At 37.5% G+C, this 140,808-nt stretch overlaps 16 protein-coding genes across 25 annotated transcripts; 10 read left to right on the top strand and 6 right to left on the bottom strand.

The window, feature by feature from the left end:
* Positions 1-8,732: 8,732 nt before the first annotated feature.
* On the top strand, positions 8,733-18,263 carry LOC147852935 (uncharacterized). 2 transcript variants are annotated; one of them, XM_087333201.1, is made up of 4 exons: positions 8,735-15,604; positions 16,374-16,494; positions 16,864-16,965; positions 18,058-18,263. In XM_087333201.1, exons 1-4 carry the CDS (start codon positions 10,329-10,331, stop codon positions 18,124-18,126), a joined length of 5,568 nt encoding a protein of 1,855 aa, XP_087189327.1. In that variant the 5' UTR covers positions 8,735-10,328; the 3' UTR covers positions 18,127-18,263. The 2 variants fall into 2 exon arrangements, 1 of the variants encoding a protein (XP_087189327.1); XR_015531280.1 differs by lacking the exon at positions 18,058-18,263 and having other exon boundaries at positions 8,733-15,604; positions 16,343-16,494.
* A 2,377-nt stretch (positions 18,264-20,640) lies between these two features.
* On the top strand, positions 20,641-22,472 carry LOC147852934 (uncharacterized). The gene is made up of 2 exons (XM_087333452.1): positions 20,641-21,089; positions 22,137-22,472. The coding sequence occupies exons 1-2, from the start codon at positions 20,690-20,692 to the stop codon at positions 22,262-22,264; spliced, it is 528 nt and encodes a 175-aa protein (XP_087189578.1). The 5' UTR covers positions 20,641-20,689; the 3' UTR covers positions 22,265-22,472.
* Positions 22,473-27,776: 5,304 nt separating this feature from the next.
* On the top strand, positions 27,777-34,512 carry LOC147852933 (uncharacterized). 4 transcript variants are annotated; one of them, XM_087333126.1, is made up of 11 exons: positions 27,777-27,898; positions 29,294-29,366; positions 29,482-29,574; positions 30,885-31,008; positions 31,501-31,747; positions 31,830-31,925; positions 32,514-32,642; positions 32,731-32,780; positions 32,888-32,985; positions 33,067-33,351; positions 33,937-34,512. In XM_087333126.1, the coding sequence occupies exons 3-11, from the start codon at positions 29,512-29,514 to the stop codon at positions 34,438-34,440; spliced, it is 1,596 nt and encodes a 531-aa protein (XP_087189252.1). In that variant the 5' UTR covers positions 27,777-27,898; positions 29,294-29,366; positions 29,482-29,511; the 3' UTR covers positions 34,441-34,512. The 4 variants fall into 4 exon arrangements, with proteins under 4 accessions (XP_087189252.1, XP_087189256.1, XP_087189255.1 ...); XM_087333130.1 differs by lacking the exon at positions 33,937-34,512 and adding an exon at positions 33,490-33,856; XM_087333128.1 differs by lacking the exon at positions 29,294-29,366 and having other exon boundaries at positions 27,799-27,898.
* Positions 34,513-36,683: 2,171 nt separating this feature from the next.
* On the bottom strand, positions 36,684-40,774 carry LOC147852932 (peptidyl-tRNA hydrolase, chloroplastic-like). Of its 3 annotated transcripts, none has more exons than XM_087333421.1 (8): positions 40,589-40,774; positions 39,006-39,090; positions 38,862-38,929; positions 38,068-38,118; positions 37,833-37,906; positions 37,333-37,391; positions 37,185-37,261; positions 36,684-37,084 (listed from the first exon to the last, which is right to left on the bottom strand). In XM_087333421.1, exons 1-8 carry the CDS (start codon positions 40,724-40,726, stop codon positions 36,959-36,961), a joined length of 678 nt encoding a protein of 225 aa, XP_087189547.1. In that variant the 5' UTR covers positions 40,727-40,774; the 3' UTR covers positions 36,684-36,958. The 3 variants fall into 3 exon arrangements, with proteins under 3 accessions (XP_087189547.1, XP_087189548.1, XP_087189550.1); XM_087333422.1 differs by having other exon boundaries at positions 37,833-37,884; positions 38,030-38,102; XM_087333424.1 differs by lacking the exon at positions 40,589-40,774 and adding an exon at positions 40,270-40,452.
* Positions 40,775-42,206: 1,432 nt separating this feature from the next.
* LOC147852931 (pentatricopeptide repeat-containing protein At4g38010-like) lies at positions 42,207-45,254 on the top strand. 2 transcript variants are annotated; one of them, XR_015531275.1, is made up of 3 exons: positions 42,207-44,239; positions 44,331-44,441; positions 44,743-44,756. XR_015531275.1 is itself a non-coding variant. In XM_087333095.1 (2 exons), exon 1 carries the CDS (start codon positions 42,668-42,670, stop codon positions 44,408-44,410), a length of 1,743 nt encoding a protein of 580 aa, XP_087189221.1. In that variant the 5' UTR covers positions 42,207-42,667; the 3' UTR covers positions 44,411-44,441; positions 44,743-45,254. The 2 variants fall into 2 exon arrangements, 1 of the variants encoding a protein (XP_087189221.1); XM_087333095.1 differs by having other exon boundaries at positions 42,207-44,441; positions 44,743-45,254.
* A 1,438-nt stretch (positions 45,255-46,692) lies between these two features.
* LOC147852930 (RAN GTPase-activating protein 2-like) lies at positions 46,693-48,721 on the bottom strand. The gene has a single exon (XM_087333094.1). It carries the CDS (start codon positions 48,617-48,619, stop codon positions 46,859-46,861), a length of 1,761 nt encoding a protein of 586 aa, XP_087189220.1. The 5' UTR covers positions 48,620-48,721; the 3' UTR covers positions 46,693-46,858.
* Positions 48,722-50,804: 2,083 nt separating this feature from the next.
* Positions 50,805-54,475, bottom strand: LOC147852929 (NPL4-like protein A). Its single transcript, XM_087333097.1, has 2 exons — positions 53,445-54,475; positions 50,805-51,394 (listed from the first exon to the last, which is right to left on the bottom strand). The coding sequence occupies exons 1-2, from the start codon at positions 54,420-54,422 to the stop codon at positions 51,140-51,142; spliced, it is 1,233 nt and encodes a 410-aa protein (XP_087189223.1). The 5' UTR covers positions 54,423-54,475; the 3' UTR covers positions 50,805-51,139.
* Positions 54,476-58,670: 4,195 nt separating this feature from the next.
* On the bottom strand, positions 58,671-63,566 carry LOC147852928 (uncharacterized). 2 transcript variants are annotated; one of them, XM_087333099.1, is made up of 8 exons: positions 63,422-63,566; positions 63,199-63,266; positions 62,635-62,754; positions 62,477-62,550; positions 61,167-61,248; positions 59,341-59,442; positions 59,143-59,254; positions 58,671-58,982 (listed from the first exon to the last, which is right to left on the bottom strand). In XM_087333099.1, exons 1-8 carry the CDS (start codon positions 63,481-63,483, stop codon positions 58,859-58,861), a joined length of 744 nt encoding a protein of 247 aa, XP_087189225.1. In that variant the 5' UTR covers positions 63,484-63,566; the 3' UTR covers positions 58,671-58,858. The 2 variants fall into 2 exon arrangements, with proteins under 2 accessions (XP_087189225.1, XP_087189226.1); XM_087333100.1 differs by having other exon boundaries at positions 61,191-61,248.
* A 3,723-nt stretch (positions 63,567-67,289) lies between these two features.
* On the top strand, positions 67,290-73,078 carry GR (glutathione reductase). The gene is made up of 10 exons (XM_087333096.1): positions 67,290-67,733; positions 69,468-69,693; positions 70,561-70,839; positions 70,913-71,089; positions 71,672-71,725; positions 71,803-71,951; positions 72,039-72,102; positions 72,197-72,367; positions 72,450-72,593; positions 72,671-73,078. The coding sequence occupies exons 1-10, from the start codon at positions 67,333-67,335 to the stop codon at positions 72,695-72,697; spliced, it is 1,692 nt and encodes a 563-aa protein (XP_087189222.1). The 5' UTR covers positions 67,290-67,332; the 3' UTR covers positions 72,698-73,078.
* A 7,899-nt stretch (positions 73,079-80,977) lies between these two features.
* LOC147852926 (serine/threonine-protein kinase SRK2A-like) lies at positions 80,978-85,053 on the top strand. Its single transcript, XM_087333098.1, has 9 exons — positions 80,978-81,278; positions 82,298-82,372; positions 82,471-82,572; positions 82,714-82,767; positions 83,552-83,644; positions 83,740-83,832; positions 83,942-84,046; positions 84,186-84,284; positions 84,398-85,053. Exons 1-9 carry the CDS (start codon positions 81,159-81,161, stop codon positions 84,662-84,664), a joined length of 1,008 nt encoding a protein of 335 aa, XP_087189224.1. The 5' UTR covers positions 80,978-81,158; the 3' UTR covers positions 84,665-85,053.
* Positions 85,054-86,771: 1,718 nt separating this feature from the next.
* LOC147852925 (pentatricopeptide repeat-containing protein At2g27610-like) lies at positions 86,772-89,850 on the top strand. Its single transcript, XM_087333093.1, has 2 exons — positions 86,772-86,881; positions 86,960-89,850. The coding sequence occupies exons 1-2, from the start codon at positions 86,801-86,803 to the stop codon at positions 89,456-89,458; spliced, it is 2,580 nt and encodes an 859-aa protein (XP_087189219.1). The 5' UTR covers positions 86,772-86,800; the 3' UTR covers positions 89,459-89,850.
* A 6,853-nt stretch (positions 89,851-96,703) lies between these two features.
* Positions 96,704-103,163, top strand: LOC147852924 (putative DUF21 domain-containing protein At3g13070, chloroplastic). The gene is made up of 14 exons (XM_087333085.1): positions 96,704-97,500; positions 98,893-98,990; positions 99,081-99,174; positions 99,254-99,331; positions 99,898-100,001; positions 100,195-100,276; positions 100,501-100,640; positions 100,719-100,797; positions 100,889-100,952; positions 101,140-101,231; positions 101,313-101,378; positions 101,789-101,905; positions 101,987-102,160; positions 102,339-103,163. Exons 1-14 carry the CDS (start codon positions 96,856-96,858, stop codon positions 102,954-102,956), a joined length of 2,451 nt encoding a protein of 816 aa, XP_087189211.1. The 5' UTR covers positions 96,704-96,855; the 3' UTR covers positions 102,957-103,163.
* A 1,495-nt stretch (positions 103,164-104,658) lies between these two features.
* Positions 104,659-106,899, bottom strand: LOC147852923 (F-box/kelch-repeat protein At5g15710-like). The gene is made up of 2 exons (XM_087332933.1): positions 106,535-106,899; positions 104,659-106,133 (listed from the first exon to the last, which is right to left on the bottom strand). Exon 2 carries the CDS (start codon positions 105,993-105,995, stop codon positions 104,781-104,783), a length of 1,215 nt encoding a protein of 404 aa, XP_087189059.1. The 5' UTR covers positions 105,996-106,133; positions 106,535-106,899; the 3' UTR covers positions 104,659-104,780.
* A 1,464-nt stretch (positions 106,900-108,363) lies between these two features.
* On the top strand, positions 108,364-116,397 carry LOC147852922 (uncharacterized). The gene is made up of 5 exons (XM_087332934.1): positions 108,364-108,503; positions 109,550-109,743; positions 110,278-110,677; positions 115,204-115,281; positions 115,928-116,397. The coding sequence occupies exons 1-4, from the start codon at positions 108,405-108,407 to the stop codon at positions 115,267-115,269; spliced, it is 759 nt and encodes a 252-aa protein (XP_087189060.1). The 5' UTR covers positions 108,364-108,404; the 3' UTR covers positions 115,270-115,281; positions 115,928-116,397.
* Positions 116,398-117,694: 1,297 nt separating this feature from the next.
* LOC147852921 (Transmembrane proteins 14C) lies at positions 117,695-122,715 on the top strand. The gene is made up of 4 exons (XM_087332795.1): positions 117,695-118,016; positions 121,951-122,015; positions 122,278-122,365; positions 122,461-122,715. Exons 1-4 carry the CDS (start codon positions 117,746-117,748, stop codon positions 122,568-122,570), a joined length of 534 nt encoding a protein of 177 aa, XP_087188921.1. The 5' UTR covers positions 117,695-117,745; the 3' UTR covers positions 122,571-122,715.
* Positions 122,716-124,080: 1,365 nt separating this feature from the next.
* Positions 124,081-135,454, bottom strand: ALN (allantoinase). 2 transcript variants are annotated; one of them, XM_087333339.1, is made up of 15 exons: positions 135,369-135,454; positions 135,159-135,249; positions 133,938-134,055; positions 128,297-128,370; positions 127,666-127,742; positions 127,530-127,566; positions 127,259-127,344; positions 127,099-127,158; positions 126,882-127,021; positions 126,184-126,310; positions 125,639-125,794; positions 125,275-125,385; positions 124,735-124,845; positions 124,514-124,612; positions 124,081-124,424 (listed from the first exon to the last, which is right to left on the bottom strand). In XM_087333339.1, the coding sequence occupies exons 1-15, from the start codon at positions 135,438-135,440 to the stop codon at positions 124,269-124,271; spliced, it is 1,515 nt and encodes a 504-aa protein (XP_087189465.1). In that variant the 5' UTR covers positions 135,441-135,454; the 3' UTR covers positions 124,081-124,268. The 2 variants fall into 2 exon arrangements, with proteins under 2 accessions (XP_087189465.1, XP_087189466.1); XM_087333340.1 differs by having other exon boundaries at positions 124,196-124,435.
* Between the last annotated feature and the right edge of the window lie 5,354 nt (positions 135,455-140,808).

Genomic DNA, 140,808 nt, shown 5'->3' with positions numbered 1-140,808 from the left:
ACCTTCAAGGAAAGTATCCTGATGACAATTATTTTGCAAAATACTGGGCAAGAGTCGAGTCTGGAACAGACACCACCACACCCTCGAAGGAATACTTCCACATTGCTAACGGTCTGCTCTACCGTAATGGGAAGGTTTGTGTTCCAGATTTACCTGAGGTCAAAAAGAGAATTCTTTTTGAATGCCATGATGCACCCTCAGCAGGGCACCCTGGAATACATCGTACACTCGTTCTCATCTCCACTCAATTTTATTGGCCTAAGATGCGTCCTGACATACATAGCTATGTGACTAAATGTCACCAATGTCAGGTTAACAAAGCCGAGCGACTTAAAGCCGCAGGACTTTTACATCCCTTGGACATTCCCAATAATAAGTGGGAAAGTATATCCATGGATTTTATTGTTAGCCTTCCTCGCACCCAAAAAGGTCATGATGCCATATGGGTTGTGGTTGACAGACTAACTAAAATGGCCAGATTTATTGCTACTAAAACCACGGTAACAGCTCCTGAATTGGCTTACCAATTCGTTGATGAGTTATTTCGTTTTTACGGGTTACCGATGGATATCGTGAGTGACCGAGATCCGAAGTTTACTAGTGACTTCTGGACGCAAGTCTTTAAGAAGTTAGAAACTACGTTGAGCATGAGCTCCACGGATCATCCTCAATCCGATGGACAGACAGAACGAGTAAATCAAATTATTGAGGACATGCTTCGAGCATACGTTGGTGCAAAACCAACAAAATGGGAACGTTACCTCCCAATTTTGGAGTTTGCTTATAACAGCTCCAAGCATACGTCGACGGGATATAGTCCTTTTATGTTGATGTATGGATTTCAGCCACGAGCCCCGATTGATGTTAATATACATCATGATGAGTTGCGAAGTACGCAAAACTTTCTTCGGGATATGCAAGATATGTTGCATATTGCACGGGATAATATAAAAACAGCTCAAGATAGAGCGCGTTTTTATGCCGATCATCACAGGCAACCTCGTGTATTCAGCCCTGGACAGAAGGTATTTTTACGTGTACCTCACAATTCTAAGACATTGTCTACGGGTAAGTGCGCTAAGTTAGCCCCACGGTTTTGTGGACCTTTTACAGTCCTCAAACGCATTGGATCATCAGCCTATCGTCTCGCTCTTCCCGATGGTGTTGGAATCCATCCAGTCTTTCATGTAAGTCGTCTAAAAGAACTTCTAGGTTCTGGCGACAATACAGTTACAACTGAAACTCTGGTTACTTCTGAAGATTTATCTTCTAAACCACATGTACCAGAAAGAATTCTCGATGTTAAAACAAAAAAATTACGTGCTAAGGAAATCCGAGAATTTAAAATAAAATGGATGGATAAATCAATCAAAGATGCCACATGGGAACGCGAAACGACTCTAAGAACTAACTTCCCTAACTTTCCATTGCAAGAGTGCAATGTTTTAAAGAGGGGGAGTATGTTACGGGCATGACCATATAATATCCCGTGGTGAGAATTGTCGTAGTATTCTATACACGTGGATAAGTGTGAGGGTTAAACAAAGAGTCTAAAGAAGGGGAGGATTACTTTTAATCCTCGGGATTGAGACAACCCATGAGGCCAAGTGTGAACATGGCTGGGGGCCTTGAGAATTACTATAAATAAGAGGCCTAGCTACCCTCATTTGGGCATGCATTGACTACGTCGAGACTCTGTCCGTGAGTGGAACGACTCTTGTAGCAAGCGCGCTATCGTCCAGGTACGACTCGACGCCAAGGCGGTGGTATGGGACGCCGATCGAGGCTCGAGTCCGTCTCGATCCCTTCGCTCGGGGGTGGTCGGGTGGATCGGCACCCTTCTTTCTCTCTTTTCTCTCTATTCTTTCTAGATCTATCATTGATATATCCTTATTTTATGCTTACTTTAGTACCTAATCTCTAATACATTGGCACTTTTTCTTAGATAAATTGCAGAATGCATCTCCTTGTTTTCATTTTTACCACATGCCTTCTTGTTTCCTGTGGGTTATAGATAACTTTTTTCCCTTTGTTGTATAACACGGGTATTGAACCCTTCACCCAATTACTATATTGTTTATCTCTTATTATTTAAGCTGATCGAGCCAACATTATCCTTGGATAAACACTTGATTGTTGCAAAATGCAATTTCCTTCTTTTTGTTTTCACAACATGCCTCGTTATCGTATTGTATCTAGTGGATTGTAGATAAGCTTTTTCCCTTTGTTGTATATTGTGGGTATTGAATCCATTTATTGTATTGCTTAGCTCTTATAATTTAATCTATTGCCTTGATGTTTTAATGAAACTCTTCACCTCAATGTTTTTCCCCATTTGCACTCCACATCATGACTTTGTCCAAGCCAATTTCCTCCTCCATAACGAGAACATTTGAAAGTGCTTTATAACCAGGGACATTCCCTTCAACGATTCTCCTTGAAAAGGTTAGTGCCATAAGAAGCCTTTATTTTAATTTGGTTGGACATGAGTTCAAAAGGTATTCAAGAAGCCCAGTGGTGTTGACATGAAAGCATCTTATTGACCTAAATAACAATGTTAGTAATGGTGCTATGTGAGAGCTTTACCATTCACAAAGTTTGGAATGAAACATTATGGTATTGACATAACAAGATCTTATTGACTTCCAAAAAACAAGAGAGGTAACTATGGTGTCCTTTGGCTTTTGGAAACATGATGAGACGTTAAAATGTTGAATGTCACTAAGGGGGATTTGAAGTGATGGACAATCATTCACAATTGTAGCTTTTTTGTATTGACAATAGAAAGCAGTAGCCTTTTTTTTCTTTAAAAAACATTCTTCATTAGTACATACATGACGAAATGATTAGGCTAAAACATTACAATGGCTCTAACCATGATGACCTATGAAAACCACAAATAATGCACTCTAAGATGATTTCCACCTTCTCACCCAACATTTTTGCCAATAACTTCAAGGCACAAAGCCATTACACTTGCTTACATATCATGTGATCAATGCATTCCATGGTGCAATATCTGTCATAGGCATGGTTTCACAAACCTCTTTTTCCTTCAACCAAAGTGCCACATGTTGTGGCTATATTTAAAAGATTGTTTTGCAAATAGGAATTGGGCCTCTACAATAAAGTGTTATTCTATCTCAACCTCTCGTTGGTGAATTTGTAAGACCATTTCCATTGCACTTTACAAATCCTTGCAATCTGTTCGAAATCTTTTCCGATGAATGCCATGGTAGGGAAGATATATCCACAATTTAGTTAGCTACGAGACGCCTCCTCGACACTCAGGAATATGCTTCTCACCTCCACACCATCACCACTCATCGTTTTGAAAATATCAAGGAGTATGCTTCATTTTTCCACATCAACATCATATCAACCAACATCCATGTTATGTATGCCTTGTCATCATTGCATTCCATGAGACCACATCTGTAGTTGGAAGCCTTAGGAACACATCTTGTACTTCAACAATCCTGCAAACATGATCGTGAGAGTTCCATTTCCAGCTTTCATAAGTCCTCCTGAAACAGGGTCGTGTACTAGGTGAAGATCCCCATCTTCAGCCCAGAAAGCAGTAGTCTTACGTGTATATGCAATGAGAAACTTTTTGGTTACAATTCATACTCTTAGAGTGACAAGTACTAATATTTTTGCAACCAATGTTTTTCTAACACAGTTAGCAAGAGTTATCTCTATGTTGACCACATTCCTAAAATGTCTATGGATAGTTTAACATATTTTCTTATTTGCTTGATCATGCCTCAATTAGAACCTCTCCATACAAATTATCCTATGGGGGTTTCGTTCAAGAAAGAAATGAACCTTCATCCCCATAAAGCGGGAATAGTAGGATTTTGTAAATGCTCTTGCTTGTTGTATGATTAGATCATGATATTGAAAATTTAAAACAGTATTTAACATCAAGTGTTGTTCAAAGAACTTCTTAAAGTGTATTGATAAGGAAAAACATTACGATGCATGACTATAAAGAGTGTAATATAAGGGTTATTGATTGAGTATTTGGAAAATTCTGTAGGTGTTGAAAGTTGGTCACAAGTGCATGTATTCATGTTACCTTTTGTAACATATATACATGCTTCAAATCATGTTGATGATATTCTCAATGTTCCAATTGATAGATCTTGTACTTGAAATACCATATATTTGGAATTTGTTGATGATTGTTCGACTTACACAGTCAATTTTGGCTGAAATGCTAAATATTCTATTTCTTTTAACATTATCCATTGGTATTTACCCACCCAAACACCTTCGCAACGAACCAACATGTGGGTAAACACCCTATAGCTTGCAAGACAGAAGATAGAGGGTGTCAAACACTTTTGAGCATGCCCATAGAGTGAATTAGCTCCCTTGGCATACTATCTTCCTAATCACACCCTTATACTCATTTCAAGAGTGTGACTTACCATATACTTCCACATCTACTTATATAAAGTAAATTGAATAAACATCAACCAAAAACAAACTCTATTATGATCACCACAATATCTAGATAATAGGATCTATGATGATGAGGATATCTACACAATCACAAAGTATTCTCACATTACATCGAACTAGATGGAAACATCTATCATGTGCATACGTTGAGAAATTGAAGAGGAGAACCCCCGCAACCCTATGTATAGGGTCACATTCACATACTTCAATCGTCAAGGTTCCCACATGGTAAATGAGTGTCCTACCAAACATAATTATGTCTACTCTATACAAGTCTAGATAAGTTTATCATCATCCTAGAAAGAGAGAGCTCTTATTATCATCAATGATCATTAGAAGTTAAATATGAGATGCGAGAGGGAGATATTGTTATCACCCTCAAATTAAATATGAGATAAAAACCGAACAACAAGTAATATATTTAGAGTTGAATGTAGACAAGATATTCAAAATATTTGACTAATGAACAGTTAGTTGGAAAAGCACATTGTCACTATGAGAGAAATATGTATAGGCATTTAATTGATTCATATATTGTCAAATGTAAAACGTTGTATCAAACTACAATGGTACTCCGCCTCAAAAACTTCAAGAAAAGGGTTTAATTGATTCATATATTTAATTGTGTGTGAGAGAGGGCAAGATTGAATCACAACGCTAATGAGAGGTGAAGGAATTCCTCGACTCAAAGCTTTCCTCAAGTCAAACAGGTTTCGCCAAGTGGAGTCTAAGCTTTCCTTGACTTTGAGGTTTCCTCGAGTTGAAGGCTTTCCTCAACTTGTCTTATAACATTCCTCAAGTCAAAGGCTTTCCTTGATTTGACTTTCAGGTTTCCTCGAGTCTGGAATTCTCTCGACTCGAATCAAGTCCTTGATCTTGACAATGTTATTTCACAAAAAGAGGAATTTACAAGAGGCAACCCATCGAGTGGCTTATAGCCTTCTTGCACAAGATCACGTCCTCCCTGGTTGAGATCCCCTGAGGTCTTGCTCAGGTAGCACTTGCATGTGCATATGAAACATTAGCAGGACCATCAAGGACCTAAACTAGGGAAGATGGGTTGGGTTTGACGATTGAGTCGATGTTTTGGAGTGGGTGTGGTGTGTACAGTAGACATTCGGTTAAGTGCGCACTTTGAACGCAAGGAAGAAGTGCACACTTAACCGAGCTGCGCACTTAGGGGTTTTCTGAAACATTTTAGGGTTTTTTGGAAATTTTTAGGGTTTTCTGAAATATTTTCCTTCTGTATGCTAATCATACAATTCTTGATAAGAAAAGTGATAAATTTATGTGATAAATTGACCTAAAACGTTTCTAGTTCCACCATTCATACTTTTCAATTTCTTTCTCTCAAACATTTTAGGGTTTTAGGGAAATTTTTAGGGTTTTCTGAAATATTTTTCCTTCTGTATGCTAATCATACAATTCTTGATAAGAAAAGTGATCAATTTATGTGTTAAATTAACCTAAAATGTTTCTAGTTTCACCATACACACTCTTCAATTTCTTTCTCGATTCTAGATGGTATTTGTCTTTTTGCTACATCTGAGAAATACATCCATTATGCAACAAACCTAATGAGCTTCCTTGGATGCATCATGCGATGGGATTTTTTCTTGCGTTTTCTTCCTAGTGGCAGCAAGTTTGAGGAATTGAAGTACAGATGGAGGAGACAAGAAAAGAGAGAGGGGGAGCAACAGATAAATCACCGACTGCAACTTTTGTCATCTAAACAAGATGCACAGAAAGAGAGAGGGAGGGAGAGAGGCTTTCTTCATGCAAGAAAAGAGCACACACAGATGTGATACAGGCACACACAGAAAGAGAAGGAGAACAGATGGATATGTTGTGCGTGGAGAAGGAGAGCTCACGTTCACAGCCAATTGCTACAAAACTTGACTATTCACGATCATCAAGATTTGTTTTCCATTCTTTGCTTATGTTCTTTAATCAAGAATCAAAATCACAGATTTGTAATCGTAACACACACACGCACACACACACATGTAGAACACATGACACACATGACATACCCACAGAAACTCCTTTCGTTGTTTTCTTAATGTTTGGACTCGCTCTCGTTACCATAACACTTCTTGGTTCCTATGTGACTAAACTTGTGGGATGTCCTTGTAATCGTAAACACACACATAGACATACCCACAAAAGCTCCTTTCGTTGTTTTCTGAATGTTTGGAACATAGTTTTAACTTGGTTTGATGTAATTTCGTCATGAAACAATGTAATTTTTTTGATCCGGATTTTGACCACTAAAAAAAGCGCACTTAATAGAATGGTGCACTTATGTGGGCACGCACTTAACCGAATGTCTACTGTATATGATTCTACGTCCATATAATAAAATCTTCCAAAATGCATATGGTTGTAGATGAGAAAATTATACTACTTCACATGAATTCCCTAAGGTAATATGCAATAAAGGTTTATATCCTACATGGAGTGACTAAAGTAGGCCTTTTAATGAAAAGATGATTGATCATGGAATAGATAGAGGAGTGTTGGGAGGATATCCTTGATTTTTTGTGTAGCAAGATTATGATTGACGACCACATGTCACCTCTTGTTGTCGTAAGGTCTCCTACGACACCCTCTTGATTACCTATTCTATGTCAATCCAAATAATTTTTTGAAACATAGATAACCATGTGTTATCCATAGACCATAAAGACAATTGTTATTTACTCTATTGTATTCAAATTTCAAGTAAACTTAGTATTCATTGTTCAACATGAGTGGTATTCAAGTATTCAACGTATTTTACCGTAAAAATACACATTCTAAGAACTTATAATTTTGTTTTAGAATACTTATAATATAAGGTAGAACTGTTGCCTCGAATCCAAATCCCAAACAATTGGATCCCAATAACAATCGGCAACGGTTCGGTTTGAGAGTGTCCAAACCGTTTTAAAATCTTGAAATCTGAACGGAACCACAAAACCGTTTAACCGAACTGTTTGGTAAAAATCCAAACCGTTAAACCATTAAACTGCTAAAACCGTGGTTTCGTGGTTTGGTTTCAGTTTTCAACTTAAGTCAAAATAAATATTTTAAAATTAATTAATTTTTATTATTTCAAATTTTAAAGATTTTTCCTAAAATGTGAGAATTAGGCTTTTAGAAAAAAAGGTAGTTTTAAAAAAAATTAAAAATTAAAAATTAGAAAAAAAACCATGAAACCGTTAAATCGTTTAAACCGCGGTTTAAAACCATTAAAACCAAACCGTTTACAAAAACTTGAACTTGAACTTGAACCGAACCAACCTGAACCGTATAAACAGTTAAGCTGCAGTTTCGCGGTTCGGTTCGGAACCAAACCGTTGCCGATTGTTAGATCCCAACACCATTATCCCCGCACCCGCAGTACATGCCATTGTCACAACCATTGGGAGGAGGCCATTCATGAATGAGTAGGTAGGTGTCCATGGATGGGCACATATTGTGTGGTATGCTGTGTTGGTCCATGTGGGGAAAAAGGGGGGGGGGGGGGAGGGGGGGGACACGAAGTAAAACAAGAAGGATAGTGTACATCCGTGGCCATTGGGAGTCGGGACGCCACCCACCCATTGGTGGGCGAGTGTCCGCCGGACAAAAGCAAATATTGTGAGTGATGTGTGGGGCATGAGAGGGGGTGGGTCTGCCGTGGGTCATGTCCGGATTGGATGAACAACAAGACACGACAAAAGGGTATTTAGGGAATTAATTTCGTGGAACCGTATGAGGGAAAAATTCGTGTGGTTCTAATGATTAGGATTTTCACTTGTTGAGAGCAACCAAATAAATAAATAAAAACATATGCATACATAATGCAATTTATTAACTTAAGTCGGAAAAATAGCCAAAAAAGTAAAATTATAAACAAATCTTAGGACAAAACATAAAAGACCAAAGACGAAGTTTAAAAAAATAAATAGATATATTTACTAATTATTAACTAATATTATTATCGCATAATTAATTAACCCCCCCCCCCCCCTAAATACTTTATTTACATAGCGATGGTTTTTTATACATATAATTATTAATTATTAATTATTACTATTATCGCATAGTTAATTATAAATATATAATTATGCGATAATAATAATAATAATAATAATAGCAATAATAGCGTCGAAAATGATCGATTCTGCTTTTATTTATTCATTTAATTCGTTTTATTTCATTTTATTTACTTGCCTTTGCGTTTATCTCTTGATATACTTACTGTAGAGTTTTTTTCTCTCAATAAATACGAAATGGAAAAAACAAAGCAGAAGTGGCGATGGCGATACTGGCTATGGCGATGGGCCATCTCTCGTGAGTTGATCTTCTTCTTCTTCTTCTTCTTCTTCCCCACCCCCACCTCAGAGCTCCTTTTTCTTCTCCATTCATCCATCAGAGGCTAGCGTTCGATTCTGAACAGGCCTGATCAGAGAAAGACATATCGTCTCATAATATATGTTTATTTATATTGTAAATTTGTATGTATTCCTTCGAGATTGATCTGATCAGATCAAAATTAGCGTCGGTAAGCAAACTATGTCTCGTTTTTAATATAAGCATTGAGAATTTCTCTCTCAGAGTCTCATCGGAGAATCTTCGGAATCTTTGCTGCGTCTGAGGATACTCGAGCTGCATTGAGGACAAAAACACGAACCAAAAGATGAAGGGAGGAGCACAACCATATCTGGAAACCAGAGATAAATCTCTTAATTCCTTAATCGAGATTCTGATCGGAAATATTTTGATGCTTATTGAGCTATCTTCGAGAAGATTCATCATCTCTGATCCGAGATTAGAGCCCGCTTTTAAGCTAATTCCTTGAAGGAGAACCATATATTTCAGCAAGGATGAGATTCTGATCAGAAATTGGCGTCCATTTACAGACTATTGATCAAGAAGAAGAAGACAACAAGATTGCGAAGTACGTCTCAGAGGATCAATCATGAGAGGCTCCGATTCTGGTCAGTAAGTTTTTTAATGCCCGATTCTTGTTCAAGAAAAAATAATCTCTGATGGAACTATGATCTTCCATCCACAATAATGAAGACTCAGATTGGGATCTTCCATCCACAAGCCTTCCTAAGAGTACCCTCACTGAGAGAAGTATCGTAGAAATCTCAGGAGGCGTTTATATGATTAAGCCTGATTCCAGATCAAATTGAACTGTCTCCCATCAGAGATAACTCGGGTTTTCTTTCTCCAGGATCAGATTATGTCCCAAGTCAGAGAGATCTTGATGCTCAAGAGCTCTTCAAGAAGAGCGTTCATATCTAAGAAAATCCATACCTTATATCCACTCTGCTCAGATTCAGGAAGAAACTTATGTGAATCTTAACGTTTTATCTGCTTTTATGTAAACCTATAGTTTTTCCATCGATTCATCCTGCTGAGCTACATTTTAAGGTTTGGTTTCCTTTCAAAAGAGTTTCATTCTGATAACAGAAAGCTTGATGCTTTTAATGTAAAGAGACTTCTAAAGAGTGCTTTATGCATCTGTCTGAATATCGTTTCCATGTGAAAAGGATCAGTTTCCTTCCAAAAGGATCCAATTCTCATCAGAAATGGATTTCTGCTTGTCAATAGATCAAGAAAAGGTTTGTTTTTTTACTAGACATCAACTTCTAAATAGCACAAACAGCATCTTTTCCTTTAGATTGTCATTTCTTTCGTCTCACTGAGTAGGCCCCAGTTCTGTGAATCAATTTGTTTCCAAAAGGTTCTGATTCGGATCAGAAACGATTTGCTTCTCAATTCCTCAAAAAAACTTGTTTTCACCTGCAGAATGACATCTAAATCATGTGTGATAGGTATGTCTTTGTTCAGATTTTCAATTCTGTAGAACTGGAAAGGAAATGGCTAGTCAAGGAGAGCTTCCTTCCTCTTCCCTCCTCAGGAATGTTGTCCATGTGGATTCTTTCAATGTACCATTTGTAAAAACTGATTCTAATGTCATTTATGATATGCATCAAGAACCTTATGAGGATTTGGAGTGTCGGACTATTGTTTCCAGCATGGTCCAAGCATCTGTGGCTAAAGGCTTTCTGAAGGCCCTGGAAGAGGATTTCCATACTCAATTGGCTGATAAAGATAAGCAAATTGAGAATTTGACACACCAGCTGAAACAGAAAGATGCTATCATCTCTGACATAGGGATGTTCGGATTGACAACGGATGTAGATGGTGCTGATAAGTCTATGTCTGAAACATTATGGAATTTCTTGCAAGAAAGCCAGAAGAAATGGAAGAAAAGTGAGGATGATATTATAAATAAAGAAAGGGAATTACAACATATGGCATCCAGCATGGTTCAAATGGCGTCAATGCTGGAGAATGAAATGGGAAGGGCACATATTGAAATGAAAAGGGCAAATGAGCTGGATAACCAACTGGCTGAACTGAAGGAACAAGAAATGATAAAAATTGGACAGATCGCATCAATGCAACAGGAGATTGGTAAGATCAGGATTGACAATTCAAGGTTGAAAAGGCAAGCTCGGCTCAAAGAACAACAGTTCAATGAGAGCATGGTATATGCAAGGGAAGAAATGCAGCAGAAACAACTCCAATTGGAGAAGTTTGCACAAGAGGTGCAAACCTTAGAGAAATCTCTGAGAGAGAAAGACAAGGCTTTGTCTGATCTGGAAAATGATTACCAAGGGTTAGAATCACAGGTAACATCAGGAGTGCAGAGCCTGTTAATGGAAAGGAACAATCTTCAAGAGACCGTAGAGGGACAGAAACTGATGCAAGAACTTCTGGTAGTATACATTGAACAACAGATAAAGGAAGTGAGAGAAAATTTGAAATGCTACATATTAGAGGGGAATGAGATTCTGAAATCACAACAATCTTCACATAGACTTCAGTTTTCTTTTTGGGATGGTAAAGATGATAGGTCTGTAGTTAGCATGCAAGAATTGATCTGGAAAGCTGAAACAGAAGCCACCATTTTCGAGATGGTCATTGAGAGCTGGTATAAAGAAGTACCCAAGATGTTGCATAAGCTGACATTTGAACTAGCATTGAAAGATGAGCTTATCTTCAAATGTGATCAACATTTGGAGGGCCATAAACAGGCAATTGAGGAGTTAGAGAATGATTATGCAACCTTGATGTCCATTTGCTTAGCTTTATTGCGGGATCAAAATGATAATGATGTAAGGGAAGAACCTACAAATATCCCAATTCACGAATTTGGAAAAAGGAAATTGATTGAACTTAGTGAACTTCTTAGCTCACGGGATGGATCTGGAGGACAGGTAGTGAAGTCCAGTATGGATTTGCAGTTTGATGAAAAGCTTTCTTCAAACGATTCAAAGTGTGTGCTTGTTCCAAATAACATCTCAGATCAAGAAATATCCACTGAAGTTCATTGTATAAGTGATTTGCCTATACTTAAAGGAGAAAGAACATTTCCAGAGCTTCAGATGGAAGAGGAACATGTCAGCCAACAGCTTCGACAAATGTTAGAGCTTGAGATTATTTCAGAGATTTTGATGCAGAAATACAAACAGTCACTCTCTGTGAATTTTGATTTAAGAACTGTCCCATCCAATGATAAAGACACAGTTGAAAGCATCATAAAGAAATCTTGTAACAATTTTGAAGACCTAGAGGCTCAGATTGAGTCTTTTCTAGAGCTTGAAGCTTCAAGGCTTGAAAGAATGAGGTCTAACTGTTCCACATCAATTGCGAAATGTGAGTTCAAATTACAGAATTTGACAAAAAGATTGGCTGATCAGATTACTGACATTAAAATGAAAATTTCTTTTGTTCAAGAAGCCTTCAAAGAACAAGAGTGGAAGCATATGGTTCAGGCAGATATATTTGTATGGGTACTTTCCGATGCCTTGATGCAGAAGAGACAAAAAATAGAGGATTCTACTCAACATACACTATATATAGAAACAAAAGCTTCCAAACACTTAGTGAATTTGAACTACTCTTTAGATTGGATTGACAGTTTGGATTCTCCGAAAATATCTGAAGAACACCATGCAAAGTTACCCAATGAGGGTAAAAAATCAAGCTGCACTAAGATACCAGATTCTCCTTCTGGAATTCAGGACAAGGATAAACTGATTCTTGTTCTGAAAACGGTCATTGAGGATTTAAGAAAGGAAAAGATAATAGTGGAACAGAAGCTAGAAGCAATAACAGAGGAAATATACAGTTTAAAGAGACAATTTTGGAAAGAAAAAGAAATTTGGGTATCCAAATTGTCTCAGCCACAGAGGAGAGATGTTGAAGCACAAGTTGAGGCATTATCAAGGCATTCACCAAAATCTCAAGACTTCGAGAACGAATTGAAGAAATTAGAGATGGCAATGTTTGAAGATCTAATATCAGACAGTAAAAAGGAGTGGCTTTTAGAAAAGGAAAATCTTTTCAACATCATTTCGAGAAAAGAAGTTGAAATTGAGAATCTGACATTGGAGCTATCAAGGTTTAGAGCCAAAGAGCAAAGCAGGTATGCCAAACAAGCAGATCTTCTGGCAGAAATTTCAGATTTGAAGATCCAAATGGACAACCTCTCTTATGAAATACTAAACAAGGAGTTTCAGTTTGCAAAATGCAAAGAGTTATGGCACGCTGAAAAAGAATGGATAAAACGAGAGGTTCATAAGCTGTTGGAGAGAGAAAAGGCTCATATCAGATCATCACATTGCCTATCAGGTAGAGTTGCAGAGTTAGAGACGGACATAGAAAGATTGAGGCTAGATAGACTGGATCACATGTCTTCATTCTTGATATTGGAACGAGAATGGCAAAGTGAGAGGGAGGATCTTAGAGAAAGAGTTGCACAGTTGTTAGAGAAAGAGCATACCGATGCTGCATTACAGGATCACCTGTCAGGCAGAATAGCGGAACTCGAGGCCCAGATAGACATGGCATCCGTTGAAAAACTTGATGCAGTGTCTTCTTTGAAAGAGTTGCAGACTGAGAGGAATAACCTTAAAGGAGAGGTTGAGGTTTTGTTACAGAGAGAGCAGGTTTATGCTGTATTAGAGGGTCATCTACTAGCTAATCTAGCAGAGCTTGAGAGCCTGATAGAAACATCACACCTGGAAAGACTGGATCAGGAGTTTTCATTCTCGATATTGGAAAGAAAATGGAAAAGTGAGAGAGAAGATCTTAGAGGAACAATTACAGATTTTGTAGAGAAAGAGCATTCCCATGCTGCGTTACAAGACCGCCTGTCAGGCAGAATAGCGGAACTCGAGGCCCAGATAGACATGATATCCGTTGAAAAACTTGATGCAGTGTCTTCTTTGAAAGAGTTGCAGACTGAGAGGGATAACCTTAAAGGGGAAGTTGAGATTTTGTTACAGAGAGAGCAGGCTTATGCTGTATTAGAAGGTCACCTACTAGGTAATCTAGCAGAACTTGAGATCCTGATAGAATCATCACTTCTGGAAAGACTGGCAGAAGAGACTTCATTCTCGATATTGGAAAGAAAATGGCAAAGTGAGAGAGAAGATCTTAGAGGACAAGTTACAGACTTCATAGAGAAAGAGCATTCTCATGCTGCATTACAAGGCCATCTATCAGGTAGAATAGCGGGACTCGAGGCCCAGATAGACATGGCATCACTTGAAAAATTTGATGCAGAGTCTTCTTTCAAAGAATTGCAAACTGAGAGGGATAACCTTAAAAAAGAGGTTGAGATTTTGTTACAGAGAGAGAGCGCTTATGCTGTTTTAGAAGGTCATCTACTAGCTAATCTGGCAGAACTTGAGACCCTGATAGAAACATCACATCTGGAAAGACTGGATCAGGAGTTTTCATTCTCGATATTGGAAAGAGAATGGCAAAGTGAGAGAGAAGATCTTAGAGGACAAGTTACAGAGTTCATAGAGAAAGAGCATGCCCACACTGCATTACAAGGGCACCTGTTGGGTAGAATAGCAGAACTTGAGGTCCAGATAGACGAGCTATGTCTGGAAAAACATAATAGTATGTCTTCTTTCCAAGAGTTGCAAATGGAGAGGGATAATCTCAGACGAGAGGTTGACATTTTGTTACAGAGAGAGCACTCTCATGCTGTAGTGGAAGGTCATCTAATAGCTAATCTAGCAGAACTTGAGATCCTGATAGAAACGTCGTGTCTGGAAAACCAAGAGTTGCAAAAGGAGAGGGAGAACGTTAGAGTAGTGGTTCAAAATTTGAAACATAAAGAACATGCTTATGCTGTATTAGAAGGCCACCTGCTAACTATGATTGTAGAACGTGAGTTAGAGATAGAAGGCTTACGACAAACAAGACATGATCAAGAGTCTTTGTTTATGAGCATGAATCGAGAATTGCAAAATGAGAATGAGAGGCTTACCACTGAGATCAGACAGTTGATTGAGAAAGAATCTGTGTGTTCTACAACTGATAATGAACTATTAGCTGCAATTGCAAAACTAGGGATAGAATCAGAAACATCACAACTAGACAACTTGGATCAGGTTTCCTCATTATGGACCTTGAAACAAGACTGGGAAGCTGAAAAGGTTGTTCTTACAAGAGAGATTGAAAAACTAACAGAAGGAGAACATTCTTATACTGTTTCACTGGATCACTTATCCGTTAAAATTGCAGCGATGGAAGCTGAAATGGAAACTACAAGGTTAGCCAAACTTGATCAGGAATCTTTATTTTTAAAGTTCAAAGAGGAGTGTGAAATGGACAAAGAGAGGCTTTTAGGAGAGATTGGCAGATTGTTTCAGAGGGAACATGCTTATTCTCTATCACAATATCACCTTATGACGCATGTTGAAGCAGTAGAGGCTGAGGTGAAGAGGTTAAAACTAGCAAGACTTGATTGTGAATCTTCCCTCTTAGAATTACAACAGGCATACACAATTGAGAGGGAGAAATGTTTGGAAATGGCTTCAGAGAGAGAAGAAACAATGGCAGAACTTTTTGCACTTCGTGAAAAAGAAATATCCAATGCAAAAATTATCAACAGGCTGGAATTAGAGAATGATCAAAAGTACAAACTAAAATATCTGAAAACTAAGCTGGAGTCAGTTCCAAAGCAGCTGGAATTAACACTATCTGAGCAAATTGGCCAGTTTCTACAATCATCCCAGGAGATGGAGAAAAAGATTGTCGATATACTGCATAAGAGATCTTTAAGGTACATGTTCTGAAGCTATTTCATGGTGTCCATGTTTTGCTTAAGTTGACGTTTTTTTATGTTTATGCATCTAGTTTTGCCCATTATTGAAGGATTTTTTGTCGTTCCACTTCTTTTTGTCCCATTTATCCATTATTTTTAGGGCTATATCTTACTATACTCCCACATTATGTCCAAACTTAGTCTTGAGTAGTTTGAGGCAGTGGATTATACCCGAGCTTGATGTTCTGTTTATATGACGTGGTAGTGTTCCCTGACATGCAAATTATGATGTGGATGCGAAAATATGGCAGAAACAATAGAAAGCATGAGATCATCAATATGAAGAGAAAACAACTTGTGTATTCTTCTACAGATTGAAAAGGAAAATTACACTGTGTCCCTGTATTTCATATGCAGCGGTATAATGCATGTCCCCGTATTTCATATTTTGAGGTTTAATGCATCTCTCTGTACGTCATTTTAACAACTTCTGCCACATGTCTCAGGAGTATTAAATTATTTATCCTATTATGGAATACCATCCACGTATTTTTATTCTGAATTAGTAGACTAGTTTGTCTATACTATTATCTTTCTCTGCCTTTTCTTTCATTTTAAAATGAAGCATCCTTTTGAAATCCTAACATGAGAAAGTTGAAGATTGAAGATTTCACAATCCTGTTAGGCTGTTAGTTTTCTTCTGTATTGTTTTGGATATCTTCATTTCCCCAGGATTTTCTAGCAGAACAAAATTAGATGGTTTTGTGTTTCCTGGTTTGTATATCAGCTTGGACAGAATCAAGAAAAATTGTGATCTTCTTAATGGCCGAATCAAATCTTTTGCTACCATGGATGCTCTGAAATACAATCAGAAATTGGCGAGTAATCTTCAGAAGGCAGAGACTGAGGTCAGATTTCTTTTTTGATTTTGGAACATAATTGCAGTAGGTCTCAAATAAAAAATGTGTATATATATCCATCACCTTTATCTTATAATTTAGAGAAGAGTTAACGTTTGTAGAACATTTTAGATACATGTTTCATAATCCTTGAGTGTCAGCACCCAGTTACCATTCCAGAAGGCAAACTAAGTCTGAAACCTCTAAATCTAGGATACAGGTAACTGTTAGAACTAACGTACAAGAAATTCAGAAACTTTAAATCTATGTCCAGATAATGAAGTCTAAATTTTTCATGAGTTATTTTTTATAAGCAGTCGTTAAGATTGTAGATATCTAGTTTGGAGGAATTTTCAGTGCATCCACTTGTGTTTACAGGTTGATTTGCTCGGTGATGAAGTGGAAGCTCTTTTGGGAATTTTGGAAGAAGTTCAGATTGCATTTGATATTTATGCACCGGTTCTTCACCATTATCCTAAGGTAAGATTTGCTTCGTCATTTATTCTACACAATTCACCTTGAAATACTCGTAGGTGATGAGGCTGTTAGGATGTTGTGGAACAGGATACCTGATTACAACTATTGAACTAGAATAGAAATCACAGAAGAAATTGACACAGAAACTGAATGGGGGAAAAGAAAAAAGAAAAGGAATAGAAAATTTGTAGTAGGATTGCATTAATCTAAATTAATACAATAGTTCTTTCTAAAATGAGGAGAAAATACATCCTCTCTCTCTAGATGGAATGATCTCATAGGAAACTCTTAACCAAAAGAAGATATAGAGACCCATATTTATAGTGACCACCGCATGCACATGTAGTGCTAGCTTTTGCTGTTGGACCATGGAAATCTCCTCTTCAAGATCTCCCTTCAACGAGTCTATTCACATGTAAATATCCACGTGATTCATATTATCATATCATCATCAACAGAATCAGCAACACAGAAAGATGAGACTTTGATAATGTTGCAGCTGCAGTTCTAAAAGAAGGAAATTTGGTGCAAAACATTGAAAAAAGAGGATTGGGAAACTCACAAAGATTGCTTAAGTTTTTTTATGTTGAATGTTTCATTTGCTTGTATCAAAGTGTTGTTTCCCTCAATGCTAGTATCATTTGTTTAAATCACACTACATATCATGAGTACCAAAAGTTCCCCACTTCACACTAAGAGAAACTCTCTAGCGCTAAACTAACTACGTGGAAACTATATGGTATTTGATTGTTAGTAAAGAGCAGCAATTCTGTAGATGCAAGCAAAAGTATTCCGCATTTAATACAAGAGACTCTGACTATAATGCCAATTTCTTGATTTCAAAACATGGTGGCTGCCAAGTAGAGAAAAATAAACTTTGCTGATTTGGAGCTTTTATCAAATCGATACAGTTGCTAAGTTGCCTGATTGCTTACCTCCTCTGTTTTAAATGAAATATACTTATCTTGTGCTTAAAATGTAACACATTCCATTGGTTTTACATCTTTGGGACTTCCTTTCTACTGCATTATTCTTTGCATGTGTTTGCAACTGTAAATACCATTGGAATTCAACATAATATTTTTTATTCTGCAGATGACAGAGGTTGCAAAACTCGTAAAACATGAAATACAGCTCCGTATCGATCCAAAATATGGGGCATGAGTTATGTATAGATCACAGAGTTTATTATTTTTGCCTATTTATTGTATATGATTAAGCTTCCTAATAAAATGGAAAGGGTAATATATATTACATTGTTTTTTGGAGTGTATATATATTACATTTGTTACTTGAGGGTTTCACAAAAGATATGACTAAATTCAGGATGTGGCTCAACTAAGCAGAATGCATGGGTGAGGAATAGTTTGCGCTATCGATAATTATATGCTTGGAAGTGGGATCACATGGGCTAAAATAAATACTCCAATCATTCAACTTCAGGATAACGGATCCTGTCTATAGTAGAATGATTGATTGCTCAATGATAACCGTATATTCCAAACAACAATACTGCAATCATTCAATTTCAGGCGAAACCGATCCCATCTGTAATAGAATGATTGATTGCTCAATGATAACCATATATTCCAAACAACAATGATACGCAGAAACGAATGAAAGAACTTAAATTTTCCTTGACAATCCTTGAAAGCTTCTCATTGGAGAAGCCAGCAAAAAAACACCACTGTTATTCTACGCTTGTTGATTGACATACAAAATTCACAATGAGAATCCAATATTTTCTTCCTAACTTCTCATATCTGAGTATGCAAGCGATATATAGCACAATTAATTCTCCCTCTCTTTTGTATTAAGACCATTTTGTAATGGCAACCCATGATGGTTTCCAATTTATGCCATGCTCAAATTCTGACATTATTTGATGCCATTGTAGAATGTACAAGTCTAGTGCATGACCTTTATGTCTACTTAACAATATTGTCAATCAAGTTGCATTCATCTAGACAAACAATTCTTCACTTATGAAAATGTATAGGTTTGCCTATAAATAAACTTTGGTGCATGCTATGTAACATGAATGTGGTGTGTGAACTATGTGAGGGTGGTAATCTTTCTACATAAATCATGATCACCAAGTTCATGTATAACCTAGTGACAAACTTAATTTTAACTATGCATGGGACAATGAGACACTAGTCTGAAAGAGAGAAATATATCCTCTTTGAGTTTTACGTAAAACCAAATCATCAAGTTGGATGTTATGTTTTTGGTAAATTTCGTAAATAAATTAAATGGCAATACAATTTCACACGAGGTTACTTTAAATTCTAAAACATAGAGGTTGTCTACACATCATCGAGGTTTGTTAACACTTTGTAAATTTAGTTTGAGATCATACATGCTAATATTTTGCTCCTATAGAATCATTTAAAAGTACACAAGATTATATGTGAAGATTTTGCTACATAAAAAGCACACAAGGAATTTATGAAAGTTGTCAAGTAGAGTTAGAGGTAAACTTGGGCGCTACTACCAAAATCTACAACACTTTAGTTTGGGATTAGGTATGTATAATCTACTACACTTCTATTTGACGTTGTCATTTAAAACATCCTTTTTTTCTTTCTTTTTTTGGATAAAAGATTCACCTCGGTATTAATGAAAAGATGCCCAACAGCTATAAAGAACTCATACATGAAAACATAACATCATACCCTCATCAACCAACATGTCGTGTAGCAAAAGCCCTCACACATCTACCTGAGGTGATTTAAAATATTCTTAATTCATATTGTTAGAAATATATACAAGATGATATGTGGAGAGTATGCTATAAAAAAAGAGAGTCCAAGAATCTATGAAGGTTGTCAAGTGGAATTATAAGTAGCTAAGGCAATTGTATCATATTCCATTTATAGTTATGTGATATGCAAATTGAGTTCGAAAGCCCCAAATTTGCAGCCATGTAATATCTAGTTTGTTATATTTGGCATTATTATTTCAAACACGCCGAATTCATACGAGATCATATTGACATAGTGTAAACAATAAGGTTACAAGGGTCACGTGTGCAATAACCGATAGAGGATCATGTATTTAATGTGGGGAAACTTTTAGACAACATGGTGAAAGGAAACAAACAAAATAGACATTACAAAAAGAAACAAACACATTAACATTGATGAGATTCATACGCAAAACCTACATCTCGAATAATATAACATATGTATAAGGGCAACGGAAAGGTGCCATTGTGGTTCTCCCCATCTCTTCCCGAGTCCTCCCTCTCTTTCTTTAACATGCTCCCTCCTTGGATCTATTTCTCTTTGATTGGTCCATTGTCTTTGGGTCCGAAACCGCATTTATATTTCTATTATTCCACGTAGTTTCTATTTGATCCCCGAAGACGACAATATTAATAAACTCCGGAAGTGTGAATGAACAAGAGAGGAAGGATCATGTCTTTAATGTGAGGAAACTTTGAAGGTCACATGGTGAAACATAAGCAAAAGTTCCCTTTAATTGTTGAACTGAGCAAATCTTTTAACATAAAATCTTCCAATAAACAAAAAAAACAAACCTTTAACAAAATTGACCAAACCTTAAGGGGAATTTAGGTCCTTCATCTATGCCTTCATTCATGGCTCAAGATCCACCTATATCAAGTTTTGCTTAAATCCAATTCTTTTGCTCAAGGAAAAACCACCTCCCTCCCCCAACCCTAACCCTAACCCTAACCCTACACACACAAAGAAACCACCACATGGAGTACTCTTTCATCACCACTAATCTTCTTCTACTACTGCTTCTTGTGTCTTCTTCATTCTCTTCATTAGCCATAGCAATCACATTTAGGGTAGATCGTTCAGCATGCTCCTCTGTTCTTGTGAGCTTATCTCCATGTTCTTCTGCATTGGCTAGTGGTAGCAGTAGCAGTAGCAGTAGCAGCAGCAGCAATACTAGTCCATCATCCTCGTGTTGTGATCCTTTGGAGATCGTTTTGTCAAATGCCACACAATTCAACTGCCTTTGTTCTCTCCTGGGAAACCCTCAGTACCAATCCATGCTCCAATCAGCCCTTCGCCTCCCTCAGCTCTGCCATCTCTCCATCGTCACAAGTGAAGCCAACTGCACCACAATTACAACTAGCAGTAACAATGGAAGTAAGTGTTCTCTCTCTCAATCAATCAATCAATCAATCTATTTATTTATCAATCTATGTATCAATCTATCTATCTATCTATCTATTTATTTATCAATCTATGTATCAATCTATCTATCTATCTATCTATCTATTTATCTATCAATCTATCTATTTATCTATTTATCTATCAATCTATCTATTTATTAATCAGTCGAGATTAGAAACATTCATGAGTAAATTAAGTCTTGAACATCCAGAATCACAAATAAATTCCCAAACATGTCTCACTCTTAATGGTCTCTAACACGATTCATACTTCACATCCAAAAAAGTGGTTTTAACAGAATCATTGAATTTTTTTGTCTTTGTCTCTTTTTATTACTATTTTATTGGGTTTTCTTTGGTGGTTTTTTGCAATCATGCTCTGCTATCAACATAAGGTAGTTTAAATTAAATCACAATTCTCTCACATACACAATTACAGTCTCTTGCTCTCTTAGCTTGGTGGTTTCTGCATCAAAAGTCTTGCAATTGAGAAGAACTCAATTAGTTTGATCCCATAGATCAAATTTCAGCTTCTCAAGGATTAAGATCATTGAAATATCATTATCTTAAATCTATCTATCTCATATTGAAAGAAGTAGACATTAACAAATTGTAGTGTCTTTATGAACTTCATGAAATTTTAGTATATTGTGGTGTGTACCTTTGTGCATTTCACAATATTGTTAAATATTAATAACTATTTTCACTCAATTAATCAGGACTCCATTACATATGCTTGGGTTCATATCTCACTCATGTACTTAATATTTAGTTAGGATTCAAAAGTCATTAATGTCCACATGGGTTCAAGTATCACGATATATTTACTTGGATTCAAAAGTCATTAAAGTTACTTGGGTTCAAGTATCACTAATACATGAGTGGGTTGATCAAATCCCATTAATGTACTAGATGACCTTGGGCAATACAAGGGGGTTAAAAAGTTTTGAATCTATGGCATTTTTGGTATATTCATTTCTCTTCTTATATGCTCTTTTTTTTGTGGTTTTTCCTCGAACAGGTTCTCCATCTTACGTTCCGGCATCTCTGTCCTCGTCTACATCAAACTCCGTTTCAATTGCAATCATCGCTTTGTCCTTCTGGATTTGTGTTAGTGGCTTATTGCCCATGTTGCCACTTATGTCATAACCTTATGTGATGAAGATTTTCATGGCTTGTAATTTTTTTATTTTTATTGTTATTGTTTTAAGCCCCAAAGCACTTGGTGCGTGGGTTCATTCTCTACTCAAATGTCCTTAAATATACATAGAATATATACATTTACATTGTTGTGATGAAAAGAACCTTCACTTATATGGCTTTTAAAATTATATTTGGCATTGAGATCTTTGCACTTTTTCAAAGGTAAGAGTGGAATTTTTGTTTCGTTTTAAGCTCCATATATGGGGTATTAATATACACATGTTGGTGACCCCATTACCTACCTATTATGACCTATTGGCTTCTTTTTGTAGATCCCACCATTATTTTGGCCCTGCCTATTGGTGAACCACATGCAATCTATAGACCTACACATTGGTGTGACTTATTGGTTGATGAAGCATATATAATATTCGTGAATGTGAAGCATGTATATGTGAGGGCATATACATAAAGAAACACACATAATCAACATGCACATTCAATAAGGTGAAATATTGGCAAACTTTGTAAATTTTTGCAAAGTTGGCAAAGTTTGCCCACTTGTATCAAACTTGAAGTGTTAGAGATATAGAGAATGTGAAAAAAATTGGCATACTCATCACATTACCATTGCAAATCTATATGAAAGAGTGTGATGCATGTTATAAATGCAATAGGGTCTCAAATTACTTTGGAAACAATCTAGACATAAATGCATGTCCTCTCTCTCCAACTCCATTCGGCGTGTGCAAAAGCAAGAACTTAACTAACACTCCCAATAAAACTTAGTTCAACATTTGAAAGTTATATTACTTACTTCTATGTAGATTATATTCACATGAACATTTAGTAATGAGGGAAATTTATCCCTAAATGTAGTGAGAACTAAATCATGCAACGGTATGTGTGTATGTATGCCTTTCTTACAAAACGGTGAGTTGTTACAAATACATGTGAATTGTTGTCCCAACAAATCATAATTGTGCTACATGCATACAATTTTGATAAAAAATCGGTTAGCCTAGTTCCACAATTCTAATTTCAATCTCAAAACCCTTTGGATCCTACATTATGTATGTAATCCAAAACTTAATGTTATACGGGGTTATTGAGGTTTGAAGGGGAACAATGTTGAGAAAATGCAAAAGATAGTTCTATGATGTCATCTCGCATCTAAGGCTACCACTCCATACCTACAAATGCTCCTTGAAACATGGTGTGAACCATTGAACTAGTGTGTATGATGAACCATTGGAACATGATGATCCAAAGGACATGAAAGGACATTGTCTATCAATCTAGGTTCTCAACAAAATACAAAAGTCACACAAATTGTAAATATCTTCTTTAATTGGACACATGACACACTCAAATGGTTTAAGAGGCAAAACATGAACATGCTACTTGATCCAACCACTGATTATGTGTCCATGATGGACAATGAATCGTGCCTTGTTGATGAACACATTTCCAAATGGAACAAGAACACCAAGTGCAATTGTATAAAGTAAACACGTAGGGACATTGGAAGTGTATGTAGGGGCATACAAACTTCACGTTTGTGATGCCCATGATGCTCAATTTGAGAAAACAAAATCACTCATAGCCATAATCTTGAAATAGAAAATGATGAACAAAGAGTCTTTCCTAATTTAAGCATACACAAATTGCAAGTTGTGCATTGTTATGTGTGTCGTTTCCATGTCTCGCACGAGAACACTTATATGAATTGATGGAGTTTTACCTCCCATCGATGTCGTTGGCCTAGGATTTTAACTTATGTATACCCTTTTGGTGGCAAACTAGATAGAGGTAGTTGTTAAATACCACCAAGCAACTAGCTTGCTTAGCTTCACACGATTACTGTTAATCTCTCTTGCCCTCTCTCAGACACTTCAACAAAGAAGTTAAAGTAAAGGCAATGTCGTTTTATTACCACTACTTAATACATAGAGGTTGAGCACCAAAGAGAGAGAGAGAGAGAGATATTAGAGTTTGGTTTACGAGCCTATATCACTAATCTCTCTTAGCTCTTAATTAAAATTAGGAAGATAGAACCCGACACTTAGCATATTAATCACTAGCAAACACTCTTAAGATTTTAGATGAACTATAAAAGTCGTGACTACAAAGTGGTTTTTATACCTTTTGCAAACTAAATGTGTTTGTTTCACACTAGGTTGCCCATTGGATTGCATTTTGTCCTACACGGTTTGTTCTATCCCCTTTTTCATAGATTGGTTGCTTGGTGTTCCTTGTTGGTGCCCATATCTTCACAACCAAAGCACCATGTCCCATCTACTTAACACTATGGAGATCATCTTTTGGGAGCATCATATAGTTCGATGTAAAGATTTCATATCTATCATCCAATGTTTCACATTATCAATTACCCAATGCATTAACCTCACACAATGTCCTCAAGTTGGAAATATGTTAATCTCCATATATTGATTAGTAGATAGTGGCACTAAAAACTAGAAATGCTTGATTGGTACAAGAAAAAACTTTGTAAGAGAAGTATAAATGTTACCCATATAACTCTTCTTAAGCTCCTTTTCTTGTACACATTTAAGGCTTAATTCATTCTTTGAGTTCTCTCTCTTGTTCACTCTTTTATAAAGGTAACTCAATTAAGCAAAATTGGTTTCTCGCATTCCTTTTGTGAGATTAGCACATTGTTTAAGTCATTAAAATGTGACTAAGTATGAAGTTCTTAATGTCTTAGCTTTGTTTGCAACTATAACATTGATTTGGTTAGCATCAACATATTAGTTGCTCGAAGCTTGGAGAAGCTTGACAAGCACTTCCATCCATCTCACCTACACCAGGTAGATAGTGGAACAACCTTGAATATGACCTTAACAAGCAAATATAACGTTGAATAACTCTTAGATAAGATTAGTGATAATTAATTAGTAAACATCAATTATGGTTACCATTAATGATTCACTATTGAGTTGATGTACTTTTGAGAATTTTTTGTTGTGATATCATCCAAAAGAAAAGATGAGCGAAGAAGTGAATCAGGAAGAGGTTGTCTGGAGAGTAAATCATAATTCTTAGAAATATTCATGAACTTAAAGCATAGGTTATTTGTATGATGGTCATCTTCGATGATGTGGTGTCATTAACATAGATATTATAGAATGTTACAATCCCCTTCGCATTGTTGGATGGGTGTCCTTGTGGATTGCAATTTTGTTGTTTAACCAATCATCTAGGGGTGAATGAGAGATTTGAGCCATCATTTGGAAGTACATCAGGAGGTTGTAGCCATGGTTGGGTAGTGTTAGGTAGCTTGTTAGAAAGCACATGGATGAAATAACCTAGATTCCTTCCGCAAAGTTGTCATCAGTTATTATGAGCCCCTTGGCACAAATTGGTAGCTTGCCTAATCTTTGACATTAGATGATTTTTATTCACTCAATAGGAATTATATCCCCAACATTTGTGGACAACATTTGTTTTATTTGCAAATTGAATCCAGCCCTAATAATACAATTCACGTGGTTAACAAACTCGATGAGGAGGTTATTACATAGCGGAAAGACACACACACACACAACAAAAGTGAGAGAGAAAGAGAGAGCCCACATGGATGTAGCTCAGTTGGTAAGGTTGCCCAATGGAGACCAAGTGGTCATGTGTTCAACCCCTACGTTCCACAGTGGCATCTAGAGAATTAAAAGTATATGAAGTATATAATAGAGAGGTTAGGAAATTGGGTTTCGAACCCAAGATGCAGTGCTCGTAGTGTTAACAACTTACCACTAGGGTAATGTAATTACGAGAGAGAGAGAGAGAGATACCAAAAACAAAAACTCCTAACAAATAATGTTAAATAAGAACCATACTTTATGTATTGTCACAAAGGATATTGTGTAGAATAAAGTACAATCTCTCCTTGTCACAAAGGATATTGTGTAGAATAAAGTACAATCTCTCCTTGTCACAAAGGATACTGTGTAGAATAAAGTACAATCTCTCCTAAAGGAGAATGGGTAGAATATCACATTATTCTCTTCATTCAATGCAACACACAAAGTACAATCTCTCCTAAAGGAGAGTGGGTAGAATATCACATTATTCTCTTCATTCAATGCAACAACAATATCTTCTTCCGTATGTATATGATATGGCTTTATTGCACATGTGCCCACCACTTGTTTGTTCACATATTCTACACATTACTTAATCACTTAATTAATGAGCAAGCGAACTTGAGAAATCAGACTCAACAACACGCTCTTATCTATTATTTAACTAATTGCACTAAAGTACAATATATAGTTTGATGATCCATCACTTCAAATGAGGTCTTAAGATTTGAACATAAGCGCGCGCACGCACACACACACACTACAAATTATAACTTGTACCACTACTCTCAGGAAGTTTGGTCATTTCGATTAAATGTCATTATTTGGATATTACTGATTGGGGTTTCTCTTCAGGTGACAAGCAACAACTCAATATGAAGACGATACTAAACTTTTCATATAATGTCTATTTGCTTCAAAAGATTTTGGTTAGATTTGGTTGATTTTCCCGCATTGTTACCTAATGTCGAAACAATGCGAGTATTTTTAATTGATTATAGATGTCTCAACTTCATAGATAGAGGTAAATTTCCTCTCTCTTGAGAAAATTGGAGGTCGTAAAATGATTAGGGCATGCCCAATGCTTTCATATTCGATGATAGGCATGGAATTAAATTGACCCTTTGAAAGATGGAGTGCTAAAAGGGCAAACTCATTTATTGGAGCAAATGGAGATTCTCTTAGTACATGTGTTTGCGCATAGTTAAGGCTTTAAACTGTTTGGCTAAACTGGTTCATAGACCGGTTCGGCCAAACCAGTTAAGCATGAACAAGTTTAGGGATGGATTCGGTTCAAGCTTGAAAACTCCCAAACCCATAAGGTCTGGTCAAGACAAGACCAAACTGGTTAAGCCAATTCCTAGTTCGTAGATGTGCGTGCGGGGGTAAACACTAACGAGCCTTGGTTCGGGAGCGAGCAGGTGACAGATAGAGATACATTGGTCGTCGGCTTTTGCCTCCAGTGTGTGTGTGTGTGTGTGTGTGTGTGTGTGTGTGTGGTCTTCGGGTTTCGGCCAAAGGAGACATCGAGACCGACCTTTTGGTCATCATGGAGACTAAGCGGGCATGCATAGATATCTTTGAATTCAGATAATAATAATGATGATGATGATGATGATGATGATGATGATGATAACAATAATAATGTTATTATTGTTATTATCATTATCATGATTATTAATAATATAATTATTATTATAAATAAAAGGAAAAACCTAAGAATTAATGGGATACATATATAATGAATGATTAGAAGGAGAACCGATTGGCTGGCGACGCAGCGCCACGTCGTCGCGTGCCACGTCATCGGATAGGGAGAGCCACGTCATCTCTCAGATTTCTTTCTCGTGGCCGACTTTTCCCGCCTTTTTCTCTCTCTCTCTCTCTCTCTCTCTCTCTCTCTCTCTCTGTGTCTGTCTGCGTCTCCTCCGCAGAAATGCAGCAGTTTGCAGGCAGAAGGATCGAACGCTCCCAACTTTCCTGCACTACATACTGATTCCTCGAGCTCTCCATCGCTCCAATCAACACCGTTTCACAGGTACTGAATTCGTTTCTTTTTGTGTATTACTTAGTTTTCAACCATTCTCCTGTTTTATTTTCTGCTTTTGTTTCTTCCCGTTCTCATCCCTGCAAATACGCCAATTCTCGTTAGTCTCCACCATCACCTACCCTCTTTCTCCTCGATAAGTAAGCTTTAAACTTATCGAAAAGATCGTGCTTTAATGGTTAATCACTGACAAAAGAAAGAAATCAATAAATCCTTCGCAATTAAGGCTTTCAGTATTAGAGTCAAACCAAATTGGAACTCTGATTTCATACGGACATGAACAGAGCGAGGTAGATATAGTCTCCTTTTCGGTTCTATATATTACATAATTCCGAGTAAAAAGAGGTTTCTTCTTATATTAATCATTGATATCATCCACGGTTCTCCTTGTAAGGTGCACAAGGTGCTATAATGTTTAAAAATATGCATACACAAGCACTGCAAGAACCACAGCAGAAATGTACAATTCATTCCATACTATAAGCCTCTTGGGGTTTGGGTTGAGGCCAACAATCCTCTAGGTACATTTGATTTTTGCAAAGTTTCCCATAACATCATAGACTTATTAAAACTTCAAATCATTTGCATTAAAAAGATCACTTCACATCAGGTCTACCTGACTGAGAATTTTTCTCAGTTTCCTTGGTAGCGTCCCCTATCGCTACCATCTGTCATTGTTCAAACTCATAAATATTATTGGGAGAATGAACCATGCATCAGATGCCCTCCTGCGTGCTTAAATAGGCTCAGTAAATTTGCCCACTTAATGCGAGATAAGTCCACTCAACTTTATATAAACAGCCTTATTCCTCAATGCCCTCCAGTCCCCATACACATACACATGAATCTTGTACATAGCTCTGACTTTTCTTCAAAAGAAATCTCAAACTCCAAATATTGATAGATAAGTTTAATGCATGCATCAATGAGCGCTTTAAGGCGAGCTTGTGAATCCTCGACTATTAATGTATATGGATTAAATAAGTTTAATGTATACATCACGACCATTTAAAGGTAAAAGCTGTTTGAATCGTGCTTCAGATAAGTTTAATTCTTACCTTCAATGAGCAACTTGAAGGTAAGAATCTTGTGAAACCCCTGATAGAAAGTTTCTTGCTTTATGTAGTTTTACAAATTTGAGGTAAATAGTCCTTAGAATCATCAAGCACATAGAAACCTTGTATTAGAGTAGAGAACCAACCACTTCATGTATATGTGGAAATGTTACATGGGGTTAAATAAACACTAAGCGTTCTCATTTACTATACCAAGTGATACAGCAATATTGGGTACAGGTATATTCTAAGAGATGTGTGATGCTGTTATTTTCACGATTTCATTCAATATCCATAATCAAACAAATAACTTATCTTGATATTGGTTCAGCTCTTGCTAGACTAGCATCAAAGAATATGCTGGCATTATAAAGTCTGTTGTTGTACCTTTTTCCACATCTCAGGCAAGGATAGATACCCTAGCTCTATCGTTCATCTTTCATATCATGGATTTAACCATGAATGATATGATTGTTTTCATGGAAAGGGTAATATATTCTTTTTCGTGTGCCAACTTAGGTCACATTATTGATAAAGAAGAAGATTATTATGGCAGCATGGGAAAATAGATATCACAATTTATTTGAGGAGAATAAGGCCCCTGATTTTAAGGTAAGATACTTATGGTTAAATGGCATGTTTTGTTCAACTTGGGACTTCTGATCTTTAATTCTAGTTGATAGTGTTTGTTGGTTGTCTTTTCTTTCTTTAGAAATTTGTTAACCTATTCTGCCAACATATTATGCTGCTCATGTCTCTTCCACTATTTCATATAAAAATTTGAGTTGCCAACAATTATAACATAGATGTGTTTTATATTTTTCCACAATATCGGATACCTTAGACATGTTAAAATTATTGTGTTGATGATTGTGAACTGTTTGGATCTTATTTTTGACATGTCTTAAATTTGAAACTAGCAATATTGTATGAGGCAGGAATAATGGAGTTTGATTTGCAAGTGCAATCCTTGTCTGATAGTTACTATTGACCCAGGGAGAGGATTTACCTGGGTGTTTCCGGGCCAAGCATAAGAACATGTCATATGAAGGAATATCTCCATGCGCCAAGTAGGACTTGCATGTAGAGTATGCATGCCTGCATAAGAACATGTCGTATGAAGGAATGCCTTCATGCATCAAGTAGGACTTACATGTAAAGTATGCATGCCTGCATAAGAACATGCCGTATGAGGGAATATATTCATGCAAGCAGTAGGACTTGCACAGTAAGTATGCATGTCTGCATAAGAGCATGTCATATAAGGGAATATCTTCATGCACCCAGTAAGACTTGCATGTAGATTATGGAATCCATGTAGACTATGCATGTCTGCATAAGAACACGTCATATGAAGGAATGTCTTCATACACCAAGCAGGACTTGCATGTAGAATATGGTGTCCAAGTTTTACCATTGACCATCATTTTGGAGACATTGGAATGATAATTTATGGAGGTGCATGAGAACTTGGTATGGATATCAGAAAGGTTGAATTACAGAAAACACTATCAGTGGAATTGTACGTAGATATCCTGTGGGTTGTTTGCAGATATTTGTGCATTGAATGGTAAATAATTTAGATGTGAGAGAACTTTGGAAAAAGTATAGTTTCAACCAAATTCAACCCCCTAAAGCCTATCAGTGGGATTGTACAATAGAGATCCTGTTGGGATGTTTGCAGATAGTTGTGCATTGAGTGGTTTAATAATTTAGATGCAATAGTCCTTTCAAAAAAGTATAGCGTCAACTAAATCCATCCCCTTCCAAGTTGTAAATTTTCTCCCGTAGTAAATGGAAAAAGTTTAACATTAGAGGAACCTATTACTGTGTAAAAGTAATGTGAAGGAATTCCTAGGAGCATATTTCCTTCTGGTTATAGTTCCATAAAATAGTAGCTAACAATATGTGTCTTCCTGCAGTGGATGGTTGCAGAATTTGATTCAAATTCCGTACTTGAAGAAGGTTCTAGGTCACTATCTGATTGTAAAAAAGTTACTTCATCAGATCAATGGAAACATTCTAACAATTTTTCAAGATTATTAGGTATGTATAGTCAAATCGCAGCTATATGATGGCTCATCTGTTTATATTTATAATAAAGTGAAACACCTGACTAAATATGCTGGAAGAGCTAATTCTAGTTTTTGGGAAACTGATTCATTAATTCTAATTTTTGGAAAACTGATTCAATCAGGAATGACCTATTCAAGGAAAAAATGTTTATCATGTTTTAGACAATAAAAATGAAATTTGTGCTATAACCCACTATATGTTTCAGAATCTGCTCTCTGCCAAATGTTTGCAGAAGAAATAAAGCAAAACGGTATTGTCAGTTCAAATAATGAGAAAAGTGAGGTAGAAGTGTGTCATCACAATGGGAGGCCAAATGGATCAAATAACACAGCATATATATGTGACCATAAGTCCAATTTATTCTAATGGAACTCCATAATTTTATAGTACTATCAAATCATTAACATGAACTAAAATAACTTTTCTGGATTTTGACCATCCTTTTATTGGGGTTCAACTCAGGAGAGAATGTCAATAAACCATGGCTATCAGAAACATCAGCAGATGATGAAATTCTTAAATGGAGAAAATTGCAGGGCATGCCTGACGAGTATAGTCAAGTTTCAAATGATATTACCTCTGTCCCTGATCCATCATTGTCAACACTTATACTCAGGGCAAATTTGTGCCAGCTGATTCACTTGTTGGGTTCAGTAGTAACAGAATGTGGTCATGTTATTGTAAACATTCCATTGTCGATCATACACAAGTTAGTAGTCATGGATGGAAGATTCTCTTTTGCCTCATTTCTTATTCAAAGATTATCGCATGACGAGAGTAAATTGGTGCAGGTTGTTTTCGCCATTTCTATTTGCTCGGCGACTTTCCTTCTCATTTTTTAGATCCTTCCAAAATTGTGTCTCAGAAAGAAGCTGTCAAATACGAAGGTATAAACACTTTTTACATAGTATTGGATGTTTATGAAGTTCTCTGCATGTGTTTGCATGTTATCTGATTGAAGTCAAAATGTCAGGGTTTTCAGAATAGTTGGTAAAATGAAGGGCATATATTGGGCTGACAGAAGGTCTTGTGATATTTGAGGAGTTCATGATGTTAGTTAACAATTTGAAGATGACCGACCACCTTGTGATCAGGTGTAGCTATAATAAAAATACTTGCTATAGTTGCAATTTGGATAAGGATTTGTGATAGTTCTAGTCAGCTAGATATGGAGGGGAAGCTTTTAGTCACATATAGTGGAACTACATAGCATATGTACGTGTTGTAAAGTACCTAGTCAAATTTTTAGGTTATGGAATCACAAAATGACAGAAATATGCAGGAAACATACAACTCCCTGGCTTTATATAAGAAGCTAGAGTATGATATAAAAAATTTCATGGTTCCAATGCTGAGTTTTTCTAACATGGTGTCATGTAAACAATACATCTATTTCAATTATTTGCATATTCTGCTACTGTCTTTGAAATTTTCTCAGATAAATGCTTTATAAAACTATATCATTCATGTATTAGGCTTGTTGATCGCATTAAGTCAACTCTACGAGGTTCTGTTGATGACATTGGATGGTTAGCACGAATTCCTGAGTTGCCACCAGTAAAGGATAGGACTGATAGGTTTGTGCAGCTGCTTGGTTTAGTCAGGTATGTATTTGCACATGTGACACATCACATTTTGCATTGCCTCGGATAAGTCAATTGATTTGTTCCGAATTTTTTATGATTGAAACAGTAATGGTATACACAAGCTGCCAAACAGTTATGTTTACCTCCTTGTTCCAGGTATGCACTGCTATAAAACAAAAGTGGAAGTCAGTTATTTCACTTTAAGTCATGGAAAAAGTGATTGTGAGAATTCTTAAAGATGAACCTGCATAATCTGGGAACAGGTTTGTTTAGCAACCATGGTCCGCTTTATTTTGTTGACACAAAGAAATACTTCTCAAAATTGGGTGTCACTTGTCACATTGCAAAAATACACAGTGAGGTATGTATCCTATTAACACGATTTCTCTCTTCAATCCTCCAGATGTGGTGAATATTACATCTCTTTTTATCACATGGACAGGCATCTGTTGAGACTAATGCTCTTGAAATTAAAAATTATATTGAGGAATTATATTGGGGTTGTGGAAAACGTGTTATGCTACTGGGACACAGCAAAGGTGGAGTAGATGCAGCAGCAGCAATTGCGAAGTATTGGTCTGATTTGAAGGAGAAAGTTGCCGGTTTAGTCGTAGTTCAGTCTCCATATGCAGGCAGCCCCATCGCATCAGATATATTTCGTGAAGGTCAGATCGCAGATGTCGAAACAAGGCGTGTCATGGAGGTCATAATTTGCAAAATAATCAAGGTGATTAAGATATCGGTTTTACATGCTTCTCAGCTTTGATTAAGATATTTGTGTGCTTGTACATTTTAATTGAAACATTAGATAAGATGTCATGGAACATTGAATGAAATCTTTAATGCAACTGTACTCTTAATCCAGTTAGTTGGGAAGGTTCCACAGATGACACTTATGTAAAAGATGTATGAGGAGTGTCATCATGTAGATAAAATGCTTTCCAAATAGCACATTCCTCCTATGTTCTCATTGTGACCACAATAAAATCCGTTAGTGATGCTTATAGCCCTGTTTTTTCTTTTACTATTCTGGAAAACAATTTTGTGGGTAGATGCGACCAATTCTATATAAGGTGGTTTTTTGTAGTAATTGGTGTAACTCGTTGTTGGAAGCCTCAATATGAGTTAAAAACTCACAAAAGAACATGTATAAAATGCCATGTGGACAATACGGTGCCTTAAAGCCCTCAATGAAAATTGAAGTGACTGCTTAAAGAAAGAAAATTGATTAAGATGGACTTTGATTGAATACTACATCATTATGTAATGTAAACACATCACATTCATATCTCTTTTGCCTCTAATTTTTCAGGGGGACATAAGATCGCTAGAAGACTTAACGTATGATAAGAGGCGGGAGTTCTTAGCAAGGTATCCTCTACCAATCGACTTCCCTACAGTTTCCTTTCATACAGAGGTGAGCATTGCTCCAGGTGTGATATACACCATGTCACACATAGCACATGCTGAGCTCCCATGGATACCATTATCAGCCATATATGGAGCAGATTTTCAAGAACCTATGTCAGCTACAAAGCTTCCAGTAATCATACCGTTGGCAGCTGCAATGGCAATATGTGCATTGCATTTAGATCTGCGGTATGGTGAGAAAAGTGATGGACTAGTTGTAAGAAAGGATGCAGAGATTCCTGGGTCTGTAGTAGTGAGGCCTGATAGGAAGTTCGATCATGCTTGGATGGTTTATTCTCAGTCTAAAAAAGGGGCTCATGAATCAGATGCTTCACAGATGTGTGAAGCTCTTCTAACATTGCTGCTAGAGGAATTTCAACTTCATTCATCAGAAGATGAAAATTAGCTTAATAATATACTATACCAGGCTACTGGCCTCTTCTTGTATGTTTGTGTTGTCTCAATATATGTCTTTGTACATCTGGTGTATCTCTTGTATATGTTCCTACAAAGATTAGGATGAGAGAGAGAGAAAGAGAACGAGAATGTGAATGTGCGACGAGCGACGAGAGTTAGTCTATTTACTTTAAAGGGAAAAGTACCAGGATACCCTTGGAAATTAGTCTATTTCCCAGAATGCCCCTAAAAGTTCCAAATTTACCAAACTACCCCTATGTCCGAAAAATTACACTTTATAAAGTAATTATACACTCAAATCTTTGGTAAATAGGGCTACTATCTTTCGTAAATAGGGCTTGTAGATTTGAGTGTATATAATTACTTTATAAAGTGTAATTTTTTGGACATAGGAGTAGTTTGGTAAATTTGAAACTTTCAGGGGCATTCTGGTAAATAGACAAACTTCCAGGGGTATCCTGGTACTTTTCCCTACTTTAAATTCATAAGGTCAGATTTCTACATAACTTCTATATACTAATACATCGTACCACTTATGCAATTATAAAAGGAAGGTTTGGCAATACCACAAATATGACTAATATTGTGCCATGCAAACTGAATGAAGAGAAATAAATGCAGAACAAGGTAATGACTATATTAGCATACCAACCTTTGAATCAGCATTGTAAATTCACAAGCCAAAGGTTCCTACTCTTTTTTGTTTGTTTAGTTTTGCATGTTACTACAGCTTGAGTTATAGCGTCAAGTTACTCATAAATATGGTGCTAAGATTTTCATTATAGAAACCCCAACTAAGAACACAATGTTTAATGCTCTTCTCCAATAAACTCAACATTCTATGTTCTTCTCACAGTTCATTAAAACTTTTTTAGTTCTTGGAAACACTCAAATTTCACAAGATCCAGATTTAACTTTAGATACTATACCTGTTGTTGGACACTACCTATGACTATGCCACATGGGTTTTGTTAGAAATATTGAGAATCGATTAGATAGGTATATAGAGTTACAACCATAGAGATGGATATATGAAAACAAAACTTCTATTACATATGAGAGTAGCTCACAATGGTAGTTCACCCATGCGCTCACACCTTAGCGCTTAGATGGGATCTGGACCAGCTCACTACAAAATTAGTGGGGACTAATGATCAATACGCCACTGTGTAAGAGAGTGGATTATATTCTCTATTTGGTCTGAGTGAAACATTAAATGTGCATGTCAATTGATAATAGTGAAGATATTCCTTTTCTGTCAACGGACTTGTCATTTAATATGATCCAACTACCTAGATAGAGGCTAGTGCTAGATAGTACTTATCTTGAAGTCAATGGCACATACTTCAAGACTAAGTACATTGTAACTTGCCCACAAAATATTCTAGTCAACTTGATTAGCCAATCCTATTACCTATTTCGCTCTTTCCTAAATCCATTGTGTCCTATGCATCTACGGTTTCCTAGACTAACACCTTATCGACCCATATGGTCGAGTTGCACACTAGCCGCTCCTCATTTGGGACACTATCACAAAATGTGCACTCTAAGAGCTCATATGGGGATAGATTTACAACTTGGGGCTGACCATTGATTATATCTAACAGTTTCCATAACTTTCATGTTGCAAATTTCTAACTCTAAATAAATATAATGCTCAATTCTTTGGCTGTTAAACACACAATTATTTAGTTTAATATAATCATATATGCCTTGGCCCTGAGATGCCTTCACACCAATAATCAGAATCACTTCAGGTTGTGATCCAAGAACAAGCACCTCAAGATAGATTGTAAGAATTATAAGGACACAACCAACCCAGGAACCATTGCCCCACCTTAACACTTCCCATATCACTTTTTATGAATCCTTTGCACAATGAGCTTCCAATAATATTTCACAATTCAAAGTGTGAACAATCCTTCTGCAAGAATCTATCATGGTTTCTATGCGCTTATTCTATATTTAATGTTTGTGAAGTCCAGAGATCATCAATGGTTAAAAGAGTATCAGTTTCTTCATTTCAGAATGATATAAAACATTAGGGGAAATGTGTCATCTAAAATAGCCTTCCCTAATGAAAATGCAGAACCAAGCACCTGTAATAAGAATAAACATCCCAAATAGACATGTACATTATTATCATGGTACATTTGCATGCATACTATCAGCTAAATATTTGAACTTTAAGCACAATTATGCTGATCACCAGCACAGGATCGAGTAAATTGCTTGGCAAAATAAAAAATAGTTTCTATAAAGTAAAAAGTTACACAAGCAATATGTGAGTACTTTCATGCACCCGTATCTGCCGATAAATAATGATTATTCACAGGCCCTTACTAGCACTCAGCTCAAGTCAAACATTAGACGAGATAAGAATGAATCCCCAAAACAATATGTAGATGATTACATTTTATATGCACACCCCCTAGCACACCCCACTATCTCCATCGAAAATATAATGAGTATCACATAAACCATAACAAAAGCTATGTGGAATTTTTTTATACAGATTCACTTGCTTTAGATTGGTTTTTGCGAGGCTCATTACTTGTGCTGCAAGCCTTCTCCAAGCCCTTTATCATTACATCTCGAATAATATCCAGACCACGAGCAATTGTCATATCCATCTGAAAAGGATACAAAACCTAGGTCAGATAAAAATTTCTTTTGGTATAGAAAGAAAGACAGAAGTATTTGAAAATGATGGGCATGTATATGTAAATATACCTCCACTCTTTCAGCTGCAGTGAACTTTCGAATAACGAAAGATGCTGGATCCATTTTTCCAGGTGGTCGGCCAATACCTAGAAGGAAAACCCCATGTCTTCAGTTCTGACTACAAACTCTAAATGTTTCAACATGTACTAGTACATACCAATTTTCAGCCTAGGAAAGTCACGACTTCCTTTAAGATGTTGTGACACACTCCTCATCCTGAATCACAGTGCTTGATGCACAGAAGAAATGAGAATGGCTTAAAAGACGACATTATAAATTTTTGCATGACATATTGAAAGCCATTTTTCTCTCTATGTATATATATGTATGTTACATATGCATATATCTATTTATATATACACAAATATATCTATTTATACATTTAAATTTTATCACTGTGTGTATATGTATATATGTATCCCATAAATATGTATGTATATATAACACATAATACATATCCATAGATGTGATGTGAGCTTTTACGGGCCTCATAAGGTCCTCTTAGCTATCCCTATAAATATTTTCTAAAATGAAATATGCTCATTCAGATTCAGTGTACTTAACATTTGTTAAAAAAAGCAATTAGAAATTATGTAAAAAAAAATCTAAAACTATATTATTCACAAGCATACTACAAATAGATTGTTGGAATATTACCCATTGTGACCACCATGTCCCCCTTTCGGAAGCAATCGCATGGTACCAAAATCTAAATCCATATCATCAAAAATCTTGAGGATACAAAAAGATAAACATGTAAGTTTCAAGAATAGTTTCATTTAGCATTATATATTTGGCTAATAATAATATTATGTCGTCTTTCTAGCATTGCTCTTCCCACAAAACATACTGACCCAAGTATAAAGGTGAAAGCTTAGTATCAGTAGCATACCACAAGAATTTGTTGGATTGGTATTCTGTAGTATCCTGCAAGTGGCCCAACCTTCATAAGAGAAAGCACGTTTTTATCAACATGTATTCAATAATATTGCAGGCTGGTTTGATTTTTAACCAAATATCTTCATAATGTAAACCATGTAGTAATCGATGGCCACACTAGAGAATATTGCATCTGTCCTGTCAACCACGTATTAATTGACGACCACACTAGGGAGTATTGCATCTGGCCTGTCCTTCAGCAGAAACAAGACTTTCTTTTCACAAGTAAATCTAAAGTTGTCTAGCAATACAAGAAACTATTATATGCCTTTTTTTGCATTTGAGAGAATATCTCTAGCCTTACATTTTCCATACTCTCTGGGTCTACTCAATGAGGCAAATACTTGGTCGGGGTGCTAATAAATCTGGGAAGCTTCATAAAAAATTCTCGCTTAGATTTGTCAACAAGCACTCTCTGTAAGCTTTCTGTTCTGCACTCACTGCCATAACACCATTCTTAAGACAAATTTTCAAGTGCTTTCAGATGTATATTTTTTATGAAAAAACAGAGAAAAACATTTGCAAAGCAACAAGTGAAAATAAGATGTTTCAATGCAAAACACTATAAAGAAGAAATTTTCTTTTATAGCATATTCAGCTATGTCCTCATTGTACATATTTCCTTCTATTTGTAATGTACAAAACAGATCCCAGAAGACCCATCGCCCACACCATTCCTTAGATTATATGCTTTATTGAAGAAAAGTTCTGATGGATATCTTTACAGATTCGAGTTTAGAGTCTCACAGATTCTCCAGATAAATTCATGAATGTCTGTGGTTTCGCAAGGAGAACTTGTGAGGTACCAATTTCACCTGCAGGAAATATACTTGAAAAGGAAGCACAACAACAAAATAGAAAATCGAATTAGGGATCCATATTGAAGAATACCCTTTCCAATTATTGCCTTATGCTGAGTTGTAGTTAATCTGATACCTTCAGCCTCAGCAAATGCATCAATCATCTCAAAACCAACCTTTTAAAAAGAAATCAATTGTTAGGTAATCGTCTCCTTCTCTTTTCTCATATTTAGTTTGTACTCTAGTAGTAAGCCATATGCTTATTAACCCTTGCAGCATGGTTTGAATCTCACTAATTTACACTGATTTATTTGGTGACAGTGTAGAATCTGTGGATTCATTGAGCACATGAATTTCTATTCTCTCTCTCACACACTCTAACTCGTTTACATCAGGGAAAGTGGCTTGCCTTCCCAATCCGCAATATTAACAATCAAGTATAATCCACCCACAATATTTGGGAACTTCTCTCTTTCTTCTTCTTTTTTATATAGGTAGTGCAGATATCAAATTGACATGGCAGTACAAATATCCTTTGGTGTCCTTTATCACGATAGTGAGGATTATCTTATGGCAAGGTAAACCCTCTAAGGGTTTTTCCACTAAGCTGACATAACAGCAAATCCTCAGAGATCAACATGCCCACGGAATAGTTGGGAAAACTGCCAAAATCAAATTTTCCGTCAACCTACATATCTGACGTGGTAAAAAACTCCATGGAGAGCATCAAACAAGAGCCCATAACTCAGACTGTAATTGTAACATAGACCTGACCTAAGGTTGACAAACACAACCTTATACAATGGGGAGGGTAAAGCTCTGGCTCCCCTGGGTAAAAAACACACTGAAAGTGTGATAAAAAATTTCAGTTGATGATGCCTAAAGTCACAACATAAACAACTCAAATGGCTCTAGCAACTGGGCATGTAAGCAATCTATGCTGGCATCCTCTTCAATCACTGTATAGAAAAACCATGTTCCATCTTAAATGTGCCAGCATTTTAAACACTGTCGCCAAAGTAAACCACCCTTTGCCAGCCAAAGGAAACCCACCCACTATTTTAACTGTGTCACAAGAATGGAAAATATGGTTGTCATCCTGCATCCCAGATGATGATATCATCATATACGCTGGGTAATTTGCCATGTAAGGAATACCTCCACCACTAATCAAGATCTATCTTCAATCAACTTATGACGGATGTCGCTGATGTGCAACACGAGTATAAATTATTTGCTATAAAGTAACCAATCTTTCCCTGGTTCATGTGCTACCAATTCTTCAAAAGGGGAACACAAGAATAGGCAAGAAAGATACATTAAGTATGATTATATATCCAGGAGGTATAGGAAACCTGGTTCACCAGCCTTCAAGACATGACGTCTCTGTGTGACCTTCTGGTATCCGGTGAACAACCTTGCCAACACAGCCCGTGAACTTCCGGCATCATGTTGGACAACCTAACCCACTGTCCAACAACATTCTAGGAAAACAAAAACTTCACACTTTCACCCTCGACCAATGCATCAGTCTAGGCATCGCTACTATCCATTGTATGAAACTCTCTATTTCTCTCTCTCTATGTCTTCCCCCCCCCCCCCCCCCCTCTCTCTCTCTTTGACACGCACACGCACACGCACACACAGACAGAGATATGGAGATGGAGCACTTACATTGTGGCGAGTCCCTTGGTACAGCTTGCCTGGATTGCCGAGGCCCACCAGGAGCCAAGGAGCAGGGGTGGATGGCTTGGATTGAGCGGCGCTGCTGATCACACGGTTCTGAGCGTGCAGAGGGGGGGGCAACCTCATCGTGATCGTGGTGAGACGACTCTCAGGAGGAGGAGGAGGAGGAGGAGGAGAGACCTGCAATTGAGCATATAGCAAGAAGCGCCATGGCTATGAATGAAGAAGGGCATCTGGAGAATTAAAGAAAACCAGGGATGAATGAAGGAGGGCATCTGGGGAATTAAAGAAAACCAGGGGGTAGCATATATCCAGGGAAGATATGTACACAAAGAAGAAATTAGTTTTGAAGGCAATCGGGCGGGGAAGTGAGGAGAGAACCTGGGCATTCGGGAAAATAAAGGCAAAAAAAAAAAAAATCCCATTCGATATGCATTCCTAGTTCGTTTCTCGATGTGCTGCTAAGAAGGCTTCTTCTTTTTTCACGGTTTCGAATTTCTCACTCACTATTGGCTCCAATTTTTCTCATCATTTGAATCTTGCTTGAGCCTTCGATCGTATGTCGAGTAGAATTGTGGATTGTGGGATTTAACGAGAGGTGTTGAATCATCTAGAAGCAAAAGGAATGACCTGTTAGGCAACGAGTAGTGCAAAAACTAGTCGAACAAAGACATTATCTTGGTTGTCATTGGGTTCTATGACCATAACTTCCACATGCAATGAGGTAAAAGCACCCGATAACATTTGTTGCATGTGGCGGTTTTGTTTTGACAACATCAATCTCGTAAAATTGTAGAACCATATATTTCAAGAGTTGTGTGCCTGATCAAATGTTATACACACGTGCAATTGGCAAAGTAACCTTGTGAATATACATGGGCAATCATGCATGGGAACATATAAAGTCTTCTTGACGTAATGTGTATAGAAGGCCAATACTTTCACAATCTCTTTATCATGCTTGGAATCATATACAGTGTGGCATCGTATATGCTCGTTGAATGTGTATAGCCTATTGATAGTTATGCTCGTTGCGTTGCAGGTAATGGAATTCTCCAAAAGACATTGTCAATGCATCAATTGTCCGCCCTAATGATGTAGCATATATATACATCGGGCCCTTTCTTTGTGGTCATGGTTGGTTAGATGTCTCGCTATGTTGGGCACATCATATATATCCTAGGGACTAGTGGCCACACACGTTACAACGGATGGCCTTCTCAACATTGATGATGTACACGGATGATGATGCCCTCTACTCTTAGCCCTCGCTTATTTTATATGTATGAGATTAGGGTTCGGTTGAAATTGTCTATCAAAACCCTCCAAACTATCGCGCCTTGTTTTTCCAATGAGCAGCATTGCATGGTCATGGTCTATCTAAACCCTCCAAACTATCACATGCCTTGTTTTTTTAATGAGTGGCATTGCATGGTGGTCACGAGGCGATAAACCCGCCCCCCCTCCCCCCCAACAAAACATACAAGTTGCTTTCATTCTTTTTTGTATTTCTATTATCTCTTCTCTTTTTGTTTTAAAAAATCGTAATGGGCGGCTTACCTTTCTCAAGGTCTTGGGTTCAAATCTCGACTTCCATATGTATTGATTTGAAACATGGTTCTCTCCTCTTCTCGAATGGAAATGGGTTCCTAGAGAGTCGAATCATGCGGTTCTTCCTCCTTCTCGCTTTGATGGATGTGGTGGCAATTTGTAAAGTGGTTCAGTCCAAAACTAGTAAATGTCTTTGTTCCCCCCTGGTTTTCACTTGTTAGATCAAATTTTGATTCGCAAATTAGTAGCAGAAGATGGTGATGATGATCATATTTAAGAAAGAAATTGCCCATAAGCTAGCGGGGTTTTTTTTCTTTTTCTGTTTTCACTGATTTAGTTCAAACTTGTGCTATATTTCTCTATGACAACATATATACACACATAAAACATTGACACCCCAGCAAAACACATGTGACATCTTTGTTAAGGGAACGGCTTTGTGGAAGCCCATCGAAACTGTTCGTGAAATCTAATGGATTTTACTAAGAAGATCTTGGAGAAGAAAATGAAGAAGCAATGAGTGTCTCATCAAATGGAGCGCAAAAGGATGTTGTTTTCTTTAAAGATGATGGTGAAGAAGAAGAGACTAAAATGGCAGGGCAAAAGGTAGGTTTTACCCTTATGAACTTGCTTAAAGATTGTATAAGAAAGAAGAGTGTTTGTGAAGGCACCCGACTACATGCCGAGATTGTACGAAAGGGCTTACTTGAAAAGAACCTATATTTGGCTACTGCTTTAATCACAATGTACACTAAATGTGGCATGTTAGCGAAAGCACAAAAAGTTCTAGAAGAGCTTCCAATTAGGAATGTGGTTTCCTGGAATGCACTTATTGCAGGGTATACCAATCAAGGTAAAGTGTATAGTGCATTGAACTGCTTTGAATCCATGCTAAATGAAGGTATCTCTCCAGATGTGATCACTTTCACGTGTGCCTTGAAGGCATGTGGCAAAACTAGAGATCTAGATAAAGGTAAAAAGATACATGCTGAGATTGTGAGTAGGGGTTTATTGGTGAAAGATATTGTTCTTAGCACCGCTGTGGTTGATATGTATGCCAAATGTGGTTTGCTTGGGAAAGCACGAGAGGTGCTTTTAGAGTTTCCCGTTCGAGATGTAGTTTCTTGGTCTGCATTGATTTCTGGGTATGTTAAGCAAGGAAAAAGCCATGAAGCATTAGATTGTTTTGGTCGTATGGAAAGAGAAGGATTCTTTCCAAATGCTATAACCTTCATTTGTATCTTGAGAGCATGTGGTAACATAAGGGCCATAGATAAGGGGCAAAGTGTACATGATATTATTGTGAATCAAGGTTTATTGGAGACGAATATTGTTCTCGGCTCGGCATTGGTGGATATGTATGTGAAATGTGGGAGGATGGAAAAAGCACAACAAGTGCTCAAAGAGCTTCCAAGAAGAAATGAAGTGGCTTGGAACACACTGATTGCGGGGTATGCTGAAAGAGGGCAATGTCATGAATCACTAAAATGTTTGGAACAGATGCAAAGAGAGGGAATATCTCCCACTCTAATAACTTTCATTTGCATATTAAAGGCTTGTGGCAAGATCGGAGCTGTTGATAAAGGCACATGGATTCATAGTGAGATTATGAAGAGTAAGAGCTCATTCAAGACTGATACACCTCTCGGAAATGCTCTCGTGGACATGTATGCCAAATGTGGTATGCTTGCAAAAGCACAGAAGGTGCTAGAAGAAATTCCTATTCGAGATGTTATCTCTTGGTCTACGCTAATTGGAGGGTATGCTCAGCAAGGTCAAGGTCTTCAAGCTTTGACATGCCTCGAACGAATGGAAAGTGAGGGCCTCTCTCCAAACTTGGTTACTTTCACATGTGTTTTGAGTGCATGCTGCAATTCAGGACTACTGGATAAGGCTGAAATGCTATTTGAAAATATGATCAGAAAGTATGGAGTTGCTCCAAACTTAGAGCATCACACATGCATGCTAGTGGCTTATGCATATGCAGGGAATTTTGACAAGGCGATGTCGATTATTAAGGTGATACCATCGGTTGATTATCTTGTTGCTTGGCTTGCATTGTTACGTGCTTGTAAAAAATGGGGAAATGTAAGGCTGGGAAGGTTAGCTTTTGATCAGGCAATGCAACGAGATGTATGCTGTGCTGCAGCTTATGTCCTTATTGCAAATATTTTTGCAGCTGCTGGCATGCTAGACGATGCCGAAAGGGTTGAAGTCATGAGATTGAAATATGCGGCATCAAAAGAAGAAAGGAAATAGTGTGCAAAATACCCTGCAATATTAGTATCAGGTAAGATATATTTGTACATTCCATACCTCAAGTATCATATGTTGTTTCAATATCTTTCCTAAGCTACTCCTATCCCCTTCAGCTAACCATACCTTCCCATACTCACTCATCATGGTGCACAACCCCTTGGCCATCCTATGACCTCTTGGTTCACACGGAACCAACTCTTGACTTTACCCACGAATGCAAAAGTTAACCAATAGCTAAAAGTGATAGTGGATATTTTTGTTCAATGTTCATGGCATCATTCCCTTGTTGCTTTTGATAGCACTACTCAGATTTGTTTTGCGTTTTCAACCAGGAGATCGAGGAGGGAAGAGAGCATTAAAGTTTGAGAAGCTACCAGATCTGAAGTTCTTTTAACATGATAACTTTATGGATATTAACTCAGAAGTGCATTAGCAACACAATGCATCATCTTCCCAAGTCAGTTGCGAAAGTCTAGGAATCATGGAGTGATACAGTGTTTGATGCTATTTGTTGCTCCATTATCTCTTAATTTTAAATGGAGGGCTGGGCTGTTGACTTCAAGAGCCATCATTAGTGCATCCACATTCGCTTGCCGTTCACATCCACCACAAGGTCAACATCATCATCCCTTGTTCAGGTATGCGTCTTTTTATATCAACTGCAACATATACACCTGGTATCAAAACTGTACATCACATGAGGTTAGAGTTTTGTTTGTTGGGTTTACTTATCCCATGTGACTACAGTAGTGCTCTACATCAGCCATTGAATTGTTGAAAATTTGGATAAAGCTGAAGCATGATACATTGAAAATGCTGAGTTACCATTGCTCATAGGTTTCGGTGTGAAACCATGGGATGCTTGCTACAAGTCAAAGACCGAGTGCATGTGGACTAAACTCTAATAGCTTTACATTCTCATATTGCACATAGACGCTCGCATATGGCATTGACTTGGTGGTTTACACTGTAACATCAAATGTCGTAAAAATTGAGAGTACCCAAGTTCGAATCTCGCCAATGGCTAGGCCCCATCCTATCGATCACTATTGGTCTCACGTGTACGTTAAACATCTATCTATCTATCTTCCTTCTCATAACATATAGAGTACTCAGTAGAGTATTGTGCCTATGTAGGGATATCCTTAGGGAGGCATAAACACCATATTGCAACATCTCTTTTGCGTACATAAGTTATATACTGTGCATAATAAGTAGGGATATCCTTAGGGAGGCATAAACACCATATTGCAACATCTCTTTTGCGTACGTAAGTTATATACTGTGCATAATAAGCTGGTTTGCATGTCTTCCTTACACTGTATTTGACATTGTTTCATCTTGTTTGTTCTTCCTAAGCGAGTTGCTTTACTCATAGCTACAGTTGACCATATTTTCTCATGTTAAACTTTATTACAAAGCATTTGGTTCATATTGTGCTCATCATGAATCACACCTGTTTACTTGCATTTATAAATTTGCTATTACTTTTTTGTCACCATATGATTTTTAGAGTTTCACCTTCAGTAATGCCCTTGTTTGACAATTCAGCATAATGCCCAATACATATGTTTAATAATCAAATTGAACAACACCTTGAATGTTAATTAATCAAGCTAGCAATGCTGTATTAGATGCACAAATGAAGTAAATACAATACACAAAGTAATGATAACCAAAACAGTTTCAACAACCGTTTGTTAAGAATTCAACCAAAAATGCTCAATTTTGTGTTTAAAATTATAATACATTCATATCAAGATTTTTCGGAAGTTCATCAACTTCCAAGTTAAATCACACTAATACAAGCTTTCATTAAGGAACCAAATATTTTCTAGTGCATAAAACAAGCAAGATGACATATACAGCATTGTAATTACATTGACCAATTTCATGTACATAGATTAAGAAAATGCTGTGACATTGGGCCTGATTGTGACATGATCTTTTTAACATCCAAACATCATAATATGACCATTGATATCAAGATCAACAAGTTATCACATAGTCTTTGCCATAACCATAGTTACTAAAAAGTAACTCAAATTCTATTTTGAATTCAATAGCATCAGATTCATTCTATTTGAATTTAATTTCTCAAGCTTCAGATTCATAACAACCTAACTCGTTAAAGAGTTGCATTAGAACTCAGTTAACTCTTTCTTACACATGACATTAATCTGAAATCTGACCAGACATTTTTCATTTTTAACGTACAAAATGGATCATTACTCCTACAAAAATCCTCAAAAGACTGCCTTACTCTTAGAAGGATTAATACATGCCACATGAAATTTCGAATCATCCTGTCTTCAATCACAATAGGTTTTGTTTCATATATGTAAATTGGGTTTAGGTCAAAACTTAAACCTTGTGCAAAGGCTTAACAAGCGAATTATGATGAGCACAACCATAAAACGGAAGTATCTCTCAAAATAATGATTAAGGCTATACCTTAACCTTCCGAAACTGAGCTTGTAATTCATCACTATCACCATTTTCAGCTTCTTTTCCATCATCATCATCATCATCATCTTCTTCTTCTTCACCATCAGCCACTTCATTCTCATCATTTTCCTCTAATGTTCCCAGAACGGAAGTACCACCATGTCTCCCCTTTTGCAACAAATCCTTCAGAGCTTCTATACCAGCTTCAGAGATATGATTTCCATTAAGATTCAATAATTTGAATCCAGATTTCAGAGATATAGCTTCAGCAGCAGCACATGCTCCAATCCTTCCAATGTTAGTTTCACTCAGATCAAGCTCAACCAAGTCTTCATGACCTTTTCCAAGCACATTACAGATTGTAACAACACCTCTGTCTTCAAGTTCATTCTCAGAGAGATTCAACTTGATAAGTTTTGGTTTCGATGCAATGAAACTGGCGAGCTTGGGCACAGAAGACACAGTAATGTCATTTCCTGCAAGGTCAAGAACTTCAAGATCAGAGCCACTTTCTTCCAAGGCTTCAAGAATTGCTATTGTTCCTTCATCCTCAAGACCGAGATAGCTCAAATATAATTCCTTCAGATGACAATGTTGCTTCAAAGTCTTGGCTAAGGCAATAGCTCCTTCTACACAGAAGGGGTTATCACGCAAATCAAGCTTTTTCAAACCAGATCCAGCCATTAAAGCTTGCGATAACGCAATTCCTCCTTCACTTGCAATTCTGGTAGAAGAGCACCTGAAATCTTCTAGTAGAGCAGCTTCCTTCACAAGATTAGCCAGAGCTATGGCTCCATCATCACCAGTCATGTTGTTGTGGAAATGCAAAACTCTCAGATTTGCAGACGATGGGAGGAGATCTCGTATAGCTATGGCAGCCTCCTCAGATATACCATTATTCATGAAGTAAAGCTCTTCCAAGGACTTTTGAGATGTAAGAAGTTCAGAGAAGGCCCTAATTCCCTTCTCTCCGAGGGCGTTGTGAGAAAGATTCAAGTATTTCAAGTTACTACCGCTCAGAGCAGAAGAAAAGATAGACATTACAGCGAGTGCTTCTTCTTCATTCCTACCAGCAACTATATCAGCGAGATTGACATGGATAAGTTGTGATTTTATCGTCTCCAAGACCTTAGCAGCAACCTTGGCAGCATCCTCACCGAAGCTTCTGTTGCTGAAACAGATACCGGAATAAGCATTTCCAGGAGCAGCAAGAGGTTTCAGAAGCTCTTGAACTGAAGCTTCCGTGAGGAAATCTCTGTCTCCAGCAGAGATGTCAAAGAACGTCTCGATCTTCTGCGTTTCTTGAGGTCCTTCAGCAGAAGTTGGGCCTTTCTTTAAGCATTCAAGCATAAGTCGGCTGGCTTCTTTGGCATAGAACTGAACCACAGCGATGTCCGAGGTTTCAACAAGGTCAGCGTTCTGAGAAGCAGCCAGGAAAGCCTCTTGCTCGATGCGCTGGGCATGAAGGGAGGCTTCATCCGCGCCAATCTGGCCATAGCGTTCGGAGAAGAAAGTGACGGAGGAGAGGTGGTCGGAGAGCTTGTGCACGAGGGTAGATCGAGTGGTAGGGTTTGGTGGCCACAGGCGGATGGAAGGGAAGGTGTCGCGAGGAGAGGAAGAGGAGGAAGAGGTGGGAATGAAGGGAGAAGGAGAAGGAGAAGGAGCAGGAGCAGGAGCAGGAGCAGGAGCAGGAGCAGGAGCAGGAGAAGAGGGGAGATCAACAGAGGAAGGTCGTGAAAAGGCGGGCGCTGAGCTCGCCATAGCTCTCTCTCTCTCTCTCTCTCTCTCTTCTCCTTCTCTGCTGTTCCTGTGTCTGTCTGTCTGTCTGTCGATCGATCGATCGATGGTTCGCAGTGGCTCAAGACGAAGAAGAAGAAGAAGAAGAAGAAGAAGACGAAGAAGTCTCTGATCTGATGCGGGAGGGAATGTATGTATATTCTGCATAAATAGATAAATAAATCATTTATTTATTTATTTATTAAGTAGAATAAATAGGTAAATAAATGAATGTCCACACATATACATACATGATACATATATACATACGTACATACATACATACATTTACATTTACATTTACATGCATACATACATGACATATGTATATGTACTGTACAATCGGCAACGGTTCGGTTCGGTTTGAGATGGTCCAAACCGAACCGTTTTAAATTTGTTTAAACTTGAACCGAACCGAACCACGAAACCGTTAACCCAAACCTGTAAACTTTTCCAAACCGTTAAACCGTAAAAACCGCGGTTTCGTGGTTCGATTTCGGTTTTTAACATAGGTCAAATTTTTTATTTTTTATTTTTTAAAATTTATAATATTTCATATTTTTTTAAATTAAAAATTTCTAAGATGTTCCTAAAATGTGAGAATAAGGTCTAAAAATGAAAAGATTGTTTAAAAACAATTTTTAAATTTTTTTAGAATTTGTTTTAAATTTTTAAATTTTTAAATTTTTTTAAAAATAAAAATAAAAAACCGTTAAACCGTTTAAATCGCGGTTTTTTACTATTGAAACCATTAAGCCGTTACACTGGGGTTTCGCGGTTCCTGATTGTTATATGTACATATTAAGTAGACTAAATAGGTAAATAAATGAATGTCCATGCATATACATGACGTACATACATACCTCATACATATCCTTGGCATGGCAGCATTTGCATTTCAACATGGCCTATTGTCCGAGGCACAAAGATACACAAGTAGAATGAATGACCACCATCCATAAGGTCCCAAATCCATGTATTACTCGTAGACAAATTCCGCAGACGTGCTCCCATTCAAATTTTTTGTGCCCACTGTCTATATGTGATATATGATTAGACCCATCAACGAAGGTTTCGCGAAGGAGTTGGTTGTGTGTTGGGCGATTACTCTTGATTAATGGAAATGTTGTTAGAATAGATTCAATAGCTTCACTATCCCCAATCCAAAATGAACTCGTTTACTACCTAGTGGCCTCCCTTCATAAAAGAATGGATTAGAGTGACCTTAGCTACATGCTCAAGCAAATAAGTTAAAGATTGGTGTATTGCCAACAAAATCGTAGACACAATGTGGTGAAATTGCAAATTTATATAGTTTGGATACGGTCCACAGAAATTTGAGGTCAAATGAGCCAGTGTAATATATGGGACTCCTCTCAGTGGAAAGAAAGTTTGTAAAGCATCTTGCTATTGCCAATGACATAACATATATATGAGATGTCAACCTAGTTTTCCTAATTTCTCCGCTTGGCCAACAAGGGGCCATGTTGCGGTGTAATGCATGTAGAGTAGGTAGTGACACTGAGTTGCATATTTTCATAGCACCTACTCTTACCTCAAATATTTTCTTCATGTATTCTACTTGGGACAAATCAAGATGCAGAATGATAAAAATAGTTCAAATTCCAATAAAAATTTGCCCTGAATTAAAAGGTTTTCTCTTTTGAGGCCCTAACATCTAGAGTTTACATATATTTAATCAATTATGGTAGCTCACCCACATGATTACACAATAGGGTAATAATAGGACACCTCATTGAACATCCAAGTTTGATGTCTCAGTTTTGGTTTGAAGTTGAAACCCAAGACGATAACAATGAAGGTCTCGTTAAAGCATTTGTAAAGCAAAAGAACAAGAGTAAAAGACGTATATATTGGACGTACAAACCCAATCCCTTGCCTTAGCCCTCAAGTTGAAATACAGAGCAGAATGAAGATCTCTTTCAAGAGTTATCATTATCATCCGACGAGCAATCAACATAAACTTTGACAAGAAATGTTGGCTAATATCGAATTTCCGTACCATATTCAAGTTATACATAATCTTGTCAAATAAGATGTCAGTACATGCTCATTAGGGCACTGGGTGATCAATCAAATGCAAACACCTCCTTACCATAATCGAATTTCCTTACAATATTCGAGTTACATAATCTTGTCAAATAAGATGTCAGTACATGCTCATTAGGATCATAATAGCATTAATACTTTCAAATAAAATGGTCTTTACAATGGGTGATCAATCAAATGCAAACATGGGGTTCCTCCTTGCTAGAGCTCTAACACCGACATTCTTTTTATTTGACAGAGTTTCAACATCTTTGTATAGCATAACTTATGTGAGCTCTATGTTATCATATAAGCCTTGTCATTATAAATATGGAATAACCTTATAGCAACAGTTAAAAAGAGTATGGTAGCAAAAATATCCTTTCCCGTTTCTGAGCACAGTTCAACTAAATGGAAATTAGACTTGCAGTTTCTCCCTACGATCATATTAAAACTTCATGAGCTATTTGCAAGTGAATCAATAATGATCCAATAACCTTCAGGGATTGGGTCTTGGATCCGAACTGCCTCAGCCAAGTGAGGAAGCTCCTGGTTAACATCGAGAAATTTAGCAAGGAGCAAAAGCAAATGGAAATCTGAGATACGTTTCACTAATTCCAGGCTCTTTGTCCGATCCAAGTGCACCTTGAGATCTCGCAATGTCGGTAAAATGAGCCGATTCTCCACCGGGAATGAGCATGATAAGCTTCCCTGCAAACATTATGGCCACATCAATTATTTCTTGGCGACCAGATAATCGAAAACAAGAACACTATTCAAGTATTACTTCATGCTTGAGCCAAACCAAATCATATCTACAACTGGATGACTGATAAAGTTTGCAACATAAACGTGTATGATCAGTGATCACATTAATTGAGCACCAATTGCACCATACTTAATTTGATGGGTGCAAGGTGAAAGCCTCTAATGGACTTCACAAATTAATAAGAACACCTAAGGAAAGAAGAACATCAATTATTTCTTGGCGACCAGATAATCGAAAACAAGAACACTATTCAAGTATTACTTCATGCTTGAGCCAAACCAAATCATATCTACAACTGGATGACTGATAAAGTTTGCAACATAAACGTGTATGATCAGTGATCACATTAATTGAGCACCAATTGCACCATACTTAATTTGATGGGTGCAAGGTGAAAGCCTCTAATGGACTTCACAAATTAATAAGAACACCTAAGGAAAGAAGAGGCATTTGTGCATGGACCAAAGACACTCTTTGTACGTGATGATGACTATCCTGTTCCAGACACTCTTACCTTGGCACATTGCATATTCCGGACACTTAGTTCCACTTCCAGAGGGCGTGTTCTAGGTCTGTATCCGGATATAGCCTGAAAAGCCCATACATGCTCACTGCCCTACTATGTATAATGCCCATAGCAAGGCACACTTATTTTGGGTCATGTCTTTATTAGTTGCCAACTGCTTCTAAGAAAATGTGATTCAAGAACTGATACACAGTATGTCAAATTGATATTTGAATTTCAAACTGAAACAAATATATATTATAAAGGTGTAAGAGTGCAGCTTGTATCAAAACTTGGATCAGGAACCAGCAGGAGCATTTCATGAAAAGAGCAAAATACTTCATGAAAAGAGCATTTCAGCCAGCACAAAACAAGTATCAGGAACCCGCAGGAGCATCCCAGGTGAGTTGCCCCAGCTGTTCAAAACCATACTAGCACAAATCATAAAGATTCCCATGATATATCAGAAACCCTAATTTCTGATTTAGAAGGGAGGTAAAAAAACCCTAATGATTCAGAAGGAAATAACAATGGAAGCTGGCAGCCCCTTCTTTCCCTAGAAAATTTTCCATTGAGCCCCCAAATCAACTTCCACACACTAAGGACTACCACAAATAGCTTGGCCTTTCACACACATTATTATTTTTGTATGTATGAGGCTAACATGAAGGGTCAAATTATGCTGCCTTTCACACACCTCATTACTATTTATGTAGACACCCTTGACATAAATGTCAACAATAAATGTATCCATTGCGGTCACACAAATCCACTTCGAATTTTAACTGTGTCATCACTCCAAACATGCCTGTTGGACCCGGGTTCTAGGTCTGATAGCGATCGCTTAGATGACATAACCTGCTAGAGTGGATGGACCCCATTCACAAGCCAGAATAGCAACCATAAAAATTCACGCATTATAATTCTAAAAAAGTCCAATCAAGGTGCTAGGCATCTCCAAGTCTCTTAAAGATTGAAAATCTCTACTCCATGGCAACACTAAAGAATGCTATGAAACTTCTATTAGCACCAATTCCTAAATTACAAGATGTTCTAGATAGTCATGATCATCCATTATACATAGTAGAAGTCACTTAATGTAAAAGTAAATTTACATTGCAATTGACATAGTATAAAAAACTAATATTTCTTAATGCATCTTCATCTCCATAGGTATACTTACTTTATTAGATACGAATACCTAATTTATTGACTAATCAAATAATGTAACCACAATTTTTGTTTGCTGGGTGAGCCACTAGGCAAATTCAGCTTCATTTGTTTATCAGGTTGTTTCCTTCTGCTAGTTGAGAGAGGGAGAGAGAAGATATATTCCTACTTCGTCCTGTTTCTTGCCAGAATAGTACAAGTCAGAGCACTGTTTCTAAAAGTAACATTTTTTTCCTAGCTTAGTAAAATATCCCATGAGGTCCAAAACCTAAAAAACATACTAAGGCGTACATTTTCTTATATGAAGAAAGGTGTACCTGATGATCTAATATCTTCACGAGCACCAAGAAGAAGTCATTATCCACATCCCGAGTGTCCTTCCCGAGAACAACAACATCCTTGTTCATGCGAGATAACTTTGGATCAAGATCAGAAAAATCATCAGCAAACCAACCATCCTTCCACAACTTTATACATTGATCACTCAATTGAAAAGCTTCAAAATGGACATCCGCACTACCATCATCGGTATTAACCTCGAGCTTTACAATTCCTGTAACCCATGCATTAAACTCATTCTCAGCATGAAGCTGTGCAGCTTGCCGAATCTCAAGACCCGAAAGAGTATAATCACTCCTGTTTTGGCTCAATGTCTGGGAGAAAATGAAACCTACTTTCCTCATACCTAGACCCATAGCTATGGCATCTACTTGCTTTTCTTCGTCCGGATCTCTTAACAACACTAAGTTATCTTCGGTACCTTGTTGAGGAGGTTCATATATAAATTCGACTGAGACATCATTCTTCTCATCCACGGTACCATACATGATGCCACCTCTTTTGATTGCAAAAGCTAACGTTTCATTTACATAGTGTTGGAAAGTGCTAGCCGCATCGCGATCGAAAGAGACAGAAGAACAATGTGGGTTCTCTTGCCTTTCTATTCTCATCTGACGAGCAATCAGATCCTCGATAGTCATCTTCTTCCCATAGAAACCGGAGGGTGTAACGGTAGGTCCAGCAACTGGGCGTTCTCCTTCATAGAACAAGAATAGCACAGAGCCATTGGAGAGACCCAGAGAAGATAGAGGGGCCGATGTATCTTTTAGGTCCTGGAAGGACGAAGCAGAAGAAGTGTCTTTTGCAAGGAGCAAGGATTGGTTGAGTGAGATGACCTGAGAAGGCACAGGGACTCCGAGGTTGGAAGCTATGGATTCCTGTAGCTGAGCAACAGATGAGGAGGGATCGATGTTGATCCTCTCCAACCCATCGCGGCTTCTGATGCGCAACAGCATCGTCTCGTCTGTCTTCTGTTCTGTTCTGTTCTGTTTGTGTGTGGAGGTAGTGTTCTGTCTCTGTCTCTGTCTCTGTTCTCTGCTCGCCCAAAGGAAGGAAGGAATTGAAGGAAAACAGAAACTATCAAAACTATCCTCTCATTTCTTTGAAATACCAAAACTAGCCCCTCCCCCCCAAATTCTTTGTAAATTTCCTCCAATTTGGCTTAACTTTTTGACATGCATCATAATTTATAAATGGAGCTAAATGTTGAACACAATCTGTCTATGGAAGTACCATGTATCGAGAATCATGATATGCACGGATCGTCTTCAAGAAGCCCTTCGATAACACAAGGAAAACTACTCTCGAAAGTGTTGTCCATTGAAAGAGTTTCAAGAGACTCGATTGCTTATAATAGTAACAAGGGAGAGTGATGTTGAGCTAAGCACCACGGATCGAAGAATGATATGCACGGATCATCTTCGAGAAGCCCTTCAATAACTCGAGGAAAACTACTCTCAAAACAGTTGTCCGTTGAAAGAGGTTCAAGGGACTCAAGTGCCGATAATTGTAACAGGGGAGTGTGAATGTTGAGCTAAGTACCACGGGATCGAATAATGATATGCGCGAACCGAATCATGATATGCACGGTTCATCTTCGAGAAGCCCTTCAATAGCGCGAGGAAAACTACTCCCGAAACAGTTGTTTGTTGAAAGAGTTTCAAGAGGCTCGACTGTTGATAACTGTAACATGGGAGAGTGAATGTAGTATGTATGTACTATTTAAAATAACATGACAATAGAAAAGAGCCATTCTCATTGTCCATACTATAATCACGAGAGAGTCATGTGGCAATGTAACCCCCCCCCTCATGCAATACCACATTTCCAAGGCTTTAGCTATAATATCATGTAAAGGTTTCAAGAAGGAGAATGGGCCATCCACCAATGCATGAGTTATCAACTATGTCCCTAACGAGAGACCAATTCCAACAACTTCCCCACATTTTTTCCATATTATGCATCGTAAACAAGATTTGGGTGAGTAGTAATGACAAACAATCATGAACTCAAGTGGCATCCCAATTAAATCGATCGTTTCATAGGTGTCACCCTAGTCACTCCACCATTTAGCACAATATGTGACACTACACCTAATCTTGACATAAAAGTGAGGCATTACATCATTGCATCAAAACCCATGTGCGACATAAGTTGGGCAATAGATAACCAACTTGCATTATTGTGTGTCTTAACTATCTCTAGTTGTGTCATTACAATTTCTTGTTTTGATTCTTTACAATAATCTACAACCATTTGTACATTCAAATAATTGTGAGGAATGTCTTTGCTAACAAGAATTTCCTTTTGTATAGGTGGACAATAGAAGATAACATCATTCGAAGTCAATATCAATTATTTTGGTAATAATCTTATACGACCCACTAATTAACGATATTGATCTCCAATACCAAACAGAATGAGAGACAAGCTTTGATAGAAGCTTGATTATATAAAATTTCCATGTTTTAGGCATCTTACTAGAACTCCACACTTCAGCGCAATACCAAGAGGACTTTAAGTTTCTCGATAAAAACCTTAAAAAATAATAATTGTAATTCCATCTCAAAAGGTGCTTTATCATCAAAAACAAATTAAAAAGATGCATTCCACCTCATCTTCATTTATGTTTTCTCCTTAGGTCATCAGAACTCACTAGGCAACCTACTCCTTGATTGTTGTAAATAACATCAATCGAGCTTGTCTCATCTAAGCAAGAATTATTGACCTAAAAGAGTTGTCCATCAGAAATCAAATTATCAACAAACCCTAGAGGAGTTACACACCAAGGTGTTGTTGAGCTTACTTACATAGGGAGTAATACATGATATATCTAGAGGAACATAAAAAATGTACTACATATGGCTATAATTATTGGATGAGAGTGTCATGTTTTCTTTGTATATATCAAATTTCAATGCATGGAAAACCTTGTATTGACAAGTAAACTATTGCATATTAGAGAGACAAATATCTCATGCATGGCCACCATGAACTTTGACTTGAATTGCAAACCCTCTTACCAATTGTTTCATAGCTTGGAGAAAATGATCATGACCACAAATGGAAGAGGTAAACCAAGGGAATGCTTTCTAAGTCAAGGTGAAAAATCATCCACAATTGATAAGTACATTCCAAAACAAGCAAAAAATTATGAAATGTTGCATATCTTCCACATTTACATCATCACCACTTATAGGCAGAATGCCTCATCATGGATTGCACATATGATCCAACTAACTTCATATTGATCTATGTTGTGTAGATTGAAAGGTGTAATGATGATTTGTTCCATTAATCTAACTAAATGAATCATACTTTCCATCTTGTACTGCAAATAATCCCAAACCTCTCTTTGTGCTTCATATTAGTGCACAAATTAAAATCTTTAATCACCTAGCAAAAATATTAATCACCCAAGACGAAGAATTTGGTATACGGATCATGAAAGCTCAACGCATTGAATGCCATTAATTAGTGTATAAATGCCGATGGGTGATGTCCTTTCTCCTCATGTTGACCTTGACCAATCGGATTCTTCCATGCACATCATTTTAAACCATCACAAATCTCAACCTATATCTCACAATAGGAAGTTAAAACCACACCAAAGTAATGTACTCCATTAACTTTGACATAATGTACATGGTATCCCTTATGCTAAAAGGAACACCTAGCCTTAACATGATGAGTATGCTCCACTATACCATACAATGTACATCCCATTGACAAGTGGAAATAGTTCTCCGCATAGCATACATCCTCGAGGGACAACAAGATCCCCTTACATTTTGTGCAATTATCTTCATAATTTACCAATTGGGCCTCATGGTAACTTGATCATGTTCTCATTACGCAAATGACTCTAGCACATCCTGAAAATAATCACTTAAGACTGCAAAAGTATTTTCTACATAAGGTCATTGGTTAACCACTAATGTCCTAGCTTTTATTATCAAACTTGGGTTTTAAGAGTTGATTACGTGAGTTAGATTGAATATGTGACCTTTGCCACAATCTTGATGTCCGTTAGAACTAGCCATTAGGATATACAATTGGTAACCCACTATGATTCCTAGTACTAAAGCCAATATCCTTCCATCATATTAATTAACTCTGCATGAACTGGTAGGCATTGACGAGCCATATTGACTTTGTCCAAAGAAAGTTGGAATGCAAACAATGGAGATCCTTTTAATTATGAGTATAATTCAATTATTAGTTTCTTAAGTCATTACATGGTTTCAAGTGTCCTATGCAACACCTGATATGGTTTTGACAGCAATTTTTTTTCAAAATCCACGACAATTCTTCAAATATCCAACTCCAACTTGATATCTTGATTTAGTTAATCGTTGAGATTTGCAGCAAAAAAACAATTGCAAGATGGAATACCCTACCTAAATCTGCCAAAAAACTTGGCCACATGACAAAACAAAAACAAATGGCCATTCATGCCACTCTAGTCCTATAACCCAATTCTAAGCTTAGATTAAAACCTTGTGAATTAATCCAATCAATAAATTTGCAGACAAGTTTCTCATATCAAAACATTCAGCATGAAAGTGCTTAGTATTTAAGGAGAACAGTTTACACATGAAAATAATTTGCACAATCATAGACCTATGATATTAGCACGAGGTTTTATGGTCTGGTCCCAATAGAGAATAAACATAATCAAAATCCTGACAACTAAATAGAACAATAACCCATCAAATCATTTGCTTCAATCATACGACTAGTGTATTCGCATGTATATATATGTCAAAACAGTAACACAATGTTATCCAAGTGTATGCATGTCCTGAAATCTAAATAGAACAAAAACCATCAAATCATTTTCTTCAATTGTATTACTAGAGTCTACAGTGTATATTATGCACATACATGTTTGTCCAAACCATAATGCAATGCTATCCAAGTGCCCGTATTATGTGTGTGTGTGTGTGTGTGTGTGTGTGTGCACGCGCACATGCACCATTAATATATATGAAGGGGCACAGCTGTTTTCCAGTAGGTGATATATGAAGTCATAATTATATGAGTTCAGCCATTTCCCATTTTGTTGTATGCACTAATACTATGTAATAAGCATGGTTGAATGCAATAAACATTATATTAGGAACACAATGAAATCAAATATGGTATGATTTTGTGTGATAATAACCTTCAGTACAGAAGACCTAAAACCACAAAACTTGAACAAGTTATCAACACTAATTGTAAATGACTAAAAAATGTGTCAACAAGATAATGGATCCCACCCTAAACAAACACAAGATGATTTTGGGTAGTAACTTTAGATGCATACACCGACAACATCTTCCTAAATAATATGATGGTTGGACTGAAGAATAATGTGAAGAATTCCCGAACTTATTTCATATTTCAGCTACAATGGTCTCACATCATAGAGAACACCATCATAAATGCCATGTATCTGTGTTCGGGTTCCTTTAATCTCGGCCATCTGAAGCTCATGGTTCTTCACTTCTCTCCACAAAGCATCATCTATGCTGTCAGCACCAAATGAAGCATTTCAGGAGATAACATATCACTCTTCAATTTATTTACTTCCATTCAGTACAAAACGAGTGCAGCCCTTTCAAGGATACACATCGAGCACGAATATGCACTACAATTTTAAAAGCCTAGAAAATACAAACTAATGTGTACCTTCTCGCACGTGATATATATGAAAGGATGAACTTGCTGTTGGCATTGCGCTTGTGAGTGAACAAAAACTCAATGGTCTCGAATAAGAAACTTAGACTGCCTTGTTGGTAGCCTAACCAGTAAAGAAAACAAGTCATAGTATAATTTTTTTATTACCGTTATTAGCATATAGAAACATAAAACTGATTTAATTCTTACATATGTCAGCTCCAAGAATTATATCAAACCCTTCAGGATGTTTTTCTAGAATATGCTGTAGATGTTCTTTATTGCCCCACTCAAGCTTTTCACAAGTCATAACTGCATTCAGAAAGACTTGACATTACTAGTGAGGTAACCTACAAGAATAAATAAAGTTGTAAAACCCCAATTACAATACATATTTGGAATGGCCTTACGGAAAATCTATACCACACACACAAATAGGATATTATTCAGAGGCCCATGGTACACTAATATCTCTATAAGAAGATATCATTATTCTTGGAAACAGCTCAATTTCTTCATTGGCTCCATCAATTTTTATAGGCTTCAAAGCTCGGCCAAATTTTGCAACTAAAACGACAGTTTCAAATATGAGAAGGTAAACCCAAAGTTTGCAAGGCAATGTTACATGGAGTTGTCAACGCTATTTTTTCCAAGTATGGTGCCTTCAACGCTTTCAAATCATACACTAAAAGAGAAGTCTTGTTGTATTTTGCTCTTGATGTCATGGAAAACTTGTAAGATAATTCCTTTTCTTGTTCTTAAAGATTCTCATGTACATCTGACGTTCATATGTTGTGATCCTTCATTGACATCATCAAGAGGAGGCACGTGTGGCTCATGATGATAGTCCCATTTGTGGGATATTTCTCATAGCATATAAGTTATGATCCCTAATAACCCATTATATGAAGCTTTAAGTAAAAGTATTTATCTTCACTTTGTAAAGCCTACACCATTAAAGTGTACCTCATTCTTAGATACAAAAGAAGCACTATGCTGGTTTTCCTCTCTCCAAAATTTAATGGTATGAATATATAGTGTTTTCTGTCTAGGTATTGCGCTATCCATCATGAATACGTAACTCAACACTCCAACATAAGGTTCAATATTTCTGTTCAGTTTCTGGCTTTTGGGAACTTTATCCCCTGAATCTACCATTTTTGTTTCCATATCGGGTGGCACCTATGTTTCATACCTCCACAGTTTACAGAACACCATCATCAATATCCCCATCTGATTTTCATCAGCCCATCATACTTTTTCTTCATTTATTCTACGAAACATCACTATGGTTTCCTTCACCTGATGTATCATCTGATTTTCTCATCACCTTCCCTTCTTCACTCTTGTTAAAAAGCCCTAATTGAGTGGCTCATTTTGCTGCTTAACGTTCTCTGATTTTGGTTTTCCGCCAGTTTTGGGGCTTCATTTTGGGTTTGATTGCCACCATTACTCTAAATAGATATTGTAGTATTTATATGCATCGATTTTCTCATGTGTGTTAGCCCTTCTCACAGATTAAGTGAACTTATGTAACCATTTTCTCCTGGTTCAATGAATTTTACAAATTAGAGCACGTTCATGTGATTGTTGCACCTGTATTTGCTCCCTCCAATTTTCAAGGCCCTCACACCCCTACACTTACACCGTTCATATTATTATCCTCAATCCTCATCCATCTTCATGTAGCTTGCATAGTTCTATGCTATAGATACTCAAGCTCGAAAACGAGACAACAATGATTCCCTGCAGCAAAAATATACCCTTAACAAACAGATGAAATTGTTTTTTAGTTCCACTCTTCACTTTCTTGTTGCCTGAAAATAACATCAAACATTGCCCTTTTTAATTTCATAAGCAGTTTTAAAATTCAAATGCAAAAACTCAACCCAACTACTGACATGTGACAAGTTCAAACTCTAGATTTATCCCAAATTTCCACCAATTTAATTTCTCAATCAAGAATCTCTTGATTTATAATTCAATCCATTTCCATTAAGAATCTCTAATTCAGAAGTCCAATGGCAGATCCTTACTTACAGGATGTCTAAAATCCTTACTTCCAGGAAAAGAACCCCCACTAGATGTTTGCTGCAGGTTGATATTTCGTTGCAATACCTGCAAAGTAACAGAGTAATCAACTTCATATGCAGAACATTACGCATTATGAAAAATCAAATATTGAAAACGGCACATTTTATCATAATTCTCACATGAATTAGATCATATCCACTTACACAAGCATGGAAACTGCATAACCAAGCATTTTTCTATTACCCAAGATTACATTTGTAGAGTTTAATGTTCTTATATATGACAGTTGAATAAAAGGGATTGTTTGTCATGTCGGTATAATTCATAGTCACATAGGACCAGGAACTTCAAATGGTGTAGAAGGGAAAGGGAGGGTTAATGAGAACTATTGGAATGGAATCAAACATGTTATTGAGCAGAATCTATTGGAAATATAAATTTCAAGATTTGAAATGCAATATTATTAATGAGAGGACAGTGATAAAGATGATTCAATCAGCATGTGAACCTTCATCCAGGAAAAACCAAAGTGCAATGAAATGAAATAGAACAGACCACCTCAGCTCCTACATCACCCCCACTCTAATATCAAATTATCCCAACAACAACACTGCTACATCCTCACTCAAATCATCGTGTTACTTTATTCCTTTCTCACAGAACTTTGTGCTCGAATAACTTAACTGAATGTCTTCGGTGAATATTTATAATCACACTACACGAGCTCTGAGTGTATATTAAGATGCTACGAATTCATAACTTTATGTATCGAGCATTACCATACAATTACACTCCACTAAGTGATTATGCATCCAATCCGTTCTTGACTTGTGTCTTTGCATATTTTCTCACAGGCAGGGGATATACAGATTTCAACCTGTTCATATCTGGACTCACATCCTCCATCAGATAACAAACTATATTAATTTCACATTGCTGGTTAAAGTTGCAGTTTTAACTTGCTTACCATTTAGATTGTATATGAGCTTCCATTAATTATTAGGTGAGCCTTACGACATTCTCGTCCATTGGTAATACTCTGGTGTGTGAAAAGATAGCCTTAGATGTACTCCATAGAATAATACAGACCATCACCCAAATCAGTTCTATTGATTTACCAGAATTGTGACTAATAACAAGCTTTCATAAATATTTCCAACCAGCTCTTACTGTGAAATAACTATCCAAAAACGAGTTATTTTAATTGTTTTCTTTTCTGGAAATAGTTTAGCCTTCATTGAATGAACTTCTCTTACAATTCAATCAAAAAACACTATTTTTGTAGAAGAATCTAATTTTACTATCAGCTCACCTCAAGCACTTTATCATTGTGATCTGTCATAACAATTTTCTGACAGTATAGGCCACAGAGAATACCTGTCAATCCTATAATTCAACAAGAAGTTCAGATTTTCATCATCTATGGCTCATTTGTTTTATCTAATTGCCATGAATACAAGATTAGTTTACCAACTCCTGAACCAAGTTCTAGTACTGAACATCCTTTGAACAAATCAGAACTTTGAGATAAGAATTGATTTAAGTGTTCTGCACCAGGCCATATCATCTGGCCAGTGAGATCATAATCAGCTGTTTACATCACAATTAAATGAAACATCAGATATGCGCACCTTACGAAGAAACAATAAAGCAAAATATCCTCAACAATGTGAAATCAGCACTGCAATGCAAACTTTGTAGATTGATTTTTCATTGTTAGCTAGAATATAACAAACTTTGAATATATCCATAGGTTGTAATATGTATTAGTAAAGCTGATATTTCCAACTGCCTTAAAGCTATGTTATAGTAACTCGGAATCTATTCGGTGAGCCATGTCATTTCGACATAATGCTTATTTCTTGTATTTGGTGGGGCAGTTGTCCACACAGTGTAAAAAATGAATTATACTATAACAATTCATGCAACAAATGAAACACCTCTATCTAGGAATTCAATAGCTCTACCATAAGTTGAAGATAACAAATCCATTAATCAAGAGCAGAATTCCTAACGAAAATAAATTTGCCTTACTTGAAGAAGATTGGAGACAGTACACCTCGATAGTTTTGGAGCCATAGGTGAAGCTCTTCAATGCATAGCTGAAAAAAGACACACATTTCTCTCTCTCTCTCTCTCTCTCTCTCTCTCTCTCTCTCTCTCTCTCTCTCTCTCTCTCATAATATATAGACAGGTAGATACATCCAAATCGATGCTCTGTTCCTCTGTGTATGGCTTGTTTCTCTCTGCCTCATACCTGTCGTCTACGAAGAAGGATTCGGGTGGGTAAAATTCCTCATCATCTTCTCCATCGACCATCGTCCTCTGATTCACCACCAGTCTTCAGAATTCTTCACTGAGTTCCTACTTAGATTAGGGTTGTCGCCCGCATGCATTCACTCAGATTCTGGTCCTTATTTATGTATTTAAAGTTTTAATTTGAGTTTAATTAGCTGATTGATTAACTAGTTTTTAAATTTAAATTATTTACTAATCAGGTTTCACATTTGAGCATAGGGCTTCTTCGCTCATCTCTCGCTACGTGAGCTTGAAGAAAGCGTTGGTTCTATGTCGATTAAATTGCCATCATCGTCTCTTTAACCCACTTTAGGGTGCGGGTGTTGTGCTGCCCACATCCGATTGTATTTGCCGTTGATTCATTGATCAACTACACAGGGACGACCAGTTTTTTTTTTCGCTAGTTAAGGGAAAGCAAATGTGTGGATATATTGCTCCCGTGTTTGGGTAATATACGGTGGCATTCATCAAGTTTTTCCCGATCAATCTGGCCTCACCTAGGCCCTAGAGCCAACAAGTGATTATCATCATGTCATTTGAGTGCATGCATATGTGTTGGATGAACCTATATTTACGTTGGTTGCGATTAAATTGCCATCATCGTCTCTTAATCCACAATGCGGGTGACACCCATAGCCGACTATATTTGCCATTGATTCACCCATCAACTACACGGGAATGACCAACCTTTTCTACAAGTTATGGGAAAGTGAGTGTGTGGAATATTGCTCTCGTGTTTGGGTAATATACAATGGCATTCGTTGTGTTTTTCTTGATCAATATGGCCTCATTGAGGCTCTAAAGCCCACAAATAATTATATTGTGGTGTTTGAGTTCCTGCATACGATGTCGTGATGTGGCATGCTCGAAAGTGGGAAAAACCGGCGAAAGGGGGGGTAAAAAATGTGCATGTGCAATGTGTGTGCACACAAAAACGATTAATTGTGCATATGCAAAATAAAAAGGAAAAGAAAGGGTGAAAAGGAGGTATAGAAGCTCGTGTAAAATGTAAGAGAGAGGAGAGATAAAAGGTAGAGGGGAGACAAGCTATAAATTTATAGAGATAGAATTATATATTATATAAGAGAGAGTTAGTGGGCTAGTGGATAGTCACATTGATTATTAGCTAGAGGTGCACGGTTGAAATCTAGTCTTATAGTGCAGTGTGATTTAAGGAATTTTATTCCATTTTCATTGAAAACAAATTTGGCGACCCCTCCCCTTCTTTTTTTCCTATAAAAGGAGGTCGAGGGGGCTCTTTTAGGAGGACGTTTTAGGAGGAGGAGACTATCGCCAATTTTCCTTCGAAGCTCTTCATCTCCTTATTCACCACTTCTCTTCATCTCATACCCCTTCATCCCTCCATCGCCACGTGCTCGTCTTCTTCGCGTCAGCACTCGAAGTGCTCGTGAGCCCAAGCTTCATTGGTTCGACGTTGCTCCGCCCCATTCGTCGTTGCGAGCCCGTGTGCTCACCGTTCGGGTGTCCGTGGTTCGTTGGGATTGGCATTTTGGTGGTGCTCGTGTGTTCGTCTTCGCCGTGTTCGAATTTGCTTTGTCTCTAAGGGCATTTAATATTTATGTTTTGATTGACCTTGTGGTTAACTATAAGTTGTCATTGTAAACAAAACCCTATTTTATAAAGGGTCCTCTCGCGTTGGAATCGAACACGTATTTATCTTTTTTGGTCGATATCATTCGTGTTTCTTTCTCTCCTTTCTTTATTCGTGTCTTCCTTGTACATTCGGCTGTCTTGTGACGAGGGGACCGTTCGGGCTTGCCCATGCACCTCTCCTCCTCATAAAGGCGTACAAGCATTTTGTGCGTGTGTTGGTGTCTTTCTTGTACGTTCGACCATCTTGTGATGAGGGGACCGTTCGGGCTTGCCCATGCACCTCTCCTCCTCATAAAGGCGTACGAGCATTTTGTGCATGTGTTTTGTGTCTTCCTCGTACGTTCGACGTCTTGAGGCGAGGGAGCGTTCGGGTGTGCCCGTGCACCTCTCCTCATAAAGACGTACGGACATTCGTGTTTGTGTTATCGTCCCCTTGTGCGTTCAAGTTGCGTGCTCATCTTGTTTGTACCTGTTTGGTCACTTGGCTCGTGCGGTGACCTCGGAAGGTCGACAAGTCGTGATCAACGAGAGCCACCGGCCTCACAAAACAAAGGGCAACGAGACCTTGCTTGGGAAGGGGTCGGGAAGTAGTATTGTCGTAAAGCAAACCTCGGGTCTCCTCTATCCCTTGAGTACTCCCTAGTCCAAGACCCCCGCGGTCCCGCCCAAGTAACACACGTGCGCGAAACTTCGCGACAATGAGTTCGATGAGCCCATTTTACATTGGTCACGCATGCGCATTGGACCTCAAACCAAAAAAGGTCTAAACTGAGGACCTTATTTCAGGGGCAACTATAATTTTTGCATTATTACTCCTATCAAGTTCAGTAAAAGAAAGTAATGAAGAACTCGCAAAAAAAGATGTCATTGTTTTTAAAATATAAAAGTGAATTTATTGTAAGTGAACTTGACATGGTTGAGCATTGTACATGTAATAACCTCGATGTAGATTTCATATGTTGGATGACGTGTCTCGGCATGTTATATTATAAGAAGCATTGCAAATCATTTGTTGTAATATGACAATGATATCCTTTTTTATGTAATCACGTCATGATAAACTATGCTTTCGTGCATCGTTATTAATTCTAGAATTTCTTTAATGTTGTCATAAGCATGTCCATGTTAACAACAATGAATATTGGATGATCTTGAGTGATTTGAATAATATATTGTTCTATCATATTATACACTTAGACATCAATAACATATATAGATAGATAGAAATATTGAGGATACATTACATATATGTGTGTATTGATTTTGATTACCTAAGATTCATATATGATGTGGGACCTAGAAAGTTAAAATTGTAACAATGTTGGTAACAAAATTTAGAGTAGTATTGATAAATTTGATCAACAAGGTATCATTCAAAAATATCATTGGATGTATTATCATTATAAACAATAGTTTCATCATCTTAATAGGGCCAACATGCTCAACTTATTTGGTAACAACATTTTTGCACAAAATATTGTTTGGCTACATGTTTCAATCATTCAAACAATGTGACTACAATGAATAATTAATTACTATGCTCCCGAGACAACTTACTCATCAAATATCATCAACATGTACATAGAACCAAAAAGGAAATACACGTAATCATGCTCCTCGTGTCCAACATAACTTCTTGTACGAGGATCAATTGAGGTGGGTGTTACCTTCCAACATAAATATTGCGATTAGCCGGCCAAAGTGTCTTTTTTGCTGAGATGGGAGGCACATGCGGCATTTGCTTTGTTCTCATTTCGCTCATATAAATTGTATTTGTATTTGTATTGCATTGCATCGTATTTGTATTTGTATTGTGTGTGTGTGTTTTGTTTGTTGGTCGGACACTTTATTTACTTCATTATGTATTTACTATTTGCATAGTACATAATATACTTGAATGCATTGGAAAACATTCGTTTTCATACGCATGCAACGAATGCGTGTCTTATCAAAACATATATATATTTACACTTTTTACCTTAACTTTGTTACCTTTTATTTTTATTTTTATGCATAGCACGTAAAAAAATTTACCTTATAATAAATAATGAATACAAAAGTATGGTATTTAGTATTTACAATACATACTTCGAGGATGTTTACCATACTCGAATGACTGAAACATTCTCGAATGCGAGTGCACGTATGGTACGTATGGTTCATACTATTGTGTATTTTCTTCGTATCTTCGTTTTGGCCCATTTTCAGTCCATTTCTTTCGTTCCTTCGCTTCGGATCATCATCGTCATCGTGGCCATGGCGACCTCCGCTTCACGCAGCGTCTTCGCAGCCATAGCTTCTTCATCTGCAGCTCTCCCTCATCGCCATCGCCACTCTCCTTCCTTCTTCTCTTCGTTCCCTCGCTCTTCTCCCCTCCTCCTCCTCCTTTCCTCCTCCTCCTCCTCCTCTGTTTCTTCTCCGTTTCTCAGCGCTGCACGCCGCCTCTCATGCCCGCGAGCATCCGTCTCATCCGAAGAGCTCGATAACGGTACTACTTCTTTGAAAGAAGACTTCGATTTCGAACTCATAACTATCGGTGGTGGGAGTGGTGGTGTCAGAGCTTCCCGCTTCGCCGCTAATTTCGGTGCCAAAGTTGCCTTGATCGAGCTTCCTTTTGCAACAATTTCATCAGATTCTGCAGGGGGCCTTGGTGGCACGTAAGTTGCATGTTCTTCCTCTTAACTGTAATGATATCTACACATTGCCATAATTTATATTTTTGCACTGGAGAATATACACCGTAACTTCCCATTTTCGTCTAAATGTTTTATTTTACTTCTATCAATCATCATGAAAGTATATTTTGGCACTGAAGAACATATGTAGAAATGTGGCTTAAGTTTCCATTTTTCCTCCAAACATGTTATCTTACGTTCTACACTAAGATCTTATGGTGCCACATGTCCCACTTGTGATGAAAATACATTGGCACAGACCAAAATATGTGGACATCTAATAAAAAATCATTTAGTGACATTTCTCAGACACCCGTAATGACTACAATATCTCTTTACATGCAATGAGTAACAACTATAGTAAAAGTGTTTGTGCATAGAAGAATGTATGTGAAAATCAGCTGAAGCAAGTCTTCTCTAGCTGGTATTTGAGACATAATAGCCATACTCGGATATCTGAGACTCCTTTATCTACATGAAACATTTGGAGAAAAAGTTCATTTTGTGACAATACCCACACACTGGTAAGGACTACAATATCTTCTCTCATGCAATGTGTGACACACGTTGTGGAAGTGTACATAGACAGAAGAATATATGTGAAAATTGACTAAATCAAGTATCTGCTAGCTGGTCATCAGGACATAAAATCCATACGTAGAAGGCTGGTACACAGTTATCTACATGCATCGAGTCACACACGACATGAAAGTGCATGCTCAATCCTTTCTCCTCTAGCAAAGATAGGGAGAAGCTTCTCTATTAATCAGTCAAGTTCCCTTTTTCACGCTTGAAATAATAAGAACTTATGCGAAAATACCACAAATTTATAGGAATTTGGTAGATTTTCCCCCCCAAACATCGATATTCATACAGTGAATCACTGGTACTGAATACAATTTTCACATGCTGGGACACATTCTGTGAGAAACACACGCCATGAAAGTGCCCATGCACAAAGGTATATATGTGAAAATTGGCAAAAGTAAGTTCCTTTCTCCGGTAGAGAGTATTCAAGACAATATCCACCGTCAGTTACCAACAATAATGTCTCAACACTGCAGAAACATATGTATTGTGAAGCAAATATCATGACAGTGCCATGTAGTGCGCACAAGTGGATATATATAGAATTGATAAGTAGCAGATACTGAAGTTTCTGTTAGGGTCACTTTTAGACTGAGGATGCTCTATCAGAGCATGAGCATTAGAATTTAGAGATATATTAAATAAAAAATCGTCCACCTAGTGATGGTATGCTATGCTCAATTTCACAATTTTCTTACAAGAATAGCCTATAGGGTCAAAAGAGGTAATTTGTGGGCAATGTTGAAATAGCATTCTCACATTATACTGTATGCACAAAACTCAAATTTTTTGTGTAAGTTTATGAAAAAGGTAAGGCCAGCATCCAGAAACCTTATTGAAATAAAGTTACCTATTAACAAAATTATGCTTACATACATCACAATGCTATGTGATCTGTTATTGCAAACTAGGGGTAATATTGAACATGCTCTAATGGCCTCCCTAACATAGGTAAGCTAAAAATCAAGCAAGCTTACAATCAGATGATTAAAGTTGTCTATGGTTCAGATTGATAGATATATGTAGGCTTTAGGACTATGTTGAAATAAGTAAGTTATAATTTGTGGGCTTTTAGTATCTGTAAAATATGTAAAATGATGAGTATTAATTTTTTCTTTTTTTTGGTAGGTGTGTTTTACGAGGATGTGTTCCGAAGAAGCTTCTAGTTTATGGCTCAAAATTTTCACATGAATTTGAGGAAAGTAGAGGATTCGGTTGGAATTTTGAGAGTGAACCAAAGCATGATTGGACCACATTAATCGCTCAAAAGAATGCAGAGTTGCGGAGGTTGTTGGGAGTATATAAAAATATACTCACAAATGCCGGTGTGTCAGTCATTGAAGGCCGTGGGAAGGTTGTATCAAATTTTTTTTCATGTTGCTTGTTGTCAATTCTGTTCCATGATCTTACTTCTATCCAGAATTCACCAAAGTTTTTATTTATTTATTGGACATAGAGAGGAGGTGGAACTTGACAGTTGTCTGTTTGCATCCTTTTTTCTAACAGTAGTATTGTGTGCTAAAATATCCTTAAAGTACTGGCTATATAGCTGGTAAACTTGTGTATATGGTAGGGCATGTGAAACAAATCCTTGGTCTAGGATTTACATGCAGTTATGCTTAGTCTTAAAGTGTTGTGGGGCTGCATCCACCCTGTTCTCTATACTGAAAAACATTGACAAATATTGATTTTGTCTAGTTGTGCTTTGAATTATACGGGAGAAGAAAACTTGATAGTTGTTACAACCAGTGCTATATATATAAACACAAAATATGCATGAAGGGTGGAAGTTACTCTCGTTGGATCCACAAGACAAACGAGGTGACAAGATGAAAAAGATTGAACTTACAAGACTTTATAGTGAAAATGGAGCATACAAACTATACTTATTAGGCCCAAAATTTATAATTACTGAATTGGGTGTAAGGAGGGAAAACAGTATTGATACAATTATTGCCATTTCTGTAGAATTGAACTGGCTGTTAAAAAGGTTTAAATTGGCTGTGATTATCTGGTCCATGTCGTAGCTCTCTATTTTTCTTTAACATATGTAACCTTTCTGATTCTAGTTCATGTTTATTATACGATGATATTAGGACACAATGGGGTGGCTTAGAATTTAGAAGAACATTTTTCAAGGTCAATTTTTTTGCTTGCAGCCCCTGGCACCTCGCGGGAAGCTTTTCACATTCACTAAATGTGTATTATATTTTTTCCTTAGATTGTTGACAATCATACTGTGGAAGTCAATGGAAAACATTACACAGCCAAACATATCTTAGTGGCTGTTGGAGGGCGTGCCTTTGTTCCTGATATTGTTGGCAAGGAGTATGCAATCACCTCTGATGAAGCTCTGGATTTACCGTCTCGACCTGAAAAAATTGGAATTATTGGAGGTGGCTATATTAGTCTGGAGTTTGCTGGTATTTTCAATAGCTTAGGAAGTGAAGTTCATGTGTTCATTCGTCAGAATAAGGTCCTAAGAGGGTTTGATGAAGAGGTGAATATTTTTCATACTTTTTTTTCCCTATTTCCATCCCTATTGGGAAGTTCTTAGTCAATTGTTTCTGCAGATTAGGGATTTTATTGCGGATCAGATGGCGTTGAGAGGAATTAACTTTCATTTTGAGGAGAGCCCTGTTGCTATAGAGAAGGATAGCACTGGCCAGCTTTCTTTGAAGACTAACAAAGGCTCTAAACATTCCTTTTCTCATATTATGTTTGCAACTGGGCGCCGTGCAAATACAAAGGTATATAAATTATAAATTATTTGCTTACGAATGTATATAAATTATTTACTTACTCGGTTATTTGCTTGCCCTAGGCCTCTATATTATTTTGGTAGATTCCTTTCTTTATCAAACTTTAATGGCACAAACATAAAGTTCTTATCAGATTGAAACTTGCCAATACTTGTAGGTAATGAATTTGATGGTAACAGCACTGCATTGTCAATTGTCTATTTGTCTTACAATTATGGAACAGAAGGGCTTTGTACCTTGCTTAGGAAGTGCTATGCACATTCTATATGAACCTGTATTCTGTTTCCCTTTGTCAAATTGAAAATGCGTTGGTCTGCATTAAAAAATGTTCGACGAAAGTGTAAATATTACTGCAGTTATAATTCCATGTTTGAACTGAATTGTAACCTTGTTTTATTTAGTTATTCCTGTAACATGTTCTGATTTTCTTGCCCTATGCTTCTGGCCTTGGAAAAGAAAATATCTTGTGAATTAAATGCTCCTGCATTTTATGACCTTGTGGTTTCTAATCTCATATGATGTCTGATTTAGTATTCTATGCTCTTATATTGTTAATTATATTGGATACAGAATCTGGGTTTGGAAGCAGCAGGGGTTGCATTGGACCAGAAAGGGGCCATATTGGTAGGTTTATTATGGTATTCTGTTTATTGTGGCTTTTATTGCCAGTATTTTGCATTAATAGATAGAAACCAAGGCAGGTTGATGAATACTCAAGGACAAGTGTAGAATCAATCTGGGCAGTAGGTGATGTAACTGATCGAATCAACCTGACTCCAGTTGCGCTAATGGAAGGTGGGGCATTTGCTAGGACTGTCTTTGGAGGACAAGCTGTAAAGCCTGATTACAGGTGTTATGGTGAAGCATATTGTTAATCATATTTTGATTTGAATTCCTGCATGTGTCTAATGCTTATCTTTGAATTTTTTTTGTAAAGAAATGTTGCATCTGCTGTCTTTACACAACCACCTATTGGAACGGTTGGCCTTACTGAGGAACAGGTAAATCTTTCATATCATTTAATCATATAATCTATGCTGATAGTTGTGTTTATTATGCTTGTGTTTGTATAAATCATTACATTGGGCAATGCAGGCTATTGCTAAATATGGAGATGTTGATGTGTATACAGCCAATTTTCGTCCTATGAAGGCTACTTTGTCAGGCCTTCCAGATAGGACGTTGATGAAAATTATTGTTGATGTAGCTACAGATAAAGTTGTTGGAGTTCACATGTGTGGAGACGAGACTCCAGAGATTGCTCAGGTTCGTTTCTCGTAATTCTATAAACCCAGATTTTTGGTTTTTATAGAGCAATATATTTCTGATTAATTTTATTTATTTGCAGGGGGTTGCAATAGCAGTGAAAGCTGAGCTTACAAAAGCCCAGTTTGATAGCACAGTTGGAATCCATCCAACTGCAGCGGAAGAGTTGGTTACAATGAGAACACCCACTCGGAAAATACGCAAACAAGATACTCAGCTTGCAAAGGTCAAATTGTTTTTCCACTTCTATTAACATATGTTCATACCTTTATGCTTCAGCTAAACATGGTCTTTTGTTAATAGGCTGAAACAACGGCAGTATCGTCATGAAACATGCAACATCGTTGGTTTCATGGCTAAGGTAATGCCTATATAGCTATAAATTGATGAGTAAACCCATTTTCGAGACATTTTTTATGGAGAACTCATAGGAACTGAAGGAGTAACAGTAGTCAGTTTGCTGTGTACTTGTTAATCATGGGTTCATATAGACAGTCCAGACTGTCCTTATCGATGATTGTACTATTGTAAATGAAAAGGGCTCTGTTTATATTGAGTGTAAACTTATGCTTAAGACATGTATTGGTTACACAAAACTGTCACCAGTGAGTAAGTAAAAAAACACATAGTTTTTGGAAAGTTATGTATAAAAAGAAGAATTCATTTATTGATGTCATCAGCAACCAAATAAGCTTGTTTTTCAACATTCCATTGATAACTCTATCATTTTGATTTTTAAAGGAGTATTAATCTCACTTGGTTACTAATGTTCCTCGGCCTATGTCTGGTATTCATCTTGTGAATATAATTGCTTCTTAAAAACATTTTTTTACGTAACATGCATAATTACCAGTTGATCAATGGATGTTTTGGCAAACCTTTCTCTTGATTTCCTCATACGATTTGGGTTAAGTCTGAAGAATTTTTTATCATCACTAAGGTGGGATATGAATTGCTAGAATTGTGGGTAATAATTAGGATTTGACAACCATTTGGTTTGAGCTGAACCAAGAGAAACCTTAGGTTAACAACTTAATCGGTTTGATTTGGCGAAGGGTTCAATTTGAGCCTTATTGGCTCAAAGTTTGCAGTTTATTTGGATTTGAATTGTGTCTTAAACGGTGTAACAGTTTGGGGGGGACATTTTTTTATATTTATTCAATATATAAATTAACTCTATAAATGATTTATATATCATATGTAGTGTGAGTTTCCCAAAAATAACCCTTTGATCAATTTGGTTGGACTTGAAATCAAGTTGCAAAATCTTGGCATAACCACTTTCTCTATATCTCTATATCTCTTGAACCATTTGGTTTGAGCTTGTACAAATCACTTGGTTTAAAGGTATTGTGATCTGATTCGGTTCAGTTGAGTGCCAAAAAAATAAAATGGTATGAGTTTGAGAATCTCAAACTGAATTGTTGTTGATTACTAGCAATGCTGAAGTTAGAGTTGTAACTATGAGTGCTTATACATCAATGATGTTGATATAAGAGCCCCTCTCAATGTTCCTAGTGGTGAAACCAACTAACCTTGGGCAAAATTCCAATGTGCTCGTTGAACTTGTGAAATATGGGTCATAACTTATGGTTCAAGGAGATATGAGTTTTGTTGGTATGGGGCCCCACTCAAAGTTTCTATTGGAGAAGTACCCATACCCTAATTTGCAATGCCATCTGCAAACCCATGGAGTACATAAGCCATGTACAAATATGCTTGAGATATTGATTCACCCTTCAATCTATGCAAAGAAGTGCGAACAATTGTTGGGTAGTAATGAAGACATTTTGGTAGCAGTGAGTGCTATGTATGGTTTAAGAATAGGAATGAGTGGTGTTGATATAAGAGCCCCTTTGAACATTCTCTTGGTGAATTATCCGTGGCCAAATCTTCAATGTCCTTGCACATGCTTTAAAGATAAGCCTAAGATATTGATTTGAATTTATTGGGAATGGTCAATCTTGAATGTTTTGCCCTTGCACAATTGCCTTCATAGTGCAACAAATGTGAATTAATTAGGATTTCTCTACAAGTGTTAGTCTATGAATGAGTGCTATTATAAAAGAGTGTCTTGCTTTGAATTTCCAGGAGATTCTGTTTCAATGTAGGAGAAATGCATCTCATTGGCTGGTTTCATGTCCTTTCTAAATATTGTTATGCATTTTTAACTCTCAAAGGTGATGTGGCATTGTAAATCTTATCACTACAAGTATAATGTTACATTGTAAATGTTATTATTGCAAGTAAAACACCTTTAATACTTTTCTATTATGAGAGACACAACCCCAACCAAAAAGCCAAGGACGAACCCATCACTTTATTGGACAAAGGCGTGGGTCTATATGGGTTTATACGTAATTAGTTGGATGGGGTTTTTCTTTGGCTGCCTCTTTTTTATTTAATTATTTCACATATTCTTCTTTATTCCTCATGAGTCCTATAGTCTACCAATTGGTCTTCAATGGTTGAATACTTGATTCCACACTAGGAAACTAGCATTCTACGCTTGTTTACTAAAATTATGCTATTAGCATTACCTTAAAAGAAGCAATATTGTTTTCAACCCATGTAAAATCAATTGAAAAAGATGTAGTATTTTGCATGCTTAAACGATATGGTATAAAAATATTGTTTTGTCTATGTGGAGATTTATGTAGATGATTATGATGATCACAGCCATTAAGAGATTACTCCAACACCTCTTGTGGAACAACCACTCGTTGAACAACGGGAGGTAGAATTCAAAGGATGTACGTTGAAGCATACAATTCAAGGGGAGCCATATTTTAAAAGGACATCTATGCATCTTGTGGCTATACGTACTTGCATGGATTGGATACTTATTACTAACTCAATACTATTGATGGATAAATGTTTTTGTTTAATATGCCTCCAAATGAGACTTTCCAACCTACTTTACCAGCTCACATGAGTTTACACATATACATTATATTCCTATGTGAAATCAACCTTCGAAACATGCAAGGAGATCATTTTGAAATTTCCCTCTCACCTCACATGGTGGTTTCACATGACTTGTGATTCTTTGATTTGGTTTAAGATGATAAATTTAGTGGACAATGTTGTGAGCATGCACCCTTGTAAGGTTGCCACATTAACGAATTTTTGTATGCTTTTGTCGTAACTTTAATTTCTATGTGCATGCACTACATATACCTTTGTATTTCTCTTTTGGTTTACTACAATTGAGGTGTTTATCTAATTGCAATGTATGTACAATATATTCACGATGGGTCCTTGGAGTTGGAATCTTTCAATATATGACGGTGACATTGTGTCTATGAGAGGTTCAATCCCCAAAAATGTTAATCACATTGTTGATTACTTTAGTATTGAAGGGTTCAAGTTTGCATTAGACATGATATAACCATTGTTATTATCCTTTTGTGAGAAATCATTTCCATTGCATGTGTACGCAACTTGTACTATTGCGTGCATAAAAATATATGGTAGAGAACAACTAATAACATCATCATTGTACCAATGTTGTAGAGCATTTTGAATATTTTATCCATTAGCATTCTTAGAGAAGAATTCAACATATCAAACAAGCACATGCACACATTTTTAAATTGTTAAGTACACACAAAAATGATAAGTGATATCAAGGTCACTATGCTCATGTGCATGGGGAAACCCTACACACATTTAGCATGTTGTGGACTATGCATTCACTTTGATACTTCACAATGCACATCATTGAGTTCTAATATAGACACATTCCATGTGTAGAATTGCTTCATATGTGTCCATCTGAACCATTTACATCAATCTCCACTCACTTTGGAGATGCCTTCAATGTTGTAGATTAGTTCATTGCACCACAATAATTTCTAAGCCCCTAAACTTTGTATGCTAATCCTTATAATATTATTTCATAATTAGATTCTCAATGTACTAGTCACAATGTTCGATTAATAATTCATATAATGATGTTGTTATACATATCAATCACCACTTCACTTATTCACGGTATATGCCTAAAGACAAGCCCATCAGGCGTTCATTGTGGAGCCATTATCATCTTTTAAAAGTGACAATCATTCATCATACAATATCTAAAAAGTTGTCACTTATGATCAAAATGTTCGTGGCTCCATATAACATTATAAATATATAAACTATTAGTATGATAATGGAAAGCCTTACTTGTTATATTATTCTACAAAAATTGCGGTGTTAACGATCATTCATTCAAACAATATTTAACTACAATATCAATCCATTAGCACCCAAAATTTAAATGCAAGCATACCTCTTAAGTGCTATGTAACTTATTATTAGTACATGTTGTCATATCATCCTAGTATACTTCTTCGTTGTCATATGCCTATATGTTATATTACAAATAGTAGTATGAGTTCTACTCATGCTTGTGCAATTATTTTATGGTCTATTGTTTCATTTGAAAACATCCTCTCCCCATGGTGCTCAACCTCATTATATTGAATCTCACTTAGGCCCTTGTTTATTATTAGCTATGCATTGGTATAAGGTGGTGAAAAAATGCAAGACTTTTGTTTTATCGTTGGAGGCCTAGTGAAGAGTTTAACAAGCATAATAAAAAAACCATGAATATAAAGACGATGATATTGTTGCTATCCTTTTGGTTCTTCCGTAAGGGCAATGCTAACATGATGTGCTATTGCACATACGGTCTTGTATGAAATGAGAAAAGGTCTGATTGTAACATTATTATGTGTCAAAAAGAGAGTGTGGGTGCTTGTATTTTGTTGGTGCCTTTTATAAGCAATTACCAACCATTTCAATCCCTTGGCTTGTAGAAATTGAATTCGTAAAGTGATGTATTTTGAAGAAGACTATTTGTCAAGATTTATTCACATTACATCGAACTTAGAGCACGAATTTCGTTGGAAATTGAATATATAAAGCCATGTTTCGAGGAGAAAAGTTGTTGTGATTTGTCGAATTCTCAAGGCCATACATTTATGTCAAAAAGCGTCAGTGAAGTATTTACCTAAAACAAATATGCATGTCAGAATTGATTTCGTAAAGCTATGTTTATAGGAGAAATGGATTAATAAAAAACTTAGTCGTGTTACGTCAAACTAAGATCTCAAACACCCATTGTAGTTTCAATGTAATTGATCTCAAACACTCATTGTATAGAATGTTTGTTATATGAACATTCGATTAAATACCGCGAGTCTTATCATTTTTGCCAATACATTAATAAATTTTGATTTGGACCATTATAAACTATAAAGGATACATAAGCTCAATGCTTTCCTAATGTGCTTTTAACGCATGAGGCCTTGTTTTATTGCATAAGTTAAAAACAATTTGCACATAATAAACATCATGAAATGAATGTTTGCATAATTTGATCGTAGATAAGACATTGACAAATTCATGCAAGTACGAAAGAAGAATATTTTTCATTTACGTATGTGTGGTAGAAAAATCTACAACACCCAATTATACATTGAGCATGTTAAAAACCGTTTCACATCTTACACATCATGAAATGAATGTTTGCATAAGTTGATCTTAGATAAGACATTGACAAACTCATGCAAGTACAAAAGAATAATATTTGGATTTGCAATATGATAGAACAATCTACAACATCAAAGGATACATTGAGCATGTTAAAAACCATTTGCACATATTAAACATCGTGAATTGATTGTTTGCAGAATTTGATCTTAGATAAGACATTGACAAGCTCATACAAGTACGGAGGGAGAACATTTGACATTCATATTATGGTAGACCAATCTATAGCACCCAAAGGATACATTGAACATGTTAAAAACCATTTGCACATATTAAACATCTTGAATTCATTGTGCAAAATTTAATCTTATATAAGACGTTAACAAGCTCTCATGCAAGCACAAAGAAGCTAATTTGGCATTGCGAATGTATGATAGAATGATCTATATCACCAAAAGATACATTGACCATTATAAAATTTACAACCTCCATTAGATGAATAGATGGAGATGTTTTTTAGAAGGGATGGTTGTACTAGGTATTGTAAGTGTAAACTATATCCACCCGAGTCTGTTTGTCAATATGAAGCATTGCGTTGTTGGCATCCAATTGATGAGTTGTACTCGTGCTCTTAAAATGTTATGAGTGATTGACTCTCCATTGGATGAACCATAATGGATGTCATTTTCACTATGGTTGTGCCACAAGTTATATGAATTCCAAAATTCAATCTTACATTCAATATAGACATCTAACTATACAACATTCTCTTAAGAATAAATTTATTTCGTACTACATGAATTCTATCTCTACCACATTCTTCGTGGGTATAATGTTGTTCTGTTGTATTGACAGAGAAATATTTTCAAATGTATCCTACCTTTTTGGTTATTAAACGAGCAGATATGTGAAAGTTGAAACAACTATAACATGTATAAATTATGAAATGAAGTTCAAAGAAGACATCAACAAATTTGGCAATATAGAGCTCTCGACTCAAAATGACCCTATATCCTAAATGACAGTAGTGTGAACGCATTGCATTTATAAACTCATTCGTATTTACCCACACACATGCACTCTCTCTCACATACACACACATGCGAAGAGAATAGGTATACTATATTTAAATCTATACTAACAATTCCTCACTAATATCAACTTTATGATTACACGGTGTAATCAAAAAGTTTATATTAATTTAATTTACACATTCAACAACCTTGTGGACTAAACAAATGATATAGAGAACTTGGAAAGTCGATATTAATTTAATGTACACTTTCAACAACTTTGTGGACTAAACAAATGATATAGGGAACTTGGAACACTACTTGTTCCATTTTTTTTTCTGTCATTTCATTTAAATAACTCTCCAAGAGTTTCTTCTCCACTAACAACGAGGAAGACACGGGGAACGTAAAAGATGTGTTAAACCATCAAAGACCAAGTCAAGATCCATTGAATAAAGTGGGATCAATGAGGAACAAGACCCTAAATAAACAATATATTGCCACTTTAGTAATTGAAATTCCAACGTCTAACTCAATCACATCTTCACATATGAACAACTGGACATTTAATTATCAAATTGTTACACACAAGCAATTGGAGTGTTCACGATTCCCTAATCATGATATGTTAGAGTTAAATGCAATAATAAGCGATCATTCATAAGTTCGTCTTATGGCGAAGATGTAGTGGACTTAAGAACAAGGCATTTGGTTAGGAAAGAGGGATGTAGCCCCATTATCTTTTGTTATGGTTTATATTGGATGTGGGAAACATTGAGAGGAGGTGAAAACCCACAATGAATGGAGAGATGATAGAGACCAATAAATCACCTATCCTCAACAAACTAAAAACATGAAACCAAATAACATAGATAAGCTTTGTAAGAACATGAAGAGCATGTGAAGCGTGTGAAGACAATTGTAGTGATTGCTAAAAAGGGAGCATATGGATTTAGTTGCTAGTTCCAGGCATACTTTTGGCTGACGTCTATTCTTCACTTAAAAATCATGTAGTATGTGGTGCAACACCTACAATCAAAATCGTGGGTAGATGTGCATTACATTACAATTTGAAATATGTGCAAATGGTTGGTTCAGTAATCAATGCCATACTCTTTGCATTGTGTAGCTTTGTTGTTGGTAAAGGAACGTACATGTCTTCTTCATTTGGAGATGTTTGCTTGGCATATTACTTAGTGGGGGCAAGTTTTTCAAACTCGGGAATGCCACTTGTAACCTACAGAATATGTGGATAAAGAAAGGCAACACTTGTGAAAGCATATCACGGGGCATTTTCTTTTTTTTTTTTCCCTTTTTTCAGTGCGTGTGTTTTTTTGTCAACATGTCCAAATTGCATGCAATTATGTACTACGAACTACAAACATCATCATCAACATAACAACCCAAAAAAGGTGGTTCGCCGGTCACGACTGCGAATTCGTTTAATCGGGAGCTTTTTTTGTGTGTGTATTGATCGGCTATCACTGCGTGGTGGATATATGCAAATCGATCGGTAAGGATGCAATATGGGGTAAGTAGGTGGGGATTTGGGCATCGGTTTAATACACTCGGGACATAAAAAGGCTCACGATAACGTGGACAAAATGATGGGGGGGGGGGGGGGTGTCCATATGACCGGGGTACCCCGAGGGTAGAAACCACGGACATGTTGTCCATTGGGGGGGGACCAATCATCTAGACAGGTGTCCCATGGACAACGTGGACATGTGGAAGCATCGGGGCCGTCCACGTGTCGATGTTATAGGCGATCAAGAAGGGGGGGGGGTGGAGGAAACAGAGTATACTCTGTTTCTCTGAGAGAGAGAGAGAAACAGAGTACTCTGTTTTCTCTCAATTTTCTTTTCTTGTATTTTTGTTTTTTTTTTCTTCCTTTTTTTTTCCCCTTCCACGCGTCGGATGCTCAGCCCCGGACGTCAACGTCAGCCATCCGGTCATCGATCGTCATCTCTCACTCTCTCTCTCTCTCTCTCTCTCTTCTCTATATTATGCCAAAATGTGCAGGTTTCATGGCGATCTTCTCCTATCTCTTTCTCTCTCTCTCTCTCTCTCTCTCTGTCTCTCTGATACCCACTTTCGCTGTATCTCTTTATCCCTTGTTGTCTATTTCCCTTCTTTTCTGTCTCTGATCTGTTTTTTTTTTGTTTATTCTCGCCTCCCTCTCCCCTTGTGTCTAATTTCTTTGCTCATCTCTCTCTCTCTTCCTTCGTTCTTTTCTTCCTGTGTCTCCGACTCCCCTTCTTTTCTTATTCCCTTCTAGAAGACCATCTCTCACCATGGATCGTTTCGAGGTAGTGAAAGAGATCGGTTCCGGAAATTTCGGTGTTGCTCGCCTCCTTCGTGACAAGAAAACCAAAGAGCTTGTTGCAGTGAAGTATATAGAACGAGGCTCAAAGGTACACACACACACACACACACAACCAGAGATTGGTTTCAGATTTGTGTCAGTTTATATGTAGGTCCAGTTAGGACTTGGCTTCAAAAACTGTTTGTCTTTGCTCCAAAATCAGTCTCTGTGTTTGAAATCACCTAGTGGCTGGATTCCAGATTGTTACTCTTTCTGCATCCATTTAAGGTTTCGATATCAAATCTTGGCTTCAAAATCTGTTTGTCTTTGCTCCAAAATCAGTCTGTGTTTGAAATCACCTATTGGCTGGATTCCAGATTGTTGCTCTTTCTGCTCCCATTTAAGGTTTCGATGTCAAATCCTCTTCTCTCTGTATTTTCATGTAGGTTTTTGGAACACACGCTACTTAGGATTTTTCCCTTAACATACTCTTTGTAAGTTAGGGTTTCGACTCTGTTCTATATCTGATTCCATTTTAGGATTTGGATTCAAATTCGGTCTCTCTTGTATGTGGTTGCAGTTGGGGATATGCGATTTTTAAGGCCTGGCTTCAAATTCTGCTCCTTTTGTGTTTCCAATTAGGAGTTAGGGTTTGTCTGCAAATTTCTATCTTTGTATGTGAATTTCTATATTTGTGATTGTCTTAGGTGTAGGCCTCAAAGTCTAGCTTCAAGTTCTACTCTTTTTGTGTTTCCATTTAGGAGTTAGGGTTTGTCTGCAAATTCTGTATTTCTTGTATGTGGTTTCATTTGAATCCGAACTCTATTTCATATATTTCTGTTTCTTAGCTTGTTTGTGATTGTGTTATGTTTAGGCCTCAATGTTTTGTATCCATCTCAATATTTTGCTGAAAGCCTGTTTATTTATGTTAAATCGTTTTCCTTCTGTTAGGATCTACTTTTGAGTGTGCCATATGTATAGACTGTATTTGAATTTCGATCCGTTCTGGTCTTTTGTCTGGTTTCTTCGATGTCTGTGATTCTACCTCAGTTTCTTTTCGTAATAACTGAAGTTAATGTTCTGTTTTGGATCCCACTTTTGGTTTTAGAGTAATTTTTTGAACTACAGATCGACGAGAATGTGATGAGAGAGATCATTAACCACAGATCTCTGCGGCATCCTAATATTGTACGGTTTAAAGAGGTAAATACAGCTCTCTCATTTGTGATCTGTCTTCCATGTTTCATTCTTTATCTAGTTTGTTCTTTATATTTACTCTTGTACTCTGCTGGGTTTTTTAGGTCTGTCTTACACCCTCACATTTGGCAATAGTGATGGAGTATGCAGCAGGAGGTGAACTATTCGAACGTATTTGCAACGCAGGGCGATTCAGTGAAGATGAGGTATCTATCTTTCCTTATCTTCATAAGGTGGTAATCCATCATTATTGTTGTGATTATTAGTATCTCTTCAAATTAACTCACTTAATTTTGAGTTCATGTTTTGACTCAGCTCTCCTGTTGTGTCTTGTGTCTACCTTCCAGGCTAGATATTACTTCCAGCAATTGATTTGTGGAGTGAGCTACTGCCATGACATGGTAAAAATGCTTTCTGTTTTCAATAAATCTCACCAAGACTTTCAAACCAATGCATGAATTTCTGCAGCATAGGATTAAAACCTGAGCTATTTTTTTGACCCCACCCTAAACGTTTTAGTTTTTTCTTGTGAGGAGCCTTTCATTGTGCCAAGAAACATACGTTTTTTTGCACAGGTTAAAGCAAACATAATATCTATCTAGTTAGGTTTGACAGGACACTACACCCAACTAGATATACCATCCGCCCTGAACAGATGAAGTTGAGAACATTATTTAGGGAATGGTATGGGGGAATAGGCCCCTCATGTATAGAATTTCATGACGTTGGTAATACTGATATGGAAACTCAATATAAGAAGGAAGATTTTCCACTATAGGAAAAGGTCCCTACGCACAGTGGACTTATATCATTTTTAGATTCAGTGTTCATGATTACCTGACACTTTATTCACATTTCTAAATGAATAGGAGAAAAAGAACCCTAAATTTAAATGGTATAATGCTATAATGCGGTATATCCTTTCTTATCTCTTCCTGATGGAATCTGAAATAAGGGGGAAGACCCCTTATTATATGCCTGCGCAAACTCAATGACAATAAATACAATATATAGTTGTTTCTGGAGGTTGGCAGAAAGAATGTGCATTAGTGTGAACTTATGCACATTCTTTCTCATCTCCCAAATGGATTCAATTTGCCTTCTTTTTCAGAATAGTTGGAGATCTTCTATTAATGTCTTAATGTGTAGAAGATTAATACATCCATTTGTGATGAAACCTTTCAGCAAATCTGCCATCGTGATCTTAAGCTAGAGAACACACTATTGGATGGGAGCCCTTCACCGAAGCTCAAAATTTGTGACTTCGGATATTCTAAGGTAATTACATTTAACTCTAAAATTGTTTATACTGAGGAACGCCCAATTTTCCTACGAGAGAATTTTAACTGAAAGTAATCTGATAATTTTGGCAGTCTTCCTTGCTTCATTCTCAACCCAAGTCTACTGTGGGAACTCCTGCATACATAGCTCCCGAGGTGTTGTCGCGGAAGGAGTATGATGGGAAGGTAAAATGCGATTGGGTTCTGGATATTTTGTTTCATGTAACTTAAAATCTTGAACAGTATTGTCACACCTCTTTTTATAGTCTATAAAAAGAGTGTACAATCTATGCAGATAGCAGATGTATGGTCCTGTGGTGTCACCTTGTATGTGATGCTAGTGGGCGCCTACCCATTTGAAGATCCTAAAGATCCTAGAAATTTCAAGAAAACAATCAGTGTATGCTTTCAAATCTGTTTCCATTCTTTATGCTACGTAAAACAATCGTTGTATGAATTCAATTTTATATTCTTGTTTTCATAATATCATACTGAATCTGTACACTATATTCTTCTCATGCTGACATTGATGACTGCAGAGAATATTGAGTGTTCAATATTCTATTCCAGATTATGTACACATATCTTCCGAGTGCCGACAGCTTCTATCTCAAATTTTTGTCTCAAATCCTGCAAAGGCAAGATACTTCCATCTCTCTATGAGTTCTTTTAGTTTTTAGTTTTTAGTTTTTGTAAGTTTTTTTAGTTCACTGAGATTGATTGCACAATTGGGGTTTTTTCTTTTAAATAGAGAATAACTATTGCGGAGATAAAAAAGCACCCTTGGTTTCTGAAGAAACTGCCGAAGGAGTTACTGGAGGGATCGGAGACTAGTTACAATCATGATGCCCCAAATGAAGCTCTTCAGAGTATTGATGAGATCACAAAGATTGTGAATGATGCAAAGGTACCGGGAGTGAAATTGCCAGCAGCAAATGGTTATATGGATGAATTGGACTTTGATTTGGATACAGATATCGATGTGGAGACTAGCGGTGATTTTGTTTGTGCTGTATAGAGAGCTTCATCTCTATCTTTTCATAATTTGGAAAGGAAACAACCGATCAATGGTTAATAGCGTTTTGAAGATTTGTTATTTGTTTGGGTATTGCTTTACCTTTCGCAAAGAAAAAACTGGCATAGGTGGAGGGAAGTTACTTCTTCTAACTTTGTCTATTGTCCCCCTATTAAAATCAATGTCTACCGTGAGAAGGTACTTAAAGACCATCATCGTCCACATCAAAAGAGAAGAGGAAACTTTTTGTTGCAGCATTATTATGGATTCCTCCCCTTGTACATTTGTTCCTGCCTTTGCCTTAACTCAATATATGAAGTGAAGATGTATCTTTTCCAGTTCCTTATGAGAGGCCTATGTAAGAAGTTATATAGAAGATACCTTCTTTTGCTGGAAGGTGCCTATGTTTATTATAAGCAATAGTTTGAAATGCTTTCGCAAAAAATCATTACAAGGTCTACTTTTTGCTTGCATAATACCCCAATGTTGATGTATAATCCCAATCGAAGGAGACCTCTGCCTTGCAATACTCCACACAACTTGCAAGCAGCGATATGGTTGATATTTGTGTCTAGAGTTATTTGTTACAATTGTTCCTCTTATCACGATGCCATCTCAAAATTTCACAAGTGCGAAGAACCCATGTAGTGCCCATTCTCAGAATTGACATGGGGGTACGAGGTGGGTGGCGTATCACATAATTAACCAAATAAACCATACAATAAATGCTATGTGGGGTTTGGGGTTTGTTCTTTTCTATACGAAAAAGGCAACCAAAATAATCACCAATGTTGGACTACCCTTGTTACATCTTTAAAATATGGTAAGGAAGTTGTACAAGACATGTAGGGTTATGAGTTATATAACATAAGGAGGTAAAATAAAGGAATAAGATAGAGTAAGGAGGTTGGAATAAGGGTGATATAAAAATTAGTGTCCATAGGGGCTGCTATGTGCATGTCGTGGATGGGCTACGATCTTGTTTAGAGTGGATCTTTGCGTTATGTAGGCATTCTTTATATTGATCTTTCATTGTTGAACTTGATCCTTAGTTGGATTCACTAATAGTGGATGTGGGATAAGGGTTCAACCTTACCTTGTTTTGAATGAACATATGAAATATCAAGTTATTCTCATAATCTTTGGATGCCCTCGAGATGAGAATTGGGGGGAACCTGAGAATAAAGATGACACACTAAGCTACATGTCAAATGATTGCAAGAAAGGCAATGGGAGGAGTTGCATACATATGATAAATACATTGATATTTTAATATTACTATTCTTGTGAGATTAAAATGTGTTGCCTATCAAAACATGTTTAGGTAGAACGATATGAATAATACAATCCCCATATTCAAATTTAGTTTGTTGATTCATCGGACGAAGAGAATATGAAATTTCTCTCAATGTGTACACTTATTTTACAAAACACTTTGGGGCAAAAGTAATTGTATGTATGTGAAAAACCAACATATGAGACATCTCCTTAGTTGATTGTTGTGTGGATACTTCTAAGTTTGTGTTCATCGTAAATAATTTCTTCAAGTACATTAATTTCCTTTTGTGATTAATTAACTTGTATATTAATTAAGCAAATAAATTGTCAAAGAGCTTGAATGGTCTGATTGACAGTGATAGACATGATTGTTACTAGCTTAGGAACAATTTGATGACCGATTCCCATGTTAATAAGAATAGGCTAGACGACAGTTTGGTCCTGCATACTTGGTGAGGAGTCGTAACGGGCACCTGAGGTTAAGATGTGTGTGGGCTTGGTGTTATCTTGAGCCAGCCCAACTCTCCTCTCTTCATGGACTTGATGCTAGAATGGATGATTTTGGATACATTTTGCTAGTAATTCCGCTTGGATTGAGACAAAAATACTCTAAATATAAATGAAGGCAAGTTTCTCATACAATTACCAAGCTTCACACTACGTTTAGCATTCATGGTTATGCTTCGAGTTGGTCCCGCTCTCGGAGCCGGCTCTACCAGAACACTAGTTTTTAAGGCCCCCTCGAGATGGTACTAAATAGAATTACAAAATTACAAAACTAGGCTTAGTGAGACATTTTGCATACACATATGAAAGACATGGAGACATTGGATAACATTCTCTTCACTTCTTTGGAGAGTTATGGCTTCTAAGGATGCAGAGCTCTTATGGAAGGATTTCTTCAGAGATCCTTCTGAGTTCTGGGACGATCGAAACAAGAAGGTAATGGAAAACATCTCAACCAATTCTCTCCGAGATTTATTGCTTTATAATTCTGAATCCTAACTATCCTCATGACAGAGAAGCCCTACCTCCCCTGATTTCAGACACAAAAGAACAAACAAATCATTATGGACCAATGGCTCGAATACTCCACCATGGGTCCAAATCAAGCTCAAAATACCTCCTTCACTACAACATGGTAAGAAAGATGAACATTTTGCTCTAATAAATATGTTAAAAGCATGCGCAAAAGAGAAAAACCTATCCAAAGCAAGGCAGATTCATGTTGATTTGATCAAGAAAGAGTTAATTTCTGAAGATGTATATGTGGCCACTGCATTACTAAGCACATATGCCAAATGTGGTGCTTTCGAAAAAGCATTAGAAGTGTTTGAGGAGATTCCGGTACGAAATGTGGTAACTTGGAATGCACTTATAGCTGGATATTCTCAGCATGGATTCGGTTCCAAAGCTCTAGAATGCTTCAATCAAATGAGAGATGAACAAATTTCTCCTGATGTCATCACTTATACTTCTGTTTTGAAAGCTTGTGGTATCATAAGGTCTCTTGAAACAGGACGAATCATTGATGTTGAGGTGCGAACAAAAGGGCTTTTGCAAAAAGATGTTATGCTTGGGAATTCGTTGGTCGATATGTATGCCAAATGTGGGGCCTTAGAAAAGGCACAAGAAGTATTTGATGAGCTCCCCGTTCGGAATGTTGTTACTTGGAATGCTTTGATTACTGGATATGCCCAACAGGAGGTCGGTGATCAAGCCTTGAAATGTTTTCGCCAAATGCAGGATGAGGGTATTTCCCCTAATGCGGTCACATATGTTTGCATTTTGAAAGTTTGTGGCTTTTTAAGATCTCTCAAGATTGGAGAAGGTATAGATTTAGAGATCAGAAAGAGAAATCTAATGCAAAAAGATGTTATGCTTGGAAATACATTGGTGGACATGTATGCTAAATGTGGAGCTCTTGAAAAGGCACAGCATGTATTTGAACAGCTTCCATATCACACTGTTGTTTCTTGGACGGCATTGATATCAGGGTACGTTGAGAATGGCCTTGGTGATGAAGCACTGAAATGTTTCCGGAAGATGAAAAATGAGGGAATAACACCAAATGCAGTAACTTATACATGCATTTTGAAAGCTTGTGGTATTGTAAATGCTCGTGATGTTGGAGAAGGTATTGATGTTGAAGTGAGAAAGAAAGGCCTATTGAAAAAAGACATTCTCCTTGGTACGGCTCTGGTGGATATGTATGTGAAATGTGGGGCACCCAAGAAAGCTCGAGAGGTATTCAATGAGCTTCCGATTCGGGATGATGTGTCTTGGAATGCATTAATATCGGGGTATGTCCAGCATGGGCTTGGTGATGAGGCTCTCAAATGCTTTGACCTCATGCAAAATGATGGATTTTCCCCAAATGCACTGACTTATGTGAGCATTTTGAAAGCTTGTGCTATTGTAAGGTCCCTCGAGATTGGAGAAGGTATTGATTCTGACATAAGAAAGAAAGGACTATTGCAAAAGGATATGTCGGTCGGCACAGCATTGGTAGATATGTATGCAAAGTTTGGGGTGCTTGAGAAAGCACAAAAAGTGTTTGATGAGCTTCCAGTGAAGACGGTTGTATCATGGACTGCATTGATGGCTGGATATGGTCAATCCGGTCAAGCTACAGTCGTCTTGGAACTTTATAGAGAAATGAGAAAACAGGGTATTCTACCAAGTCCAGTTACCATCCTTGTTTTGCTAACTGCGTGCAGTCATGCTGGTCTACTCAAGGAAGGAGAAAAGCTATTTGATGATATGTGTGGTGTTTATAAACTCAATCCAACATTAGAGCATTATACGTGTATGATAGATTTATTTAGCCGTGCTGGACACTTCCACAAGATAAAGAATTTGTTTGATAATCTGTCCTCATCTTTGGACCATCTTCCCCTATACTTAGCTATCCTTGGAGCGTGTAAAAAATGGGTCAATGTGGAGCTTGGGAGATGGGCATTTGATCGATCATTATTATTGGATATGAAGTGTACAGCTGCATATGTGTGCATGGAAAGTATATATATCGAATCTGGCATGCGAACAGAAGCCAATGAAATAGCAACTAAAAGAGTGGAAAACAAAGCATGGAAGATGCCAGGATGTTGTCAATGGAATGATGGAAATGGGAATCTACATTCATTTACTATGGCTGATGCGAGTCATCCACAAAGTACATGTATATATGCAAAGCTTGAAGAAATTCGTGAAAAACTAACTCAGGGTGGCTACTCCCTGAGTCAGCATTGGGTATCGGAAGCTATTTCAGATGAGGAAGAGAAGAATGTATTGTGTGGCCATAGTGAGAAGCTGGCTATTACATGTGCACTGATAAATTCATCTGATGGTATGCCAATTGATATTAGCAAGAATACAGAGATATGTGAAGAATGTCATTCTGATATCATGCTTATATCAATTGTTGAGAAACGCAAGATTCAAGTAAATGATGGAAAGTTTATACACATTTTCGAGAGTGGAAATGCTTCCAAGTTAAGGGTTTGGGAAATTTCATGAAGCTCAACGTTTTTGTTTTCAAAGGATTGACCTTTGCACTGCTCCCTTTTTAACCAAGCTTAATGATCAACCAACTGTGCGCATCAGTACTTCCTCTCATATGAATGACAGTTTAAAGCAACAGTCAATGCAGAAGCAAATTGACCAGAACCTCATGACAAGAAGAAATAGTGAAAAAGTTGATCACAACTTAACAAATCATTTGAGCTTCTCGGATAGGCAAGATGCTGTTGTTATTCCTTAACAAGGCTCCATTCAAGAAAATGATTTTGCAAGCTCTTCTACATTCAATGCTAGCATCAATCATGAGGCCCTTCCTCATGTTCCATGCATAAAATCTATAATTCATTTTTCAAGATGCACGCTGGACACACAAAAACTTCTTAAAACCCTCACATATGCCTGGTTTGATTTTGTTTGGGCACTAGTTTATAGACAAGGGGAAGCAGGGAAGGAAAAGAAACTAGGTGAATGCTTATTTAGCTCCAAAAGGTGTGACCAAGAGAAAATTACTTAGAATTAGTGTTGTGCCCCTAGATTAGGGGGGTCTCAAAACGCACGAAAACATGGTTGGGAAAAAGAGAAATTGGGACAGAAAAATGATTTATATTATATGAAAGAGTTAGAAGATTACAACAGTCCCAGGTTGGGACAAACCAAAAACGAGGTTGGGATTAGTCGGGATTCAGCCAAGACAAGTCGGGACAACCTCCCAAAAAGATGATGAGGGACTAGAGAGTAGAACTCAGAGGAGAGAATTAAGTAAAATGAGGAGAAGCTCCTCATATAGGCCAAGATATGGCTGTTGGACTAGCCGTTGGGAGAGGTAGTCATTGGGACTGGGACGTTGGAATTGTCCCAACTGCGTTTGAGACTGCTAGTTGTTTGGAATTGTCCCAACCCTGTTTGGGACTGCTTGCTGTTTGGGACTGCCTAGGATTGTCCCAACTCTGTTTGGGGCCTGCTTGCCAGTTCAGACTGTTTGAGTGCACCACATTGACCCGGGGATGCCAGAGCTCGAGTCCCATCAAGCTTGTGAATCTGGGTTGTGTCTCAATTGTTGTAGTAATCGAGTACCATTTCTCGATGTCCATTGATCATTTTTGCTTCTTGCATCCAAATGGCCTCTAGAACTAATCTTTGCCTTTTACTAAAAACTGGACCCATCCTTTTCGTAGTTGTTGTTGGAGAATGGCCTCTGGTATGAAGGAAGTGCTAGTATGAGGTGGTCTGGGACTCCACTTTCAGTCGGGTACAAACCTCTTGAGGAGGCTTACATGGAACACATTATGCCTTTGTAGTCTTGGTTGTAACTCTAGCTTATATGTTACATTATTGATGCATCACAGTACTTTGTATGGTCCATAGAAACAGTGATTAAACTTTGTTGTCGATGGTTCTGGGAGACGCATATATTTGGCACTTACTAACACCAAATCACCAATCTGGAAGGACACATCACTTCTTCTTTTGTTAGCTTGCTTTGCCATCACTTCTTAACCTTTAAGGAGGTTCGCTTGTGCTTTGGACCAAGTTTCTTGCCAAGTCTTCAAAAACTCATCAAGGTTCTCACGTGTGATATCATCACCTTGGGCACTCATAGCTAGGGTGTTGCAACCTCCTTTCCTATTTTGCTAATTTGAAAGGTGAAAAACCCCTGGCTGAATGTTTAGCCGAGTTATAACAAACCTCCAGAGTGTCAAAGTGATCAACCCGGTCCTTCTAATCTGTCCGAGCATACAACTCAAGTAATCTTCAATGCCTTAAATAAGGTGTTCCACATGTCCATCTGTCTCGAGGTGGTGTGAGGAAGACATTCGTAGCTTTGTGCCCATGAGTTGGAACAAGTCTTGCCAAAAATCACTGTGAAGCGGGGTTCTTGATCCGAAAATATTGCTGATGACCATCCATGCATTTAAAAACATATTTGACAAGGACCTTGGTCATGGCATGCACTGTTATCGGTGGCTTCATTCCCACAAAATGAGCTTGTTTGGTCAAGTAATCAACCACCATCAATACGGTGTTGTTTCCATGTGATGGAGGAAGATCCATCACAAAATCCTTGCTTATAATGTCCCAAGGTACCTTTGGGACTGGCATCGCTTGTAGTAAACCTTTATGTTGTTGATGTGGAGCTTTTATCCTTTGGCAAGTTGTGCAAAACAGCACGTATTCTTTGATTTCCCCACTCATCTTGGGCCGAAAATAATTTTCCTTCAATCTTTCATAAGTCTTTATATGCCCCCCATGTCTCCCCAACGTACAATCATTTGCTTTTGCTAGTAAAAGTCATTCAAAGGCTCCGTTGTTTGGGACATATATCTTTTCATGAGCATAGAACACCCCCTCGTACTCAAACAGTTTAGGAGTTGTTCGACCCATACGCAACTCCACAAGGAGTCACTTGACTTCCGGGTCTTGACTTTGAGCTTGATTTATTTGTTCCACAAGGTGTCCACACTCTAGTAGGCTAATGGTGCTTAGCCTACTCAATGCATCAGGCATGGTATTGTTTTTCCTTGCCTTGTGCACAATCTCCATATCAAATTCAGCTAGGAAGTCATGCCAGCTCGCTTGTTTGGGAGACAACTTCGGTTGGGACTGAAAATATTTTAAGGAGATGTTATCACTATACACCTTGGTTGGTTTATCTCGCACATAATGGCGCCACTTCCTAAATGCATTTACAATGGTGATCATTTCCCTCTCATGAGTGGGCCATCGTCGCTCTATGTCCGATAGCTTTATGAGTCCCTCTATGTTCGATAGGTTTCAGCACTCATACACCACTGGGGGGCCATCTTGCATGAGCACTGCTCCATATGCCAAATCTGATGAATCTGTGTGTATCTTCAATGTTTTCTCAAATTCGAGTAGCTTTAAGGATGAAGTTGCACACATTGCCTACTTCATCCTATTGAAAACATTCTCTTGTGCTTCTCTCCAATGGAATGGTGCCTTTCCTTTTATCAATTTGGTGAGGGGAGCCGCAATATGACTGAAATGATGGATGAATTTCTTTATGTATTGGACGAACCCCATGAACTGTTGTACCTCGCTTACTTTTGTAGTGTGTGGCCAGTCCACCACTGCTTGAACCTTCTTGGGATCCACTTTGACTCCTTGTTTCTCAATTATGAATCCCAAGAACTCGAGTTCTTCCACTGCGAACTACATTTCTCGGGCTTGGCATACAACTAGTTTTCCCTCAACCTTTGTAATACCTTTTTTACATGCTTCTTGTGCTCCTACAAGAACTTGCTAAAAATTAATAAGTCATCAATATATATAATCACAACATTATCCAAGTAGTCCTTGAAGATGTTGTCCCCATACGACTAAAAGTGTTGGGTGCATTTGTCAACACAAATGGTAGTACCAACCATTTGTAGCTCCCATATCTCGTGCGAGAAGATGTTTTCTCAATATCCACATATGCAATTTGAATCTGGTGGTACCCTGACTGAAGGTCAATTCAGGAGAAGTATCTCGCGCCAGCCACTTGTTCCAATAGTTCGTCTAATAGAGTAGTTCTTTATGGTGATTTTATTCAAAGCCCTGTAGTCGGTACACATCCTCAAGTTTCCATCTTTCTTCATCACAAATATCATCGGGGCTCCACATGGGGACTTGCTCGGTCAGATGAAACCCTTTCCTTCCAACTATTCCAATTGTCCTTTTAGCTCTTGCAATTGAGCATGATCCATTCGGTAAGGTGCCTTTGATGGTAGCATGCTGCTTCGGACAAGCTCAATTTGATGGTCCACCGCCCTTCATAGGGGGAGTCCTTTTTGGGAGTTCCCCAACCAATACATTGGCGAACTCTATGGGTCGAAATGATGCCTCGCCCATCTTAAGATTTGTCTCCGAGTCCTTCGTGATCCGTAGTGTTTTCTCAGCCACCTTGGTGGAACACACCTTTGCTTGAATTGTGCCTTACCTTTGCTTTTCCTTTTTTGGCTGTAGATCTAACACGATCCACCATCACATTTTTCCCATCATGTTGTAATAATAGTTGATCCACCCCTTTCCCAAAAACGGCCGCCATATACTTGTCTGCCCATTCTAGTTCCATAATGTCCTCAAACTCTTCCATTAGCACGATAATGAAGTTACGGGGAACCTTCCATTTGCCCATTTGTACCACTACATTTGTAACCATTTCATCACCAAGTCACCTCCTTGGACAAAATTCACCACCAAACAACCCTTTACATCCTCTACCTTCTGTCCCAATTTCTTTACACATGACGGTGTCATGAAATTGTGAGTGGTTCTGCTATCCATAATCAAGGGTACTTTTTGATGATTAATCAACCCAAGGACATAGATGTCTTTTATGCTTGGTATCGAAACCTAGTTGCAATGCACCTTAGATTGTATGAAGCCGACCCGCGGGGTAGGTTCTTCCGTTTTCACTGTTTGGGACCAACTTCTTGGAGTAGAGCCCTCCTGTGCGAAATGAGGGCCCCCACATTTGAAGCAGCTTCAAGCTTGTTGGGATGTCCATTGTGTTTTACTTCTATAAGGGACCCTCAAAGGCATTTCGGTCCCTGATTGGGCTTGGTTTGTGATGAACCGCCTCCCAATCATCTACTTGTTCTACCACTTCAATTGCTTTTTCCATCATTTCAAGCTCTATCTTTGTCACCTCTCTTCCCACGGACGGTCGTAATCCATAGAGGAAGCCGTGCAACCTATCAATATCACTCATATTAGTTATTTTGTTTCCAATGCTTAAAAATGTAACTTTTGAGTTAGATTTTTCCACTCATCTCTTAATTCAAATGGTTCACCCTAAGGAATAAAATACTTCCCCGGTCTTTGTTTGCAATCCTCCCACTCTTCAAAGGGTTCCCTTCGCTTCACCAAGATGAACAAATTGTAGGCATCACCTTCGAGGTATCGATTTGCTACCTTCTCCCATGCTCTTTGCTTCACCTGACTTTGCTCTAGATGACTTTCAATCTCTTTTAAGTTTTGCAATGACATCTAGGTAAATTAGGAAAAAATATAGTGTAATAAAGATGTTGTGAAAGACAAGCTTTGAACCAGAGGCATTAAAATCAAGGAAAACATATGGTGTAATAAAGATGTGCTCAAGATGGTCTTTGAACCCAAGGCATTGTGTTAGTAATGGTACAAACATTAGATGCAGACATCTGACACTTCTAATTGTTTGGAGGCGATGTCGTGACAATGCGCATGCATGTGCTACTCGAATGGGACCAAGGGGGTCTCAAACTACTTCCTATTTGATGATGGTTTTCGTACACATAGTGAGAGCGCTTCTTGCCATGAGGCAACCAAGTGTTGAACACAATTCTTTGTGAAAAGAGTTACTTGTGTCTTCTCGATTATTATGTTGGCCTAGAAGGAGAGATTGCACTATCAGTTTAATCGCTTGTTTCATTTGGGTGTTAAAGAGATGGGAGATATAGTTGAGGGTTCATGTCAAAGAATTTTGGAGTTTGTTGAAGTGCGACAATGATTACGCGTCCCACCCAATTATGGGTTTATCTTACAACAACTACAAAATATTGCATTGATGCAAGGTCCTTTACCTTTACAAAACAAAAGAGACATCGTGGATTGATTGGAGTTTACGGGGTTAGACATCATTTTTACAAGTGACTACTAATCTTTTGTATCATTGCTCCATTGAGTCTCTTCGATTGCTATCATCTAAGGTTGAAGAATAATGGAAAATACATAACTATGATCATGGATGGTGGTACGTCTTAAAATGTAGTTGGCATTGTAAATTGTCACTTGTAACAAAGGTCTTCATTTGAAGAGTTTTGATTAGGGGATTGCCTTTATGATAAACTCTAAAGCGATGTGAACTGGCAACATGGAATTGCTTATTTTGCATTGTTCAAATGGAAGATAGTACTCATTGTTCCAAACAATGGAGTTACATTTCTCAAATTTGGCAAGTTTTACCACGGTGTTATTTGTTGTGAGGACAATGGGTGTTATAGGTACTCATTGTTCCAGACAATGTCCGATTTGGAGTTACATTTCTCTAATTTGGCAAGTTTTACCACGGTGATATTTGCTGCAAGGACAATGGGTGTTTGCACAATTCATACAGGTTGACCCAAAATTGGAAATGAAGCTTGTTTTCCTATTTCTAAGGTATTGGGTGTTGCGTCATAATGGGGATATGCACAATGCTTTTATAATGTGGTGGTAGGCAAGACATCCACCACCTTGGTTCTTCCTTGCAAGCAAGGAATCAAGCAATTAAATTCAGCCATATTATCCATAATTGTTCATCAAGAAGGCCTACAGTTAGTTTGCCCATGAGAGTATATCTACGAAAGTTGAAGGGAATATTAATATGATGAAATTCTTGATTAGAGCAAAGTGGAAAGTCTTTCCTCAATGGTGAAAGTGTTCGTTTTGCCAATGGGCAATTCAACATGTTCCACTATCCGTTTAGTTAGTGAGGTGGCCATTCTCCAAGCGTGACACCCATTGTAAGTAGTCTCTCACACACAATTATATAATTGTGTGTGTTTTCACCCATGACCTCTTAGTCTCCATTGGGCAACCAAACCTTACCAAATGAGATATACATCCATCTGGGGCAAACCCCTACATTCCACAAGAGTGAGTCGTGACATCTAATAAATTAAGAGGTCTCTATAGAGTAGTAATAGAGAGGTTGGGAAAATTTTAGGTTTCGAGCCCAAGACGTAATAATGTTACTAGTGTAACACATACCAACTATAGGGTAAAAAGCTAATTACACACAATAAAGAAGGTAAAAAAAGAAGAGAAGAAAAGAGGGGGGAGATTTCCGAAAGGTTTTTTTTTATCATAGTAAGTAATATACTCCAATGCATTGGCAAACATTCTTTTTTTTTCATACGAATACGTATGTTATCAGAGACATTGGAAAACATTCTTATTTAATACGAATGCGTATGCTATCAAAGACATTGGCAACCATTCGTTTTTTCATACGCATTCGTATGGTATCCAAACATTCTTATGTTTTTTTTTTGGGGGTTACAAACTTTTTTACCTTAACTTTCTTACCTTCAAAAGGGTGTTTACCATACTCGAATGATTGAAACATTCTCGAGATGGTTTACATATATAATTCTGCTATGCGAATGGATGGTCTGCTCGCCACGTCACGAGGCAGGAACGCCCACCATATTATTCCCACACAGAGAAACGATCGATCCATCATCGATCATCTGCTCCTGGCTCCTGCACCTGCACCTGCTAATCCATCAATCCATCAATCCATGGCACAGAGAGCCACAGAGCAATGTAATGAGATGAGATGAGATGAAATGAGGAAGCCTCCTCCTCCTCCGCCATGCCCACCCCTGACGCCCTAATCCTCTGCTTCCTGCCCCTGCATCCTCCTCAGTATGCTGTGCCCCCAGCATATCCTCGCCTTCAATTTCTCCACACAGCACCATCAGCCCCTTCGCCTTCACCGTTACCCTGTCCCTCCTCCCTCTGTCCCTGAGCTCTGCTGGAATAACCAGACCCTGATTCACCATCGCTGCTTCCGCTTCCCTGCTTTGCATTCCTTTGTCCGACGCCATAACAGAGCCTTGTTACATGTCGTACCTGGTGCGGTACGATATGGCTGGGATTTCAACAGATTAAGTGGCACCAGAGTTTTTTCGCCAGGCAGTTATGGCGAAGAAGAAGAAGGAGAAAAAGAAGAAAAAGAAAAACAACAACAACAGCAGCAGCAGCAAAAAAGGGTAGCTTCTTCGAGAACAGGGCAAGTTCTTCTTCGTGCATTTCTTCTTGCTATCTCAGTCTCGACTTATCTTCTATCAAGGAAAATGGCGTATGCAACAGTGGGTTCCGCCGACCCCACTCTGCTTCCTGCATCTGCTTTGTTTCAGGAATCTAAGAATGGATTCTCTTCAGTCTGGCCCAAGTTTGTTCAAGTCATGGGTGTCTTTAGAGATCAAGGATTGTTGCTTTCAGTTCTTCTTGGATTATCTGCCTTCTTCTCTATGTCTGAAACAGCCATCACTACCCTGTGGCCTTGGAAGGTTAGTGTTTTACCATCAATGCAGTAAAGTAGAATATGGAACTTGAAATCATGTACAAGGTTATCAAATACTATATATAAGATGCTCATATCTAGAATGTTTTGAGGTTCTTTTATCCGAACTTGTAATGTGATGATTGATTGCAAAGAGTTATGTGAAATCTTACCTTTGACAATATGCTGGAGTCTACTATGATTCCGTGGAGAGTATTTGTGAGGTCAAATAAAGGTAGACACTTTTTGGTTCTGTTTCCTAGGCTTATATAGAATGAAGTATGATTCATAACATTGAAAAGTGAAACTCAAAGAAGATGTCCAAGGCTGCAAATGCTATATATATCATCTTACACATGTCTAAAGAATTTAGGTAAAGCAGAAATATTTGGGGTTCCATATTCAAATTCAAAATTTTATGGTTGAATCTCAAATCAATACAGAACCATACATTTTGAATCAAATTTAAGACTCACTTCAGTTCTCTATAATTCGTTAAGCGAGTATCTGTGCTGTTCAATCCCAGGAAGTTGTTTTTGTGCATAGATAGAAGTATAGATAATTGACAAGGCTTAGAATGGTGGTAGCATGCTAACACTGTTATGCGCAAAAGGTTTTTACTACGTGACCTATAGATATCTCCCTTTGTAGAATGCAATTCAGGGTTACTTCTGTGCTCCATGCATGAACTGTAGTCAATGAATACAAAAGACTCAAATTCTAATGCATCATTCAGCCTTGGGTTCAAGAACTACCTCCTGAGAAAGTAAGCAGTAGTAATATATTTAATGTTTAGGGAATCTTCTTTCTGATATGCATCTAACTTTCACCTATCAGACAGTAATAGCTTGATTTGTGAAGTCATAGATCAATATTATGTCATAATTTAGATCTAGTAACCTGACTTAAACGATTTTCATAAACTAAATTTGAGCGTTTTGCAGTGATCCATTTGTCCCTTTAATGCAAAGACACATTTTCTAGAAAATTGGTTGCCTTTCATTGGGATTATCTTCTTCAGAATGCTTGATTGTGCAGTCGTATTTATGTTTTGTAGAAAGGGTACTATTTTCTATATTTGACATCAATGAAGCATGAAAATTGCAGAATGCATATCAGAGAATATGCATTATCGAATAACTACAGAATTGCTTTTCCAAGTCTTGTTTGGTGTTTGTTCCCAGTCAATGATGATTTATGACCAGTCTTGTACCATTATAAATGACATTGAATAGAGAAATGGGTTCATATCAGTTTAGTCTTAAAGCAATTGAGGAAAAGCCCTTAGAATGATAAGTGAAGGACTTAAGCAATTTAGTGTTAGATGTAAAGAATGATTTTCTAGGTTTCGACTGCTGAAAACTACTTTTTTGGAATTAAAGCACGAAATTTTACTCAGGTTCGTGAGTTGGCAGAGAAGGAAACAGGAGATGGTGTGTTCCATATGCTAAAGCAGGATGTTACGCGATTTCTCACAACAATTTTGATTGGAACAACGTATTGATCAGTAACTATTCCGTAGTATTGCTTCATTGTTGAGAGTTTTGCAGTTGTTAAGGCATGCTGGTTTTTGGGATCATAACACAGGGTTACCAATATAGCTGCCACTGCTCTGGTTACTGATGCTGCTACAGCCTTGTTTGGGGAAGCGGGAGTTACTGCAGCCACAGGAGTGATGACTGTTAGTATTTCTCCATGACTTTGTTTCTTCTGATTTTTCTTCAAATGAATAATTCTCAGAGGGTATCACTTCTTTGCAGGTTGTCATTCTGCTGCTGACAGAGATCACCCCCAAAAGCATAGCTGTCCACAATGCAACTGAGGTGGCACGTATAGTGGTAAACACTAGCGTTGGAAGAAAATATTTTGTATAACAAACACTAGATCACATGGTCTACCGGATTGAGCTACTGTATGTGTAATTGTGTTTGTGTGAAATAGGGAAGGTTGTCGAGGATTGTCTTGAGAGTCTCAGCACAAGTTAAGAGAGTAGTCATTTGCATAAAATTTTGAGTCAGCCATACTGCTAATCTGATAAAATGACAGCCTTCGCTTGTTCCCCGCTAGATTGGCAAATTTGAGAATGGTGTTTTCTGATTGTTATTGGTTCTGAAAGTTGCCAAAAAACCATTTATATAAAAAGCCCCCTTCTCAACAAAATTGAATAATACTAAGTTTGTCATTCTCCATCCTGGTCCAGATTATATTGAAAAGTGAATGAGCCGTAATCCAGAAACAGTATTAATTGAAAGTGAACATGCGATCCTGCAATTGTATTATTTTGTTTTCATTTCCCTATGAATTTGGTTACATTATCAAACGATTGCCTTTTAACTGTCTTTAAGTGCAGCTAGCATCTGTAGGAATTGTAAGTATCAAAAATTGCAATGACTTACTGTGACAGGTAAGGCCTGTGGCATGGCTTTCATATGTTCTATACCCTGTTGGGCGTATCGTGACTGCTATCTCAATGGGATTATTGAAGATTTTTGGGCTGAAGAGTAGCGGGTATTTTCTCATCTTTATTCTGTTTCCTTTTCTTGTCAGTTAGCTATTTCGAATGTCTTTCAAGTGTTGACATTATAGTCTAATGAGCAAGTGATGGGCAAAACCTGCATTCATTAGTCACTGATAAAGTTCATGGACCGATAAACCTTATTTGTGCCGGTTTACATCACACATTTGATATTTTGGTTCACAGTGAGCCATTTGTTACTGAAGAAGAGCTGAAGTTAATGCTGAGGGGTGCAGAGTTGAGTGGAGCCATAGAAGAGGAAGAACAGGTTAGGTCATGCTATAATGAGGTTCACTGATGTGTTTGAGATATGGTCAGATGTACTGATTTTTGCTCTTGGGTTCAAATTTTATTTCTTTGCCTTCAGTTTAGCATTTATTAATCTGTAACCTACATTTTTATTCATTGTAATTGTATAATCTCTCTTTGGATCCTTTATGGTGTGAAATTGATAAATGATTATGTTGAGTACTCATGTGTGTGTTTCTACAGGATATGATTGAAAACGTGCTTGAGATCAAAGATACATATGTTCGGGAAGTGATGACCCCTCTAGTTGATGTTGTTGCAATTGACTCAACTGCCACTGTAATGGATTTTAGAAATCTATGGGTGACTCACCAATATTCACGGTAAGTTTCTTTTCACAAAATCTGTTTGATTTATGGTTTGTAGTTTTGGTAGCATGTGATCTTCCAGTTTTTTTTCAGTGTCCCTGTATTTGAGCGTCGAGTTGACAACATTGTTGGAATAGCATATGCAATGGATATGCTTGACTATGTAGAACAGGTTTTAAATCCTCCACCTCACTTTATGATCCTTAACAGTAGAGTGAGAATCCACCTTCCTTATTCTTGTTTTATTTTGAAAATTGTTGCAGGTTGAAACTCTCCAGAAAATGACAGTTGGTCGAATAGCTCATAAACCTGCTTATTTTGTGCCTGGTATGGCCTATTTTTTGTTTCATGTTAACTTGATACTGTAATCAGTGTAAGCTTGTTTCATAGTTTAAGAATGGCAAATTTAACATTCACAAAGCATAAAGAGGACATGATGCAATGCACAGGTTCCAATATCTAGAGTATAAGATCATCATGCATATTGTTTATTCTTTTGCTCTATGCATATCAGATTCCATGTCTGTATGGAACCTTCTGCGGGAGTTCCGGATCAGGAAAGTCCACATGGCAATTGTACTCAATGAATATGGTGGAACTGTTGGGGTAACATTCCAGCTGAATTAGTAATTTAAGATAGAAGCTTTAATCACATTTCTAAATCTCATATATAAGAGTGTTATTCAGTTAGTCACACTGGAGGATGTTGTGGAAGAGATTGTTGGTGAAATTTTTGATGAAAATGATTCCAAGGTAAGAATTTAAGCCAATGCATTTTTGGGTTTTATTGAAAACTTGTGTTTAATCTCAGTTTGCTTACAAAAGATTAAAAGAGAGGCCTATGCTCTCATGCTACCATTTTGTAATAAGGATGGGAATCCATTAACAAGCTAACAGGATCTATGTAAACTCTTTGTACTGGAGTTGCTGATTTTTTATGAGCCATGTTAATGGCGTGAGGCAGACTCTTTAAAAGAACATGACAATAGGATTCGTAATTGAACATTACCAAGATACACAATGAGCTTGAATCCTGAGTTCTGCTGGCTTAGGGAGTACTTATCAGATTTGATACTTGTCAAGATCTATGCATCTTCTGTTCCTCCTACGGAAGAGAATAAAACAGATTCCAAATTTTCATAGTAATGTATATCAAATTTCAGGAAGAGATTCGACGGAAAACAGGGTACATAATCCAAAGAGGTGATGGTGTTTTTGATGTGGATGCTAATACTTCAATTGAAGATTTGACGGAGGCTTTGGAAGTTGAAATCCCTGAGGTTGGAGTTCTACCATATTTTTATATGTCGTTGACTTGCCCACCTCCATAACAAATCCTTCTATAATGGTGGAATTTGCAGGGTCCTTATCACTATGAAACTGTTTCTGGATTTGTTTGTGAAGCCTTTGGATATATACCACGCACAGGTGAGAGTATTAAAGTGATATTAAAAAATGCTGAAGATGAGAACTCTGATGGTGATATGGACAATCAAGAGAATCCCAAGGAGAAATTCCAGAAATTCAGACTTGAGGTATGCAGTCCAGTTCTCATCTTGGAAGGATTGGCAATGCGTATGCATTTGCATATTTTGGTATCTATCTAGTTGCTACTCAAATCAAGAATTTATACCTTCTTGGTTGTGGAGTAAGTAATATCAAGCTTTTTTCGAATGTCAATAACCTACCCAGACTAAAAACTTTCTGTTGCAGATTCTTGCAGGGAATGCAAGGAAAGTTGGCTCTGTACGATTTGAGCGTTTGAATGCAGCTGAGAAGAGCCTTCCTAAGGAACAAGGAGGCAAGACTTCATGGCAACAGTGGGAAGAACGAGAAAGTTCTGAATACGAGGCAGTAGATATGGGTGATAATGTAAATGACCAATGGGATTCTGAGTCAGAATATGATGGTGGTAATCATGACCATGAGAATAACTGTAATATTGATGATGATGTAGCTTTTCCCAAAAATCGCTATCTCATTGCAGATAGTATCGATGTAGATAGCCTAAGTGATTCGGATATTGTCTGTTTTGCACATGAAGAGCTTGATTCGACTATATCGACTGAGAAGAATAATTGCATCCTTGAAAGTGATGCTGTAGATATCAGTACAGCCACTGCAGTGGATACATTGTATAACAAGTGGGAGAAGCACAAAGGATCGGCAGAAAAGCAAGGGCAACATAGAAAAAAACCGCCCTTTGAACCTACAGTGAAGCTCGATAGTCAAGGGAAATTTGAACATGATAGACATAGAAAGTTATATCTGCGACGAAAGGAAACTGATAAGGGAATCAAAATAGTCCGGAAATCTGATTCCAATGTTTAAAATATCTCTACCCTCATTCACAAGAATACACACCAATGATTAAACCCACATTGAAAGGGGGTGAGTAAAAGATATATTGAAATTTTTTCGAAGCCTTGGGAAATATTATTATCAAGAGGCTAAAAATTTTGATTTGATCTGAAATGGTGAGTATTTGAGCTTTTCATTGGCAGCCAATGTCTAATCAACTTTTGTATTTGCACCTTGCATATTATTCATTTGTTGGTTAAGGTTACGTCCTATTCATAACACCGTTGATCGTGTCAATGTAGGTTATTAATAGACATCTAAGCATTTTGCTCATTTTGAATATTAATTAACTGGCATGATAGATCATCTAAACTCTTCAAATATTCCTGAAAGTTCTATACGATGGGCATGATCATCCAAATCTTCCATTCCTGCTACAATCGATCATCTCAACCTAGGTTAGGGATGGTTGATTTTGTATATTATATATCTGTCATGGTTGATCGTTGAAGCTTGTGACTTGTTGCGAAAAGATTGTTAATCATCTCAAACACAAGTTAGGGGTAGTTGGATTATGTTATCCCTAGGAATGTATGTGGGTGACTGCGTAAGTGTGATGGTATGTGGATAGATAAGTGAAAGTCTTTATGTGAAAAGCCTTGTTGTAAGTGTATGTGCAAGTGTGCACAAGAGTGAGTGAGTATGTGTACAAACACATGCACATTTGTGTCCATGTGTGCAAATATGGAAGAGTGTATGTAAGTTGTGTGTGAATGTAAACCTTCATGTACTTATATAACCCCACGTGGGGCTTGAATGAATGATAATAGAAGAAGTTCCTCTCAAAATTGTGTTCTTTCTCTCCCTCACGCTCAACCCCTTGGGAGGGGGGTGGAGCCAAGCATCTAGCCCCCAACCATAAACAGATTACTGTATATAAAATTAATCACTTTAGGGATACTTGGAGATTGTCATGTGTAACCTTTTTGAAGCTTGTGTAAATAGAAAATGTTCTCAAATATTGGAATATTTTTATGATTTTAGGTAATAATGGTGGCTTGTGACAAATTAATCAAACCATAATTGTAACTTTTTTTTTGTGTTATCCAACGGTCAGCATGTCTTTGACAAAATGCTCAACATCTAATTCTAATACAGTTTTGTGCTATTCTTACAAAACATCACAAGGATTTTGTCTCCTCAATATCAATATACGTATTATATTTGCATTTTTTCATTGAAATTGCCTCCAACAATGTTTATTCAAGAATCATAATTTTATTTCATGATCAAGATTTCTATTGCATCTCTAATTCCAAGCCTCATAAATTCATTTTGCATACTAATAAAATGATGCTCTGATATGCATTGTTTATGTTGTTTAATTGTGGTATGAAGAATAATTTAAATATAGCTCAGTTTTAAGGAGAACATACATATAAATTAAATATATATATACATATATATATACGTAACTCACCTAATAATAATATCTGAGATTGGTAAAGTAATACATTGAAATTTAAATAATTTTAGTTGCATTCCTTAAATAGGTAATTTGTGTGTTGATAATTTGAATTTTCTGTTAGCTAGTTCGTATTTCAATCGATCAATTTAAATAGCTCATTTAAGTTTTCTCCAAAACGATTTGCAAGATGACTTCAGTAACACTCCACATAATACAACAGTTGAATGAAGTTAGTACATGTAAGAAATAAAAACAGATTTGAAATGCCAAATAAATATATGGGGTGTGCTTACCCACACTATAATGAGGAACTTGATTATCTTAATTATGCAGCCCTAAGAATAAAACATATACAAAAGGGCAAACCACGTAAGCATATTGAAATATCACACATTTGCTACCAGGTCAGGTTCAAAGGAAATTCCTATGAGATTATTGCGATCACGAACATCATTAGGTGTCTTACTTCCCCTAAATACCTTATTTTCTGGCATCCATTGCCATGTTTTCCTCGACAAGTCATAGATTACAGATTGCCAGCTTCGATGTCCACTGAAACAAACCAAATTTGAATTCGAATAACACCGCATACCAAGGAAATGTGGCACATTGATGCTACGAATAAGCAAACTCGGCATTGATGCAATCTCTTTCCACTTACGGGTACACAAATCAAGCTCCCAAATGCACACATTCTTCATTGACCTATTGACCACAATCTTCCCAGCTAAGAGAAGTTTACCAAGGCAAGAAAGTAGAGATGGGCACCGTAGATCCTTCGAGGGCATCTCAACACCAAGATCACACCATTTCCTCTGAACCATGTCGTGGACCAATATACGGAACCCCCTGGTGGATGATATAGGCATAGTTAGACAATAAAACGATCCATTGCACCATATGGCATGTACCTCACACCAGAACTGCAAGAATTCTTGTTCTGAGCTACAATGGTGATCCCAACATCCAGTTGCAGAATCGTAGACCTCTGTTATGCTATAAGGTGCAACTGATTCAATGGCTCCAGTCACAAGAATCTGATATGTGTTGGAGGACCTATGGAAGACCATCCCAACGATGTCAATATACCGAATTTGAAGCATACTAGGTAAGGTCTTGGTTTGATTTGTCACCGGATTGCATATAACAAGGTTAGTTTGTTCAGTATTTCGAGTACGAAAGCAAAGCAACCCACCCGATGACGCAACCAAGTTGACATTTTTTGGATCTAGGCAGCACCTGGCAAACAATGGAATACTCCTCCACTTGCTTGAGCTTGGGCTAAATGATGCAACACCATGACAGTTTTTGTATACTAAGAACCATGACTCTTCTTCTCGATGTGATATTATCGTCTTTCTTGATCTTGCCCAAAGCTTGAGGAATGTCGGGGATGAGAGGATCCGATGCCACTTCTTGCATACGCATCGGCTTTCCGAAATCGCCAGAACAGACAAGTGCGAAAACACCTTCTCAGTAAGCTCATGTGGGAGCTTCTCCCAATTATAGGTCGCAGTGATACTGTTACTACTACTACTAATACTACAAGTATTACTCCTTTTGGAAGTAGAGGCTTCAACTCGTGTGAACGAAACATCCATTTTTGCCTTTGAGTTAAAATCTTTAGCACAGATTTAGATCAATGGCAAATCTATATAAAACTGTATTTTTCTTTTGATAATTTTGTTGACGCTACTATTATAAATTAACTCTTTTTGGACCAGGAGATTTGAGCTTCTCTGAAGAAGACATACATTTTTGATTGGGTTAAAGGCTTTAAAACAGATTTATATTAATAAAAACCAATCCGCATTTTATCAATCCTACACATTTTGGTTAAAGAATCATACAACGTGGTTGGATTAAAATCCTTAAATTAATTCTAAACAAATGGCAAACGAAAGAAGACCTGTTTTCCCCTTTACTACGGTTTTCTTTTTAGCTCCCTAATCAACTATGACTTGAATGCTTCTTTTTATTCATAGATCTATTTGAAAAGGTTCACCTAGATGGTCCAAAGAAACCTTTTATCTAGATTATGCATAAAACAAACCATGCCTCAAGAGCGTTTTCTTTTTACCATAGGAACATTCTATGGATATTTTGTTGCACGGAAACCTTAGAAAATTGAATCATTTACCTGTTACAATCAAGTGAGGCAGAAGCAGGGCAAGTAATTCCCATCGCGAATCTGATCGATTGGTAGGGGAGGGGTTTCACAGAAGGGATCGACGTGACCTCTTCGTCGTACAGAAAGAACAATCAAGTGAGGCAGAAGCAGGGCAAGTAATTCCCTTCGCGAATCTGATCGATTGGTAGGGGAGGGGTTTCACAGAAGGGATCGACGTGACCTCTTCGTCGTACAGAAAGAGAGGCTTTTTGTCCGCAGGGACCGAGATGTGGGTTCTCTGTAAGAATGGCGATGGAAGGGGAAGGAGAACGGAGAGAAATTGCACCCTTTCCAATCCTCTGTTCTTTCCCTTCTTCTTCTTCTTCTTCTTCTTCCTCTTCTTTTTCTTCTTCTCTTTTTGGTTCTGTTTCAGACAAAGAAAAGAGAAGCAAAAGGAATAATTTCTGGCCACACTTTAAGGTGTGAACACCTCACATGAGGCCATAACTTATAAGGCCCAATGAAGGAAAATGGATCGACACGTAACGGGGTCTTTGTTGCTATGATTTTAAAATGTAGGAATAAAATTGGTCACGAGGAAGGTTTTAATCAGAAGAAGTGAAGATACAAGAGGCGCATGGAATGCCAGATGCGAAATATGAAAAAGATAGACCAGTTTAATGTTTTGTCATGAAATTAGGACTGAACTATATGTAGACATAAGATCCAAAGGAAGGATACCATTTGGATATCCTACAAAACCTGGCTTTGAAATATGTATGAACGATAAGAATTTATACCAGCTTCCATTCGTCCAATAGGGTAAAGATAATCATAAGCTTAAAACGATCACAACAAATTTAGGCTTACAATAGCAATTAAGGAAACAATTATTCATAGAGAAAGAGGCTCGTATGCTTTAGCTTTAGGGGAGGAACAACTACAACAGGTTTATAGTTTCACCTCTACAACTATTCTTGATATAATAATATCACGTCAATGTCCCTTTCACAATTCGAGAGTATAAACTCCAAAGTGGAGGGAAATGATTCCTTAGAGAGAGAGAGAGAGAGAGAGAGTCAAGTGAAGTCGATGAAGGGGAGTGGGAAAGAGTCGAGTATTATAGCAACATTGAGGTTCCGATAGTCAATGCATACCCAATGCCTTCCATGTCTTCTTTGGAATAGTCACAAATTGGACAAAGCTATATCGATCATATCACCATATATTGCGAAATTGGAAAATTTTCACACACGCAAGTCACGAAGATGAATCATGATGAGTAGAAAAGGCACTTTTCGAGAATTAGAGAGGTTTAGTCGCTAGTTGGCCAATTCGAAAGGCACAAGAGCATTTTCGTCCGGACGGATGGGCGTGCAGAGGCTTAATCATTCATTTTATCAAGCCTCCGAAACACCCGTCTAATCCTTCAAGTGAGGGGGCTTATGGAATCCATTTTAATCACGTGATTAGCAACCCATCTAATCCTTCAAGTGAGGGGGCTTATGGAATCCATTTTAATCACGTGATTAGAAGCCCATCTAATCCTTCAAGTGAGGGGCTTATGGAATCCATTTTAATCACGCGATTAGCAGCCCGTCTAATCCTTCAAGTCACGTGCTTATGGCATTTAATCACATGATTAGGTGGGGAGAGAGAGAGAGAGAGAGTAGCCCTTCACTTATCATGTATCTAGAAAAAGAAGCTAAAAATCATATACATACATATTCGATCCAACTCAAAAAGAAAACGTAAAGCGGACTCCTCCGATAGACTCTCTCTCTCTCTCTCTCTCTCTCTCTCTCTCTCTCTCTACTGTTTCTGTGTGTGTGTGTGGTGCTTCCTTTGTACTTGGATCTGTGGCGGGCGGGGAGCCATCGCCATCGCCATCGCCATCGCCATGCTTCGCTTCCTCCTCGCTGCCACCGTCCAAATCTGGTCGTGGTTTCAAGCCTACGACAACCTCCAACGCCTCGCGCTTCTGCTTCTCTACTTCCAGGTGCATTCTCTCTCCGATCTTTGCCTCTCACTGCTGCATGTGCAAAGCTTGTACTAAATGTAATGTAAATCGCTTCGATCCTCCCCCCTTTCTCTCATGAATTGGTGTTGAAACTACGTTCTTCAAACATGATTTCTTCTTCTTCTTCTTCCGTGCATCATTTCTCCCCCAAATGCTTTGTAATTCTGGTTATCTACTTTCTTGTATGATCCCTCTCTTTCTTTTTGGCATTCTTTTTTATCTAGTCTCTCAGGCCAAGGTTTTCAATATAATAGAAATCTTTTTTGTCTGAAAAATGTTGTGAAAAAACTGTAAATCTTTTCCTCTCTCGTCTCTCTTTTCTCCTTCTTCCAGTTATCATATACATCGTAAATCTTTTTTTTTTTAAAGAAATCACTCAGTGTCCAAGGTGACTGATGAAGTTTGTTTTCGTTGTTGCATGCTTGAAAAATTTGCTTCCTTGTTTTCTTCCTCTCACTGATACATGCACAGATTTTACACTAATTTACATGGTCTAAATCTATTCATAAAGAATCCGTTTTGTTATAGAAATGTATTGCAACGTTCTTTTCACATTGTTTTTTATTTGTCACATTTCTCCATTGTAATTTTCTTCTACTTGCAATCTGTTGCAATTCTGATTTTCTAAATTTTGTTATGCTCCCTATGTTTTTGATTTTCTAAATTTTCTCTGTATGTTTCTCACTCACACAACATGCATGTACATTGTGTAAATCTGGTCTGTCGAAGAAGTTTATTGAAACATCTAATATTTTCATCACTTTCTCCATGCCTTGACTTATTTGATCCATCATTTATTTTCCAATTTGCCATCTTTCTCCGTTTATAAATTAGATGAAAAACTGTTAGGAGAGTTTGTCTAGTGCAGCATTTGTCCAGAACTGCCAGGAGATCAAATATTTTAAAAATATATTTTTTTGCTCAGTTTTTTCGTATATACCAATGCGCCGTTTACTATCTTTCCAGTTTCCAAATCACTTTCTAATTGCAAGCTATTAATACTTTGCTTCTTTATGTAAAAAAAGGTTGGATGCTCCTTAATCGGATCATTGGGAGTGTCCTACACAGGAGCCTTAGTGGCTAACTTGGCAATATCACTTTTTGCCCTTGTTGCGATAGAGAGTGGGAGCCAAGTGCTAGGTCGGAGCTATGGAGTTTTGCTTGTTTGTGCACTTCTACTAGACATTGCGTGGTTTATCCTTTTTTCAGTTGAGATACGGTATAATTTATCGTTCCACACATGACCATTAGCATACTATCACACATCATGCATTTAATGCTAGGATAATTCTGTTTTCTATTCAGAAGAATTACATAGTAATTGAATATGCTATGCATTTCATATTGCAAATGATCATATTTTTTACCAAGGAGTGGAATCCAGTAGATACATATTACAGCATTTATTACTTGGGCCTTCGGTAGAGATAAAGGGACCTCCCATTGAGTGAATTCAGATGATTTTTTTTGCACGATGATCTATATGTTTCTTTTAGTTAGAGGCTGATATAAACGAAAAAGGTGATTATATTTGTTGGTGGATGTAGCATCTAGGTTCATTAAAGAGTCATTAACACAATTCCTTTCCATATCATATAAAAAGAGGATACAAAAGATTTTAGGTGTCTCTATCGATGGATGGACTAGATGGAGGATTATCTGATTTTTTCTAATGTAGCATTTATTTGGTATTGTTTGCGAAACTTATTTTGCTGAGTCAATTCTGAGGGAATGTTTGTTTTGCATATATCAGAAAAATTCAACTCGATGCAGACCTAGGAAAGCTTACAATCTTCTCTCTTCAGCTGACCCTTTCAATGCAAATAACTGGTTTCATTGCTCGATTCGTTTCTTCTTTCATATGGCTTAAAATGTATAGATTGGGTATAGATCAAGGGGACATATATCAACCTGTTGATGTTGAGGCTCGAGCATGGTCATTTGGAAATTTTAGTCCATCAAACTTGCGATGGTCATCTGGAAATTTCAGTCCTTCGAACTCACGAGGTTCATTTGGGAATTTCAGTCCTTCAAACTTGCGTCAAGCTCGCCAATCTTCACTTAGTGATGAAGTTTTGGGTGGATCCATATACAACCCAACCTATTACTCTTCTCTTTTTTATGTTCACGATGAAATTCATTCTTCTAAAGAGGTTAGTATTTTGCAAGGATGTTATTTATCACAATATTTTTGTACAAAGTGTCAATTGATAAGGAAGTGTCTCCAGAAGAGCTGTCAATGCAATTTTAGTTATTTATGCTTCAAAAACAGAAGTGCCTGTTTATTGCAATGTTTGTTGTTTGGGATTGATAGGAACTTTAAATCATGTGATGTATGGATCTACCTTTACTTCAGAGTCTGATTGGATCTATTGATCAGTGAGATAACCTATCTGGTGCCATATCAGAATCCACCATACAGAAGCTTTGTGGTTAGCCATGCCATGGTGATTGATATAATGGCTTGATTTGTAGTTTCTCATTTGACAATGTCATAGTTTAGCCTGATTCATGTGTGCAACAATTGAAGATGTCACAGTCAAGGAATTTTCAACTATGTATTCTTCTGTTCGTGGGTTATACGATGTCAATCATGTTTGAAGGTCAAAATCCATAGAAGAGAATTTAAAATGAATTGCTATAAAAAATATTGGTATTAAGGGGTGTTTTTTATTAATTGATTTTTATAAAAGGGTCTCTAAAATACTAAAAAGCATAGGTATAAGGGGTTTAAACAAAATGCCGTAAACACACGTACTATTGTCTCTTTATATATGGTGGAGGCTCCAAGGTTTATCCCCTGTAGTCTTTGGTCATGCTTCAAAAGTTGAAGGAAATGGTGCTTGAATTTAGAAAGCACCACTGTCATGCACATGTACCTTTTTCTTGACGTTACCCATTTATCACTACGCATGAGGTGGATTTTCAATTGGTAGAGGCCCTGATCAAAATGAGGACTCCTTTTTTTCTTGTTCAAGTTTAACAGCAGGTAGGTTTCTGTATCATCCACCGCGGTTCCCCACATTCTACTGCTTCATCTTTTGTTTTGAATGCTGATCATGAAACTCCTTAAACAGCAAGTCCAGAATTTGAAGTGAAATTCTTGATTTTCCTGTTAGATGTCATATTTCACCAGTTTAGCTAATCCCTCCCATCAGTCCATATCTGGACTCGTATTAGCTAGTTGCTCTGGTAGCCTGATTCATGTGTGCAACAATTGAAGGTGTCACAGTCAAGGATTTTTCAACTATGTATTCTTGTGTTCGTGGGTTATACGATATGTCAATCATGTATGATGGCAAAATCCATAGAAGAGAATTTAAAATGAATTGTTATAAAAAATATTGGTATTAAGGGGTATTTTTTGTTAATTGATTTTTATAAAAGGGTCTCCAAAATACTAAAAAGCATAGGTATAAGGGGTTTAAACAAGATGCCGCAAACACACGTACTATTGTCTCTTTATATATGGTGGAGGCTCCAAGGTTCATCCCTTGTAGTCTTTGGTCATGTTTCAAAAGTTGAAGGAAATGGTGCTTGAATTTAGAAAGCACCACAATCATGCACATGTACCTTTTTCTTGACGTTACCCATTTGTCACTACTTGTGAGGTGGATTTTCAGTTGGTAGAGGCCCTGATCAAAATGATGACTCCTTTTTTTCTTGTTAAAGTTTAACAGCAGGTAGGTTTTTGTATCATCCAACCGCGGTTCCCCACATTCTACTGCTTCATCTTTTGTTTTGAATACTGATCATGAAACTCCTTAAACAGCAAGTCCAGAATTTGAAGTGAAATTCTTGATTTTCCTGTTAGATGTCATATTTCACCAGTTTAGCTAATCCCTCCCATCAGTCCATATCTGGACTCGTATTAGCTAGTTGCTTTGGTGGTACATCTATTCTTTGGGCTACGTGAACCAAAATAGCCGATGCTGTTTCTATTAATAAAAATGCTTTCTCCAGGGGCTTTTGTCTTGTATGCTAGGTTGTTGGCCATTTAAGATATTGATAAGATGCATGCGTAATTTATGTCGGCAGCCACTACACGAAGCCGCACTGGGCGAGGGCGACAACAGAGACACCGGTCCAGATCGGTGATGTGCACGAGCTGGTGGTGGCGCTAATTGACCACAGATCGGAGATCAACCTGATGTCAATGGAATTTTACGAGAAGGGTAGGTGGTTGGTCAACACAAAGCATGGATGGAAGATATGAGCGGCGACCTGTGCCACGGAAGAACTTCATGGGGCGTGCCCGAATGGGAGGGTGAAGGTTGGGGAGGAAATTGATCAGCATTTCTTCATGCAGGAGTCGTCCTCCTGCATGGTCATATGAAATGTCAAGAGAGTTTAATTGAAAATATGTTTAAAGGTATGGTCATATGAAATTTTGTCCCTCTGAAAATGGAGGTTGTACCATAACTGGCATCGGTGGCCAGGAGAAAAGGTAGGTCGAAAGGCGCTTGAAGGCATGCAGAGCCTTCGGCCCCGAGCACGAGATCAGTGGCGCCGTGGAGGCGGTCTCATTTGACGACACCATCGGGGAGATCGAGAAGGTGGTCTCAAGAGATCTAAGTGAAGACCGGACGATTCTGGTCAATTTGGTCGAAATGTACAAGGTCATTGCGGAGTTCGGACAGATGATCGAGGCGGACCGGACCGCTCGGGTGGGTACTAAGTACAAGAATGTGGACCGGAAGGTGAGGCCAGTCGCAACACCCTTACTGGAGGACAACTAGGAACACATGAGAGGGGTCACGACCGACCCGAGTTTACGAGATCTGACTGGCATAGGGTACCAGTTCACCGATGAGACACTGTGGAAGTTGCAAATCGGGGGGGTGGCTTCTTACTGCCAGCGGAGGAGGACCAGTTTCGGAGGATGCTCGAAAGGCACGGGAAGCCCTTTGCATTCTCGCTGGGAGAGATCGGGTGCGTCGACCTAACGATCGTGGAACTGATGGTGATCTTCACGGTACTGCATGTACTATGGAACCTCAAACCGATTCCGGTGCCGAGATCTCACATCCCGAAGCTGATGGAGCTACTCAAGGAGAAAATGGATATGGGGATCCTCGAGCCGTTGAGCGCCCCTTACTCAAATCGGTGGTTCACGGTGCCGAAGAAGAACAACACATTGTGCTTGATTCAAGACCTGCAATCGGTCAACAAAGTGACCATTCGAAATGCAGGGGTCGGGCTGACCATTGGCGAGTTCGTAGAGGCCTTCACCGGAAGGTCGATCTACTCGGTCGGCGACTTGTATTCTAGGTACGGCCAATTCCAACTAGCCGTAGAAAGCAGGGTAATCATGACGATGCGGACCCCTCTCGGCTTAGTTTGGATGTGTACCTTGCCGCAAGGAGGTACCAATTCGGTGGGGCACATGGTGAATGCTATGAACAAAGTGCTGAGGGATTGCATCCCGGACATCACCATGCCATTCCTGGATGACATTCTGATAAATGGATGTCCGGAGGACGTGAAGGACGAGTCGGTCGGAGGGGATGGATGTCGGAAGTTCGTGTTGGACCACATCTCTGACTGCGAGAAGATATTGCAGAGATCGAAGGTGCACGGCTCACCTTCTCTGGAGAGAAATCGGCATTCGGATAGTTAGAGATCCTGGTGGTCGGTCACTTGTGCGGACCATACGGCCGGAAACCGTCTCCGGCAAAGATTGAGGCCATCGCAGCCATGAAGGAGTGCCGGACGACCACCGAAGTTAAATTAAACATATTTTCAATGAAACTTTCTTGGCATTTCATATGACCATACCTTTAATATAATTATCTCAAGCACTTTTGACACAGATGGGCTTTAAACTTTTTATTGCAATAACAAACATCCAAATATGCACGAGAGGAAGGTATCAGTGAAGAGAGAGTAGCTACAGACAAGATTGCAGGCAAGCAAAGAACATGCCAATATCTGGGAAATAGTTTCCTCATTCACCAAAAATCTGATTCAAAATTTAGACTTGCTCTTTGGAAATGCCCCTCTAGTCTCCTAGATGTTTCTTGCATTTTCTCTTAATTTCCTATTATATCATGCATGTAAAAGAAACTCAACCTTGGACTGATCACTAAAGAAAAAATTCCTGAAACTGCATTGCATTGTTCTTTGCATTGGCTTTATTCTTCTTCCTTTTCTTCTGGTCCTCTTTAACGTTATTTGTCTTATTATTATAAGAGTAAAACCAAGCAAGTTGACAATTTCTGGAAAGTATATAATAAACCACTGCAATGATGAGGTGTATTTCATTTGCTAAATATTTATGCAAGAGTTCAGAAGTCTTGGTGCCTGATCAATCATCATATAGCTAAAACTAGTCATCTTCCTTTTCTTCTGGTCCTCTTTGACTTTATCTCTCTTATTCTTATGAGAGTAAAACCAACCAAGTTGACAATTTCTGCAAAATATATAAACCACTGCAATGGTGAGGCTTATTTCATTTGCTATTTATGCGAGAGTTCAGAAGTCTTGGTGCCTGACCAATCATCATATGTCTAAAGGTAGTGTGTGATTACTTATGGAAGCTTATAGGTAGTAATATGAAAAGATGTTATTAGTGCAGAACCAATCGATGTGTAGGTGAAGCTAGTGTTTATTGTTTATGAAAGCTGATTTGTGATACTAATCTATGCGGAAACTTGATTTTCATATGTTATTCTTTTAGATGGATGGAGCAATGGAGAAAGGGTCCAGTCCAGATTGTAATTGTCTTTGTGATGAAGTCACATGAGAACTTTAGGTGGTAAGTGCAATGTTGAAACTTGGTTTCTTTTAAGCGAGAATATTTGTGTAATTTTCAAATCTGATAAAGGATGCATCTTATGGATATGCCTAGCTTCACTAAGGTCTTGTAACGTAACAGAATAATGTGGTGTGACAAACCAATTATGTGGTCACTTCACAAAACTGTTAAAGATCGTATCTTATGGATATCCATAGCCTCAAAGCAAAGCTTGTATTTGGCAAACTAACACAATATCTCAGAATTTTACTTATTAAGCCAAGATGATCTAAAGAATTGTATAAACAACTAAGTGCACTATCTGTCGCGCATGGATTAAGAGGTTGAACAAGAAACAAGATTGATGGATAACCACAGGTTTCATATGGATAATCTAGCTGAAACTCAAGACTGCATGGATCAAGGCTAGTCGCAATAAGGTTTTCCAGAAGAGAATGATCTAAGGTTATGTTTGGTCCTGGTTTATGTGTAAATGAATCTACCTCCTAAAGCTTTATGAACCATTTTAATCACAAAATTCACAATCGTGTTAGTGAAAATATATATTTTTTGTCAATTTATAGTCACATAACCAAACACATTGCAAAAGTCTGATATTTCAAGCTTGTATGAAATGCCATACTCAGTTGGTACTTTATGTTTTCAGGACTTTCTGGGAGTTTTCTCCATTCAAATGCCTGCTGAATTGTTTATCAGGCACATACAGATGGGCATATATATAGCGGATTGTTGCAAGGACAGGAGCAAGAAGTGAAGCATAGGCCATCTCTTCATGGGGTGATACGAGTATCAGTATGGAGCTTTGCATCTAAGCTTAATTGTGTTCTTCACGAATAGTCCAAAATGCAGGAATGGAAGTATTGGAAATATCTTCGTGGAAGAATTGCATCTGAGCTTAATTCTTGTGTTACTTGGAAGGTGTTTATACTCCACACATTAGCGATTTAATTTTTTCCTCTTATACAAATGTTTATATCGAAAAGCAGCATTCCCTTAAAATCTATTGTATTCTGGTTATAAAATGCATGCAAGAGAGTCTCCTCTATATGCCACTGTTACATCACATAACTTCACTCTTCATACATATAAAATGAAGTCCATTCCTGGTTTACCACATTGTTAATGGGTACTGATTGTCTCAGATTGTCATTTCAACTTTTGAGCTTAACCTCTAAAACAAAAAGGGACAAAATTTGCCAGTTTTATTCTCCCAGATGTTTCGGGAATTTTCTGAATACAAGAAGCAGAAATGTATACACCCAAAAAGCTGAGAATATTTGAAAATTTCCAAAAGGTCATTTACCCATACAAGCACACTTTCAAAAGAACAAAAGTGGCCTTTGTATACCTCAATACTACTTCCTTGATGAATAATTTCTTTTCTTCCCTCCCTGCCCCTCAAACAATGTTAATGATATATATATATATATATATATATATTGAGCCTGTTGTTTCTAAAGGTTGTTTCAGATTGTTGTTTGTTGAGCTCTCCATTTGTTTTTTCCATTTGCTGGTTTCCTGTGCTTGTGCTCACGCAACAATAATTTGCCTTTATGATAATGCTCCATTTTTGTCTACACTTTCCGACTCATCATTAATGCTTATATATATGTATTTCTAACTGAATTTCCAAAATGATTACTTGGTGGGGTACTGGGGTTAATTTATGCCTCTGTTGATGTTGAGAATGTGATTTTGTATAGAAAAAATGGGTTAACACATAATAGTCAGGACAATAGCTACTCTAAACATTATAAAAGTGTTCCTTGAAAAAACAAAACAGAATGTTGTGCAATCAAAATCATGTTCACCACCAAATTCACCCATTGTTTGTATATTAAAGTTTTGAAGGAAATAGTTGAGGAATGGGAGTGAGTGGTCACAAAATGGTGGGATCATATTTGTGATGGCTAGAATGTCATGTTGAAGAGTTGGAGGGATACAACTAAGCATGAACCAAGGGTTAGGAGCTCATGTTGTTAAGAGACCTTTACTGAACTCTAATATGTAGGTGTTTCTTGATATTCCATCTGTTTCCTTGCTAGAAGTATGATCCTCAAATGGCCATTATCTTCAATTTTTACTTGAAACCAACTTCATGTGAATGTATGATGTGAGGGGTTCTAAAGCAAATCTCATTTAGACAACCACCTTGACATAGTGTATAGCGAACATAATGCAAAAACACAATTAACATAGATATGTACGTGCTTCTCCCTATCTGAAATGTGAAAGGGCAGAAATCAGAATTTGTGAGAAATGAGTGCCACGCATCCTTTTGATGAATGAAGATTGATAAGGAGTTTGCATTTGGGGAATGCAGATTGATAAAGAGTTGGCATTTGGGTTTAACAAAAGCAAAGGCCGAATTAATAATAGTTTGAATTTTCTGCTGATTTTGCCCAACAAAAAAGTAACAAAATCTGAGAGAGAGAGAGAGAGAGAGACAGAGAGAACGGCATTAATGGCTTTAGCATTATCGTCACCACCATCATCATTTTCTCTGTGTGCGCTAGGTCACAGACCCCACATCAGGAGCTTCAGCCATAGCTTCCTCGGAAGAAATTTATTGGCGGGTCGTTGCGACGGTGTTCGTCGTCGGATATCACATTCAGCTACTAGAGCAACCCCACCTCAGCGCTTCCATGTATGTGCACAAGCTGCATTCTCGGAGCTCGCTCCCGTTTCTGCAGCTTTCTATGGAACCCTACTGCTAGGAGGAGGTCTCTTTGCTTGTAAGTAATCCTTCCATGCCCTTGTTATGTCTGCTATATGCGTTAGAGATAGACAGTGAGACGGGTACGACAATGATTGTGACCTCTTATCGTCCTGGAGAGGCACATGACCTGTGGAACTTTTAGTTGTTTTACTAGAGTCTTCTGTATTGAGAGAGATGGGGGGTCTACCTTGAGTGTGTGTGTGAGAGAGAGATATACATATATAGATAGATGGTGACACCAGATGCGTGTAGCTCAATTGGTAAGGTTGTCCGGCGGAGACCAGAAGTTCATGGGGTTCAACCCCCCTATACTCCAAGATGGCATCTAGTAGATTATGATAGAGAGGGAGGAAGAGGCTAGATATGTTGAAAACTTCAGGGAGATTGTCACGGGAATATTCTTTGCTTTTTTCATATACTTGTAAACTCTTTGCATGGCTAGCACCTCTAATAGCATGACAAATAAGGATGTTGACGATTGAACTTTCAGTTGTCTACATAAGAACAATATTTGAATTTTCTCTGTTTCATTCCATCCACTAAGTCAGACAGTGCCACTACCGAGCATTGAATAACATCAATCTCACTTCCCATCTTCAAGTATCACTTCAATACTATTCCAACCCACTTGTAGTCTTGAATCATCACAAACATTTCACCTATTTTCTGATGGGACATTAATATCAAGATATTTGAAGCTTTGGTTCTCACTTCTATGTAAAATTGGGGTAGTGTCTTGATTGTGTTGCCTTTATCGTCATCATTTTTGTTTTTTCCACATAAAAAACAGCGTGCCTGCAGATTTGACAGAATGTTTTCAATACGTGAAGCAAGTATTGCATCTTATTTAAAGTAAATGAAAATAACAAAACATCATCAGACTTCTTCTTTTGCAGCCTTGTTTACTATTTCTTGTACTTTATCATGCTTGGACCAAAGAGTGTGGGAGAGAGTGGACACCTTTGCTTGACTCCCATGTTGCTCAAGCAGTATTTTGAGAAACCACTAGCCATTTTAGTTAGCATCTAACGTTCTCATACAATTGTGCACCAATTTCTCTACATTCTAATAGCATTGTGATGTTTACCATTCTTTTCCAAAGCTCACTCATTGGTACAATGTCAAAGGCATTCTTGAAGTTCACAAAAGAACAGTATAACATTTTCCCTTGAAGTCCACTTTCTTCCATAATTTTCTCAGTGTTTCCAAATGATCGACAATGGAATGTTTTTTGTCAAATATTTTCTTGACCAAATGTGTGTTTGTGGTGATGATCAACCCATGGGCTAATCTTCAGTTCCATGATAGTGCTATATAACTTGGCAATAACTGAGCTAACCACATGATAATTTGAGAGTTGGATACCAAGTTTTTCTCTCATCCTTTACGAATTGGTTTATCCAATTTATGAGTCAATCTTCTGGAAAATCAGTTTGCTTGACAACTTGATCCAATTCATGATAGCATGATCCATGATGGTTGCCATCCATTGCAAGTTTGTGGTCTTATCTATTTTAAGAGCTCACTTGTTATTAAAGTTGCATCGGCTGCTTTACCATTAGACATCTGTCTGCCCTTGTATTACCATTTTCAATAAACACACAATATGGTAATACTCAATATGGTGTTTCCATACTCAATATCACAGGCCTTATGCATAATGCATATAAAGCATATGTACATACTGTTCTGTCTCTTCGTCAGTGAATTCCAATTATATCTTCCTTTTCACCCTTGAGTTGTTTCCATGCTAACTTTGGTTGGAGTTTAAATTTTTCTTCCTTTCTTGCACTTGATAATATTTTCTCTTCTTTCTCCTCACTATTCTTCGATATTGATGCAATGTTAGGACATTTTAATATTTATCTTTTCTAAGCTTGAACATTTGAGAGGAGCCTTGCATTCTTCTCCTAACCAAGCATTACATAGGAAACTAAGCATATGAATCCATCAATACATGCACTGAAATATTGATATCCTACCTTGAGAATGTGTTCCTTTAACTGCTTCCAATTTGTTTTCACATCTTTACTGAGGGAGAGGTTCATGACATGCCTCTCAACCTCATTTGCATATAGATTAGCTTCTCGATAGCAACGTTGCGTAATGCACCTCTTTTCTGTTTGTGCTGTAAATACTTGGTTAATGTGTGAGTTTCTGGTTGTAATGTGCAAATATAAGGGCTTGTGGTCTGAGTCCAATGATAATGAGCTAATTCTGAATGTATTCTCCATGGATACTAATTCTTGCTCCTTTGGCTGCAATCTTCTGTTACAAAGAAATTAGTACCTTCTAGGTACACCTTGCTACTTTCCAAAATGATGGAAAGAAATTTGTACCTTTTAGGTGCACCTTGTTACCATCCAAAATGATAGAAAGAAATTGGTACCTTTTAAGTACACCTTTTTGTTATCCAAAACGATAACTCTTTTACTATCATCTAAGATTATGCAAACAATGGCTGGACATGATTCTCCTTTTAGCCTCTTTTGACCAACTCTATGTGCTCCATATACCATGACATCACGCATAGCAATGTAATCCTCAAAGAATTTTGTGATTTTTTTAGCAAAGCAAGAGTGCATTCTTTGATTTCTCTTCTTGCATCCCTCTAATAAAAACATTTTGCTTCCTTTTCTCTCTTTCATATAGCTTTATGCCATCTAATTTATCCTTTGAAGTGGATTTTGGTGCACTTACATCATTGAGATTTTCATTTGGTGTCTTCTTAATGGGAACATTTGTGTGCATCAAGGCTAGATTTCATTTCAACATTTGCTTTGATTAGTGATTCTTTCTTGGTTTCTTAGATTGTCACTTTGGTGTCTAGTTTGGGCATCTGAGCATCGTGGATTTACACTACTATTTTCTTCATAGAAAGTAACTCTTTCAAATATTTAATCTCCATTGCTTAATTTTGCAGTGTTATCATATATTTTATTGTGAATCTATTGTATGTTGAAGATTCCCTCTCATTATGAGCATGTGCTTGATTTTGAGGGAGGGAGGGAGGGATGTATTAACGTTTATCAGAGGCCAACATCAGGTTAATTGAGGCTAGTATTTGGGCTAGAGCTGCACATCCTCAAGTGAGTTGGTTCTTGGCAGCTTGGGTTGTAAAGGAGTGCCCTTTTGTGATTGTAAAGTGTGACTCCTAGATATACATAGGAATTCACTACTTAACGTGCCCACCTGATAGGGAGAATACAGCTTGTTGGTGAGTCAGTGCAGATGTTTGGAAGATCATGGCCTTATGTCTTTGGTAGGTGTACTGTAAGCCTTTTTTTGATGGAAAACCATTTAGGATGATGTTGTAGACTTGTATGAGATTCAGAGATCAAGATTATGTTATCAGCATAAAGAAGAATGTGAATAGGTGTACCTAGTATGTTGATTCCCTTGCCACCTCCTTGCATGATGTAGTCGGTTACCTAGTATCTAGATTCTGAAGAGGTAGGGGGGAGTGAGCATCCTGGCTTCACACAAACGGTGCTTGTGATTACCTCTAAAAGTCCCCTTCGACACCTAACCTTCCCAAGACTTCTCATAAGTGTGGAGTATAGTAGAGAGCTGGGCTCTGAGGGCATTGAGGGTGGTGGTTGGGTCTTGTAGGAGTGAGTTTAGTGATCAGGGAGAAGGTAGTTACGATGAGGTAGAGAGAGAAAGAAAAGAAAGAAAGATATATTAACGTCTTCTAAGGCCAAAATTGGCCCATGAGAGAGAGAGAGAGAGAGAGAGAGAGAGAGAGAGAGAGAGAGAGAGAGAGAGAGAAGTTATACAATAAGTGTAGCCTTACATAGCAATAGAAAAGTTGTCGTAGATGAGGAAAATCACTCTTTGCAATGTGAGCAATGTAAGTAAATAAGTCTTTGTGAGTATACAGAGAAAGAAATGTAGTAATATGGTTGTAGAAGTGAGGTGATTTTGTTTTCCGGATGTCACAATTGTAGATTCAAGAAGCTCAAGTAAAGGCTCATTGCTTGGAGGGCTCGCTGGAGGTGCGATGATGGGTCTGGTAAGAACTTGACAGAAACATATTCAGCAATGCTGTTGATAACATAAACACTCATTCCCGAAAAGAATATTCTCATGTCTACATGCATTCTAAATAGCATTAGGGAAGGAAAAGGAAAACAATTATTACATGATACTCTTTACAAATAGACAGAAGAGTGCCTTTTGACTCTACTAGAGGTCATAATCAGCCTATGAGATAAAAAACACATGCATGTCTGTGTTTAGAGTAAAAAATAAATGATAAATATATCTTGTTGCAGGTGTATATTCTAGCTAGCTCTCCAGATACAAAGAATCTTGGTGAAGCCATTGGGTTTGGTACTGGACTTCTTTTTGCTGCTGTGTTTGGTTAGTCCGTTTTGCTTCACTCATTCTCAAAGAAATTTCTGTCTGAAAAGATTTAGCCTCATAACTAACGGTTCATGTTTATTTTCTGTGCACAGGTATACGTCTTGCTGCCACGAAAAAGCTGGTTCCAGCAGCACCATTGTTATTACTAAGCATTGCAGCTACTGCTGTCTTTTATGGAGCATACTTCGAGACCACGCCCTGATAGATTGGATGCAAAATTTGTCTGAGTTTTTATGCCACAATTTTAATGATTTGAGGTCAAGTATTATTATTTAGGACAGATAATGTGCCAAACAGTCAGAATCTTGATAAGTGAGTTACCAATAAAATGTTGTGATCTAGATTAACCTTTATAATATCATTGTTTCAGATGAGCCATGCACATGGGGGATGTCTCACTTAAGAATGGGCCCTTGTGTGTGTATGTGTGGCTGTCCCAACCAGAAGCTAGGAGAAATCATTGATCATTTTATGTTTTACCCCTTCACATCTTGTACAGTCAGGCCAGGCATGTACAGTTTTTTGCAGTGGCAGAAGGTTATTCGAGCATGTCTGTATTTAGTTGGGACCTTCTTGATGCCTCTATCATCATTGTCTGCTGTTATTGCCTGTGTCAATTAGGCTGGCCTTGTTGCCTACAGCATTAAACAATCTGTGACCAAGCTGCTTGAATGTTAGCTTTTGTTCCTTTCCTGCACTATCATTTTGAATCTTGTTAGCTCTAGTAGTACCTTCATTACGTGGTTATCATTATGAGTCGCTTCATTACGTGGCAGGGCTAATTTATTCTGAAGATTTTGGAAGTTGTATGAGCTTTAGTTGGTTCCTTCTGAAGTCTGATAGCATTTATAATTAGTGGAAGGCATTGAGGACTAATTTATCCGTTGGAATTTGATATTTGGGAAGCATATATGAACTTTAATTGGGACCTTCTTGATCTGTTTATCATTGTTGCCATTGCCTGTGTCCAGCAGGTTGGCATCGTTGTTTGCAATATGTGCAAGATGAAACAATATATATAGACCATTTTTGGTATTAAGAATAAAACAAATATTTATGGAAGGTGACACTACCTACCCCCGCAAGATTGGACATTGAAAAATAAATAATTCAAGAGCTTTCATTGTTATCATAAATTACAGCCGTTTGCTGTATTTGGTTTTATTTGTAAACATAGTAAGCATTAGAATAGTTACTGAAAAATAAAGATCAACAATATAAAATACTGGCCATCATATTTACTGAAATGCTATGTTTGTGAGCAAAACATGGGAAGCATTTCAATATTCACAGAAAATCCATGAAACTTTAGATTTACAATTTTAGTACGAAATAATACATAGAGATTGGACAATCTGATGTGCATATTGAATACGTGCATAGATTCAGCTAGGACATACGTTTCCAGGATTCTTCATACAAAATAGATAATTATTGCATCTAAAAACTGCAATCTAGATGTAATCAAAGTAGATTCAAATATCCACATGAAAATCATGGGACTTTGGATTTGCAACTTTCATCAAACTAACCCATTTAGATTTAATTATTACTCTTAGATATGATTCATCCATGAGCCTCTCTTGTAATATTAAATTATCTAGTTGAAATCAATGGTTAGCACTCATTGACTAGATTGGTGCACATGACATGAAATTTGTGTAAGCATATGGGAATTAAACAATTACATTACATCAAGTGAAGTTTTAGAATGAGCAACACAGATTTATGTCTTTATTAATTATTTAAAGGAAAGTTTAATTAACCCATCTGATTTCATTTGTTGAACTTAAAACCATATGACCCGAATACCTTGTTGACCACACAAACAAGTAATATGACGTGCTATATAATTATGTAAAGGTCATTTTATTTTACCTATGGGATTGACTAGTTGGACTTACACATTCCCATCACCCCAATGAACATGAGCTTCAGGAATAATTTTTCGTCCACATGGTTGTGATGAATGCTGACCTTCATGATAAACCATTTGACCTCTGACAAAAGTGGCTATAACATTCCCATATAGCCTACTTCCTGCATAAGGTGTTATCTGCAAAAGTCCTTTGGCATTATAAATCATAATAATAAATCAATGCAACCATATGGGACTATCAACACAAAGGGCAAAGAAAAACCTACTTTGTGTTTGTGATGGATAATAAAATCTTCATCAATGTCAAAAGATGTCTCTGGATTCCATACAACAAGATCAGCATCCTTCCCAATGTCAATAGATCCCTGATATAAACATCCAATAGATTATTGGAATAGAAGGAAGATCAGTTACCACTTATTTTAACTTTTCCAAGAAAGTCATGTTTTCATACATTATGTCAACTTAAAGATTAGTTTGACTTTACCTTATCATGGAGGCCAGCTAATTTGGCTGGCCTAGAGCTCCACCATTCTGAGATGAGTTCTACAGAAACATCATTTTCTTTGCCATATGTCCAAGTTATGGGAAGGACAAGCTGTATGTCAATTTCCAAAGAATACAAATAAGGAAACAGAAAGATATTCAATTCAGTCCTATTGTATCCAAAGAGAGATCATTCTTCATATCGCATGCATGCAGAGAATCTACCTGCTTCATCTTCAGAGTGCAGTATGTAAAGACTGAACTTTTGCTTAGAACTATTGCTATAATACAACACCAGTGAAAAGCGAATTGTTACTGAAAGCACATAACTATGGTACTGATCAACAGAGGACAAAGAATAAAGAATTAATACAGCAGTAGGAAGAGTCGTAGCAGTTGTAGGAAAAAAACTCAGAAAAAAGGAATTATTTAAACATTGAAATTGTATTAAAATATAACTGGGAATTATAATGATGGAATGTGAATAAAAAATCCTATATCATGCAAAATACTGTTTATGCAAAAACTATCCTCAACTTACTTGAAGAGAAGAAATACCACCCCAGGCTTTGATAAAATCACCCTCCTCAAGTAATTTCAATTCTGGTGGAGCAGGAGAATGGTCCGAACTTAGTAAGTCTATATGTCCTCCCTGAAACGATTGCATTGGAAACAATTACAAATTAATCATCTATGTGTCCAACACATGATGAGAGTCCGATCTTATTTAGATTTATAGTTAATAAGTAATCCCGCGCGAAGTCGGTAATGAAATGAAATGTAAACTACTAGTATAGGGATTGAGTTTATAAAAATATATTTGGTAGATCTACTTTCTGAGAACTGGAGTTCGAACTCATTTAACACCACCAGTATATGCAACAATAAAGTCTCAGGAGTCTCACTTTTAAGGCATTCCAAAGGTTTCTTCTATTTTTATCAGTTCGAATAGGCGGAGCACATTTGAATCGAGTGTCACCATTTGGTATATTCTCTGCTGAGAAAGCCAGATAATGTGGACATGTTTCAACAGTTACACTTAAGCTCTTCAGCTTTGCTTCCTACAAAGAAAATAAATAAATGAAATGAGTTTGGGCGCCCGAAAGGCAGAGAGCATCTTTATGAAATAAATTTCCATTGATACAATGCATCTCTATAAAATAACTTTTGTCATGCTCTTCATGAGATGTTAGTAAATGCTGAAGCCAAATCTCTAGAAATTTTATCCACTTCCACCATAAGATACTCAAGAAACAAATACTTGATTTTTCGTAAGTTCTATTGATATATTTTGAGGATGAAAGCAACACAGAGACTTGGTTAAATAATAGTGTTAATTTTTTTGCACGTAAATCCAGTGGGAAGAGCTTCAATATTTTCTTTGCTATTCTCAGAGAACCCTTAAGGTATGCCGATAGTTATACAAAATTGTTTTGCAATTAGAGATAACCTTTATCAACTCCAAGGAATCCTCTGAATCGGATAAATGTACGATATGAATGTGGGCACCTTCAATGGATCCCCCAGAAGCAGTATCTTCCGCTATATCAATTAGCTGGGCAACAGCTTCTTTCTCCCTGACACAAGTGATATACCTCATATTATTTCATGTTAAATGCTACTTATACCCATCTAATGGCAACCTCTACTACACTACAACAAAAGCTATTAACTGGTTTTAATTGATCCAAACACTTCTGTCTTAGATAATGCAGATATGATGACTTTCATGGTGTCACTCTGTCATGTAAGAATCATCTGATCTAGATTCAGAATGTACATTTCAATTACTTATTCATAGCATCAGTAATAATTATTTTTATTGCAGATACTGGTTTCACTCCAACAAACCAAAGCAAGCCGATTAGATTGATTATCATTCAGCAATCAAGATACGTTGGGAAATTTTCATATTAGGTAGACATTTCTCCCACAAATCTCATACTGTTTAAAAATTTGCGATTCTCATGATTTGTGATTTGAGATTGCTATAGATTCTCACGACTTGTGATTAAGAGCTACATATTACTAAATATTATTGGGTTTAATCCATCTCACAAAGTTTTCTTTGTTACTTTAATTAATAAAAACAATCTGCAGAATAAGCCCAAGAGTAGCTATAATTATGTGTGACCAAAAAGATAGTACCAAGATGAAGGCCTTGTCTTAAGATATGTTGAATACTTCCTCCTTTCTTCCAAATTCAAATCTACAATTTCAAATGGTTGAGGGACTTCAGCATGCACTAGTAATGGGCGCTTGTATTTTGCTAGAACCGGAAGAGCAGCCTGTAGGTGAGAAAAACATTTTTGAATTGGGATTCCAAATGTAAACATAATTAGTTATAGTTGAAATTTATTAGTACCTTTAGATGACTTTTGTCCGTCATTGGAAAATCATTAATCCCAGATGGACACATAAAAGACTTTAAATACCAAGAAAATAAAACTTTTTGTAAGGACAATTTCTGCTTCCATATCAAGATGATAGTAACGTATGAAAAATACGGAAACGAATGACTCTACCTTCAGCCCAAGAGCACCAGCATCAAGAAGTTCATCAAGAGCAGTTGAATTGAAAGCATTTTCAGGAGTCAATCCTCCCCAAAAACCTTCATAGTTTATCGAGAATAAATAAAGAAAACTTTATTCAGATGTGGGAAAATCATGCACAATGGAATTCAATCACATTGAGAATGCATTTCTATATAGCAATTTTCCCTTCCCATTATCTATGTAAACAGGCTATCATGCCTGAAGCAAATATATGAACTAAATAAGGTGAAACAGATAATACCAACATCAACGGAAAGCTTATCGTTGGCTGCTTGTAGCTGACACATAAGAAAAAGAAAAAGAAATTAACATGCAAAGCAATAATGTTAAGAAGCACATCTACTTGTGGGCGATTTCAGGAGTTACTATTTCCATACCTTCTTCTCAAGTTTCTCCTTGCTAATGGTTGTTGGCATGCTGTTCAGTGGCATGTCAATAACAGTTGTTAAGCCACCTGATAGATATGCATATAATAAATATAGATACTGCATAATATCTCAATCGAACACTTTTCAAAAAATAGTCATTTCTTGTTCTCCTCAGTAAGTATTTGTAGAACAGATCCTGGAGTGCCTAAGGCTTATACTCTCCACGAGAAATCCATAAGGAAGCAAGATGAACCACCAGTTGAAAGGATCAAAACACATGTGATCAGTCCCATATGTAAGTCTTAATCGATGACGTTTGTTTACATCATGCACAACTATTAGAATGGCACTAAATGCTCCTCAGACGAGCTGAACTCAGCACCATTAGCAATTCTTTTGGTTTATTTTTCATTTATTAGAAGTAATTTTGAATCACAAAAAACTTCCCCACTTTAGGGTTATGAGAGATCTACCTATTTCTAATTTCAAACCCTTGTATGTAACTCTCCATTTATGGAAATGTCTTGGTAGGAAGGAGCAACAAACAAAAAAACAACTTTTTGTGGGCAATTCCACAATTTCCCATCAAAGACAAAGACGGTAAACTGAACAAATATTTAATATTTTTTATCAGTCTCACCTGCAGCAGCTGCCCTCGTACCAGTCTCAAAACCTTCCCAATCAGCTCGACCAGGTTCATTCAAGTGGACGTGCCTGCAAAGGAATGACATAATCTAAGAAGCTAACAATAACAAAATGAGGGGATTCACATTATCAAAGGAACCTTACCATAATTCGCTTTCATCTCATCAGAACATCAAGGAAGATTTCCAGAAAATAATCATTTAAATGTTTTTTCCCACTGCTCTCACCTAACCTTTCTAATTCGTCTCACATTTCTCCTAACAATGCATGTATGGATTTACATATGGAAGTCTTATAGTTTTTCCTCTCAAATCACAAAATTTGCATCATCCTTACAAATGCTATTAGTCAACCGAAGGTTATTATTTGTACTCACTTACGCATAAGAAGCATCACGAGTGTGCTGCATATTACTGTTTGTGCATATTGCCAACCCAATGTGTTATTTTTGTTCTTTTTTATGACATTATTTAATAACTATTTTATGTTATTTTATTTTTACTTGCTCCTCGTAACTCTTGAATGGCCAATCTGAATGGCCAATTATCGTAGACTAAAGGAGCCATTGCGTGCAGTCCAGATCAGCCTGTGGTTAGTTAAGTTAAAACAGTGGGTTTTCATTGTGCGGAGGTGTGCGCATTTTATTATAAAGCTGTACCTTACAAAATCACTTTAACTGAGGCCCTATATGGACTCGATCAAAAAGTTATAAGTGGATCAGAAAGAGGTGACACTTAGCAGCATCAGAAAGACTTTCCTTATTCAGACAAACCTCTCTTTTGATGAAAATTGGAAATTCAGTTCTAGGGAGAAAGGAGTCATGTAACAAAGCACAAATCTGCAAGACTTAAGCTGATTTACTCTCTTTGCTAGTATACCTCACGCCAGTTAGGGTGCCCAAATCTTAGTTGAAGAGCAATCTACTTCCTGGATATAAAATTAGATCATAAAGCGTGCAAAACCTTAAGTAGATCTTTCAATGTAGATATTCTTAAGCTGTTTTCAAGATTCCATTGTCACAATTTACTCGTTTTCCCTCCAACATTGGCCTCGTTAGTTGTGGCTGCAAGTACACATCAATAAGAAAAACGCAGACAATGGTTGATTGGAGAGAAAATATTATGACGAACTTTCCCCATTTAATCATAAAACTCAATGAGCATCACATATTTCTGGTGATGTTTCTACAAAGTCGGTGAGTCTATCTCAACCATAGATGAAGGATAAGAAAGATTCGACCATGTGTAAGGCAGCTCTTGAACGCAATAAATAATCTAAAAGGAGACGAAGGAAATTTTCAGATCACAAACAGGAAATGATGAGATATGGACTACCATATGTGGATTCAGTAAGCAGATCCAACACTTGGTTGAAGTCTCTATCTTTTAAGTACCACTACATGCCTTTGCCTATAACCAGGGACCTCGATCCAAGGATGCCAAGCATATTTTGGAGGGCTTGGTTTGAGAAAATGGGTACCGTTGAGTGGGAACAAGAACCAACAACCCCACATCTGTGTACGGTAGGAAGAGGTGCCAAATTAATAAGAAAGAACTTTAGAAAGCATTCTAAGGCCATTAAACACATGCTCTGAGTCGTGTAGGTATTTGCTCACTTTGGTCACATGAGACATGGCTCTCTTTGCAACTAACCCATGGTTCACGCTTAAGAGGTTTGCTGAATATCGCTCTCTAGTTTCTTTGGCTCATTGTCTTTTTGTCAAGTATCTACCAGTAAAATCCTCCAAAATATTCGCAATAATATAACATAGTATCAGAGTTTAAAGGCTGACGAAGCCTCAGAGGAGGAGATGGTTGCAGAAGCAGTGGTAATTAAACAAGTTCATGGGTGCTCAGTCAATGACGTGAATGATGTCAACAAGTGGCAGACTTGGTGGGACTCCTATGAGCGTGAGGCTACAAAAGGCCAGCAATAATTGAGGGAAAGCTACATGGTTTGAACCACACATTGTAGAAATTCAAGATAACCATGTTGAACCCCTATGTACTCCTGGACATCACGCTAAGACTAGATGTCGAACCAGTGGGAAACATAGATCTGAAGGACCCAACGCATTTATGATCTACCATCTGATGTGGAATTGTATGCATATAAAAGGTGCAATTCTGGTGCTCTGTATGCAATCGTCACAGGAACAACTGATTCAGCATACTACAAATGCAGCAGATGCTAAAATATTCTTCATGATCACTATGAGACTAACATCCAAATGCTCTGAGCGGATGGAGAATGAAAAAACGCAAATGAATTTATTCCAAGAAAAAAAGGCACTCGGGACTAGCTGGCAGCAATTGGGGTGATGTAGATGGACAATGAGATCGCACAGAAACGTGTTCCTGCCTTACCTAAAAAATATGATGATTCAGTCACAATAATAAACACTTTGACAAGAACATCTCCATTTTTCTTTGAAGAATTCTCCACGTTGCTCAAAGAGAAAAGATCTGGATTGGGCTGCATCAACAGCCAAATACAGATTACACATTCGCAGCAGGATTCACAAAGCAGAGAGCCAACCTACTCGAACTCCATTAGTTATGGAAGAGCGCAAGAGTGTAGTGAATGCTAAATTCTGGCATCGGCACTTGTGATTCTTGTTCTTGCAAAATAAGCAAGAAACTTGGCCTGTAGACAACTTACCCAGACTCCAATAGAGGACAATTGTGCAGATGTCTTGACAAAGGCCCTGGGATATGAACAGGTTAAGAAGCTATTGCAAATCGTTCAAGTGGGAGAATATCAGCCAGGCGAAGAGAGTCAGATAATGTGGGAGTTCTCTTTGTAAAAGATGTGGCGGATTTTGCATTTGCTCAGATTGCAAGGTTGGTATGGGTAAACTGCTTTGGTGTGCGCAAGCATCAACAACCCCACACAAATGAACACTAGGAAGGAGGCTGGTAGGCCAAAGCTGAAAAATTGACCGATTCTAAATTCGGTCGAAGCCGACTCGGGGAGCAATTCAATATGGTACATAGGGTATCGGATTAGGCTAATCAGCTGTTGTATTAGAAAGAACCTTCAATGGCATTTTAAGGTTAGGTTCATTAAGCACATCCTCTGAATTGTTTGCGTCTGCTCACTTGTGAGCACATGAGACATAGCTCTCTTTGAAATAAACCCATGTTGTAATCACACTTCGGAAAATTACATGATATATCCATGTGTTCTTTTCTTGGCTCACCTTCTCCTTGTCAAGCATCTGCTGTCCAATCAATCCTCGTGTATTTCTGCAAGAATATAATAAATACTACCTTAAAAGTTTTCATTCACAAACGGATGGGTAGTAGTCAAAATAAGCAAAATCTTCTATTTTAGGTTTACCCAAATGTTATGTTTCAGAGCATAATGCAGCTTAGGAAGACTATTTAGCCTTAGTTTAATGGGTATTCTCTTACATATGTCAAGCATTCTCTTAATTAACTATTCCAGCATGTTACCTTCTCAATGGTTTGTTGCTAAGGGTTAAGATAAATATCTATTATCTTAATGTTGGCGAGATGGGCAAAAGCATTTGTCAAACTTCTTTGAGCATTTCCAACGAAGCGATTAGTTCACTTTCACAAACTCTGTACTTACTATCCTCTCTAACTCTCTTACTTAGTTAATACAACGTGAAGAACCTTCCAAGAGGTTATCTTCTCACTGGTTCGTTGTTAAGGGTAAGGGTAGATATCTATTTTAATGTTAGCAAGATGGGCGAAGACACTTGTCAAACGTCCTTAAGTGTTTCCAACAAAGCAATTACTTCATTTTGGTGAACTCTCTACACACTATACTCTTGAACACCCTTACTTAATCATTAATCTGAAGGATGGGTTGTGTTACTTGTAGCCATAAATACTTAATGTAAATGGATGATCAGCCACCTACAATATTATACAGTGGCTGAGGATCACACTATAATGTCATTTATAGCATTAAGGTATCCCCTGTTCCGAGGACATGTAAATAATGTTCTGTGAGTAGTTACTATGTGGTTGACATAACTTTAACACTGTACACGTGAATAGTGCGGACAGTACTGTCTTCCATAACCAACTTCTCTATAGAATAGTTAGCAGATTAGCAGAGTATTAGCTCTCTGAGTATCATTAAAGCCTAGCTCCTCAGGCATCCGTCATCAATACAGTTGTCCTCCTTATTGGACACGGTCACCTCTAAGCATTGTCACGCCATTGTAATTACTCTCTATAATTCAAAACAATTGTCATCTGATCGGTCTGTGTCAACTATATTTAATCTTGTGATAGTTTAAGTCTGTATGCAAAGCTCTTATAACTATAGATCGTAAGTAACTAGGTATTCCAATCTTACTAAAGTCTAATTAATGCGTCTTAGACACCTCCAGCTGGCTATCTGTTGTTGACCTTCGCCAATGGAAGTGGAGTTTCCAGAAAATACTTCACGTGAACAAGGAAGGCACCATCTTAGATAGCAGAGGAAAGTTCCGCACATTATGCATATGATAGAAAGATTTGAGGTTGACAAATATGTACAAGACGTCGCTGAAGCTTGTAAGAAGGTTAAGTTTGCCCCTTGAAAATGCTTAAAACTAAATAAAAGAATGCATTTGGTCACCATTGTCATGAAATCCATTTGCACTTGTGATTAGGTGCTCCTGTACCTCAATAAGTGTGAGGTTAAAGAGAATGGAAGGCAGTAACATTTGTTTCCAAATATTAAAATGTGTTAATTGTGGGCCTTCCCAAATTTCATAAAAGATAAATGACGTTGCCTACTGGTTTAGGCTAGTTGAAAATTGAAGGGTACATAACGCATTAAAGAAGCTTTTACTGTATTCTTAACCAGATAAATGATGTAGCCTACTAAAATTAACCAATAACAACCTCCATTGCATTGATTCTGCGCAGAAAAACTTCTTTAGCGTAGTTTGATTCTCAACATCAAACTATTCTCCAGCAATAACTTTAGTAAGTGCTTACTTAATTCATCGTGGGTTCCAATTGAAAGGCCTCTAAGTAAAGTTATAGAAACTGAGCTGAATGGGCCCTTCCACTTTGCACTCTTTGATCACCAAGTACTACCTGGTGAATGGGCCCATCCACTTTGCACTCTTTGATCACCAAGTACTATTCTTTATGATACAATCTGTCCGGGAACAAACAATTTATTAATTTTTTTGACTTCCCGTTGCTCCTCAAATTGCATATCATTTTATACATCTCCATGATGCATACATCTTAAGGAGATATGGAGACTGTACAGAAAATTGTATCCCTGTGATAACCCCCTAATCATCAACATGTGGTCTACATTTTTTTAAGAATAAATCAAGATATAGCACACACAAGCTTCTAATCCCTTATACATGTTCAGATTAAATACCTTAGCTCCTCACCAAAAATTAAAAAAGGTAATGCTCTCTTCTATTTGTTTTGAGAAATTCATGTGCATGTATTTCTCAAAAAGTATGCTTTTATAATGCATTGAAACAAGCCCAAAATATTGGTGGTAAAACAAAGATGTCCTTTGCCTTTATGATCCTCTCTTCCAACTCCAAGAATTAACGCTCATGCCAACATAGAGATTAAAACACCTGGCATATCACATACATATTTTCCATATTAATAAATCAAAAGCAAAAAGTAACGTACACATCGATGAGACCTGGCATGACTATAGCATTCTGAAAGTTGAAGGTAGTCACATGATCTCTCCCTTGTGTCAGATCATCAGAGAAAATTGAGAGTATTTTACCATCATGTACTTCCACTGCATCGCACACAAGAGTAGTTTAGCATGCATCAATTTACAAAGTTTCCTTGACATTATTAATTGTGCATATCCTTCATTTGCCATTACCCGCTACCACAGCACCTTTTATGATGCATAGGCATCATCAGTGCAACCCCATTCTATCATGCTTCTCCACTGCATATCTTTCATTTGCCATTACCCCCCTATCAACGCACCTTTCATGATGCATTGGCATCATCGATGCAACCCCGTTCTAGAAATTTATTTTTCTTATATCTTTTGTATGGAGGAATGACAACATCATACTTTCCATATACACATTATATGCCCCGATGTCAATTCATTTCTCACATACATTTTGGTAGCACTTTTGGATGTTAATATTGCTAGAAGCAAATGCTCCACCTTATAGATTCCCTACAATAAATACCTTAAATAGGTTTGTAAACATTTCATGTATGGAAAGAAGCACTCCATGTGGAATATTCGTAGGTATCAATGTTAATATTTATTTACGTCATGGAACCAATTGTCTGTACTGGTCACTAAATTTTCATTGAGCTAAGAGAACTATGCTGCAACGTCTTACAGATTGTTTTTCAAAGCTGATGACTAGTATCAACAATCAAACAAGTAGTCAAATATTTGAACAAAAGTCTGTTGGATCCTGCTAGATCTTTTCAGGTGGACTTATCGTTCCTCAGTTTGGCTGCAGCGCAGACATGAAACCAAAGATAGATTCAGGGAGCTTCTCGTCCAAATACCAATTTTCAAGTGCTCAAGTCTAATCTTAACAGAAGTTACACTAGCTTTTCTTCTGGAATTATACCAAAGTAAGACTATTGGATCTATATTATCTACACAGTTTTCCTATAAAAATTTGTCTCTCCAAGGTGCACCATTTCAAATTACACTGCTGCAGCTTCAGTAATTGTAGTTTTATATTATTCAACATACAAGCATTGGATCTAGATTCCAAACTAAGGAGCAAGAATTCCTCTTGAAATGGATGGCATCGTGCCAAAACAATGTCTTCCTTCAAAAATCTGACCATATCTCTTCAATTCGTAAGCCAATAAATTGTATACGGTAGAAACGAAAAAGATGATCCTACTTACCTGCACCACTAATGAGACCCTTCGGAGTAATGATTCTTTTACTTTGAATAATGTAATGCTCTTCCGAAATCAAGCCACAGTTTTTCTCTGCCTAATTATACAACAATCCGTGAATGAGTAAGACAGAAGACTATTTGATTCAGAGATTCGATCGATATATATAGTCTAGAAAGAAGAAAGAGAGGGGGGAGGCGGGGGGGGGGGGGTAACCTGAAACTTGTCAACTGCGGCGATGCTGACTATCAGAAGAATGAAGAGGGTAGCAAGCTTGCTGTTTGCCATAGCGCCGCCTTCGATGGAACAGTAGACAGGTTGCTATGATTCTCTCTGTATAGGGAACAAAACAGAAAGATGTACATGTACAGTATGTGCGTATATACGTACATATTTATACGTATGTATGTATGTACATACGGAAAATGTACCTCGATGAAGGCGCGGACGGTAATAATGCAAATGATTCTCGATCAAACGCACAACATATATATATATATATATATATATATATATATGTATATATATATATGTATATATGCATTACAATATGTATGTATATATATATATATTGTAATGCAGACATACATATCACATATGTACTGTAATGTATGAATGCATATGCATGTGCAACGCATTAGCTCGACGTTGTAACTTGTGTTAGCTTTTGTATGGTCCGTGTGCATGCATGTATGTATGTACGTACGTATGTATTTATGTATGTACATGTATGCATGTATGTATGCATGTATGTATGTGTGTATGTATGTATGCATGCATGTATGTGCATATGTAGGTATGTAATATATTTGTGTGTGTGTGTTCGGAGGCACTAAGTGATTTTTTATTATTGAAAAGAGATACGCCTTGGTATTATAAAATCACAAGAAATACAAAAGTTAATAAACAAAGTTAATAGACATTGTTTCCCAAAATGACGGGAACAATATATGTCCATATTATGTGATCTCCATCTTCCCTAAAAATGAGCATTGAATCCCATAACCGTTTAAAATGTATTTGCTTCCTGAAATGGCATTAGCATTGACTGTAAAACTTTCATACTGACCACGTAGTGTATGAATGAGTAATAACCAGAATTTAGCAATTATAACAGAAACATCCTGAGTGGTGTTGTCAAATACTGACGTACATCGCGCCTTCCAAATTACCCACATTAGAATAGGTGAAATTGTCTTCCAAATAATATCATCCCTAAATTGCAAACTATTACTTATAAAAGGTTGAACCATTTGTACATGAGGAGGAACTATGTGAAAGGCTTCCACTATATCCTCATTTTCATATAACAACAGTTGTCCCTCTAGAATGCCCCACCTAACCGCACCCCAAGTAATCACACAATTAATGTAAATAAACGAGAGTGATTATGTGCAGCGGAAGTGATATGTGTGTGTGAGAGAGAGAATGAGAGAAATATAGTGCTCTACGTATGTAGAAAACAATAGATGCATCCATTAAAGAGGCCCCATTTGCCAACCAATATTGGGTGAGATCTATTTGGATGCCATCTTTATTCACCGAACTACGAAACTTGGATGTTCCTACAAACAAGGACCACATCTCTATTTCAATAATTAATTTCCCTTTGGTTTAAATATCTTTAGCTTATACACTTTTCTCTTGATTGGTTGGAAACATGTTTGCTCTTTCGTTGCACATTGGATTTCTTTTTATTTTTTCTTCTTGCAAATGTAACTTTGTAGTTGGTAGAGTAGACATTATACCTCTGTCAATTAGTTGCAGCAATAATAGGCTATTGTCTAGAATTTCTTTTGATTGTGAGATGGGCTGCCCCCAATCAATCAGTATAAATGAAATATAATTTAGAGATTAATTATTGACAATAATACACATGTACACAAAAATAATGAATACATTTTAAGTAGTAGAAATGGTGGAACAAAGAAGAAGAAAGAAATAGGTAAGGTGAGAGGGTTGTGCGTGGGTTTTCAATGGAAGCTCTCTTGTGTGATGTGAATGCATTCTTCTTTTATTTTTCTTTTATTCTTTTATTTTTCTCAATAGTATGATTTTTTTAGAGTTTATTCCTCCATCATTTCCTTATCCATTGCATTGTTTCCTTCCTATTTTTTTATTAATTTGTACCTCCTTAATTCACTTCTACTTATGTTTTGAATCGACAACCTCACATCAACAAGATGTCATGCTCTAACCACTTTGACATGACCAAGGTTGTTGGGTACATTAGATACGGTACGGATACCATACATATATAACGTATTAATACGCATATAGTACCTTCCAATTTAAAAATACGTTTTTTAATATGTTAAATACTTATAAAATATGTATGTCACGTATAGTACGTTAAATACTTCTAGAATTTGAAAAATTATTTACCTTTCTAAAAAATATTTGTAATATTGTAAAAAGCATCTATGTTTACACAATTTTGTGATGCACATTATAGTTCTACATCCTAAAATGCATATAAGACATTTGAACATTTCACATCCTAAAATTCTGATAATATGGATGTCGACATTCACTTATTCTATAAATTAATTTAAGTGTGTATCACGATGTTCTATTTCAAATTGTAATTATTTACGATTATGCCTTCATAGATTGAGGAATCATCTACGATTATCACACTCATGATAAGTTTTTGTCTTCCTTTCTCTCTTCTTCATAATCTTCTTCTCTCTTCTATTATTATCACAGTCAGAGTCAAGACAAGTTTTTGTCTTCTTTTCTCTCTTATTCTTATTCTTCTTCTTCTTCTTCATCGTCGTCATCTCTTCTATTCTTCTTTCTTTATTCTTTTTCACAATTTTTTTTTTCTTTTGCTTTTTGTTGAGGTTTTACTTACATTTTTTTATAAATACGTATTATACTTGTTTTTTCAAATGTATGTTAAATACCGTATTAGACAAATGTACATGATATTTGACTAAACAACATTTAGGTATAGTACGTACTATACAAATTATGAGGTATTATACGTATTTAAACGTTAAATACGGGTACGTAAACAACCATGGACATGACTATACATTTGTATATGATAGTGTAGTATTCTATAGTCTAGTGTATAATACATCTCAGAATCAAAATATTCTAGTCGTTAGTATATTCTAGAGATATTGTACGATATATTCTGGATGAGTATATTCTAGAGATATTCAATCTCGGAACTTGTATAAATACTTGTAACCTTCTTGAATCCCTTGAAGGTTACAAGTATTTATACAAGTTCCGTGATTGAATATCTCTAGAATATACTTGAGAATATACCCGTTTAGAATATACCATAGAATAATTCTAGAATATACTAATGACTAGAATATTCTCGAATGTACTATACACTAGACTCTACAATATATACAAGTTCACAATCGAATGTGGACAATTCACAAGAGTTTCCATATGGTTAACACAACACAATGTACTATGTGTGTTAAAAATCAGAGGTTCAAGTCTAGGATGTGACATTATCCTCCCTCTTACACCGCCTTCCCAAACCGGTCCTTGGCTTAAGGGGATACTAGATTGATGAAAATCTTAGACCACCTCCAAAGTATTTTGTAAAGCCTAGACAAGGAGTAACCCTTCTAGAACACGAGGTATTGAACACCAACAGGCATGAGTGACCATGTGAGGTCCTCGCCTGGGACTGGAACACGAATACCAACATGCGTGAGCGACCATGTGCGGTCGTCAGAGGGAACACGAACACCAACGGGCATGAGAGACCATGTCGGTCCTCGCCGAGATCTGGAACACGAACAATAGCTGGAGTGAGTGACAATGTGCGGACCTTACTGGAGATTGGAACACGAAAGAGAGTGAGTGACCATGTGCGAACCTCACAGGGAACTGGAACATGAATAACAATGGGCATGAATGACCATGTTGGTCCTCGCTAGGATCTAGAACACGAACAATAGCTGGAGTGAGCGACCATGTGCGGACCTCATTGGAGACTGGAACACGAACGAGAGTGAGTGACCATGTGCGGTCCTCACAGGGAACACGAACACCAACGGGCATGATAGACCATGTCGGTCCTCGCTGAGAGTTGGGACACGAACACCAACGGACATGATAGACCATGTCGGTCCTCGCTGAGAGTTGGGACATGAACACCAACGGACATGATAGACCATGTTGGTCCTCGCTGAGAGTTGGGACATGAACAACAACAGGCATGAGCTACCATGTTGGTCCTCGACGGGATTTGGAACACGAACAATAGCTGGAGTGAGCAACCATGTGCGGTCCTCACCGAAGACTAGAACACGAACGGTGACAGGAACTATGCGGAATAATCTTCGACCACAACCACACCTTAGATCACTTCAATGATAATCACACACAGAAAGATAAGAAATGGAAGTAAGTACACAGACAGAAGAGAATGCACAGGATGTTAACGTGGAAAACCCTAAATGGGAAAAACCACAGGAGTCCCCAAACTCCAACTATCACTATGTAGAGAGGAATACAATAGATGAACACAGAGGCCACAACCTCTTGCTCTCAATCTTCGCCTGGCGGCAGTTACAACAGAGACTCACTCTGTCTCTCTCTGTCTCTCTGTCTCTCTCTCTTTTCTTCTGCTAGGCTTTGTACAACAGTTACACCAATAACTCTATACAAAATAATGACTACTACACACTGTTTGCCCTAGGTCATATTTATACTAATATGAATTTCGGGCTATTTACAAATATGGCCCCAGTGGGCTCTCTGGAACATATTTACATATATGTCCCTTCATCCGGTGAGAGGTTCTCACGGGGCCTTCATCATCCGGTTCTCATCGGGCCTTCATTGTCGGGTACTCATATCCCATCCGGAGGGACCGAAATCCTAACAAACGGGAGTGAGTGACCATGTGTGGCCCTCATCGGGAATTGGAACGTGAGAGACCATGTGCGATCCTCATCAAAAACACGAACGGGCGTGAGCAACCATGCGGCCCTCACTGAGAACTGGAAGACGAAACTAGAAGGTGAGCGATCGAAATCGGTCCTCACCAACAGAAAGTGGCGCAAGACTTGAAGTAGGAAAGTGAGCGGTTGTGACCCCCACCAGAACTAGGAAGGTGAGTGATCGAAAGCACTCCTCACCAAAACCGTGATGCAAAACAATACCTAAAAATGATGACAAGTAGTGTTGATGACGACGATGGTTGGGCGAAGAGGTGCTGAAAATGATGACGTTGAAGACAAGGAGGTTAATGACAGTAACTCCGAAAGCAAGGACGGTGATGATGGTAACCCTAGAAGCAAAGGTGATGACGAAGATGGTTGGTGCTTCCAATTGGGGGGGATTCAAACTGTCACGGACACACCAAGCGCGGACTGGGACGAAGCACGGATGATGGGGCTAAGAGCATGGAACTTAAGAAGATGGGAATGATAGAAGAGCATGAATACAAGAAGGTTACAAGTGTTTATATACAAGTTCTGAGATTGAATATCTCTAGAATATACTCATCTAGAATATACCATACAATATCTCTAGAATATACTAACGTCTAGAATATTCTGATTTTGAGGTGTATTATACAGTAGACTATAGAATACTACATATATATTATATACAAATGTACGGTCATGTCAAAGTGGTTGAGCGTGACATGTCGTTGATGTGAGGTTGCAGG

This window comes from Azolla caroliniana, unplaced genomic scaffold (genome assembly GCF_043228905.1).
Source record: "Azolla caroliniana isolate FFs.n. ecotype wild unplaced genomic scaffold, voAzoCaro1.0.p SCAF_17, whole genome shotgun sequence".
NCBI lineage: Eukaryota > Viridiplantae > Streptophyta > Polypodiopsida > Salviniales > Salviniaceae > Azolla > Azolla caroliniana.
Note: the sequence above shows the minus strand (reverse complement) of the source record. Positions and strands in the feature narration are given on the sequence as shown.

Excerpts from the sequence above, each read along its gene's own strand:
- LOC147852935 (XM_087333201.1), top strand. The coding sequence starts at position 10,329 with ATGGCTAGTCAAGGAGAGCTTCCTTCCTCTTCCCTCCTCAGGAATGTT. Across the intron at positions 15,605-16,373 it reads CTGCATAAGAGATCTTTAAG|CTTGGACAGAATCAAGAAAA; the intron begins GTACATGTTCTG and ends TTTGTATATCAG. Across the intron at positions 16,966-18,057 it reads TTCTTCACCATTATCCTAAG|ATGACAGAGGTTGCAAAACT; the intron begins GTAAGATTTGCT and ends TTTATTCTGCAG.
- LOC147852934 (XM_087333452.1), top strand. The coding sequence starts at position 20,690 with ATGGAGTACTCTTTCATCACCACTAATCTTCTTCTACTACTGCTTCTT. Across the intron at positions 21,090-22,136 it reads AACTAGCAGTAACAATGGAA|GTTCTCCATCTTACGTTCCG; the intron begins GTAAGTGTTCTC and ends TTCCTCGAACAG.
- LOC147852933 (XM_087333126.1), top strand. The coding sequence starts at position 29,512 with ATGGCAGCATGGGAAAATAGATATCACAATTTATTTGAGGAGAATAAG. Across the intron at positions 32,643-32,730 it reads CAGCTGCTTGGTTTAGTCAG|TAATGGTATACACAAGCTGC; the intron begins GTATGTATTTGC and ends TGATTGAAACAG. Across the intron at positions 32,986-33,066 it reads TTGCAAAAATACACAGTGAG|GCATCTGTTGAGACTAATGC; the intron begins GTATGTATCCTA and ends TCACATGGACAG.
- LOC147852932 (XM_087333421.1), bottom strand. The coding sequence starts at position 40,726 with ATGAGGTTGCCCCCCCCTCTGCACGCTCAGAACCGTGTGATCAGCAGC. Across the intron at positions 39,091-40,588 it reads ACCAAGGGACTCGCCACAAT|GTTGGTTTTGAGATGATTGA; the intron begins GTAAGTGCTCCA and ends TCTTTTTAAAAG. Across the intron at positions 38,930-39,005 it reads TAAGGCAATAATTGGAAAGG|GTGAAATTGGTACCTCACAA; the intron begins GTATTCTTCAAT and ends TATTTCCTGCAG.
- LOC147852931 (XM_087333095.1), top strand. The coding sequence starts at position 42,668 with ATGAGTGTCTCATCAAATGGAGCGCAAAAGGATGTTGTTTTCTTTAAA.
- LOC147852930 (XM_087333094.1), bottom strand. The coding sequence starts at position 48,619 with ATGGCGAGCTCAGCGCCCGCCTTTTCACGACCTTCCTCTGTTGATCTC.
- LOC147852929 (XM_087333097.1), bottom strand. The coding sequence starts at position 54,422 with ATGCTGTTGCGCATCAGAAGCCGCGATGGGTTGGAGAGGATCAACATC. Across the intron at positions 51,395-53,444 it reads TGAAGATATTAGATCATCAG|GGAAGCTTATCATGCTCATT; the intron begins GTACACCTTTCT and ends TAATGTTTGCAG.
- LOC147852928 (XM_087333099.1), bottom strand. The coding sequence starts at position 63,483 with ATGGTCGATGGAGAAGATGATGAGGAATTTTACCCACCCGAATCCTTC. Across the intron at positions 61,249-62,476 it reads ACAATGATAAAGTGCTTGAG|GTATTGCAACGAAATATCAA; the intron begins GTGAGCTGATAG and ends GTTACTTTGCAG. Across the intron at positions 59,443-61,166 it reads GGATTTTAGACATCCTGTAA|TTATGACTTGTGAAAAGCTT; the intron begins GTAAGGATCTGC and ends TTCTGAATGCAG.
- GR (XM_087333096.1), top strand. The coding sequence starts at position 67,333 with ATGGCGACCTCCGCTTCACGCAGCGTCTTCGCAGCCATAGCTTCTTCA. Across the intron at positions 67,734-69,467 it reads GCAGGGGGCCTTGGTGGCAC|GTGTGTTTTACGAGGATGTG; the intron begins GTAAGTTGCATG and ends TTTTTTTGGTAG. Across the intron at positions 71,726-71,802 it reads ACCAGAAAGGGGCCATATTG|GTTGATGAATACTCAAGGAC; the intron begins GTAGGTTTATTA and ends AAACCAAGGCAG.
- LOC147852926 (XM_087333098.1), top strand. The coding sequence starts at position 81,159 with ATGGATCGTTTCGAGGTAGTGAAAGAGATCGGTTCCGGAAATTTCGGT. Across the intron at positions 81,279-82,297 it reads ATATAGAACGAGGCTCAAAG|ATCGACGAGAATGTGATGAG; the intron begins GTACACACACAC and ends TTTGAACTACAG. Across the intron at positions 83,833-83,941 it reads GGAAGGAGTATGATGGGAAG|ATAGCAGATGTATGGTCCTG; the intron begins GTAAAATGCGAT and ends CAATCTATGCAG.
- LOC147852925 (XM_087333093.1), top strand. The coding sequence starts at position 86,801 with ATGGCTTCTAAGGATGCAGAGCTCTTATGGAAGGATTTCTTCAGAGAT. Across the intron at positions 86,882-86,959 it reads GGGACGATCGAAACAAGAAG|AGAAGCCCTACCTCCCCTGA; the intron begins GTAATGGAAAAC and ends TCCTCATGACAG.
- LOC147852924 (XM_087333085.1), top strand. The coding sequence starts at position 96,856 with ATGCTGTGCCCCCAGCATATCCTCGCCTTCAATTTCTCCACACAGCAC. Across the intron at positions 97,501-98,892 it reads CTACCCTGTGGCCTTGGAAG|GTTCGTGAGTTGGCAGAGAA; the intron begins GTTAGTGTTTTA and ends AATTTTACTCAG. Across the intron at positions 100,641-100,718 it reads GTGACTCACCAATATTCACG|TGTCCCTGTATTTGAGCGTC; the intron begins GTAAGTTTCTTT and ends GTTTTTTTTCAG.
- LOC147852923 (XM_087332933.1), bottom strand. The coding sequence starts at position 105,995 with ATGGATGTTTCGTTCACACGAGTTGAAGCCTCTACTTCCAAAAGGAGT.
- LOC147852922 (XM_087332934.1), top strand. The coding sequence starts at position 108,405 with ATGCTTCGCTTCCTCCTCGCTGCCACCGTCCAAATCTGGTCGTGGTTT. Across the intron at positions 109,744-110,277 it reads CTTTTTTCAGTTGAGATACG|AAAAATTCAACTCGATGCAG; the intron begins GTATAATTTATC and ends TGCATATATCAG. Across the intron at positions 110,678-115,203 it reads AAATTCATTCTTCTAAAGAG|ATGGATGGAGCAATGGAGAA; the intron begins GTTAGTATTTTG and ends TTATTCTTTTAG.
- LOC147852921 (XM_087332795.1), top strand. The coding sequence starts at position 117,746 with ATGGCTTTAGCATTATCGTCACCACCATCATCATTTTCTCTGTGTGCG. Across the intron at positions 122,016-122,277 it reads GAGGTGCGATGATGGGTCTG|GTGTATATTCTAGCTAGCTC; the intron begins GTAAGAACTTGA and ends ATCTTGTTGCAG. Across the intron at positions 122,366-122,460 it reads TCTTTTTGCTGCTGTGTTTG|GTATACGTCTTGCTGCCACG; the intron begins GTTAGTCCGTTT and ends TTCTGTGCACAG.
- ALN (XM_087333339.1), bottom strand. The coding sequence starts at position 135,440 with ATGGCAAACAGCAAGCTTGCTACCCTCTTCATTCTTCTGATAGTCAGC. Across the intron at positions 135,250-135,368 it reads CCGCAGTTGACAAGTTTCAG|GCAGAGAAAAACTGTGGCTT; the intron begins GTTACCCCCCCC and ends TTGTATAATTAG. Across the intron at positions 127,567-127,665 it reads AGGAGAAACTTGAGAAGAAG|CTACAAGCAGCCAACGATAA; the intron begins GTATGGAAATAG and ends CTTATGTGTCAG.